This window comes from Rhinoderma darwinii, chromosome 5, assembly GCF_050947455.1.
Source record: "Rhinoderma darwinii isolate aRhiDar2 chromosome 5, aRhiDar2.hap1, whole genome shotgun sequence".
Classification (NCBI taxonomy): domain Eukaryota; kingdom Metazoa; phylum Chordata; class Amphibia; order Anura; family Rhinodermatidae; genus Rhinoderma; species Rhinoderma darwinii.
Genome location: NC_134691.1, coordinates 345,277,974 through 345,412,298, shown reverse-complemented (window position 1 = coordinate 345,412,298; position 134,325 = coordinate 345,277,974). Strand labels below are relative to the sequence as shown.

The window sequence follows — 134,325 nt, the reverse complement described above, 5'->3', positions numbered from 1 at the left end:
CACTGCTGCCTGCAGACCCTCATTATTGTACCGCTCTCCAGGACCCTCCACCATCTTCACTGCTGCCTGCAGACCCTCATTATTGCACCGCTCTCCAGGACCCTCCACCATCTTCACTGCTGCCTGCAGACCCTCATTATTGTACCGCTCTCCAGGACCCTCCACCATCTTCACTGCTGCCTGCAGACCCTCATTATTGTACCGCTCTCCAGGACCCTCCACCATCTTCACTGCTGCCTGCAGACCCTCATTATTGTACCGCTCTCCAGGACCCTCCACCATCTTCACTGCTGCCTGCAGACCCTCATTATTGTACCGCTCTCCAGGACACTCCACCATCTTCACTGCTGCCTGCAGACCCTCATTATTGTACCGCTCTCCAGGACCCTCCACCATCTTCACTGCTGCCTGCAGACCCTCATTATTGTACCGCTCTCCAGGACCCTCCACCATCTTCACTGCTGCCTGCAGACCCTCATTATTGTACCGCTCTCCAGGACCCTCCACCATCTTCACTGCTGCCTGCAGACCCTCATTATTGTACCGCTCTCCAGGACCCTCCACCATCTGCACTGCTGCCTGCAGACCCTCATTATTGTACCGCTCTCCAGGACCCTCCACCATCTTCACTGCTGCCTGCAGACCCTCATTATTGTACCGCTCTCCAGGACCCTCCACCATCTTCACTGCTGCCTGCAGACACTCATTATGGAACAGCTCTCCAGGACCCTCCACCATGCTTCACTGCTGCCTGCAGACCCTCATTATTTTACCACTCTCCAGGACCCTCCACCATGCTTCACTGCTGCCTGCAGACCCTCATTATTGTACCACTCTCCAGGACCCTCCACCATGCTTCACTGCTGCCTGCAGACCCTCATTAATGTACCGCTCTCCAGGACCCTCCACCATGCTTCACTGCTGCCTGCAGACCCTCATTATGGAACAGCTCTCCAGGACCCTCCACCATGCTTCACTGCTGCCTGCAGACCCTCATTATTGTACCACTCTCCGGGACCCTCCACCATGCTTCACTGCTGCCTGCAGACCCTCATTATTGTACCGCTCTCCAGGACCCTCCACCATGCTTCACTGCTGCCTGCAGACCCTTATTATTTTACCGCTCTCCAGTACCCTCCACCATGCTTCACTGCTGCCTGCAGACCCTCATTATTGTACCGCTCTCCAGGACCCTCCACCATCTTGACTGCTGCCTGCAGATCCTCATTATTGTCCGCTCTCCAGGACCCTCCACCATGCTTCACTGCTGCCTCCAGACCCTAATTAGTTTACCGCTCTCCAGGACCCTCCACCATGCTTCACTGCTGCCTGCAGACCCTCATTATTTTACCGCTCTCCAGGACCCTCCACCATGCTTCACTGCTACCTGCAGACGCTCATTATTGTACCCCTCTCCAGGACCCTCCACCATCTGCACTGCTGCCTGCAGACCCACATTATTGTACCACTCTCCAGGACCCTCCACCATGCTGTACTGCTGCCTGCAGACCCTTATTATGTTACAGCTCTCCAGGACCCTCCACCATGCTTCACTGCTGCCTGCAGACCCTCATTATTGTACCGCTCTCCACGACCCTCCACCATCTTCACTGCTGCCTGCAGACCCTCATTATTGTACCGCTCTCCAGGACCCTCCACCATGCTGTACTGCTGCCTGCAGACTCTCATTACTGTACTGCTCTCTCCAAGACCCTCCACCATCTGCACTGCTGCCTGCAGACCCTCATTATTGTACCGCTGTCCAGGATCCTCGACCATCTTCAGTGCTGCCTGCAGACCCTCATTATTGTACCGCTCTCCAGGACCCTCCACCATGCTGTACTGCTGCCTGCAGACCCTCATTATTGTACCACTCTCCAAGACCCTCCACCACCTTCACTGCTGCCTGCAGACCCTCATTATTGTACCGCTCTCCAGGACCCTCTACCATCTGCACTGCTGCCTGCAGACCCTCATTATTGTACCGCTCTCCAGGACCCTCCACCATCTGCACTGCTGCCTGCAGACCCTCATTATTGTGTCGCTCTCCAGGACCCTCCACCATGTTTCACTGCTGCCTGCAGACCCTTATTATTTTACCACTCTCCAGGACCCTCCACCATGCTTCACTGCTGCCTGCAGACGCTCATTATTGTACCACTCTCCAGGACCCTCCACCATCTTCACTGCTGCCTGCAGACCCTCATTATTGTACCGCACTCCAGGACCCTCCACCATGCTTCACTGCTGCCTGCAGACGCTCATTACTGTACCACTCTCCAGGACCCTCCACCATCTTCACTGCTGCCTGCAGACCCTCATTATTGTACCGCTCTCCAGGACCCTCCACCATGCTTCACTGCTGCCTGTAGATGATCATTATTGTGCCGCTCTCCAAGACCCTCCACCATCTGCACTGCTGCCTGCAGGCCCTCATTATTGTACCGCTCTCCAGGACCCTCCACCATGCTTCACTGCTGACTGCAGACTCTCATTACTGTACTGCTCTCTCCAAGACCCTCCACCATCTGCACTGCTGCCTGCAGACCCTAATTATTGTACCGCTGTCCAGGATCCTCGACCATCTTCAGTGCTGCCTGCAGACCCTCATTATTGTACCGCTCTCCAGGACCCTCCACCATCTGCACGGCTGCCTGCAGACACTCATTATTTTACCACTCCCCAGCCCTTCAGAGAACAACCTGCCTCCTGTTACACCAAATATTTCACATTGTGACTCCTCTGTCCAGACCTCCTGCTGCCTTTTTTCTGCCCCCCAGTTCCTGTTTTCATGCATAGTTGAGTCGCTTGGCCTTGTTTCGACATTGAAGGTTTAGCTTTTTGGCCACAATTCTACCATATAGACTACTTCTGACCAGACTTCTCCGCACAGTAGATGGGTGTACCTGGGTCCCACTCGTTTCTGCCAGTTCTGAGCTGCTGGCACTGCTGGACATCTTCCGATTTGGAAGGGAGGTAAACATGATGTGTATTTGATCTGCAGCACTAATTCTCCTTGGCCGACCACTGCGTCTTCGGTCCTCAACGCTGCCCGTTTCTTTGTAGTTCTTCATAACAGCTTGAACAGCACATCCTGAAACCCCCTGTCTGCTGTGAAGTCTTTGCCTGGGAGACACCTTGCTGATGCAGTATAACATCCTTGTGTCTTGTTGCTGTGCTCAGTTTTGCCATGGTGGATCAGTGACATGAAACTGTCTTCCACAACCTCACCCTTGCAGCAGAGTTTGGCTGTTCCTCACCCAGTTTTAAGCCTCCTACACAGCTGTTTCAGTTACAGTTAATTACTGCGTTTAAACCTACATATGAAAATGATCATTATCACCTGTTTGGTATAATTGGTTAATCATACACCTGACTATAATCCTATAAAATCCATGACTTTGTGCAAGTGTACCTAAAATAACTGATGCTGTTTTAAAGGCAAACGATAGTCACACCAAATATTGATTTGATTTAGGTTTCTCTTTTGTTCATTCTCTTTGGATTTTGTTAATTGATTAAAAAATACCTATTAACACTTCTATGTTTGGAAGCATTCTTACTTTGCATCATTTTTTCATAACTGCCTAAAAGTTTACACCGTACTGTATACAGTGCATACAAGACCATACATGTGACCACACTCATACATACACACATAACCACACTTACACACACATACAAACACGCTCATACATACATAGGCATACAGATGTAGCCCGCTTTATCTTGACTTTTAACGCATTAAATACACAGTGGCAAGTCTTTATCTTGACTTTTTCAATGACCTTACAATGGCTTTTGTTATGTGAAATCACGCTGCAGCAAGTCATCAGAGTCAAGATAAAGATGGCTACATTTGTACATGACCATGCTCATACATACATTCATGACCACACTTATACATACACACAGGGCCATACAAATGACCACACTCATACACACATATGTGACCACACTTATACATACACACATATATATATATATATATACATAACCATGCTCATACGTACATGACTGCACTCATACATAATGACGCCCATACACACACACATACATACATGACTAAACATGCATGGGAAGAACACACAAACACCATGCAGATGTTGTCCTTGGTCAGATTATAACCCATATACACACACGCTCATACAAATATGATATGCTTGATGGTAAAGGCTTTGTAAGAAGCTGGAAAACACATGTTTGACATGGCTCATTCTCTGTTCTCAGGGCCCTTGATGTCTCCCATGAAAAGTCTTCTGTTTTACTGTATGACAGGACTTGAAATGAACACGTCCGTGTATGTAGAATAAGCCGCTAATGCAATTTCAGTCCATTGTAAAGTCTATAAGAATGACCTTCCCAGGGTGGTTCCTTAGTTTTAGTGTTTATCGAAAAAAAATAATAGAAGAAGACTTTTTCCTTATACCTGGCTAAGGTACTGAGTTTTGGGAAATACATCTTGTTTTTGCCATAATCATCCAGGAATCCTATTCAATAGAAATGATGGACATATTATTATTAAGTTGGTGAGGTCATCACTAAGTCCTTGTAACTTCATTTACTCTATTTGTTTCCAAATACGCTTTAATTCACAGGGCTAAAGTCATGTTCCCAGTGTGATGCAGATCAAAGAGGTATTAATATTTGAATATGGCATGGAGACCTGAAGTCATTGAGAAGGGGCCAAGACCTGAAGTCATTGAGAAGAGGCAGAGACCTGAAGACATTGAGAAGAGGCCGAGACCTGAAGTGATTGAGAAGAGGCAGAGACCTAAAATCATTGAGAAGAGGCAGAGATCTGAAGTAATTGAGAAGGGGCCAAGACCTGAAGTCATTGAGAAGAGGCAGAGACCTGAAGTCATTGGGAAGAGGCAGAGACCTGAAGTCATTGGGAAGAGGCAGAGACCTGAAGTCATTGGGAAGAGGCAGAGTCCTGAAGTGATTGAGAAGAGGCAGAGACCTAAAATCATTGACAAGAGGCACAGATCTAAAATCATTGGGAAGAGGCAGAGACCTCAAGTCATTGTGAAGAGGCCGAGACCTAAAATCATTGAGAAGAGACCTGAAGTCATTGACAAGAGGCAGAGACCTAAAATAATTGAGAAGAGGCAGAGACCTAAAATAATTGAGAAGAGACCTGAAGTCATTGACAAGAGGCAGAGACCTAAAATAATTGATAAGAGGCAGAGACCTGCAGTCATTGAGAAGAGGCAGAGACCTGCAGTCATTGAGAAGAGGCAGAGACCTGCAGTCATTGAGAAGAGGCAGAGACCTGAAGTCATTGAGAAGAGGCAGAGACCTGAAGTCATTGAGAAGAGGAAGAGACCTGAAGTCATTGAGAAGAGGCCGAGACCTGAAGTCATGGAGAATAGGCAGAGACCTAAAATCATTGAGAACAGGTAGAGACATGAAGTCATTGAGAAGAGGCCGAGACCTGAAGTCATTGGGAAGAGGCAGAGATCTGAAGTCATTGAGAAGGGGCCAAGACCTGAAGTCATTGAGAAGAGGCAGAGACCTCAAGTCATTGTGAAGAGCCCGAGTCCTGAAGTCATTGAGAAGAGGCAGAGACCTAAAATCATTGAGAAGAGGCAGAGACCTAAAATCATTGAGAACAGGCAGAGACATGAAGTCATTGACAAGAGGCAGAGACCTAAAATAATTGAGAAGAGGCAGAGACCTAAAATAATTGAGAAGAGACCTGAAGTCATTGACAAGAGGCAGAGACCTAAAATAATTGAGAAGAGGCAGAGACCTAAAATAATTGAGAAGAGACCTGAAGTCATTGACAAGAGGCAGAGACCTGAAGTCATTGACAAGAGGCAGAGACCTGAAGTAATTGAGAAGAGGCAGAGACCTAAAATCATTGACAAGAGGCACAGATCTAAAATCATTGGGAAGAGGCAGAGACCTCAAGTCATTGTGAAGAGGCAGAGACCTCAAGTCATTGTGAAGAGGCAGAGACCTAAAATCATTGAGAACAGGTAGAGACATGAAGTCATTGACAAGAGGCAGAGACCTAAAATAATTGAGAAGAGGCCTGAAGTCATTGGGAAGAGGCAGAGACCTGAAGTCATTGGGAAGAGGCAGAGACCTGAAGTCATTGGGAAGAGGCAGAGACCTGAAGTCATTGGGAAGAGGCAGAGACCTGAAGTCATTGAGAAGAGGCAGAGACCTGAAGTTATTGAGAAGAGGCAGAGACCTAAAATCATTGACAAGAGGCACAGATCTAAAATCATTGGGAAGAGGCAGAGACCTCAAGTCATTGTGAAGAGGCCGAGACCTTAAGTCATTGAGAAGAGGCAGAGACCTAAAATAATTGAGAAGAGGCAGAGACCTAAAATAATTGAGAAGAGGCCGAGACCTTAAGTCATTGAGAAGAGGCAGAGACCTAAAATCATTGAGAAGAGGCAGAGACCTAAAATAATTGAGAAGAGGCAGAGACCTAAAATAATTGAGAAGAGGCAGAGACCTAAAATAATTGAGAAGAGGCAGAGACCTGAAGTCATTGACAAGAGGCAGAGTCCTGAAGTCATTGAGAAGAGGCAGAGACCTGAAGTCATTGAGAAGAGGCAGAGACCTGCAGTCATTGAGAAGAGGCAGAGACCTGAAGTCATTGAGAAGAGGAAGAGACCTGAAGTCATTGAGAAGAGGAAGAGACCTGAAGTCATTGAGAAGAGGCAGAGACCTAAAATCATTGGGAAGAGGCAGAGACCTCAAGTCATTGTGAAGAGGCAGAGACCTAAAATAATTGAGAAGAGGCAGAGACCTAAAATAATTGAGAAGAGGCAGAGACCTGAAGTCATTGACAAGAGGCAGAGACCTGAAGTCATTGAGAAGAGGCAGAGACCTAAAATCATTGACAAGAGGCAGAGACCTCAAATCATTGGGAAGAGGCAGAGACCTCAAGTCATTGTGAAGAGGCCGAGACCTGAAGTGATTGAGAAGAGGCAGAGACCTAAAATCATTGAGAACAGGTAGAGACATGAAGTCATTGAGAAGAGGCCGTGACCTGAAGTCATTGGGAAGAGGCAGAGACCTGAAGTCATTGGGAAGAGGCAGAGTCCTGAAGTTATTGAGAAGAGGCAGAGACCTAAAATAATTGAGAAGAGGCAGAGATCTGAAGTAATTGAGAAGGGGCCAAGACCTGAAGTCATTGAGAAGGGTCCAATACCTGAAGTCATTGAGAAGAGGTAGAGACCTGAAGTCATTGAGAAGAGGCAGAGACCTGAAGTCATTGGGAAGAGGCAGAGACCTGAAGTCATTGGGAAGAGGCAGAGTCCTGAAGTCATTGAGAAGAGGCAGAGACCTGAAGTCATTGAGAAGAGGCAGGGACCTGAAGTCATTGAGAAGAGGCAGAGACCTAAAATCATTGACAAGAGGCACAGATCTAAAATCATTGGGAAGAGGCCGAGACCTCAAGTCATTGTGAAGAGGCCGAGACCTCAAGTAATTGTGAAGAGGCCGAGACCTGAAGTCATTGAGAAGAGGCAGAGACCTAAAATCATTGAGAACAGGTAGAGACATGAAGTCATTGACAAGAGGCAGAGACCTAAAATAATTGAGAAGAGGCAGAGACCTAAAATAATTGAGAAGAGACCTGAAGTCATTGACAAGAGGCAGAGACCTAAAATAATTGGGAAGAGGCAGAGACCTCAAGTCATTGTGAAGAGGCCGAGACCTCAAGTCATTGTGAAGAGGCCGAGACCTCAAGTCATTGTGAAGAGGCCGAGACCTGAAGTCATTGAGAAGAGGCAGAGACCTAAAATCATTGAGAACAGGTAGAGACATGAAGTCATTGACAAGAGGCAGAGACCTAAAATAATTGAGAAGAGGCAGAGACCTAAAATAATTGAGAAGAGACCTGAAGTCATTGACAAGAGGCCGAGACCTGCAGTCATTGAGAAGAGGCAGAGACCTGAAGTCATTGAGAAGAGGAAGAGACCTGAAGTCATTGAGAAGAGGCAGAGACCTAAAATCATTGACAAGAGGCACAGATCTAAAATCATTGGGAAGAGGCAGAGACCTGAAGTCATTGAGAAGAGGAGGAGACATGAAGTCATTGGGAAGAGGCAGAGATCTGAAGTCATTGAGAAGGGGCCAAGACCTGAAGTCATTGAGAAGAGGCAGAGACCTGAAGTCATTAGGAAGAGGCAGAGACCTGAAGTCATTGGGAAGAGGCAGAGTCCTGAAGTCATTGAGAAGAGGCAGAGACCTGAAGTCATTGAGAAGAGGCAGAGACCTGAAGTCAATGACAAGAGGCAGAGACCTAAAATAATTCAGAAGAGACCTGAAGTCATTGACAAGAGGCAGAGACCTGCAGTCATTGAGAAGAGGCAGAGACCTGAAGTCATTGAGAAGAGGAAGAGACCTGAAGTCATTGAGAAGAGGCAGAGACCTAAAATCATTGACAAGAGGCACAGATCTAAAATCATTGGGAAGAGGCAGAGATCTGAAGTAATTGAGAAGGGGCCAAGACCTGAAGTCATTGAGAAGAGGCAGAGACCTGAAGTCATTGAGAAGAGGCAGAGACCTGAAGTCATTAGGAAGAGGCAGAGACCTGAAGTCATTAGGAAGAGGCAGAGACCTGAAGTCATTGGGAAGAGGCAGAGACCTAAAGTCATTGAGAAGAGGCAGAGACCTGAAGTCATTGACAAGAGGCAGAGACCTAAAATCATTGACAAGAGGCACAGATCTAAAATCATTGGGAAGAGGCAGAGACCTGAAGTCATTGGGAAGAGGCAGAGACCTGAAGTCATTGAGAAGAGGCAGAGACCTGAAGTCATTGAGAAGAGGCAGAGACCTGAAGTCATTGAGAAGAGGCAGAGACCTGAAGTCATTGAGAAGAGGCAGAGACCTGAAGTCATTGAGAAGAGGCAGAGACCTAAAATCATTGACAAGAGGCACAGATCTAAAATCATTGGGAGGAGGCCGAGACCTCAAGTCATTGTGAAGAGGCCAAGACCTCAAGTCATTGAGAAGAGGCAGAGACCTAAAATCATTGAGAACAGGTAGAGACATGAAGTCATTGACAAGAGGCAGAGACCTAAAATAATTGAGAAGAGGCAGAGACCTAAATTAATTGAGAAGAGACCTGATGTCATTGACAAGAGGCAGAGACCTAAAATAATTGAGAAGAGGCAGAGACCTAAAATAATTGAGAAGAGACCTGAAGTCATTGACAAGAGGCCGAGACCTGCAGTCATTGACAAGAGGCAGAGACCTGAAGTCATTGAGAAGAGGCAGAGACCTAAAATCATTGGGAAGAGGCAGAGACCTGAAGTCATTGAGAAGAGGCAGAGACATGAAGTCATTGGGAAGAGGCAGAGATCTGAAGTCATTGAGAAGGGGCCAAGACCTGAAGTCATTGAGAAGAGGCAGAGACCTGAAGTCATTAGGAAGAGGCAGAGACCTGAAGTCATTGGGAAGAGGCAGAGTCCTGAAGTCATTGAGAAGAGGCAGAGACCTGAAGTCATTGAGAAGAGGCAGAGACCTGAAGTCAATGACAAGAGGCAGAGACCTAAAATAATTGAGAAGAGGCAGAGACCTAAAATAATTGAGAAGAGGCAGAGACCTGAAGTCATTGAGAAGAGGCAGAGACCTGAAGTCATTGAGAAGAGGCAGAGACCTGAAGTCATTGAGAAGAAGCAGAGACCTTAAGTCTTTGTGAAGAGGCAGAGACCTAAAGTCATTAAGAAGAGGCAGAGACCTGAAGGCATTGAGAAGGGGCCAAGACCTGAAGTCTTTGAGAAAAAGCAGAGACCTGAAATCATTGGGAAGAGGCAGAGACCTGAAGTCATTGAGAAGAGGCAGAGACCTGAAGTCATTGTGAAGAGGCAGATACCTGAAGTCATTGGGAAGAGGCAGAGACCTGAAGTCATTGGGAAGAGGCAGAGACCTGAAGTCATTGCGAAGAGGCCGAGACCTGAAGTCATTGCGAAGAGGCCGAGACCTGAAGTCATTGAGCAGAGGCAGAGACCTAAAGTCATTGAAAAGAAGCAGAGACCTGAAATCATTGGAAAGAGGCTGAGACCTGAAGACATTGAGAAGAGGCTGAGAGATTTAGTCATTGAGAAAAGGCAGAGACCTTAAAGGGAACCTGTCACCATTAAACCAGCAATACCTGCTGGATAATTAACATAAAAGGCGCAAAATGTTTGCAGACCGTTATTTACGTTCAGAGGAGGAGTTTAGGAGAGGGGATAACGCCAATGACCTTTTGACAGCAGCGGCCAGCAAGGGTGAGTAGAATTCAATAGGTGAAATGCTAGTGAGAGGTTCCCTTTAAGTCATTAAAAAGTAGTAGCAATATCATCACCAACATCATTGCCCGACCTCATCATCAACATAGCTGCCCGACCTCATCACAGACATCACTGCCCGACCTCATCACCAACATCACTGCCCGACCTCATCACCAACATCACTGCCCGACCTCATCACCGACATCACTGCCCGACCTCATCACCGACATCACTGCCCGACCTCATCAGCGACATCACTGCCCGACCTCATCACCAACATCACTGCCCGACCTCATCACCGACATCACTGCCCGACCTCATCACTAACATCACTGCCCGACCTCATCACAGACATCACTGCCCGATCTCATCACCAACATCACTGCCCGACCTCATCAGCGACATCACTGCCCGACCTCATCACCGACATCACTGCCCGACCTCATCACCGACATCACTGCCCGACCTCATCACTGACATCACTGCCCGACCTCATCACCGACATCACTGCCCGACCTCATCACCGACATCACTGCCCGACCTAATCACCGACATCACTGCCCGACCTCATCAGCGACATCACTGCCCGACCTCATCACCAACATCACTGCCTGACCTCATCACTAACATCACTGCCCGACCTCATCACTAACATCACTGCCCGATCTCATCACCAACATCACTGCCTGACCTCATCACTAACATCACTGCCCGACCTAATCACCGACATCACTGCCCGACCTCATCAGCGACATCACTGCCCGACCTCATCAGCGACATCACTGCCCGACCTCATCACCAACATCACTGCCTGACCTCATCACTAACATCACTGCCCGACCTCATCACTAACATCACTGCCCGATCTCATCACCAACATCACTGCCTGACCTCATCACTAACATCACTGCCCGACCTCATCACTAACATCACTGCCCGACCTCATCACCGACATCACTGCCCGACCTCATCACCAACATCACTGCCCGACCTCATCACCGACATCACTGCCCGACCTCATCACTAACATCACTGCCCGACCTCATCACCGACATCACTGCCCGACCTCATCACCGACATCACTGCCTGACCTCATCACTAACATCACTGCCCGACCTCATCACTAACATCACTGCCCGATCTCATCACCAACATCACTGCCTGACCTCATCACTAACATCACTGCCCGACCTCATCACTAACATCACTGCCCGACCTCATCACCGACATCACTGCCCGACCTCATCACCGACATCACTGCCCGACCTCATCACCAACATCACTGCCCGACCTCATCACCAACATCACTGCCCGACCTCATCACCAACATCACTGCCCGACCTCATCACCGACATCACTGCCCGACCTCATCACCGACATCACTGCCCGACCTCATCACCGACATCACTGCCCGACCTCATCACCGACATCACTGCCCGACCTCATCACCGACATCACTGGCCGACCTAATCACCGACATCACTGCCCGACCTCATCACCGACATCACTGCCAGACCTCATCACCGACATCACTGCCCGACCTCATCAGCAATGTTCCTGTGGCTAAGTGGAAAGGAATCACCATTACCATGTCCTAGAATCCAGTGGAAAATTTTCTCAGAGACTGGGGGATGTTACAGCAGGAGATCTTAATATCACTGTCCATGGTTCTGGAATGAGGAGGTCACTAATTACATATGAAAGTAATGATCAGTGTCAGGGATGATGGGAGTGATACATTGTGCGTGAGACAGGAAAATTAGATTGTGAGCTCTTGGATACAGAGATGATGGGTGTGATACATTGTGTGAGATTGGGAGATTAGATTGTGAGCTGCTGGAGAAAGAGATGATGGGAGTGATAGGGAGATTAGATTATGAGCTCCTTGGGTCAGGGATGATGAGAGTGATATATTGTGAAACATGAAGATTAGATTGTGAGCTCCTTGGGTCAGGGATGATGGGAGTGATATATTGTGAAACATGAAGATTAGATTGTGAGCTCCTTGGGTCAGGGATGATGGGAGTGATATATTGTGGAAACAGGAAGATTAGATTGTGAGCTCCTGGGGTCAGTCATCATTATATAACTGCAGCTTCTTGGGATATATATCCGTCCCTCAGTCTTTCCAGAACCTGCTCCTGACTGGTTCTCTGACATCCTCCCTCCCCCAGTGTAAATGACACCAGGCTTATTAATTAATGATCCCCCTGGGAAGCTCCGGGCTGTGTGGCTGAGACTGGAGAAAGCAAAGGCTGCACACACTGGAGCCCGGACTGCAGGCATCAATTCCCCGGCCTGAACCTGCTGCCTGCCCTACCCCTGCTTCCTGCCCTGCCGTCTACCCTACCCCTGCTGCCTGCCCTGCCCCTGCTGCCTGCCCTACCCCTGCTCCTGCCCCTGCTGCCTGCTCCTGCCCCTGCTGCCTGCCCTACCCCTGCTCCTACCCCTGCTGCCTGCTCCTGCCCCTGCTCCTGCCCCTGCTGCTGCTGATCACGGGGAGGGAAGATGGCGAGGACCCAGGAGCTCCGGATTCTTCTTCCACACCTGCTGTACATCCTGTCGGTCTCTTTCAGAAGTGCACAGAGTCAGATGGTGGAGGTGAGATGTGCTGCAGCCTACAGAGCATTGCACCCCTGATACATTGTAACAACATCTCCCTACAACATTGTTAGTAGTTTTGTTTTGTGCTTTGTAACAACTTTTCAGGGAGAGGATCTCCGTTCTCCTGATACATTGTGACACAGTGCAGTGAAGCCACATACAGCAGGCACATGGCTGAGTACTGGTGGGGGTTGAGTACTTCTAGGGGGCGGAGTACTGGTGGGGGGCTGAGTACTTCTAGGGGGCTGAGTACTTCTAGGGGGCTGAGTACTTCTAGGGGGCGGAGTACTGGTGGGGGGCTGAGTACTTCTAGGGGGCTGAGTACTGGTGGGGGGCTGAGTACTGGTGGGGGGTTGAGTACTGCTGGGGGGCTGAGTACTTCTGGGGGGCTGAGTACTTCTAGGGGGCTGAGTACTGGTGGGGGGCTGAGTACTGGTGGCGGGTTGAGTACTGCTGGGGGGCTGAGTACTTCTAGGGGGCTGAGTACTGGTGGAGGGCTGAGTACTTCTAGGGGGCGGAGTACTGTTGGAGGGCTGAGTACTTCTAGGGGGCTGAGTACTGGTGGAGGGCTGAGTACTTCTAGGGGGTTGAGTACTTCTGGGGGGGGCTGAGTACTGGTGGGGGGCTGTACATTATAATGATGAATTCTCTTCTGCCTCTTTATATCTGATCTCCTTGGAGTTTACATTGTTTATAGTCAGTTCCTCTTATTTGACTTGTTTGTTATATTTTGGAGAAACCTTTCCCGGAAGCCCCTTACCCCTAAGCAGTAGGGGGAGGGGTGATGTTTACAAGCTCCCACCTCCCCAAATAACAGATTTTACATTGGATTATATTATTTGTTTGTTTTTCTATTATTCTGGTATTTGTGTCCCTTTGGTTATTGCATTTTATATGGGATTCTATAGGATCTTTTATATGGACAGCGGGAATTGTTGATAGTCCTTTGGATTCTTCTTGCTGACATCATGGACTTGGTTTGTTGGACTTTTTATAAGATTTAAAGGGGTTTTCCCTACAATAACATGTATGCCATAAATCTGTTTGGGGGACCCCACTGTTCCTGAGACCAGGGTGCTCGACGACAGTGTGGGATAACTGGTAATATATCAGCTAGTTCTGTATTTCCCATAGACTTTGATGGAATGTGATCGCAGGTGCTTGACCATGTATCTTTCGGGAATGGAGACCCTGATCTCCGGATGAGATGAGACATTTATGGAAATCTAATCAAAAAGTCATAAAGATTATTCATGGGAAATAAAAAAACAGCACCTGCTCTGGGAGATGCTGCGTGTCCAGCACCCAAAGGGGCAACCCCTTTATAAAGTTCTTAGAGAATGGGCCAGATTTATTAAGGTATTTATGGCAATTTTCAGGATAAACACCATTTATATGAAGCTTCTGCGCCACTTGTTCTGAGAGATTTGTCAGCCCGAGAGAGATTCTGGCGCTTCGCTCACTTCTCCGCTTTCCTTTGCAGTATTATGAAAATGACAAATCATCCCAATAATCAATGTGGGGAAATAGTCGAAAAATTTCCTTATTGAATCTCCATAAAGGTTGTCCCTGCAGAGTTCACCCCTTTCAAATGGGAGCTGCTGCGGCAAACAGCTGATCGCCACAGGCTCGGCTCCTGACACCCCCTGCAATCAGCTGATCACCACAGGCCCGGCTCATGACACCCCCTGCAATCGACTGATCACCACAGGTCCGGCTCCTGACACCCCCTGCAATCAGCTGATCACCACATGTCCATCCTTGGGCTTCCCCAGCAATCTGCTGATCACCACAGGTCCAGCTTCCAACAACCACTGCAATTGGCTGATCACCATAAGTCCGACTCCCAGCCTCCCTAGCAATCGGCTGATCCCCACAGGTCCGGCTCCTGGTACCCCAGCGATCAGCTGATCCCCATAGTTCTGGCGCCCAGCACCCCCAGCAATCAGCTGATCACCACAGGTCCGGCTCCAAACAACCCCTGCAATTGGCTGATCACCATAAGTCCGGCTCCTGGTATCCCAGCGATCAGCTGATCACCACAGGTCTGGCTCCAGGTACCCCAGCAATCAGCTGATCCCCACAGGTCCATCTCTGGGCACCCCAGCAATCAGCTGATTACCACAGGTCCATCTCTGGGCACCCCAGCAATCAGCTGATTACCACAGGTCCATCTCTGGGCACCCCAGCAATCAGCTGATCACTACAAGTCCAGGAGAAAACAAAGACAGACAGGTGAATGCATTACACTGTAGCGCCAAGTGGGGTTTCGAGTGGGGGACTCCTCCCTATATTGTCCGTATGCCTTTATAGCACAAATGGACAGGGGGTGTCTTCATGAGACAGCCCCTTTAAGGCCTCCTGCAGCACAGAACATGGAGCCTGTATGGTGGCACTCCGAGTTCTTACGGGACTGTGTTACTCTATGTGTCGCCTTATTCTATGCATCTCCGCAATACGACACGCAATACAGCACTTGATATGAAATAAGGTCATACAGAGGAACCACAAACATCACAATCCAAACAATAATCACAATCACCACAATCCAAACAATAATCACAATCACCACAATCCAAACAATAATCACAATCATCACAATCCAAACAATAATCACAATCACCACAATCCAAACAATAATCACAATCACCACAATCCAAACAATAATCACAATCACCACAATCCAAACAATAATCACAATCACCACAATCCAAACAATAATCACAATCATCACAATCCAAACAATAATCACAATCCAAACAATAATCACAATCACCACAATCCAAACAATAATCACAATCACCACAATCCAAACAATAATCACAATCATCACAATCCAAACAATAATCACAATCATCACAATTATCACAATCCAAACAATAATCACAATCACCACAATACAAATAATAATCACAATACAAACAATAATCACAATCACCACAATCCAAACAATAATCACAATCACCACAATCCAAACAATAATCACAATCACCACAATCCAAACAATAATCACAATCATCACAATGCAAACAATAATCACAATCACCACAATCCAAACAATAATCACAATCACCACAATCCAAACAATAATCAAAATTATCACAATCCAAACAATAATCACAATCACCACAATACAAACAATAATCACAATCATCACAATCCAAACAATAATCACTATCACCACAATACAAACAATAATCACAATCACAACAATCCAAACAATAATCACAATCACCACAATACAAAAAATAATCACAATCACCACAATACAAACAATAATCACAATCACCACAATACAAAAAATAATCACAATCACCACAATGCAAACAATAATCACAATCACCACAATACAAACAATAATCACAACAATCCAAACAATAATCACAATACAAACAATAATCACAATCACCACAATCCAAACAATAATCACAATCACCACAATCCAAACAATAATCACAATCACAACAATCCAAACAATAATCACAATCATCACAATCCAAACAATAATCACAATCACCACAATCCAAACAATAATCACAATTATCACAATCCAAACATTAATCACAATCACCACAATCCAAACAATAATCACAATCACCACAATCCAAACAATAATCACAATCACCACAATCCAAACAATAATCACAATCACCACAATCCAAACATTAATCACAATCACCACAATCCAAACAATAATCACAATCACCACAATCCAAACAATAATCACAATCACCACAATCCAAACAATAATCACAATCACCACAATCCAAACATTAATCACAATCACCACAATCCAAACAATAACCACAATCACCACAATCCAAACAATAATCACAATCACCACAATCCAAACAATAATCACAATCATCACAATCCAAACAATAATCACAATCACCACAATCCAACCAATAATCACAATCATCACAATCCAACCAATAATCACAATCACCACAATCCAACCAATAATCACAATCCAAACAATAATCACAATAACCACAATACAAACAATAATCACAATCCAAACAATAATCACAATACAAAAAATAATCACAATCCAAACAATAATCACAATCACCACAATACAAACAATAATCACAATCATCACAATGCAAACAATAATCACAATCACCACAATCCAAACAATAATCACAATCACCACAATCCAAACAATAATCAAAATTATCACAATCCAAACAATAATCACAATCACCACAATCCAAACAATAATCACAATCACCACAATCCAAATAATAATCACAATTATCACAATCCAAACAATAATCACAATCACCACAATACAAAAAATAATCACAATCACCACAATACAAAAAATAATCACAATCACCACAATGCAAACAATAATCACAATCACCACAATGCAAACAATAATCACAATCATCACAATCCAAACAATAATCACAATCACCACAATACAAAAAATAATCACAATCACCACAATCCAAACAATAATCACAATCACCACAATCCAAACAATAATCACAATCACCACAATCCAAACAATAATCACAATCACCACAATCCAAACAATAATCACAATCATCACAATCCAAACAATAATCACAATCACCACAATCCAAACAATAATCAAAATTATCACAATCCAACCAATAATCACAATCATCACAATCCAAACATTAATTAGAATCATCACAATCCAAACAATAATCACAATCACCACAATCCAAACAATAATCACAATCATCACAATCCAAACAATAATCACAATCACCACAATACAAACAATAATCACAATCACCACAATACAAACAATAATCACAACAATCCAAACAATAATCACAATACAAACAATACAAACAATAATCACAATACAAACAATAATCACAATACAAACAATAATCACAATACAAACAATAATCACAATCACCACAATCCAAACAATAATCACAATCACCACAATCCAAACAATAATCACAATCACCACAATCCAAACAATAATCACAATCACCACAATCCAAACAATAATCACAATCACCACAATCCAAACAATAATCACAATCACCACAATCCAAACAATAATCACAATCACCACAATCCAAACAATAATCACAATCACCACAATCCAACCAATAATCACAATCACCACAATCCAAACAATAATCACAATCACCACAATCCAAACAATAATCACAATCACCACAATCCAAACAATAATCAAAATTATCACAATCCAACCAATAATCAAAATTATCACAATCCAACCAATAATCACAATCACCACAATCCAACCAATAATCACAATCCAAACAATAATCACAATCACCACAATCCAAACAATAATCAAAATTATCACAATCCAACCAATAATCACAATCATCACAATCCAAACAATAATCACAATCACCACAATCCAACCAATAATCACAATCCAAACAATAATCACAATCATCACAATCCAAACATTAATTAGAATCATCACAATCCAACCAATAATCACAATCACCACAATCCAAACAATAATCACAATGACCCCAATACATCATTGTATTGCCCCCATATTGGTCACCCCACTTTCCCTGACAGAAGAAGAGGCTCCTGGGAAGTTTAGAGGAGTCAGGATATTATGGGGGCATCGTCCTGTGGGTGGAGGGGTCATCTTCTGGCATCTTCCTCAGCAGCAGGGTCACGGGTGGTGGGTAAATGCAGCGTGACGGCTCAGATCTGTCGCCAGCTCTGCTATATCACCACTTGTCAGGATCATTTCCCTGCAGAGCGGCTGCCAAATAACCAGAGGTACGAATTCTGCACGCGTAACCCCGGGGTGTAATACATATAAACCTAATGCACTATCACAAACATGATGGGGGTGGGGGTGGGAATACAACTGTTAAGGGGGCATTGTGCTGTCACAATTATGGGGGCACTGTGGTCATCACTGTTATGGGGCACTGTTGCTATTACTGGTATAGGGGCACTTTGGCTGTTACTGTTACGGGGACACAGTGTATGTCACTGGTATGGGATCACTGTAGCTATGACTGCTATGGTGGCACTGTTGCTATCACTATTATAGGGGCCCTTGGCTGTTTATGTGATGGGGCACTGTGGCTGTTGATGTGATGGGGGCACTGTGGCTGTTGATGTGATGGGGCACTGTGGCTGTTGATGTGTTGGGGGCACTGTGGCTGTTGATGTGATGGGGGCACTGTGGCTGTTGATGTGATGGGGCACTGTGGCTGTTGATGTGTTGGGGGCACTGTGGCTGTTGATGTGATGGGGGCACTGTGGCTGTTGATGTGTTGGGGGCACTGTGGCTGTTGATGTGATGGGGGCACTATGGCTGTTGATGTGATGGGAGCACTGTGGCTGTTGATGTGATGGGGCACTGTGGCTGTTGATGTGATGGGGGCACTATGGCTGTTGATGTGATGGGAGCATTGTGGCTGTTGATGTGATGGGGCACTGTGGCTGTTGATGTGTTGGGGGCACTGTAGCTGTTGATGTGATGGGGGCACTGTGGCTGTTGATGTGATGGGGGCACTATGGCTGTTGATGTGATGGGGGCACTGTGGCTGTTGATGTGATGGGGGCACTATGGCTGTTGATGTGATGGGGGCACTATGGCTGTTGATGTGTTGGGGGCACTGTGGCTGTTGATGTGATGGGGGCACTATGGCTGTTGATGTGATGGGGGCACTGTGGCTGTTGATGTGATGGGGGCACTATGGCTGTTGATGTGATGGGGCACTGTGGCTGTTGATGTGATGGGGGCACTATGGCTGTTGATGTGATGGGGGCACTATGGCTGTTGATGTGTTGGGGGCACTGTGGCTGTTGATGTGATGGGGGCACTGTGGCTGTCACTCTTATAGATTTACCATCACGTACGCCAGAAATTGGTGTAAATTATGGTGTAAATCTGCGTCTGCTCATATCCCGCAGAGATTGTAATTTCCGGCACACGGACAGCCAAAGATGCGCCAAATTTATTAAGAGGCGGGCGCTGTGCTCCGGGGACATCAGTCTGAGAATGGCGCATGAAGCGCAGAGTTAGTAACTTCCGCCATCGTGCGCGTTCTTCAGTGGATTACGGTCTATGTCAGGACTGTCCTTGAGTTTATCATTAACCCTCCCCCGTAATGTACTGACCCCGGCAAATCCAATTATCCGGCTCATATTCCTGTAATGACGTGACTGTGGCGACTTCTGCCTCGTCGTCCTGCGCAGACGACAAAACACCAAACAAACCGAACAACTCAATCTCTGAGCAGCAAAAAGGGACGAGCGCGGCGGGAGGGGAACGAGAAAAGGGGACACAACGGGCGCAAACCCTACATTACAGGGGCTGTAGGGTGGGGGGTACAGGGTGAAGATGGATTTAGAGGTAGGAGGGGGTTAATAAAGTAAGAAAAGGGAAGGGGGATTCACAGAACATTTTAAGTTGGGAGGATGAGGAGTAAATCGATCACATGCATATATATATATACACACACACACGCAGCACATATAGATACAAATACACTGCTAGGTCCGCACTTTCTGTCCCCACTGGGGCTCACAATCTGAATTCCCTATCGGTATGTTTGTTTCTTTGGGGTGTGGGCGGAAATTCAGAGGAAACCCACACAAACACGGGGAGAACATACAAACCCCATGCAGATGTCGCCTTTGGTTGGATTTGAACCCAGGGCCGCAGCGCTGCTAACCACTGAGCCACCGTGACGTGTTTTTCAGGGGTCGGCACCTTAGTTCCAGTGAAGGGTTAATTATTAATTACACAAAACATTGTGGACAATTGTCGCTTCCAACTTTGTGGGAACAGTTTGGGGTTCGGTCTTTTCTGTCCCTCATCACTGCGCCCGCTCCATAAAGATATGGCTGGTTTGGTTGGTCGGCTTGGTTGGTTGGTTGGTCGGTTGGTTGGTTGGTCGGTTGGTTGGTCGGTTGGTTGGTCGGCTGGTTGGTCGGTTGGTTGGGGGAGTTTGGGGTGGAGATCTTGACCGGCCGCACATGGTCCTGAACCCCATCCAACACCTTTTGGGATGAACTAGAACAGAGATTACGAGCCCGACCCCCTCCCCCAACATCAGTGTCTGACCCCACAATTGATCTTCTGGATGAAGGGGCAACAATTCTCACAACCCCAAAATCTTGTAGGAAGCCCCCAGGAGAGTGGAAGATGTTTTACTGCAAAGGGGGAACATGTCTAAGGATTTATAATGGGACGTAATGAAATCTCCTGTAGTGTAATGTGTGTGTGGGGGGGGGGGGGTCACATACTTTCCTCTATATAGTGTACACACATATATATAAACATACAGGACCCATATTTACAGGACAGAAAAGGATGGGGATGTATGGGCACCACTATGTATGTAAGAAATCTATATCTGGTGCTGCAATAACATGCAAAAAATATGCGAACTAGGAGAGAGGAAAAGGCAGATGTGCAAAATTCCGCACACCCAAAATAATAAGAAAGGGGCACGAAAAAGCCAAACTTTATTATACACAACATACAAAATATAAAAAAACATTTACAAAGCAGAAAGAATCAGCAAAGCTGTGAAAATGAAACCAGAAGAAAATCACAGCCAGAAATCTCAAGTAGCATCCAAATATGTGACAATATCAAAAGGATAAAACAGCCGTATAAATAATGTATCACCTGCAACTAGTGACCTGGGGAGCGACCACAAGCTGCACCACACAGGAATATAGAGTACAAGATAATATCTACACCCCAATGAGAGGAAACTATAACCACATAAATATGAATGTATATATATATTAGCTTGGTGACCGTATCTGCAATAGGCGGGTACAGCGCTGACCCTTCGTCGTCACCAGCAGCGCGGTCCTAGGCACAAAAAGCCACTGGATCTGAAGAGAAATGATCACGATAGAGAAAACGGATACATGACCCAAACAGGCTTTGGAATAAGGACAGACGGCCCCACGCGTATCACTGCCTCTGGGTGCAGATTCGTCAGGGGTGAATCATTTCTTATTATTTTGGGTGTAAGCAATATTGTACATGTGCCTTTTCCTCTCTCCTAGTAGGCGTATATACAGCACAGGACACATATATACAGCACAGGACACATATATACAGCACAGGACACATATATACAGCACAGGACACACACACACACACACACACATATATATATACTGTATATATATATATGTATACATATAGACATACAGCACAGGACACATATATACAGGACAGGACAGGACACACACACACACATTATATATATATATATATATATATATATATAGACATACAGCACAGGACACACATATACAGGACAGGACACACACATATATATAGACATTGTAATGTCCATGGCTGCGGGCTGTCAGCTCCGTTCTCCCCCTGACCGCCACAGCCACGAGTCGGCAAGCGCTGGCCCCAGCCTCCTCCACAGGAGAAGCCAGCTCTCGCGTCTACTCACCACAGCCGGATCCCGTAGGGTGTGCGCGCACGCTCCTGCCCGCTCTTAAAGGGGCAGCGCGCACACCAGACCTCGTTCATGACCCTTGACCCGTGAATACTCTGGACTATAAGAGGGGTCCAGCCCCCTAGTTCTTTGCCGGAGCTTTGCTGTGTATTCCTAGTCTGTATTGCATATGGCCCCCTAGTGTTTCCTGCTCCCAGTGTTCCTGTTCCTGTATCCTATACTTGTATCCTGATCTAGTGCCGTGCTGTGCTGTATACCACGCCTGTCCTGCTTCTCCACACCTGACGTCCACCTGCTGCCAAGTTCCTGCCAAGCCTGCCTTGCTACTGTCCGAGCTGCCACAGGTACTCTATACGAACTATAGACTTTGACCTGCATCCTGTTGGCCAGCTGTCTTACCACCAAGACGGTACGGCCCAGTGGGTCCACGAACCCCTCGTGACAGTAAGCTCAGGCCATTGACACCACTAGTCGATCCAAGACCATGACGACGTCACAAGAGATGCGGCAGATTTGCTGGACCTCCAGTCTCGACAGGACCAACTCCTCCAAGCTTTGAACATTCTCGTACGTCAACAGGAGGCACGAGCTGCCGTTCCTCCTACTACACCTCCTGGCAGTGTTGGTCCTCAGACTACACCTCCTGACAGTGTCGACCCGCGTTTTTCTTTGCCACTTCCGGACCGCTATGATGGAGACGCAGGTACCTGTCGTGGATTTTTGAACCAGTGCCAGATCCACTTCAGCCTGTATACTAGGACATTTTCATCTGATGGCACAAGGGTCACTTTCATCATCTCTCTCCTCACTGGCAAGGCTCTAGCATGGGCGAACCTTATCTGGGAGAGACAAGGACCAGAGACCCGTGACTTCCAAGCCTTTCTCCGGACTTTTCGAATGGTGTTTGAGGACCCTGGACGGGTCTCATCTGCAGCAGCTTCCTTGATTAAATTACGCCAAGGAGACACCTCCGTGAGTGAGTACGCCATCCACTTCCGCAACCTGGCGGGAGAGCTGTTATGGAACAATGAGGCTCTGGTGGCTGCATTCTGGCATGGACTGTCTCCTAAAATTAAGGACGAACTTTCCGCTCGAGACCTGCCATCTACCCTGGATGACCTCATCCTTCTGTCCGCCCGGATTGATATGCAGATCCGAGAACGCCTCCAACAGGTTCGTCGGGAGAGAGACCTTCCTAGTCTGGTTCCTACTTTGCAGCAACCCCTGCTGTCCTCAGATGTCGATCCTCCTAAGGAGTCTGTAAGGATGGACCAGTGTAAGCTATCCACCCAGGAGAGACAACGCAGACGCACTTCGGTACTTTGTCTATATTGTGGCCTCGGTGGCCATCTAGTGCGCCTGTGCCCCCAAAGATCCCAAAACCTAGGGTTGCTAGGAGTGACAACCCTGGGTAAAAATTGTCCTTACCCGTGACCATAGTGTCCGGCGAGAGAACGCATCAGGTCTCTGCGTATATGGACTCTGGATCCGCTGCTAATTTCATCCATAGAGACCTGGTGGGCCTTCTTCAATTACCCACCACCCCTCTGGAGAGCCCGTTGACAATTGCTTCAGTGGATGGTCTACCCCTGCCAGACCCAGTTATTGCTGTGACCAAACCACTGAGGCTTCAAGTAGGGGCTCTCCACTCCGAACTCCTGTCATTCTATGTCCTATCCAAAGCCGTTAACCCTGTGTAGCTGGGCCTGCCTTGGCTCAGATTGCATGCCCCAGTCCTGGACTGGAACTCTGGAGAAATTCTCCAGTGGGGCCCCGAGTGTCACAATCGTGGACTGGGACAGATTTGTTCGGCTCAGCCTCCTCTGTCTCAGTCATTGGCAGGATTTAGGCGGAGACACTGCCCCCATATTGGGCGTATGACTGTCCTATCGAGCTGCCTCCTGGTGCTTCCCTTCCCCTTGGTAGGGTATATCCTCTTTCCTTACCAGAGACTCTGTAAATGTCCGCCTATGTTAGAGAGAACTTGGAGCAAGGCTTCATACGCAAGTCTTCCTCCCCGGCAGGAGCCGGGTTCTTCTTCATCAAAAAGAAGGATGGTTCTCTTCGTCCCTGTATAGACTACCGGGGTCTCAACCAGATCACGGTGAAAAATAAGTATCCATTGTCATTGATCTCAGAATTATTTGACCGTATACGTGGTGCCAAGATTTTTTCCAAGTTAGACCTTACAACCTAATCCGGATTTGCCAGGGTGATGAATGGAAGACGGCATTTAACACCCGGGACGGACACTATGAATATCTAGTAAAGCCCTTCGGCCTGTGTAATGCCCCCGCGGTCTTCCAGGAGTTTATTAATGACATTTTCCGTGACCTCCTCTATGTTTGTGTTGTGGTCTATCTTGATGACATCTTGATTTTTTCTCCAGATCCTATAACGCATCAGAGACATGTCCGTCAAGTCTTGCTGCGGTTAAAGGAGAATCATCTGTACGCCAAATTGGAGAAGTGCGTGTTTGAGAGAGATGCGCTACCCTTCCTGGGCTACATCATCTCGAATAGAGGTCTCAAGATGGATCCTGAAAAGGTAAAGTCTGTCCTGGAATGGCCACGTCCTCAAGGCTTGAGGGCCATACAGCGCTTTCTTGGATTCGCCAATTTTTACAGACAGTTCATCCCAAACTTCTCTTCACTGAATTCTCCCATCTCTAACCTCACCAAGAAGGACATGAACACCAAGGTGTGGACTCCTGAGGCAGAGTCCGCATTCAATACCCTGAAGAGTGCCTTCACGTCAGCCTCTATCCTCCACCATCCAGATGTTTCCCTACAGTTCTCGTTGGAGGTGGACGCCTCCTCTGTTGGTGCAGGTGCACTCCTGTTCCAAAGAGGTTCCAAGGGCAAGTCAAGGGTATGTGGCTATTTCTCTAAGCTTTTCTCTTCCGCAGAACGCAACTACTCGATTGTGGATCGGGAGTTACTGGCCATCAAATTGGCTCTGGAGGGGTGGAGACATCTACTAGAGGGCGCAGCTCATCCAATCCTGATTTTTACAGACCACAAGAATCTGACCTACCTCCAGACAGCCCAACGGCTGAACCCTCGTCAGGCCAGGTGGTCACTGTTCTTTGCCAGGTTCCAGTTTGAGCTTCATTATCGCCCGGTCGACAAGAATGTGAGGGCCGATGCCTTGTCCAGGTCTTTTGAGACAGAAGACACCATGGAGATGCCCCAGAACATTATCGACCCTTCCTGTATTGTCTCAGTCAATCCACTTCAAGTTGGGGACATCCCTCCAGGGAGGACTTTTGTGTGCATGGCTGACCAAAGGAGAGTCCTCCGCTGTGGACACGCCTCTAGACTGGCAGGTCACGCAGGGATCCGTAAGACACGGGATTTGATTGCCCGTCATTTCTGGTGGCCCACGCTGCCCAAAGATCTTATGGACTTTGTTTCCTCCTGCTCTGTGTGTGCAGCTAACAAGGTCGCTCACTCCAGACCCGCTGGTCTGCTCCAGCCATTGCCTGTGCCCGATGCTCCCTGGCAGCATATAGCTATGGGCTTTGTTATTGACCTGCCTCTCTCTGCCAGATGCAGTACTGTCTGGGTGGTGGTGGATCGATTTTCGAAAATGGCCCACTTCGTTCCTCTGACCGGCCTTCCGTCTGCTCCTCAACTGACCAAGCGTTTATCCAACACATCTTCAGCCTGCACGGCTTGCCGCAGCATATTGTGTCTGATCGGGGGGTTCAGTTCACCTCGAGGTTCTGGAGAGCCCTCTGCGGACTTCTAGGTGTGAGGTTGGACTTTTCCTCGGCCTACCATCCTCAGTCCAATGGACAGGTTGAGAGGATCAATCAAATCTTGGAGAACTACCTGCGTCACTTCGTCTCTAGGCAGCATGATGACTGGGTGCAGTTGCTTACGTGGGCTGAATTCTCCTACAACAATCTTACCAGCGAGTCCACAAGGAACATTCCGTTCTTCATAGTCCTTGGCCAACACCCACAAATACCTCTCCCGGTTCCTGATTCATCCAAGGTACCAGCTGCTGACGCGGCCTTTAGGGACTTTCTACAGATTTGGCGGCAGACTCGATCCTCCATCCTGCTGGCAGTTGACCATATGAATTGGAGGGCGGACACAAGGAGAAGAGAATCGCCTCAGTTTTTTCCTGGCACAAAGGTCTGGCTGTTCTCTAGGAACATACGACTAAGGGTGCCGTCATGCAAGTTTGCTCCCAGGTTCCTTGGACCATTCGAGATCCTACAACAGATCAACCCTGTCGCCTATAAGCTTCGGCTGCCTCCTACCCTTAAGATCCCCAACTCCTTCCATGTATCCCTCCTGAAGCCAGTGGTCCTGAACCGCTACACCAAGACTCCTAACCCTGTGGTTGTCGCCAGCGGCCCTTCAGACTTATTTGAGGTTCAAGAGATCCTGGACACCAAAAGAGTGAGAGGAAAGACCATTTATTTGGTTTATTGGAGGGGATTTGGTCCTGAAGAGAGGTCTTGGGAGCCAGAGGAGAACCTCAACGCTCCTGCTCTTCTGAAAAAGTTTCTCTCTCGCTCTGGTCCCAAGAAGAGGGGGCTCCGGTCCCAAGAAGAGGGGGCGTAAGAGGGGGGATACTGTAATGCCCGTGGCTGCGGGCTGTCAGCTCCGTTCTCCCTCTGACAGCCGCAGCCACGAGTCGGCAAGGGCTGGCCCCAGCCTCCTTCTACTCACCACAGCCGTAGGCGCGGTTAGATACAGTGGCTCAACAGACAGTATCACACATGATAAGATTAGATACAGTGGCTGAGCAGACAGTATCACACATGATAGGATTAGATACAGTGGCTCAGCAGACAGTATCACACATGATAGGATTAGATATAGTGGCTCAGCAGACGGTATCACACATGATTGGATTAGATATAGAGCCCAGCAGACAGTATCACACATGATCGGATTAGATACAGTGACTCAGCAGACAGTATCACACATGATAAGATTAGATACAGTGGCTGAGCAGACAGTATCACACATGATAGGATTAGATACAGTGGCTCAGCAGACAGTATCACACATGATAGGATTAGATATAGTGGCTCAGCAGACGGTATCACACATGATTGGATTAGATATAGGGCCCAGCAGACAGTATCACACATGATCGGATTAGATACAGGGCTCAGCTCACTGACATTGCAGCTCCAGCGCTGGACCCAGGAAAGGTAAGTATAAGAATTATTTTCCTTTTTGATGTGTTACTAATTATTTTTGTGTGTTTGTGTTTTTTTACAAGTTCGGTTGTTGGACTACTTCAGATTCGAGGACGACTTTGATAACTGCGTTTTTTTAAATTCTCAATAAAATGGATAACGAGGGTTGTGTGGAATTTTTATTTCAATAAAATATTTTATTTATGTCTTTGTATTTGTTTAAACTTTATAACTACCACCTTAGTAATAGATGCTGGCTGATTGACAACACCCCTTACTACGGGGGGGGGGGGGGGGGGACACTTAATGTTAGACTTGAAGAGGTTAACACTAATCCCCATTATTACCCTGGTACCCAGCGCCACCAGGAAGAGCCGGGTATGATCTAGTACCCGACCATCTGTAGTGACGGAGGGGCACTGGGGCGGCAGCAGTCTGGTATTATTAGGCTGGGAAAGGCCAAAAACTGTGACCCTTCCCACCCTGGTAATGCTAGGCTGCTGCTGCTGTGTTGTATCTGGCTGGTCCCCCCATTTTTCATAACCAGCCAGATAAAACACAGCAGCAGCAGCCTGGCATTACCAGGTTGGGAAGGACCACTATTTTTGGCTTTTCCCAGCCTAATAATACCAGCCTGCGGTCACCCCAGTATCCGACCATCACTACAGATGGTCGGGTACTGGATCGTACCCGGCTCTTCCTGGCACCCCTGGTGGCGGTGGGTACCAGGGTAATAATGGGGGTTAGTGTTAGCCTTTTCACCGGCTAACACTAAGCCCCGCCTTAGTAATGGATGCTGTCAATCTGTCATCGGCCATTAGTAAGTTGGTATTGATAAAGTTAAAAAAAAAATACAAAGACACAGAAAAAATAGATTTATTGAAATAAAACCCCCCACACAACCCTCATTAACCATTTTATTGAGAATAAAAAAGCCGTCATTGAAGTCCTCGAATCCGACATAGTCCAACGACCAAACCTGTAAAAAAAAAACACAAAAATAAAACATTAGTAAGGGCCTGTTCACATCACCGCTGCCCTTCCGTTGATGGGTTCCGTCGGGTAACCCCTCAAAAGAAAGGCAAACGGAAACCTCCGCTTCCGTTCCCCTCACCATTGCTAAAGATTTCCGTTTGTCACCGTTGTGGCAGGTTCCGTTGTTTTGCATTGTCGACTGCGATATTGAGTCCGCCGAAACAACGGAACCCGTTCACAACGGTGACAAACGGAAGCCATAAGCAAAGTTTCCATCACCACTGAGATCAATGGTGATGCAAACGGAAGCTAAGGTTTCCGTTTGCCTTTACGTTGAGGGGTTAACCAGACACAACCCCTCAACGGAAGAGCAGCGGTGATGTGAACAGGGCCTTAGATACAGGGCCCATGTGCATGTGTGATACTGCTTGTTGGACCCTGTATCTAAGCCTAATGTAGGCTTAGATACAGGGGGCAGCAGACAGTACTCTTATGCAGTATAAGCTGGGGCCCTGTATCTAAGCCTAACACATGGAGGGCTTTAAAGGTTGTCCAGTCCCTAAACATTGATGGCCTATCTTCAGTATAGGTCATCAATAGCTGATGGGTCGTGGTCAGACACCCGGGACCCCCACCAATCAGCGGTCTTGCAGGGGGTGCAGAGCTCGTACGAGCGCTGCTTCCCCTTCATTTCCCTCACTTGCTCACACTGTGAATCGCTGACGCGTCAGTGTAGGTGATTCAGTGCGAGAAAGTGACCGGAATCAAAGGGAAGTAGCGCTCGTACGAGCTCTGCACCCCCTACAAGACCGCTGACTGGCGGGGGTCCCGGGTGTCGGACCACGACCCATCAGCTTCAGCAAGACACTAAAATTTAACTTACCTCCTCTTCGGCCGCTGTTCCTCACTCCATCAAGTGTCGGGATGTTATGCGCTGCGCACAGCGCTGTGACGTCAGAACCTCCGATGCGCTCCAGGAAGAGGAGGGGTAAGTACTGTCAGTAACTATAGTAACAGGGGCCCGTGTAGTTTATTACATAGGCTCCAGTTACTATAGTAACTGTTCATTGATGGGGTGCGGGGGGCCGCGGGCCCCCTGGCTTCTGGGCCCGGGCGCAATTGCTGCGACCGATTTAGTTACGCCACTGCATACAGAACAGGACACACACACACACACATATATGCAGTCCTATGTAACAACATAGATAACACATTGATAACTCTCTGAGTACAGATAATGTAGTAGATGTTACCTGCAGTCCTATGTAACACCACAGATAACACATTGATAACTCTCTGAGTACAGATAATGTAGTAGATGTTACTTGCAGTCCTATGTAACACCACAGATAACACAGTGATAACTCTCTGATTACAGATAATGTAGTAGTGTTACCTGTAGTCCTATGTAACACCACAGATAACACACAGTGATAACTCTCTGATTACAGATAATGTAGTAGATGTTACTTGCAGTCCTATGTAACACCACAGATAACACAGTGATAACTCTCTGATTACAGATAATGTAGTAGTGTTACCTGCAGTCCTATGTAACACCACAGATAACACAGTGATAACTCTCTGAGTGCAGATAATGTAGCAGATGTTACCTGCAGTCCTATGTAACGCCACAGATAACACAGTGATAACTCTCTGAGAACAGATAATGTAGTAGATGTTACCTGCAGTCCTATGTAACACCACAGATAACACAGTGATAACTCTCTGAGAACAGATAATGTAGTAGATGTTACCTGCAGTCCTATGTAACACCACAGATAACACACAGTGATAACTCTCTGAGAACAGATAATGTAGTAGATGTTACCTGCAGTCCTATGTAACACCACAGATAACACAGTGATAACTCTCTGAGTACAGATAATGTAGTAGATGTTACCTGCAGGCCTATGTAACACCACAGATAAAGTGATAATTCTCTGATTACAGATAATGTAGTAGTGTTACCTGCAGCCCTATGTAACACCACAGATAACACAGTTAAAACTCCCTGAGTACAGATAATGTAGTAGATGTTACCTGCAGTCCTATGTAACACCACAGATAACACACAGTGATAACTCTCTGAGTACAGATAATGTAGTAGATGTTACCTGCAGTCCTATGTAACACCACAGATAACACAGTTAAAACTCCCTGAGTACAGATAATGTAGTAGATGTTACCTGCAGTCCTATGTAACACCACAGATAACACACAGTGATAACTCTCTGAGTACAGATAATGTAGTAGATGTTACCTGCAGTCCTATGTAACACCACAGATAACACAGTGATTACTCTCTGAGTACAGGTAATGTAGTAGATGTTACCTGCAGTCCTATGTAACACCACAGATAACACAGTGATAACTCTCTGATTACAGATAATGTAGTATATGTTACCTGCAGTCCTATGTAATACCACAGATAACACAGCGATAACTCTCTGAGTACAGATAATGTAGTAGATGCTACCTGCAGTCCTATGTAACACCACAGATAACACAGTGATAACTCTCTGATTACAGATAATGTAGTAGTGTTACCTGCAGTCCTATGTAACACACAGATAACATAGTGATAACTCTCTGATTACAGATCATGTAGTAGGTGTTACCTGCAGTCCTATGTAACACCACAGATAACACAGTGATAACTCTCTGAGTACAGATAACTTAGTAGTGTTACCTGCAGTCCTATGTAACACCACAGATAACACAGTGATAACTCTCTGAGTACAGATAATGTAGTAGATGTTACCTGCAGTCCTATGTAACACCACAGATAACACAGTGATAACTCTCTGAGTGCAGATAATGTAGTCGATGTTACCTGCAGTCCTATGTAACACCACAGATAACACAGTGATAACTCTCTGATTACAGATAATGTAGTAGTGTTACCTGCAGTCCTATGTAACACACAGATAACACACAGTGATAACTCTCTGAGTACAGATAATGTAGTAGTGTTACCTGCAGTCCTGTGTAACACCACAGATAACACAGTGATAACTCTCTGAGTGCAGATAATGTAGTAGATGTTACCTGCAGTCCTATGTAACACCACAGATAACACAGTGATAACTCTCTGATTACAGATAATGTAGTAGTGTTACCTGCAGTCCTATGTAACACACAGATAACACACAGTGATAACTCTCTGAGTACAGATAATGTAGTAGTGTTACCTGCATTCCTATGTAACACCACAGATAACACAGTGATAACTCTCTGAGTACAGATAATGTAGTAGATGCTACCTGCAGTCCTATGTAACACCACAGATAACACAGTGATAACTCTCTGATTACAGATAATGTAGTAGTGTTACCTGCAGTCCTATGTAACACACAGATAACATAGTGATAACTCTCTGATTACAGATCATGTAGTAGGTGTTACCTGCAGTCCTATGTAACACCACAGATAACACAGTGATAACTCTCTGAGTACAGATAACTTAGTAGTGTTACCTGCAGTCCTATGTAACACCACAGATAACACAGTGATAACTCTCTGAGTACAGATAATGTAGTAGATGTTACCTGCAGTCCTATGTAACACCACAGATAACACAGTGATAACTCTCTGATTACAGATAATGTAGTAGTGTTACCTGCAGTCCTATGTAACACACAGATAACACACAGTGATAACTCTCTGAGTACAGATAATGTAGTAGTGTTACCTGCAGTCCTGTGTAACACCACAGATAACACAGTGATAACTCTCTGAGTGCAGATAATGTAGTAGATGTTACCTGCAGTCCTATGTAACACCACAGATAACACAGTGATAACTCTCTGATTACAGATAATGTAGTAGTGTTACCTGCAGTCCTATGTAACACACAGATAACACACAGTGATAACTCTCTGAGTACAGATAATGTAGTAGTGTTACCTGCATTCCTATGTAACACCACAGATAACACAGTGATAACTCTCTGAGTACAGATAATGTAGTAGATGTTACCTGCAGTCCTATGTAACACCACAGATAACACAGTGATAACTCTCTGATTACAGATAATGTAGTATATGTTACCTGCAGTCCTATGTAATACCACAGATAATACAGTGATAACTCTCTGAGTACAGATAATGTAGTAGATGTTACCTGCAGTCCTATGTAACACCACAGATAACACAGTGATAACTCTCTGATTACAGATAATGTAGTATATGTTACCTGCAGTCCTATGTAATACCACAGATAATACAGTGATAACTCTCTGAGTACAGATAATGTAGTAGATGCTACCTGCAGTCCTATGTAACACCACAGATAAGACAGTGATAACTCTGATTACAGATAATGTAGTAGTGTTACCTGCAGTCCTATGTAACACCGCAGATAACACAGTGATAACTCTCTGATTACAGATAATGTAGTATATGTTACCTGCAGTCCTATGTAACACCATAGATAACACAGTGATAACTCTCTGAGTACAGATAACGTAGTAGTGTTACCTGCAGTCCTATGTAACATACAGATAACACACAGTGATAACTCTCTGAGTACAGATAATGTAGTAGTGTTACCTGCAGTCCTATGTAACACCACAGATAACACAGTGATAACTCTCTGAGTACAGATAATGTAGTAGTGTTACCTGCAGTCCTATGTAACATACAGATAACACACAGTGATAACTCTCTGAGTACAGATAATGTAGTAGTGTTACCTGCAGTCCTATGTAACACCACAGATAACACAGTGATAACTCTCTGAGTACAGATAATGTAGTAGATGTTACCTGCAGTCCTATGTAACACCACAGATAACACAGTGATAACTCTCTGAGTACAGATAATGTAGTAGATGTTACCTGCAGTCCTATGTAACACCACAGATAACACACAGTGATAACTCTCTGATTACAGATAATGTAGTAGATGTTATCTGCAGTCCTATGTAATACCACAGATAACACAGTGATAACTCTCTGAGTACAGATAATGTAGTAGTGTTACCTGCAGTCCTATGTAACACCACAGATAACACAGTGATAACTCTGATTACAGATAATGTAGTAGTGTTATCTGCAGTCCTATGTAACACACAGATAGCATAGTGATAACTCTCTGATTACAGATAATGTAGTATAAGTTACCTGCAGTCCTATGTAACACCACAGATAACACACAGTGATAACTCTCTGATTACAGATAATGTAGTAGATGTTATCTGCAGTCCTATGTAACACCACAGATAACACAGTGATAACTCTCTGAGTACAGATAATGTAGTAGTGTTACCTGCAGTCCTATGTAACACCACAGATAACACACAGTGATAACTCTCTGATTACAGATAATGTAGTAGATGTTATCTGCAGTCCTATGTAACACCACAGATAACACAGTGATAACTCTCTGAGTACAGATAATGTAGTAGATGTTACCTGCAGTCCTATGAAACACCACAGATAACACAGTGATAACTCTCTGATTACAGATAATGTAGTAGATGTTACCTGCAGTCCTATGTAACACCACAGATAACACACAGTGATAACTCTCTGATTACAGATAATGTAGTAGATGTTACCTGCAGTCCTATGTAACACCACAGATAACACAGTGATAACTTTCTGAGTACAGATAATGTAGTAGATGTTACCTGCAGTCCTATGAAACACCACAGATAACACAGTGATAACTCTCTGATTACAGATAATGTAGTAGATGTTACCTGCAGTCCTATGTAACACCACAGATAACACAGTGATAACTCTCTGAGTACAGATAATGTAGTAGATGTTACCTGCAGTCCTATGTAACACCACAGATAACACAGTGATAACTCTCTGATTCCAGATAATGTAGTAGTGTTACCTGCAGTCCTATGTAACACCACAGATAACACAGTGATAACTCTCTGAGTACAGATAATGTAGTAGATGTTACCTGCAGTCCTATGTAACACCACAGATAACACAGTGATAACTCTCTGAGTACAGATAATGTAGTAGATGTTACCTGCAGTCCTATGAAACACCACAGATAACAGAGTGATAACTCTCTGATTACAGATAATGTAGTAGTGTTACCTGCAGTCCTATGTAACACACAGATAACACAGTGATAACTCTCTGAGTACAGATAATGTAGTAGTGTTACCTGCAGTCCTATGAAACACCACAGATAACACAGTGATAACTCTCTGATTACAGATAATGTAGTAGATGTTACATGCAGTCCTATGTAACACACAGATAACTCACAGTGATAACTCTCTAAGCACAGATAATGTAGTAGTGTTACCTGCAGTCCTATGTAACACCACAGATAACACACAGTGATAACTCTCTGAGTACAGATAATGTAGTAGATGTTACCTGCAGTCCTATGTAACACCACAGATAATACAGTGATAACTCTCTGAGTGCAGATAATGTAGTAGTGTTACCTGCAGTCCTATGTAACACCACAGATAACACAGTGATAACTCTCTCTGTACAGATAATGTAGTAGATGTTACCTGCAGTCCTATGTAACACCACAGATAACACAGTGATAACTCTCTGAGTACAGATAATGTAGTAGATGTTACCTGCAGTCCTATGTAAACCACAGATAACAGTGATAACTCTCTGAGTACAGATAATGTAGTAGATGTTACCTGCAGTCCTATGTAACACCACAGATAACACACAGTGATAACTCTCTGAGTACAGATAATGTAGTAGTGTTACCTGCAGTCCTATGTAACACCACTGATAACACAGTGATAACTCTCTGATTACAGATAATGTAGTAGATGTTACCTGCAGTCCTATGTAACACCACAGATAACACACAGTGATAACTTTCTGATTACAGATAATGTAGTAGATGTTACCTGCAGTCCTATGTAACACACAGATAACTCACAGTGATAACTCTCTGAGCACAGATAATGTAGTAGTGTTAAATGCAGTCCTATGTAACACCACTGATAACACAGTGATAACGCTCTGATTACAGATAATGTAGTAGATGTTACCTGCAGTCCTATGTAACACCACAGATAACACACTGATAACTCTCTGATTACAGATAATGTAGTAGATGTTACATGCAGTCCTATGTAACGCACAGATAACACAGTGATAACTCTCTGAGTACAGATAATGTAGTAGTGTTACCTGCAGTCCTATGTAACACCACAGATAACACAGTGATAACGCTCTGAGTACAGATAATGTAGTAGTGTTACCTGCAGTCCTATGTAACACCACAGATAACACAGTGATAACTCTCTGAGTACAGATAATGTAGTAGTTTACCTGCAGTCCTATGTAACACCACAGATAACACACTGATAACTCTCTGATTACAGATAATGTAGTAGACGTTACATGCAGTCCTATGTAACACACAGATAACTCACAGTGATAACTCTCTGAGCACAGATAATGTAGTAGTGTTACCTGCAGTCCTATGTAACACCACTGATAACACAGTGATAACTCTCTGATTACAGATAATGTAGTAGATGTTACCTGCAGTCCTATGTAACACCACAGATAACACAGTGATACCTCTCTGAGTACAGATAATGTAGTAGTGTTACCTGCAGTCCTATGTAACACCACAGATAACACAGTGATAACTCTCTGAGTACAGATAATGTAGTAGAGTTACCTGCAGTCCTATGTAACACCACAGATAACACAGTGATAACTCTCTGAGTACAGATAATGTAGTAGATGTTACCTGCAGTCCTATGTAACACCACAGATAACACAGTGATAACTCTCTGATTACAGATAATGTAGTAGTATTACCTGCAGTCCTATGTAACACCACAGATAACACAGTGATAACTCTCTGATTACAGATAATGTAGTAGATGTTACATGCAGTCCTATGTAACACACAGATAACTCACAGTGATAACTCTCTGAGCACAGATAATGTAGTAGTGTTACCTGCAGTCCTATGTAACACCACAGATAACACACAGTGATAACTCTCTGAGTACAGATAATGTAGTAGATGTTACCTGCAGTCCTATGTAACACCACAGATAATACAGTGATAACTCTCTGAGTACAGATAATGTAGTAGTGTTACCTGCAGTCCTATGTAACACCACAGATAACACAGTGATAACTCTCTCTGTACAGATAATGTAGTAGATGTTACCTGCAGTCCTATGTAACACCACAGATAACACAGTGATAACTCTCTGAGTACAGATAATGTAGTAGATGTTACCTGCAGTCCTATGTAAACCACAGATAACAGTGATAACTCTCTGAGTACAGATAATGTAGTAGATGTTACCTGCAGTCCTATGTAACACCACAGATAACACACAGTGATAACTCTCTGAGTACAGATAATGTAGTAGTGTTACCTGCAGTCCTATGTAACACCACTGATAACACAGTGATAACTCTCTGATTACAGATAATGTAGTAGATGTTACCTGCAGTCCTATGTAACACCACAGATAACACACAGTGATAACTTTCTGATTACAGATAATGTAGTAGATGTTACCTGCAGTCCTATGTAACACACAGATAACTCACAGTGATAACTCTCTGAGCACAGATAATGTAGTAGTGTTAAATGCAGTCCTATGTAACACCACTGATAACACAGTGATAACGCTCTGATTACAGATAATGTAGTAGATGTTACCTGCAGTCCTATGTAACACCACAGATAACACACTGATAACTGTCTGATTACAGATAATGTAGTAGATGTTACATGCAGTCCTATGTAACGCACAGATAACACAGTGATAACTCTCTGAGTACAGATAATGTAGTAGTGTTACCTGCAGTCCTATGTAACACCACAGATAACACAGTGATAACGCTCTGAGTACAGATAATGTAGTAGTGTTACCTGCAGTCCTATGTAACACCACAGATAACACAGTGATAACTCTCTGAGTACAGATAATGTAGTAGTGTTACCTGCAGTCCTATGTAACACCACAGATAACACACTGATAACTCTCTGATTACAGATAATGTAGTAGACGTTACATGCAGTCCTATGTAACACACAGATAACTCACAGTGATAACTCTCTGAGCACAGATAATGTAGTAGTGTTACCTGCAGTCCTATGTAACACCACTGATAACACAGTGATAACTCTCTGATTACAGATAATGTAGTAGATGTTACCTGCAGTCCTATGTAACACCACAGATAACACAGTGATACCTCTCTGAGTACAGATAATGTAGTAGTGTTACCTGCAGTCCTATGTAACACCACAGATAACACAGTGATAACTCTCTGAGTACAGATAATGTAGTAGTGTTACCTGCAGTCCTATGTAACACCACAGATAACACAGTGATAACTCTCTGAGTACAGATAATGTAGTAGATGTTACCTGCAGTCCTATGTAACACCACAGATAACACAGTGATAACTCTCTGATTACAGATAATGTAGTAGTGTTACCTGCAGTCCTATGTAACACCACAGATAACACAGTGATAACTCTCTGATTACAGATAATGTAGTAGATGTTATCTGCAGTCATATGTAACACCACAGATAACACAGTGATACCTCTCTGAGTACAGATAATGTAGTAGATGTCACCTGCAGTCCTATGTAACACCACTGATAACACAGTGATAACTCTCTGAGTACAGATAATGTAGTAGATGTTACCTGCAGTCCTATGAAACACCACAGATAACACAGTGATAACTCTCTGATTACAGATAATGTAGTAGATGTTACCTGCAGTCCTATGTAACACCACAGATAACACAGTGATAACTCTCTGAGTACAGATAATGTAGTAGTGTTACCTGCAGTCCTATGTAACACCACAGATAACACAGTGATAACTCTCTGAGTACAGATAATGTAGTAGATGTTACCTGCAGTCCTATGTAACACCACAGATAACACAGTGATAACTCTCTGATTACAGATAATGTAGTAGTGTTACCTGCAGTCCTATGTAACACCACAGATAACACAGTGATAACTCTCTGATTACAGATAATGTAGTAGATGTTATCTGCAGTCATATGTAACACCACAGATAACACAGTGATACCTCTCTGAGTACAGATAATGTAGTAGATGTCACCTGCAGTCCTATGTAACACCACTGATAACACAGTGATAACTCTCTGAGTACAGATAATGTAGTAGATGTTACCTGCAGTCCTATGAAACACCACAGATAACACAGTGATAACTCTCTGATTACAGATAATGTAGTAGATGTTACCTGCAGTCCTATGTAACACCACAGATAACACAGTGATAACTCTCTGAGTACAGATAATGTAGTAGTGTTACCTGCAGTCCTATGTAACACCACAGATAACACAGTGATAACTCTCTGAGTACAGATAATGTAGTAGATGTTACCTGCAGTCCTATGTAACACCACAGATAACACAGTGATAACTCTCTGAGTACAGATAATGTAGTAGATGTTACCTGCAGTCCTATGAAACACCACAGATAACAGAGTGATAACTCTCTGATTACAGATAATGTAGTAGTGTTACCTGCAGTCCTATGTAACACACAGATAAGACAGTGATAACTCTCTGAGTACAGATAATGTAGTAGTGTTACCTACAGTCCTATGAAACACCACAGATAACACAGTGATAACTCTCTGATTACAGATAATGTAGTAGATGTTACATGCAGTCCTATGTAACACACAGATAACTCACAGTGATAACTCTCTGAGCACAGATAATGTAGTAGATGTTACCTGCAGTCCTATGTAACACCACTGATAACACAGTGATAACTCTCTGATTACAGATAATGTAGTAGTGTTACCTGCAGTCCTATGTAACACCACAGATAACACAGTGATAACTCTCTGATTACAGATAATGTAGTAGATGTTACATGCAGTCCTATGTAACACACAGATAACTCACAGTGATAACTCTCTGAGCACAGATAATGTAGTAGTGTTACCTGCAGTCCTATGTAACACCACAGATAACACACAGTGATAACTCTCTGAGCACAGATAATGTAGTAGATGTTACCTGCAGTCCTATGTAACACCACAGATAACACAGTGATAACTCTCTGAGTACAGATAATGTAGTAGATGTTACCTGCAGTCCTATGTAACACCACAGATAACACAGTGATAACTCTCTGATTACAGATAATGTAGTAGTGTTACCTGCAGTCCTATGTAACACCACAGATAACACAGTGATAACTCTCTGAGTACAGATAATGTAGTAGATGTTACCTGCAGTCCTATGTAACACCACAGATAACACAGTGATAACTCTCTGAGTACAGATAATGTAGTAGATGTTACCTGCAGTCCTATGAAACACCACAGATAACAGAGTGATAACTCTCTGATTACAGATAATGTAGTAGTGTTACCTGCAGTCCTATGTAACACACAGATAACACAGTGATAACTCTCTGAGTACAGATAATGTAGTAGTGTTACCTACAGTCCTATGAAACACCACAGATAACACAGTGATAACTCTCTGATTACAGATAATGTAGTAGATGTTACATGCAGTCCTATGTAACACACAGATAACTCACAGTGATAACTCTCTGAGCACAGATAATGTAGTAGATGTTACCTGCAGTCCTATGTAACACCACTGATAACACAGTGATAACTCTCTGATTACAGATAATGTAGTAGTGTTACCTGCAGTCCTATGTAACACCACAGATAACACAGTGATAACTCTCTGAGTACAGATAATGTAGTAGATGTTACCTGCAGTCCTATGTAACACCACAGATAACACAGTGATAACTCTATGAGTAAAGATAATGTAGTAGATGTTACCTGCAGTCCTATGAAACACCACAGATAACAGAGTGATAACTCTCTGATTACAGATAATGTAGTAGTGTTACCTGCAGTCCTATGTAACACACAGATAACACAGTGATAACTCTCTGAGTACAGATAATGTAGTAGTGTTACCTGCAGTCCTATGAAACACCACAGATAACACAGTGATAACTCTCTGATTACAGATAATGTAGTAGATGTTACATGCAGTCCTATGTAACACACAGATAACTCACAGTGATAACTCTCTGAGCACAGATAATGTAGTAGTGTTACCTGCAGTCCTATGTAACACCACATATAACACACAGTGATAACTCTCTGAGTACAGATAATGTAGTAGATGTTACCTGCAGTCCTATGTAACACCACAGATAATACAGTGATAACTCTCTGAGTACAGATAATGTAGTAGTGTTACCTGCAGTCCTATGTAACACCACAGATAACACAGTGATAACTCTCTCTGTACAGATAATGTAGTAGATGTTACCTGCAGTCCTATGTATCACCACAGATAACACAGTGATAACTCTCTGAGTACAGATAATGTAGTAGATGTTACCTGCAGTCCTATGTAAACCACAGATAACAGTGATAACTCTCTGAGTACAGATAATGTAGTAGATGTTACCTGCAGTCCTATGTAACACCACAGATAACACACAGTGATAACTCTCTGAGTACAGATAATGTAGTAGTGTTACCTGCAGTCCTATGTAACACCACTGATAACACAGTGATAACTCTCTGATTACAGATAATGTAGTAGATGTTACCTGCAGTCCTATGTAAAACCACAGATAACACACAGTGATAACTTTCTGATTACAGATAATGTAGTAGATGTTACCTGCAGTCCTATGTAACACACAGATAACTCACAGTGATAACTCTCTGAGGACAGATAATGTAGTAGTGTTAAATGCAGTCCTATGTAACACCACTGATAACACAGTGATAACGCTCTGATTACAGATAATGTAGTAGATGTTACCTGCAGTCCTATGTAACACCACAGATAACACACTGATAACTCTCTGATTACAGATAATGTAGTAGATGTTACATGCAGTCCTATGTAACGCACAGATAACACAGTGATAACTCTATGAGTACAGATAATGTAGTAGATGTTACCTGCAGTCCTATGTAACACCACATATAGCACAGTGATAACTCTCTGAGTACAGATAATGTAGTAGTGTTACCTGCAGTCCTATGTAACACCACAGATAACACAGTGATAACGCTCTGAGTACAGATAATGTAGTAGTGTTACCTGCAGTCCTATGTAACACCACAGATAACACAGTGATAACTCTCTGAGTACAGATAATGTAGTAGTGTTACCTGCAGTCCTATGTAACACCACAGATAACACACTGATAACTCTCTGATTACAGATAATGTAGTAGACGTTACATGCAGTCCTATGTAACACACAGATAACTCACAGTGATAACTCTCTGAGCACAGATAATGTAGTAGTGTTACCTGCAGTCCTATGTAACACCACTGATAACACAGTGATAACTCTCTGATTACAGATAATGTAGTAGATGTTACCTGCAGTCCTATGTAACACCACAGATAACACAGTGATACCTCTCTGAGTACAGATAATGTAGTAGTGTTACCTGCAGTCCTATGTAACACCACAGATAACACAGTGATAACTCTCTGAGTACAGATAATGTAGTAGTGTTACCTGCAGTCCTATGTAACACCACAGATAACACAGTGATAACTCTCTGAGTACAGATAATGTAGTAGATGTTACCTGCAGTCCTATGTAACACCACAGATAACACAGTGATAACTCTCTGATTACAGATAATGTAGTAGTGTTACCTGCAGTCCTATGTAACACCACAGATAACACAGTGATAACTCTCTGATTACAGATAATGTAGTAGATGTTATCTGCAGTCATATGTAACACCACAGATAACACAGTGATAACTCTCTGAGTACAGATAATGTAGTAGATGTCACCTGCAGTCCTATGTAACACCACTGATAACACAGTGATAACTCTCTGAGTACAGATAATGTAGTAGATGTTACCTGCAGTCCTATGAAACACCACAGATAACACAGTGATAACTCTCTGATTACAGATAATGTAGTAGATGTTACCTGCAGTCCTATGTAACACCACAGATAACACAGTGATAACTCTCTGAGTACAGATAATGTAGTAGATGTTACCTGCAGTCCTATGTAACACCACAGATAACACAGTGATAACTCTCTGATTACAGATAATGTAGTAGTGTTAACTGCAGTCCTATGTAACACCACAGATAACACAGTGATAACGCTCTGAGTACAGATAATGTAGTAGATGTTACCTGCAGTCCTATGTAACACCACAGATAACACAGTGATAACTCTCTGAGTACAGATAATGTAGTAGATGTTACCTGCAGTCCTATGAAACACCACAGATAACAGAGTGATAACTCTCTGATTACAGATAATGTAGTAGTGTTACCTGCAGTCCTATGTAACACCACAGATAACACAGTGATAACTCTCTGAGTACAGATAATGTAGTAGTGTTACCTGCAGTCCTATGAAACACCACAGATAACACAGTGATAACTCTCTGATTACAGATAATGTAGTAGATGTTACATGCAGTCCTATGTAACACACAGATAACTCACAGTGATAACTCTCTGAGCACAGATAATGTAGTAGTGTTACCTGCAGTCCTATGTAACACCACTGATAACACAGTGATAACTCTCTGAGTACAGATAATGTAGTAGATGTTACCTGCAGTCCTATGTAACACCACAGATAACACACTGATAACTCTCTCATTACAGATAATGTAGTAGATGTTACCTGCAGTCCTATGTAACACCACAGATAACACACTGATAACTCTCTCATTACAGATAATGTAGTAGATGTTACCTTCAGTCAGAGGCAGGAGATGTACATTATTTGCTGTCTGTGTATTGGGGGGGGGGGGGGGCACATATTATATATTTGTAGTTCAGTATTTTTATGTTTTACCTCTTTGCTGTATTTCTCGTGCTCCTGTATATTATATAATGAGGTTACGTTTACATGAGACTTTTTGGCTGCACAATAAAAAACTCATTAAAAAAAATCGCATCTAGAAACGCATGCGAGACATATTTAGGCTTTGTTCACATCTGCAGTAAGTTCTTCCGTTCGTTTGTTCCATGCAGAAGAGGGAAGAATATGAAGTGCCGGACCGGTTACATCACAGACACTGACGGCGCCCAGCGGAACCTGTTGACTTTAATAAGCTCTTACATTTTACCGGAAGAAATAGCGCAGCAGAGAGGAACCAGCGTCTCAGGGGTTCAGAGGGAATGTTGGGGGTCACTTTTATTACTGGAAGAACTTTCTCTTTTCAGTGTCAGTGATACATTGTGTGTGAGTAAAGGAGATTAGATTGTGAGCTTCTGGGGACAGGGATGATGGGAGTGATACATTGTGTGAGAGATAGGGGGATTCGATTGTGAGCACCTGGGGACAGGGATGATGGGAGTGATACATTGTGTGTGATATGAAGATTAGATTGTGAGCTCCTGGGGTCAGGGATCATGGGAGTGATACATTGTGTGAGAGGGAAGGAGATTAGATTGTGAGCTCCTGGGGTCAGGGATGAAGGGAGTGATACATTGTGTGTGATATGAAGATTAGATTGTGAGCTCCTGGGAACAGGGATGATGGGAGTGATACATTGTGTGTGATATGAAGATTAGATTGTGAGCTCCTGGGGTAAGGGATGATGGGATTGATACATTGTGTGAGAGGGAAGGAGATTAGATTGTGAGCTCCTGGGGTCAGGGATGAAGGGAGTGATACATTTTGTGTGTGATAGGGAGATTAGATTGTGAGCTCCTGGGGTGAGGGATGATGGGAGTGATAGATTGTGTGAGAGATAAAGGGAGATTAGATTGTGAGCTCCTGGGGTCAGGGATGATGGGAGTGATACATTATGTGTGAGATAGGGGGATGGGCTGATACTATTCACATCCACTTTTCGGTATAGAAATTGTTTGATAAATGAAACTGATGTGTGACTGGAGACGTGTCTGAGACTAGACAGAAACTGTCGCTTGCGTTGGGCAGATCTGGCGATTTTTCATGAATACCTTGTTTTTCACCACAATTTTACTACAAAAAACTTAAAGAATACAATTTATTAATCACCTGTAAAGCCTCAGTCACATTAATTACAAGTAGATGAAGTATAATTTACAGAGGGGAGAGGGGGGATGGGCAGCTGCATGTATAATGTGTCCTCACAGGAATTATGAGCTTGATACAAATCTTCTTTTGTATGTGAGAAGAGTGAAGTTTCATTTAAATCTACAATGGAGAATGTCATGAGATCTGTGACCACTAGGTGGCGAAAGAAATCCACATAGAGTAATATGAAGCTTGTTACATAACAACCACTAGGTGGCGGAATACACTTCCGATCGCCGGATAACCTCTGTGTCTGTAAATAAAGTTTTATGATTCAGATCTTTTCTAATTGACTTTGATTTGAATTGAATTAAAAGCAGAACCCTTCGTTGTGAGCAGGAAGAGACCAGCGGCTGGAAGACGTCAAATGTCTGCTCTGATTTATATTTTATTTTTATAAAACGGTATTTGCTTTTCTAATTGAACATGTGTTAATATTTTAATGATTACATTTAACATCATCATATGCCCAGATCATTCTGTATTTCCACCTGCTGCCACCGGGGGGCACATAGTTGCAGTGTGCTATGACTTTGTACTGTATTTGGGTTCTCTACGAGACTCCATAGAGCAGCTGGAGGTGACGGGGTTAATGAATTCTACACACTGATAATAGAACATATATAGTCAATACTTTGTGGAGGTCATTGTCACGACGGGTGTGTGGACCCACTGGACCGTACCGGCGTAGCGGGACAGCAGCTGGCCAAACAGGATACTAAGGCAAAGTCAATAGTTTGAATGAGGGTACCTGTGGCAATACAGACAGTAGCGATGGCAGGCTCGCACGGGACCTTGGCAGCAGGCAGACACCATGCGTGGTGAAATACAGCAGGCGTAGTATACAAAACAACACGACTCCAACTCTCTACGGCACAGGAACAAGGTAGCACGGGATACAGGATACAGGTAGCGGGAACGGGAACACTGGGAACTGGAAAACACTAAGGGACCATTTTTAAAGACTAACACGGGTAACACAACAACGCTCAGGCAATGAAGGAAGGGGCAGGGCCCTTCTTATAGTGCAAGGTGATCTGTTAGCAATCAGTCAATCTAAAACGTGTGTGTGCTCTGGCCCATTAATGCCGGGAATGAGCTGGAGCGTGCACCCTAGTGGTCACTGCAGGACAGGACGGCCACATGTGCTCGCATCTCTGGGGAGGAAGATGTCTGCAGGATGATAGGAGTCTGCGGTCTGCGACCGCGGACATTACAGTATCCCCCATCTTACGACCCCTCTTATTGGGGCCAGAACGAGAGAGGAACTTCTTAATGAGGGAAGGAGCCTTGACGTTCTCCTTTGGCTTCCAGGACCTCTCCTCTGGACCAAACCCCTTCCAATCCACCAAGTAATAGGCTTTTCCTCTTATCCTCTTGAAGTCCAATATTTCCTTGACCTCGAATACATCGGCAGAACCGCTGCTGGCAACTGCAGGGCTATGAGTCTAAAAGTAGCGGTTCAGGACCACAGGCTTCAGAAGAGACATACGAAAGGAGTTGGGGATTCTGAGGGTAGTGGGCAGCCGAAGCTTATAAGAGACCGGGTTGATCCGCTGGAGGATCTCAAAGGGTCCGAGAAACCTGGGAGCGAATTTGCACGACGGCACCCTCAGCCGGATATTTCTTGAGGACAGCCAGAGCTTGGTACCCGGAAGAAACTGAGGCGGCTCTCTTCTCCTTGTGTTTGCCTTTCACTTCATGCGGTCGACCGCCAGCAGAATAGAGGATCAGGGTTTCTGCCAGATCTGCGACATAACTGACACCGGGAGAGGGATTCAGGGGTGTTGGCCGTAAATGATGAAGAACGGTGTGGTTCTTGTGGACTCGCTTGTATGGTTGTTATAAGAAAACTCGGCCCAAGGAAGAAGCTGCACCCGGTCATCATGCTGCCTGGAGATGAAGTGTCGTAGGTAGTTCTCCATGATCTGATTGATCCTCTCGACTTGACAATTGGACTGGGGATGGTAGGCTGAGGAGTCCAACTTTATATTGAGGAGTCTACAGAGGGCGCTCCAGAACTTTGAGGTGAACGGAAACCCTCGATCAGACACGATATGCAGAGGCAAGCCGTGTTGGATGAAGAGGTTGGCCAGTCAAGAAGCAGAAGGAAGACAGGTCAGCGGAACGAAATGAACCATTTTTGAGAATCGGTCCACCACCGCCCAGACTGTACTGCATCCAGCAGAGGGAGGCAGGTTCATGACAGTCCATTGCTATATGCTGCCAGGGAGCATTGGGCACAGGCAGCGGCTGGAGGAGGCGTGCAGGCTTAGTGAGCAACCTTGACAACCGCGCACACCGTGCAGGACGAGACAAAGTCCATGATGTCCTTGGGCAGCGTGGGCCACCAGAAATTATGGGCAATCAGGTCTCAGGTCTTCCGGGCACCTGCATGACCTGCCAGTGTGGAGCTGTGTCCCCAACGAAGAATTCTTCCTTTGTCTGCCAGACGTACAAAAGTCATCCCCGGAGAAATAGCCACATACCATTGCCTTGCCCTTGGGACCTCTCTGGAAAAGAAGCGTGCCAGCACCAACCGAGGAGGTGTTCACCTCCAACGAAAACTGTCGAGATACATCGGGAAGATGGAGGGTTGCGGCTGATGTGAAGGCACTCTTCAGGCTATTAAATGTGAATTCTGCTTCTAGAGTCCACACCTTGGCGTTCATGCCTTCCTTGGTGAGGGTAGAAATGGGAGCTGTCAGTGAGGAGAAGCTCGGGATGAAGGGCTCCCACTTAGAGCTTCAGCGGTTTGGTCACAGCTACAATCATGTCTGGCAGAGGCAGTTCATTCACGGAGGCAACAACCAAAGGCCTCTCCAGGGGGGTTGTGGGCAACTGGAGAAGATCCACCAGGTCTCTCTGAATGAAGTTAGCTGTGGATCCAGAGTCCAGATAGGCAGAGACCCAGTACATCTTTTCGCCGGACGCTATGGTCACGGGGATGGACAATTTGGAAGAAAGTTCTTCTTCGCCCAGAGTTGTCTCTCCAACCAACCCTAGGCTCTGGGGCTTTTGTGGGCACAGACACACAAGATGGCTTCTGAGGCCGCAATACAGACCCGAAGTGCATCTGCGTTGTTTGTCCTGGATAGACAGTTTGAGATGGTCCATTTTCAAAGACTCCTCTGGTGGAACAGCTGATGAGGGCAGCAGGGGTTGCTGAAATGTAGGAGCCAGACTAGGGAGTCCTCCCTCCCGACGAGCCTCTTGGGACTGTACTCGGATCCTTATGTCAATCCGGGCGGCCAGAAGAATTAGGTCATCCAGGGTGGATGGCAGATCTTGGGGGGCAAGCTCGTCCTTAATCTCAGGGGACAGTCCCTGTCAGAATGTAGCCACCAAGGCCTCGAGGTTCCATAACAACTCTCCCGCCAGGGCGCGGAAGTAAATGGAGTACTCGCCCACTAAAGTGTCATCCTGGCGAAGGTTCAGCAGGGAGGCAGCTGCTGACGAGACCCGACTAGGCTCCTCAAATACAGTGGTGCAAAATGTCCGTAGGAACCCCTGTAAGTCACGGATCTCTTGGCCCTGACGCACCCAGATTAGATTTGCCCATGCTAAGGATTTGCCAGTAAGGAGAGAGAAGATAAAAGCAACCCTTGCGCCGTCAGTAGAAAATGCGCTGGCATACAGGCTGAAGTGGATCTGGCACTGGTTCAGAAATCCCCTGAAGGTCCTCATGTCTCCGTCGTAGTGAGGAGGTAGTGTCAGAGAAAATCGGGGGTCAGCACTGCCAGGAGGTTTAGTCGAAGGGTCCGTACTGCCAGGATGCGTAATAGGAAGAACAGCAGAGGCAATAGGAGCAGGTGCCGGGGGATATGCTGCTTGCATATCCAGCCGATGTGCAATAATGTTCAACGCCTGGAAGAGTTGGTCCTGTCGAGACCGGAGGTCCAGCATATCCGCTTACATCACTTGTGACATCGTCATGGTCTTGGGTTGACCAGTGAGGTCCATGGCCTGAGCGTACTCTCACAATGGGTGTGTGGACCCACTGGGACGTACTGCCGTAGTGGGATAGCAGACGGCCAAACAGGATACCAAGGCAAGTCAATAGTTCGAATAATGGTACCTGTGGCAATACAGACAGTAGCGACGGCAGTCTCGGATGAGACCTTGGCAGCAGGCAGACACCAGGCGCGGTGAAATACAGCAGGCGTAGTATACAACACAACACGACTCCAGATCTCTATGGCCCAGGAACAAGGTAGTACGGGAAACAGGATACAGGTAGCGGGAACGGGAACACTGGGAACTGGAAATCATTAAGGGACCATTTGCAAAGACTAACACGGGAAACACAACAACGCTCAGGCAATGAGGGAAGGGGCAGGGCCCTTCTTATAGTGCAAGGTGATCTGTTAGCAATGTCAATCTAAAACGTCTGTGCTCTGGCCCATTAATGCCGGGAATGAGCTCGAGCGCGCACCCTAGTGGTCACTGCAGGACAGGACGGCCGCATGTGCTGGCATCTCTGGGGAGGAAAATGTCTGCAGGATGATAGGAGTCTGCGATCTGCGACCCTGGACATTACACTCATGATGCTGTAATTACAGATGCAGTTTCTTGGGGGATGTCTCTATTACAGTTACAGTCTCTTGGGGCCGGGGCGTAGCTGGGGGGGGGGGCGGGGGGCATGTGCCCCAGGCGCAACTGAGAAGGAAGGTGGGGGTGTCAGGGCCGCACCGTCCATGACGGCGGCCTGCTGCCTCGCTAAGGGGGCGGCGGCGCCACTGAATCCAGGACAGTTGGGAGGTAAGCTCTTGGGGGATGTCTCTATTACAGCTGCAGTCTCTTGGGGATGTCTCTATTATAGCTGGAGCCCTATGGACACATTTATCTTGTACATCAGTTTTTTTCCAATTCCACCCCACATCCCAGTACATTATATGGTACTTTAAATGGTGGCAGTAGAAACTACAACTCATGCCGCAAAAAATAAGCCCTCACACGGCTCCATTGACAGAAAAATAAAACCGTTATGGCTCTTGGAAGGCGGGGAGTGTAAAACTAAAACGTAAAAACGAAAAATGGCTGGGCCATTAATGGGTTAACGTGATGTGAATGGGGCCTTATAGTGACAGCCTCAGTATCACCGTAACAGTGACAGCCTCAGTATCACCGTAACAGTGACAGCCTCAGTGTAGCGTCCATGGCCGCGGGCCGTCGGGTTTACTCACCTCCCGACGCCCGCGGCCATGTATCTGTGAGCGCTGGCCTCCGTCTCCCTCCTAGGAGACGCCAGCGCTCACTTCCGCTCCGTTCGGCTGGATCCCGTAGGGTGCGCGCGCACGCTCGCGCCCGGGCTTAAAGGGCCAGCGCGCGCAATTAGGAAATCGTCATCATCATCAACTGCCACGATTTCCTGGTCTATAAGAAGGCCCCTGGCCTTCTAATCCTTGCCTGAGTGTTGTTAGTTTTCCCAGTCTGTCTTGCAAATGGTCCCTTAGTGTTTCCCGTTCCTGTTGTTACCCGTACCTTGTTCCCCGTTCCTGTTTCCCGTGCTTTGCCTTAGTATCAAGTCGTGCCATGTCCTGTGTCATCTGCCACGTCTGGAGGAATCCGCCACGTCCTGTGTCATCTGCCATGTCCGGAGGAATCCGCCACGTCTGGTGCAACTTGCGGCTCCTGTGTCCAGGGCCGCCATCAGGGGGGTATTAGGGGTAGTGGTGTGAGGGGCCCGGCCAAACCTAATTGAAAGGGGGGCCCGGCAACTGCCGCGACATTCTTTTGGTAGGAAAAAACGGGCCCCTGCAATGGGGCCCGTTTTTTTCACCAAAAGAATGTCGTGAGCTGCTGCTGCGGGCCCCCTCCCCTCGTCATGGGGGGCTGTCAAACCGTCCGCCCGCGCGCGCGCGCACCCGATCGCGCGCACAAGGAAACTCCCGCGCGTGCGCACTCGCGAGCGCGCACCCACGAACGCCCGCACTGGAGACCGCCCGCGCGCACCCGCGAACGAAGTGCGTGCAGCCGCGGACACACATGGACAAAACTTACCTGGACGTCTGGACCGAAGACCTCGCCTGGAAGACATCGCCGGAAGAGGACTGGAGTGGGAGCATCTCTTCTGACACAGTGAGTAAATTATCTCAAAGTGCTATTTATGTATGGCCCTGTTCACACAGTATTTTGCAGGCAAAAAAAAATCTGTCCAAAATTCCTTAAAGAATTTTGAGGCAGACTTTGACCTGCCCACACTATCTTGCCGCGTTTTTTTGCTGCGTTTTTTGCTCGCGGCGATTGAGGACAGCAGACAAAAAACGCAGCGAAAAATGCATTTTCTGCCTCCCATTGATTTCGATGGGAGGTCAGAGGCAGAACCGCGGCAAGAAAGGACGTGCTGCTTTTTCTTTTTTCCGCGACTGGCTCCCATTGATTTCAGACTAAATCAATGGGAGGCGGTTTTGGAAGTTGTTTGGTGCTGATTCTGACGCAGCGTCCGAGTCAATATCAAGGCCCAAAAACTCTGTGAACTGGGCCTTATTGTTAGGGCTTATTCAGACGAACGTGTAATACATCCGTGCAACGTGTGTGATTTTCACGCGCCTCGCACGGACCTATGTTACTCTATGGGGCCGTGCGGACTGTCAGTGATTTTCACGCGCCTCGCACGGACCTATGTTACTCTATGGGGCCGTGCAGACTGTCAGTGATTTTCACGCAGCGTGTGTCCGTGTGTCCGCTGCGTAAAACTCACGACATGTCCGATATTTGTGCATTGTTCGAGCATCACGCACCCATTGAAGTCAATGGGTGCGTGAAAATCCCGCCCAGCACTTCCGCAGCCGTATAAACTATGAATGAAAACAGAAAAGCACCACGTGCTACAAACATACAAACAGAGTGTCATAATGATGGCGGCTGCGCGGAAATCACGCAGCCACGCATCATACGCTGCTGACACACGGAGATGTTATGGACCTTTTGCATGCGCAAAATGCCACGTTTTTGCGCGCGCAAAAAGCACACGCTCGTGTAAATCCGGCCTTAGGGTAGGAACACACTAGGCATGAACACTGCAGATTTTATGCAGCACATTTTATTGTGGATAATCCGCAGCGTATCACAGTCGCAGCCGAGGGGGTCAGATATGAACAAATCTCATCCACACGCTGCAAAAATAATGGACCTGCAGTGTGGCTTTTGGCTTTTTAAGCCGCAGCGTGTCAATGTATTCTGTGGAATCGCCGCTCGTCTGTTGCGGAAATGCTGCGGTTCTGCCGCAAAAATCACAAATGAGAAAAAATAAGGTACTTTTTTAAATTTATAAAAAAGTTTAGACTTGCCCCGGCCGTAGTCCTGGTGACGCGATCCTCTATTCATAGCGCAGCCCCGCCTCCTGTCATGACGTTTCATCCCATGTGACTGCTGCAGCGGTCACATGGTCTACAGCGTCATCCCAGGAGGCGGGGCTACGTTCAGAAGAGAGAGATGCGTCACCTAAACTACGGCCGGGGCAAGTCTAAACTTTTTTTTCCCTGCAGGATTCCCGCAGCGGACACGCCTCACCAAACCTGCGCCACTATTTGGTGCGGTTTTGCTGGCAGAATTCCCTGCGGCTCCCGGGATAAGCTGTGTAGTTTTACTCAGCATATCCGCCTAGTGTGTCCCTTATGATGTCGCTCCTGGAGCTGCTGCCGCTCTCTAAATAGGCAGTTGGTCCAGTAGAATTTGGAATTATTATTTTTTTTGTGAACCAGCTTAAAAAAATACAAAACTTTTGTGTTAGGGCCTGTTCACATCACCGTTCACTTCCGCTCCGGGGTTCCGTCTGAGGTTTCTGTCGGGTGAACCCCGCAACGGAAAGTGAAAGTGACAGCACAGCTTCCGTTTCCATCACCATTAGCGCAGTCGACTGCGCTATTGATTCCGTCCGAAAACCAGCCGGAATGGTGACGAACGGAAACAATTAGCGATGTTTCCGTCACCATTGAGATCAATAGTGACTGAAACGGAAGCTGTGCTGTCACTTTCACTTTCCGTTGCGGGGTTCACCCGACAGAAACCTCAGACGGAACCCCGGAGCGGAAGTGAACGGTGATGTGAACAGGCCCTAACACAAAAGTTTTGTATTTTTTTAAGCTGGTTCACAAAAAAAATAATAATTCCAAATTCTACTGGACCAACTGCCTATTTAGAGAGCGGCAGCAGCTCCAGGAGCGACATCATAAGGGACACACTAGGCGGATATGCTGAGTAAAACTCCACAGCTTATCCCGGGAGCCGCAGGGAATTCTGCCCGCAAAACCGCACCAAATAGTGGCTCAGGTTTGGTGAGGCGTGTCCGCTGCGGGAATCCTGCAGGGAAAAAAAAGTTTAGACTTGCCCCGGCCGTAGTCCTGGTGACGCGATCCTCTATTCTTAGCGTAGCCCCGCCTCCTGTCATGACGTTTCATCCCATGTGACTGCTGCAGCGGTCACATGGTCTACAGCGTCATCCCAGGAGGCGGGGCTGCGTTCAGAAGAGAGAGATGCGTCATCTAAACTACGGCCGGGGCAAGTCTAAACTTTTTTTTCCCTGCAGGATTCCCGCAGCGGACACGCCTCACCAAACCTGAGCCACTATTTGGTGCGGTTTTGCGGGCAGAATTCCCTGCGGCTCCCGGGATAAGCTGTGGAGTTTTACTCAGCATATCCGCCTAGTGTGTTCCTTATGATGTCGCTCCTGGAGCTGCTGCCGCTCTCTAAATAGGCCGTTGGTCCAGTAGAATTTGGAATTATTTTTTTTTGTGAACCAGCTTAAAAAAATACAAAACTTTTGTGTTAGGGCCTGTTCACATCACCGTTCACTTCCGCTCCGGGGTTCCGTCTGAGGTTTCTGTCGGGTGAACCCCGCAACGGAAAGTGAAAGTTACAGCACAGCTTCCGTTTCAGTCACTATTGATCTCAATGGTGACGGAAACATCGCTAATTGTTTCCGTTCGTCACCATTCCGGCTGGTTTTCGGACGGAATCAATAGCGCAGTCGACTGCGCTAATGGTGACGGAAACGGAAGCTGTGCTGTCACTTTCACTTTCCGTTGCGGGGTTCACCCGACAGAAACCTCAGACGGAACCCCGGAGCGGAAGTGAACGGTGATGTGAACAGGCCCTAACACAAAAGTTTTGTATTTTTTTAAGCTGGTTCACAAAAAAAATAATAATTCCAAATTCTACTGGACCAACTGCCTATTTAGAGAGCGGCAGCAGCTCCAGGAGCGACATCATAAGGGACACACTAGGCGGATATGCTGAGTAAAACTACACAGCTTATCCCGGGAGCCGCAGGGAATTCTGCCTGCAAAACCGCACCAAATAGTGGCTCAGGTTTGGTGAGGCGTGTCCGCTGCGGGAATCCTGCAGGGAAAAAAAAGTTTAGACTTGCCCCGGCCGTAGTTTAGGTGACGCATCTCTCTCTTCTGAACGTAGCCCCGCCTCCTGGGATGACGCTGTAGACCATGTGACCGCTGCAGCAGTCACATGGGATGAAACGTCATGACAGGAGGCGGGGCTACGCTAAGAATAGAGGATCGCGTCACCAGGACTACGGCCGGGGCAAGTCGAAACTTTTTTATAAATTTAAAAAAGTACCTTATTTTTTCTCATTTGTGATTTTTGCGGCAGAACCGCAGCATTTCCGCAACAGAGGAGCAGCGATTCCACAGAATACATTGACACGCTGCGGCTTAAAAAGCCAAAAAGCCGCACGGCAGGTCCATTATTTTTGCAGCGTGTGGATGAGATTTGTTCATATCTGACCCCCTCGGCTGCAACTGTGATACGCTGCGGATTGTCCACAATAAAATGTGCTGCATAAAATCCGCAGCGTTCATGCCGAGTGTGTTCCTACCCTAAGGCCGGATTTACACGAGCGTGTGCTTTTTGCGCGCGCAAAAACGTGGCGTTCTGCGCATGCAAAAGGTCATAACCGCTCCGTGTGGCAGCAGCGTATGATGCGTGGCTGCGTGATTTTCGCGCAGCCGCCATCATTATGACACTCTGTTTGTAGCACGCGGTGCTTTTCTGTTTTCATTCATAGTTTAGACGGCTGCGGAAGTGCTGGGCGTGATTTTCACGCATCCATTGACTTCAATGCACAAATATCGGACATGTCGTGAGTTTTACGCAGCGGACACACGGACACACGCTGCGTGAAAATCACTGACAGTCTGCACGGCCCCATAGAGTAACATAGGTCCGTGCGAGGCGCGTGAAAATCACGCGCGTTGCACGGATGTATTACACGTTCGTCTGAATAAGCCCTAACAATAAGGCCCAGTTCACAGAGTTTTTGGGCCTTGATATTGACTCGGACACGGCGTCAGAATCAGCACCAAACAACTTCCAAAACCGCCTCCCATTGATGTAATCTGAAATCAATGGGAGCCAGTCGCGGAAAAAAGAAAAAGCAGCACGTCCTTTCTTGCCGCGGTTCCGCCTCTGACCTGCCATCGAAATCAATGGGAGGCAGAAAATGCATTTTTCGCTGCGTTTTTTGTCTGCTGTCCTCAATCGCCGTGGGCAAAAAACGCGGCAAGATAGTGTGGGCAGGTCAAAATCTGCCTCAAAATTCGGTGCGCGGTTCCAGGCGGTCACCGGTGCGCATGCGTGGGAGTTTGTGGGTGCGCGTGATCGGTCGCACGGGCGGCGGTGTTTGACGACCCCCATGCTACCCAGGGCCACCATCAGGGGGGGTATTAGGGGTACTGATGTGAGAGGCCCGGCCAAACCTAATTGAAAGGGGGGCCCGCAGCTCATGACATTCTTTTGGTGAAAAAATCGGGCCCCATTGCAGGGGCCTGTTTTTTTTCTACTAAAGGCAAGTCGCGGCAGTTTGCCGGGCCCCCCTTTCAATTAGGTTTGGCCGGGCCTCTCACATCAGTACCCATAATACCCCCCCTGATGGCGGCCCTGGGTACCATGATATAGTGCTGGACGGAGTACCGTTAACAGGCGGTGCCACGGTAGGGGGGCCCAGAAAATTTAGCTGTAGGGGGCCCTGAAATTCCTGATGGCGGCCCTGCCTGTGTCATCCGCCACGTTTTGCGCCATCTACTGCACCCATCTCATCTGTGCCAGAGCTGCGGCCACCATCTGGACTATCCAGGTACCCTTGTGCGGGACATTATATTTCTGGGGTGTCCTGTTGTTTGGCCAGCTGTCTCCCCGCTGCGGCGGTACGGCCTAGTGGGTCCACTAACCCGCTCCGTGACAGTACGTTCAGGCCATGGACCCCGCTGGTCAACCTGAGACGTTGACTACACAAGCCATGCTGGTTGAGATGGAGGATCTCCAGTCACGACAAGACCAGCTCCTCCTGTCGGTGAACGCCATAGCCCATCGGCTGCTTGCTCCGTCCACAGTCATCACCGCACCCGTTCCTGTGGTTCCGCCTGCTACACTTCCTGTCTGTACCGGTACCAACCCCCTGTGTCTCTTGCCGCTACCTTCACGCTATGACGGAGATCCGAGGTCCTGCAGGGGATTTTTGAATCAGTGCCTGATCCATTTCAGACTACATGCCAGGTCCTTCTGTTCGGATGACGTCAGGATCGCCTTCATCATCTCTCTCCTTACCGGCAAAGCCCTGGCATGGGCCAATCCTCTGTGGGAAAATCAGGGACCTGAGACCCGGGACTTGCAGTGCTTCTTACGGACCTTCCGCTCGATCTTTGAGGAACCTGGGAGAGTTTTTTCGGCTACTGCATCTCTACTGACCCTACACCAGGGAGACCTCTCCGTCGGCGAGTATGCCATTCAGTTCCGTATCCTGGCTGCTGAATTGACCTGGAACAACGAGGCTTTGGTGGCAACATTCTGGCAGGGACTGTCTTCAGGGATCAAGGACGAGCTGGCTGCTCGCGATCTGCCATCTACCCTGGACAATCTTATCCTACTCGCCTCCCGTGTCGACATGAGGATCCGGGAACATTCCCAAGAGGTTCTCCGGGGGAGAGAACTTCCCAGGCTGGATTCTGCTGTCCCACAATCCTCCTCAGTCGTCCCACCAGAGGACCCGATGCAGAGTAATTTTGTTAAATTGTCTACCCAGGAGAAACAATGCAGACGCACTTCTAGACTTTGTTTGTATTGCAGCCATGGAGGCCATATTGTGCGTCTGTGCCCCCAGAGGCCGGAGAGACCCCATTGCCTAGGATTGGTTGGAGAGACAACACTAGGTGGATCGGAATCTAACAGAGGATTCGCTTCCAAATTGACTATTCCTGTGACCCTGGTATCCGGCGACAGGACGCATCAAGTCTCTGCCTATCTTGACTCTGGCTCTGCTGCAAATTTCATCCAGAAGGAGCTTGTGGATCATCTTCAGCTGCCCACAGTTCCCCTGGAGACATCTTTGGCTGTTGCCTCAGTTAATGGACTGCCTCTGCCTGATCCCATTATTTCTTAAACCAAGCCGTTGAAGCTCCAGGTTGGGGTACTTCATTCTGAATTTATTTTGTTCCTTGTTTTGCCCAAGGCCATCAATCCTGTTCTGCTGGGCCTGCCTTGGCTTCGACTACATGCCCCAGTCCTGGACTGGATTTCTGGAGAGGTTCTCCAATGGGACTCCAAGTGCCATGGTCGTTGTCTGTTGCAGATCCATCCTGTCAAGCCTCCTGTGCCTCAGTCGTTAGCGGGACTGCCTCCCCAGTTTGCTCAGTATGCAGATTTTTTCAGCAAAAGGCAGGCTGAGACGCTGCCTCCACATCGCACCTATGACTGCCCCATTGAACTGGTTCCTAATGCCTCTCTTCCCCGTGGACGGGTATATCCTCTCTCCTTGCCTGAGTCTCTATCCATGTCGGCCTATATCAAGGAGAATCTGGAGAGAGGTTTTATACGAAAATCTTCCTCCCCGGCCGGGGCTGGATTCTTCTTCGTTAAAAAGAAGGATGGATCCCTTCGTCCCTGCATTGACTACAGGAGCCTCAATCTGATCACAGTCAAGAACAAATACCCATTGCCACTCATCTCTGAGCTATTTGATCGCATACGAGGGGCCAAAATTTTTTCTGAGCTAGACCTGCGTGGGGCTTACAATCTAGTCCGGATTCGCAGGGGTGACGAATGGAAGACGGCATTTAACACCGGGACGGGCACTACGAATACCTGGTGATGCCCTTCAGACAGTGTAACGCTCCCGCAGTGTTTCAGGAGTTCGTTAACGACATCTTCCAGGATCTACTCTATGTCTGTGTTGTTGTTTATCTCGATGATATTTGGATTTTCTCCCCAGATCAGACGACTCATCGGAGGCATGTCCGTCAGGTTCTACTACGATTGAGGGAGAATCATTTATATGCCAAGCTGGAGAAGTGCGTCTTTGAGAAGAGTTCTCTGCCCTTCCTGGGCTACATCATCTCGGATCAAGGCCTCAAGATGGGTCCTGAGAAAGTGAAGGCTGTCCTGGAGTGGCCACGTCCCCAAGGCTTAAGGGCCATACAGCGGTTCTTGGGATTCGCCAATTTCTACCGGCAGTTTATTCCTAACTTCTCTTCTCTGACGTCTCCCATCTCGACCCTTACCAAGAAGGGTGTGAACGCCAAAGTGTGGACTCCAGAGGCAGAGTTCGCATTCATTAGCCTCAAGAGAGCCTTCACTTCAGCTTCGATCCTCCATCATCTTGACATATCTCGGCAGTTCTCACTGGAGGTGGACGCTTCCTCTGTCGGTGCAGGTGCACTTCTGTTCCAGAGGAGCTCCAAAGGAAAGGCAGTAGCATGTGGCTACTACTCAAGACTGTTTTCCTCTGCTGAGCGCAATTACTCCATTGGAGATCGGGAGCTGCTGGCCATCAAATTGGCTCTGGAGGAGTGGAGACATCTTCTGGAGGGCGATGCTCACCCCATCCTGATCTTCACAGACCACAAGAACCTTACCTACCTTCAGTCTGCACAACGACTGAATCCCCGTCAAGCCAAGTGGTCGCTGTTCTTCACCTGTTTTCTGTTTGTGCTCCACTACCGTCCCGCGGACAAGAATGTGAGGGCCGATGCCCTGTCCAGATCGTTTGAGATGGAAGACACGGTGGAGTCCCTTCAGACCATCATAGACCCGTCCTGCATTGTCACCGCTTATCCTCTGCAGATTAGAGGCATCCCTCCTGGGAGGACGTTTGTTCGGTTGGCAGGCAGGAGAAGAATTCTCCGCTGTGGACACAGTTCTAAACTTGCTGGGCACGCCGGTGTCCGTAAAACCCGAGACCTGATTGCTCGTCACTTTTGGTGGTCCACGCTACATAAGGATGTTCTGGACTTTGTCTCTGCTTGCACGGTGTGTGCCTCTAATAAAGTGACTCACTCCAAGCCTGCCGGCCTGCTTCAACCTCTGCCTGTACCCAATGCCCCCTGGCAGCACATCGCTATGGACTTCGTCACGGACCTTCCTCTCTCAGCAGGATGTAACACTGTCTGGGTGGTGGTGGACCGGTTCTCTAAGATGGCTCATTTTATCCCGCTGACCGGCCTACCCTCTGCTCCTCGTCTGGCAAGTCTCTTCATCCAGCACATCTTCCGCTTGCATGGCTTGCCTCTTCACATTGTGTCCGACCGGGGGGTTCAGTTTACCTCTAAGTTCTGGAGAGCCCTCTGTAAACTCCTGGATGTGAGTTTGGACTTTTCCTCTGCCTATCACCCCCAGTCTAATGGGCAAGTTGAGAGGATCAACCAGATCATGGAAAATTACCTCCGCCACTTCATCTCTTCACAGCACGATAACTGGGTACAGCTTCTTCCATGGGCCGAGTTCTCATCCAACAACCACACAAGTGAGTCCACCACTTCCACTCCATTTCACATCGTGTACAGCCAACATCCCAGAGTCCCTCTTCCAGTGTCGACTTCATCTCTGGTACCCGCTGCTGACTCTGCATATGGGGACTTCCTGCAAATCTGGCAACAGACCCGGTCCTCTATTTTGCAGGCGGTAGATCGCATGAAGCGAAAGGCGGATACTAGGAGAAGAGAGCCGTCTCAGTATCTTCCTGGGACTAAAGTCTGGCTGTCCTCTCGAAACATTCGCTTGAGGGTGCCTTCATACAAGTTCGCTCCCAGGTTCCTTGGTCCTTTCCAGATCCTGCAACAGATCAACCCTGTCTCCTATAAGCTGCGGCTGCCCCCTACCCTCAGAATCCCTAACTCCTTCCATGTGTCCCTCCTGAAACCAGTGGTCCTGAACCGCTACAGCAAGACCTCTAGTTCCACAGTTGCTTCCAGCGGTCCCTCTGATGTATTCGAGGTAAAGGAGATCCTGGACCGCAAGAGGGTAGGAGGAAGGACTTTCTATTTGGTGGACTGGAGAGGGTCTGGTCCTGAGGAGTGGTCCTGGGAGCCAGAAGAGAACCTCAGCGCTCCTACTCTCATTAAAAAGTTCCTCTCTCACTCTGGCCCCAAGAAGAGGGGGCGTAAGAGGGGGGATACTGTAGCGCCCATGGCCGCGGGCCGTCGGGTTTACGCACCTCCCGACGCCCGCGGCCATGGATCTGTGAGCGCTGGTCCCCGTCTCCCTCCTAGGAGACGCCAGCGCTCACTTCCGCTCCGTTCGGCTGTGTCCCGTAGGGTGCGCACGCACGCTCGCGCCCGACCTTAAAGGGCCAGCGCGCGCAATTAGGAAATCGTCATCATCATCAACTGCCACGATTTCCTGGTCTATAAGAAGGCCCCTGGCCTTCTAATCCTTGCCCGAGTGTTGTTAGTTTTCCCAGTCTGTCTTGCAAATGGTCCCTTAGTGTTTCCCGTTCCTGTTGTTCCCCGTTCCTGTTTCCCGTGCTTTGCCTTAGTATCAAGTCGTGCCACATCCTGTGTCATCTGCCACGTCTGGAGGAATCCGCTACGTCCAGAGGAATCTGCTACGTCCTGTGTCATCTGCCACATCTGGAGGAATCCGCCACGTCCGGAGGAATCCGCCACGTCTGGTGCAACTTGCGGCTCCTGTGTCATCCGCCACGTTTGGCGCCATCTGCTGCACCCATCTCATCTGTGCCAGAGCTGCGGCCACTATCTGGACTATCCAGGTACCCTTGTGCGGGACATTGTATTTCTGGGGTGTCCTGTTGTTTGGCCAGCTGCCTCCCCGCTGCGGCGGTACGGCCTAGTGGGTCCACTAACCGGCTCCGTGACACTCAGTATCACCGTAACAGTGACAGCCTCAGTATCACCGTAACAGCCTCAGTATCACCGTAACAGTGACAGCCTCAGTATCACCGTAACAGTGACAGCCTCAGTATCACCGTAACAGTGACAGCCTCAGTATCACCGTAACATTGACAGCCTCAGTATCACCGTAACAGTGACAGCCTCAGTGTCACCGTAACAGTGACAGCCTCAGTATCACCGTAACATTGACAGCCTCAGTATCACCTTAACATTGACAGCCTCAGTGTCACCGTAACATTGACAGCCTCAGTATCACCGTAACAGTGACAGCCTCAGTATCACCGTAACAGTGACAGCCTCAGTGTCACCGTAACAGTGACAGCCTCAGTATCACCGTAACATTGACAGCCTCAGTATCACCTTAACAGTGACAGCCTCAGTATCACCGTAACAGTGACAGCCTCAGTATCACCTTAACAGTGACAGCCTCAGTATCACCGTAACATTGACAGCCTCAGTATCACCGTAACAGTGACAGCCTCAGTATCACCGTAACAGCCTCAGTATCACCTTAACATTGACAGCCTCAGTATCACCGTAACATTGACAGCCTCAGTATCACCGTAACAGTAACAGCCTCAGTGTCACCGTAACATTGACAGCCTCAGTATCACCGTAACAGTGACAGCCTCAGTATCACCGTAACAGTGACACCCTCAGTATCACCGTAACAGTGACAGCCTCAGTATCACCGAAACAGTGACAGCCTCAGTATCACCGTAACAGTGACAGCCTCAGTATCACCGTAACATTCACAGCCTCAGTATCACCGTAACATTGACAGCCTCAGTATCACCGTAACATTGACAGCCTCAGTATCACCATAACATTCACAGCCTCAGTATCACCGTAACATTGACAGCCTCAGTATCACCGTAACATTGACAGCCTCAGTATCACCGTAACATTGACAGCCTCAGTATCACCGTAACATTGACAGCCTCAGTATCACCGTAACAGTGACAGCCTCAGTATCACCGTAACATTGACAGCCTCAGTATCACCGTAACAGTGACAGCCTCAGTATCACCGTAACATTGACAGCCTCAGTATCACCGTAACAGTGACAGCCTCAGTATCACCGAAACAGTGACAGCCTCAGTATCACCATAACAGCCTCAGTATCACCGTAACAGTGACAGCCTCAGTATCACCGTAACATTGACAGCCTCAGTATCACCGAAACAGTGACAGCCTCAGTATCACCGAAACAGTGACAGCCTCAGTGTCACCGTAACAGTGACAGCCTCAGTAGCACCGTAACATTGACAGCCTCAGTATCACTGTAACAGTGACAGCCTCAGTATCACCGTAACATTGACAGCCTCAGTATCACCGTAACAGTGACAGCCTCAGTATCACCGTAACATTGACAGCCTCAGTATCACCGAAACAGTGACAGCCTCAACTTTTTCCTTCCCACAATTTATTGTTCTACATAGAGATTGAGGCTGCCCCCTGCTGGACACTTTATGCTAATGCTTGCTGGGACTGTGTGGTTATCCCAGAATTCAGCACTTCTAAGCTGAACACACATCAGAATTATGTCCCACCTGTTATGTCCCCACGTTATGTCCCCCCGTTATGTCCCCCCATTATGTCCCCCCGTTATGTCCCGCCCGTTATGTCCCAATGTTATGTCCCCCCCGTTCACCCCTCATTCACTGTCCCGTTATATATAAAGTCTTCCGGTTTTGCCTCCAATGTTAATTTGTTCTGGTTCTTGCTTCAGGCACCGACAGATCCACCAAAGAAGAAGCCGGACCCGGTGACATCAGAGACGGTGGTGTTCTGGGGGCTGCGACTCTGGCAGGTCATCGGGGTGTTCTCCATCTTTGTTTTGGCAGTCAGTAAGTCACATTCTCCTCTAGATGAAAATCGGAACCGTTAAATGTTGTAACTTCATTTGTTCTGCAGCTTCGTCACAATGGTTAACCTGATTGCCTAGCAACAAGCGCTGCGGCCAGTGGGTGACTACCTTGGGCCTCCATGCTCTATGTAGACCAGAGTAGTCACCCAGTATAATACAGATGGCCGGGGTGTATAAATGGCCACCATCATGTCATAGGTCGTACCTCAGACCTGGACAGAGGGGGAAAGAGGAATTTCTTTAACTTTGGTTGGAGTCTGGGGACAGGGAAACCCCACAGCGAAAATGTAGCTCCCTCCCTTATCTTTAAGGGGTTGTATAGGATTTGAAAAGCAGCGCCACAGCTGCCCACAGCTTGTGACCGGTATGGCAGGTCATCCCACTCACAGCAATAAAGCTGAGCTGCAATACCAGACACAACCCATGGACAGGTGTGGCGCTGTATCTGGAAACAGCGGCCATGTTTTTCTGATGCTGCACATAGTAACTTGTGACCAGGAAACTTGTCGGGATCTAAATATTTGGGCATCTCAGGGAAGCAGAGAATAATGTAATCATCTGACCTGAAGGAGAAAATAATCAGAGGCCTCATGCACACGACTGTGGTTCTTCGTCCGTGTGCGATCAACTGATCGCACGCGGACCCATTCATTTATATTTTTTGCTGACAAATGGGCGGCAACGGATCACAAACTCAATATGGTAATGTGAATTAGTCCTTATGTTGGGAAATCAGCATAGAAATCATCATTAGTTATAACAGTGAACGGCCACCAGGAGGCAGCAGTCACCAGCAGAAGTCACACATTCAGGATCACTAAAGATCTCCGATTGGATATGAGCGATTCCCGTATAATATCAGTAGAAATTTGACATTAAACCGGTCAGTTCTGCGCTGTCTCCGGTTTATGGTGATGATTATCGACATTCAAAAAGAAACGCTTTACGTCCTTTACACCGTCACAATAAAAATTACGCCTCGCAACCGTCCAGGTCAGATAAACGCAGGAGTTCCTGGCAATTCTTACTCCATGGCGGGCGACAAATATTGTACCAATCATGGAGAAAATCTGCAGCAAGTGACAGGATAAGAAGTATACGGGGGAGGGGGGAGTTTGACGGCATCAGCAACATTATAAGCAAAGCGAGATTATAGAAAAATACATCCCCGGGCAAAAAACAAAGTAGGTCACAGAATACAATCAATCAGTGCCAAAAAAAACAACCTCCAAATAATTCTACCATTCACTGCCAACATAATATGCAGTATCCAACTATTCACTCACTATCCTGTACTGATCCTGAGTTACATCCTGTATTATACTCCAGAGCTGCACTCACTATTCTGCTGGTGGAGTCACTGTGTATATACATTATATTACTTATCCTGTACTGATCCTGAGTTACATTCTGTATTATACTCCAGAGCTGCACTTACTATTCTGCTGGTGGAGTCACTGTGTACATACATTACATTACTTATCCTGTACTGATCCTGAGTTACATCCTGTATTATACTCCAGAGCTGCACTCACTATTCTGCTGGTGGAGTCACTGTGTACATACATTACATTACTTATCCTGTACTGATCCTGAGTTACATCCTGTATTATACTCCAGAGCTGCACTCACTATTCTGCTGGTGGAGTCACTGTGTATATACATTATATTACTTATCCTGTACTGATCCTGAGTTACATTCTGTATTATACTCCAGAGCTGCACTCACTATTCTGCTGGTGGAGTCACTGTGTACATACATTACATTACTTATCCTGTACTGATCCTGAGTTACATCCTGTATTATACTCCAGAGCTGCACTCACTATTCTGCTGGTGGAGTCAATGTGTACATACATTACATTACTTATCCTGTACTGATCCTGAGTTACATCCTGTATTATACTCCAGAGCTGCACTCACTATTCTGCTGGTGGAGTCAATGTGTACATACATTACATTACTTATCCTGTACTGATCCTGAGTTACATCCTGTATTATACTCCAGAGCTGCACTCACTATTCTGCTGTGGAGTCACTGTGTACCTACATTACATTACTTATCCTGTATTATACTCCAGAGCTGCACTCACTATTCTGCTGGTGGAGTCACTGTGTACATACATTACATTACTTATCCTGTACTGATCCTGAGTTACATCCTGTATTATACTCTAGAGCTGCACTCACTATTCTGCTGGTGGAGTCACTGTGTACATACATTACATTACTTATCCTGTACTGATCCTGAGTTACATCCTGTATTATACTCTAGAGCTGCACTCACTATTCTGCTGGTGGAGTCACTGTGTACATACATTACATTACTTATCCTGTACTGATCCTGAGTTACATCCTGTATTATACTCTAGAGCTGCACTCACTATTCTGCTGGTGGAGTCACTGTGTACATACATTACATTACTTATCCTGTACTGATCCTGAGTTACATCCTGTGTTATACTCCAGAGCTGCACTCACTATTCTGCTGGTGGAGTCACTGTGTACATACATTACATTACTTATCCTGCACTGATCCTGAGTTATATCCTGTATTATACTCCAGAGCTGCACTCACTATTCTGCTGGTGGAGTCACTGTGTACATACATTACTTATCCTGTACTGATCCTGAGTTACATCCTGTATTATACTCCAGAGCTGCACTCACTGTTCTGCTGGTGGAGTCACTGTGTACATACATTACTTATCCTGTACTGATCCTGAGTTACATCCTGTATTATACTCCAGAGCTGCACTCACTATTCTGCTGGTGCAGTCACTGTGTACATACATTACATTACTTATCCTGTACTGATCCTGAGTTACATCCTGTATTATACTCCAGAGCTGCACTCACTATTCTGCTGGTGGAGTCACTGTGTACATACATTACATTACTTATCCTGTACTGATCCTGAGTTACATCCTGCATTATACTCCAGGGCTGCACTCACTATTCTGCTGGTGGAGTCACTGTGTACATACATAACATTTCTTATCCTGTACTGATCCTGAGTTACATCCTGTATTATACTCCAGAGCTGCACTCACTATTCTGCTGGTGGAGTCACTGTGTACATACATTACATTACTGATCCTGTACTGATCCTGAGTTACATCCTGTATTATACTCCAGAGCTGCACTCACTATTCTGCTGATTGCTATTGGAAATAGTCAGCAAACTTGTGGACAGACACCCCTCTCACGGCTGAGCTCCTATAGGGCAGGGATGCAGTCAGATTTTTTGTACGTTGATGTCTATATTGAGCTTGATGTAAGGACGACACTTCCCAGAATGCACAACAGCAGAACAAGCTCTGTGCAGACACTGAATAAGCAGGGATCGCTGGAGATATTTCTGTGACCAAAGAAGCTGGGACTACAATGGTCAGTATAATTACGGCTTCCTGTGAGGTCGTCACTCAGCTTTTTTACAATCCAGAACGGTAAATCTGCAGGAAGTCTTTGCTGTGGGTTCGTTGCGGTCTCTTTCCGGCTTTCCTAGGAATTGATGCATCTAAGAAGCGTCTGAATAAAATGTGTGACAGAAAAGGACGAGTCAAGGACTTCTATTTCTTGGTGGGGGGGGGGGGTGATTTTATTGTGATGGGGAGGGGGGTCCTAGAAGTGGGTGTTTGGCAGATCTTTTAGTCGCCGGCACTTCGCTGCTATTTATACCGCGGTGACCTCTGCGCTCGTCGCTGCTCCTCAATTCATTCAACGTTTTCTAAGGGCGCCAGAAGTTGGTTTTTTCGGCAGACGAGTGGCTGGAATGGTCCTCTCCCCGCTCAGCCCTCGTTACATTGTTTCTTTATGGATTTCATGATGGGATTCTATTCACCTGATACATTTGGTGCAGATATTTATTTTGGACTCGTTCCACAGCCCAGGATCCTGATTTCTGCCGCTGATACATTGTAACGATGCGCAGGCAGTGGGAGTTTATTTTCTATTATTTTCAATTAGAAAAGCAAAATAAACTGGATATAATAATAATCCCTAGACCTGGCCGGCTGGTGATGTAGCAGAGCTGGAAGAGCAAAGAGAACAGATGATGTCACAACAGAAAATCTCTCCCAGTTGCTTGATGCAGGGTCCCATATTTTCGGAACATGTGTCGGGACGGATAATCCGCAGAAATATATTCTCCCTGATATAAACGACTTTTCCAATATTGAAGGAAATATTGTGTCCAATCAAAGGATCAGAATAACATCGTTTTGAGTGCTGTAGACGTCACAGTTTCAGTGTCTATAACAGGGGTAACATTTATACAATTGTTAATGATAATCATTCAGCCTATGGCCAGCTTTTTGCTCCAAGCACATCCAGTGCTGCATTTACAAATCCAATGTTACACCCTGTCTTATACTCCAGTTACATCCAGAGCTGCATTCATGATTCTGTTGTTATGTCATATCTTATGCAACAACCTCGTCCAGAGCTACAATCACAATTCTGCTGTTACACCATGTGTCATACTCCAGTCACATCCAGAGCTGCATCATGAGCTTTTCTCATGATCAGTTTGAGAAACAAATGAATTATTTCAGAAAATAATGACATAATTACCCACAAATCCCTCACTACAAGACTTGAATTATTCATTGGAAGGAATATTAACAACATGTCTCAGGATAAATCCATCCCAGGTCTGTGCCATGGGGTCTACAATAGAAATGTTATAGTTGGGTAAGTGTAAGCTGCATGATCCAGTAAGAGGCGGAGTCTAAATCTCCTGTATACAATAACTCCTCCCTCCATGATGTCATCACTGCACTACATTACCCAGCATGCCTCGGTCACTGGGTGCTGTCTATATCAGTGTATGATGTATGAGCTTTGTATACATGGAAGTGTTTATTAGCCCGATTTATAACTATCACAACTTGCAACAAAGTATCGGGATACAATGTAATAATCACCAGCAGCGGATACAATGTAACCAATAACCCACAAGACGTTTCTTCTCTTCCCTGTGAAGTCATCACCCTCTGCTGCATCTTCAAGTGTCGGATCCCCAGGACCAAGAAAGAGATAGAAGCTCGTTACGCACAGCGCCAGGCAGGGAAGGATTACGCAGACAAACTGGAGTCCGTCCCACCATTAAGTGAGCTGACGGAAATCCCTGGAGGTAAGTGCAATAGAAATAACTACTCATGGAAAGTGGGTGTAGTAGTCATTGTCATTAGCAAGGTGGGGGAGGGGTGTCCAGTGGGCTCCATCTTTGCATTTGTAATTAGCACAGGGTATAATTAGCATTACAGACATCTACAGACTCCATGGCTCCACCCTGGGTTATTCTACACATGGCATTTTTCATCAGGTTGCTTAGTAACCCCTGACGTCCGGTCCGGGTGACCACCATTTGGCTACATGTAGGAAGTTCTATCTGCTGTACAGTAGACTGCTCCTCCGGGGTGCACAGACTTGTTCTATGTCCCGACCACTCAGGAAGCAGGAGACAATGGTACAAGACATAATGCAGCGCTAGGAAAGACCAGAGAGCTCTGAGGTGTCGGTGTGGGAGGTTTGGGGAGACATTGTATAAGTAACAGAGATTGGATTTCATTTTTGGGTAATGAGCCGCCTTTGTTGCCCGGCAGCACAAGCTTTATTATCAGCACCGCTCACATTTATGGTCTAAGTCTAGTCCTCAAAGGATTTGGGCTGAGATGCAATACCCGACATAGCCTATGGACAAGAGAGGCGCTGTTTCTAGGGTAGAAAAAATAACCTGGTGCCCCTTTGCAACAAATTGTCTCCTTATATTTCATGCCATATAGTCTAGCTGCACATACTGGCTGGACCAGTGTTGGACTGGGGTACAGAAGAAGTGATTCTTAGGGCTCGACAGCCTCTTCTGTCATTGGACACACAGGTCCTATAATCAATAATGCCTAATAAGTTGTTTATAAAGAGATAGACCCTGGCAATAAGGGATCTTATTAGCGTCAGATTGGATTGGACAATAGTAGATCTCATGGATTTCTTTAAGGATGTTTTTTTCTGGTGGTCCCAGGTGACAGGATAGGCTCCCCGCAGCTGAGGCATTTGGTAAACTTCTCTGCCCACCTTGTCAGGTTGATTCTCGATGGGGATGTCTCATCACGGATAATCTCCGTCCATATAACAGCTGTATATGTCGTGGGAAGCCTCGACCAGCCAGACGTGGCCAAGTAATACATGAGCCGCTCTCTGTTCTGGCTCATAAATGGGGTCCCGAGTGAGAGACCCCCCTCTATGAGGCCCATATGCACTAATAGAACATATGGACAGGGGTTATCCTCGTGAGAGTAATTCTCATTGCATCCACCCATAGACCACAGGATTTCACGGAGGGTCTTAAATGTCTACAGAGCCGGTCTATGTAATTAACAGATCTCCTTAATTACAAAGCTATTGGGTTTAGCTAATTATCTTCTGAAGACGCGGCGTTGCCCGTGCTCATTCTTCTTGTAGTCGCAGAAGTCTGCGCCGCTGCATCACCAGATATGTCCCAGTCTTTGGCTGCAGATCATGAATGTTTTCCAGGTAGAGATTTGTGTTCTTCTGCTGCATAAAATGATCATTCAATTAACTCGCGGAGTGAAAACATCAACATGACTTAACTCCCCCTTGGTCTATTGTTATTGACCGGTGAGTTATTAGTCTAGATCACCACGTAGCTTCACTAAGCTGACTGACAAAGTGACTGATAATGAGCCGTCAACGAGGCGGAAACGTTTTTTGTTCTTTGAGAAATGTTATCGAACGTTCCAATTCTTGAGTTTCTTATAAGGTTTCATTAGGAGAAGAACCTGAGTCCATGGTCTAGGAGGTATCAGAAGCTGCTGTGTGAGAGGGAAGATGAGTCCATGGTCTAGGAGGTATCAGAAGCTGCTGTGTGAGAGGGAAGATGAGTCCTTCCATGAGAAGATGTAGAACGATGAGACCTGAGACAACGTGGTTGAGGACAGAGCCGGAGACGAGCTGGATGAGCGTAGACGCCAGAGACTCGTAACACACGGGGGGATCCCGGCACCATTAGGGCATGTTTGGTTAACAGAGGGGGGTTCCTAAATATGGCCAGACATTAGTGACATCAGATGGCCGTTTTCTGGGTGACTTTTTGTTCGCTGTCAGTCGGTAAAGGAAAATTTACATAACTAATCACCAAATGATCTCTGCCTTGGTCTATAGTCTCACATAAACACAACAAAAGTTTGAACAGCACATTCCAACAAAATGATACAAAACGTGTATACAGGTGCAAGAACGCCGGTGACTGCAAATATACAGCAGACAAAAAAATGGCGACAGCACACTGTGAACACCAATGTAACCTAAACCGCTAAATATAACCTTACAGAGGTCGCCTTGTCGTGGCAGGTGGGCAAACACTTTTTGATTAAAATGTGCACTAAGAACCTCCCTACTTGTAAGTAGATTTATTTATATTTAGTGGCTTAGGTGACATTAGTGTTCTCAGTGTGCTGTCACCATTTCTTTTTCTGCTTGATCTGTCGTCTGGTCTTCTTTTGATGAGAAGCAGATTTGGTCATTTAGCTGCACCGGAGGACGGCTTACATTATAGCTCCCAGCAATGGAGAACCCCTCGGCACATTGTAGGACCATTCAGCCCGGTCATACTTGTTTGATGGTGGTTGTTGTCACGATCTAGAGGTGTGTGGACCCACTAGGCCTCTCTGCCATAGCGGAGTGACAGCTGGCCAAACGACAGTCTAAAAAGTCTATGCAAATGTCCTTTAGCACTGGAATACCTGTATGAGTCCAGACAGTAGCAGAGGCTGAGGCTTAGGCACGGGTAGAACTTGACGTGGCATATGACAGCAAATGTGGCAGATGACAGCAGGTGTGGCCAATGACAGCAGATGTGGCAGATGACAGCAGACGTGGCACATGGTACACACGACCCCAACTAAAGGCTTAGGTACAGGAGACAATACAGCAACAGGATACAGAATACGGTAACGCTGGGAGCAGGATACAACTAAACGGACCATTTGCAATACGAACATGGGAAGACAACAAAAATCCTCAGGCAAGGAATGAAAGGGCAAGGCCCTTCTTATAGTCCAGGATAAACTGGGGCTAATAAGTCATTATTTGCATGTGCCCAAGCTGGTCTTTTAAGGCCCGGTACGAGCACGCGCACACCCTAGAGGACACTATGGGGCAGAGCGGCTGCATATGCTGACCTCTCCGAGGAAGAAGATGTCGGCCAGAGGACAGGAGTCTGCGGTTGCGGCCGTCAGAGGGTAAGGACAGGCGGCGGTCCACAACAGCGGTCGTTACAGTTGTCAGTTATCTCGGTCAATGACAATTGTTGGAATCATGGAGTCATGAGTTCCAAACATTAGAATGGCCAAAGGTCAGTCCCCGCATTATAGGGCGGTGGCATCTGAATTTCTCATGGCGAGTGATAATTTTAGAATCTCCATTGACTTACCTCAAGCTCAGGAAAGTGATTTGCTCATCTCTAGCTTGGACTAGAGATGTCAGATAACGGGGACGTTCTTCAGCCATCTGAGGCAGGAGGGGACCTGTGGGCCCCACATTATTATCTACTCAGTCCTCCATAGACACTAAGTCTTTGAGTTTAAGGATCTTGACCACCATTGATATGAACCTAGGTCCAGGATGGTGCAGCACTACCTGACGTCTCCCGATATGATTAATTAGAAGGTCCTTTGTACCATCGGTCAGAACTTTTAGAAGGTGTCCTTCATAATTTGTCTCTGTAGTTAGTGGAAAGTCATTCCCATGGCCCCCGATGAGAGTCCTGGTCATGAATAGTATCTGAGAACTCATTGGATGTTGGGAGTGGTCTCAGGTTCTCATCCTTGGCCAACTTTACCAGCTCTTCCTCCAGGGCCCGGGAGATTGAGTTCTGCTATGTGTCTGCATTGTTATTGCCTCTTCATTTATTCTCCGTTTCTCTTTTGTAGTTCACGTTCATCATTCTACACATGAATACATATGAGCCTGTTCACGGCTGGAGAGCTCAGTCTCACATGTATATCTATATCCATCATCATTATTCCTGTATAACCCCCAAGTGTCTTCATCTTCCATTCACTGCCTTTCCCTTTCATACCCGGACACCTATCAAATCTTATCTGGACAAAAATGGAGGCATGAGAGGTTACGGGTTGGCATGTAAGTGGAGCTGGTCGCTGACCATGTAGAGTCCTTACACTGAGCCCATAGGTCTAATGTATGTACATTGGAGTTGTATGATGGTATGTGTGACCCTCCTCAATATATTGGGATTTTACTTCTCTAACTTCAATATTATTCTGCTCATGGGGGGTCATTATATTGTTATTACTGTCTACATCGCACACTTGGATGATATTAAAGACAATTCTGAGGGAATCTTCTAGTTGTAGAAAAAGATATAAAATAGAAACATTGAGTCTTATAGATTGAAATAGAATAGAGATGTAACTTATTGTTTGGCACGATTAGGCTGATGACATCACTGGCACGCGGATATCGTCCAATGGGAGATAAACCAATAGGTGATCCGCCAACTGACTGTCAGAGGCAGGAGATGGAGGGATGGTATTCTGCTCATCTGACTGCCTCCGATGGGGGTCCACAGCTCAACCCTTAAGAAAAGTTAGTTACCTGCGGCCCACCATAGGCTTCCAGGCTCATCCCCGTTGCCAGTGCAGCTCAGAGTGGCTGAAACACAGAATCTTTTCCACCAGCTGCATAGACTTCCATGGAGCCAAGATAATTAGAAGACTAGCAATGAGCTTAGTAACGGTGCCGAACACACGAAGTCACCGCTCGTTCAGCTGCCAATGTTTTAACAGTAATAATAATAGTAATAGTTTTATATAGCGCCGTTGTATTGCGCAGCACTTCAGCAATTCAGATCAAACATGTACGGACAATATCAGACATTACATAGTGACACTAATTAACAATTAAAACTAGAGAGAGGACCCTGATCACAAGAGCTTACAATCTATAAGGAGTGAGGACCCTGATCACAAGAGCTTACAATCTATAAGGAGTGAGGACCCTGATCACAAGAGCTTACAATCTATAAGGAGTGAGGACCCTGATCACAAGAGCTTACAATCTATAAGGAGTGAGGACCCTGATCACAGGAGCTTACAATCTATAAGGAGTGAGGACCCTGATCACAAGAGCTTACTATCTATAAGAAGTGAGGACCCTGATCACAAGAGCTTACAATCTATGAGGAGTGAGGACCCTGATCACAAGAGCTTACAATCTATGAGGAGTGAAGACCCTGATCACAAGAGCTTACAATCTATGAGGAGTGAGGACCCTGATCACAAGAGCTTACAATCTGAGGAGTGAGGACCCTGATCACAAGAGTTTACAATCTGAGGAGTGAGGGCCCTGATCACAAGAGCTTACAATCTATGAGGAGTGAAGACCCTGATCACAAGAGCTTACAATCTATGAGGAGTGAGGACCCTGATCACAAGAGCTTACAATCTATGAGGAGTGAGGACCCTGATCACAAGAGCTTACAATCTATGAGGAGTGAGGACCCTGATCACAAGAGCTTACAATCTATGAGGAGTGAGGACCCTGATCACAAGAGCTTACAATCTATGAGGAGTGGGGACCCTGATCACAAGAGCTTACAATCTATGAGGAGTGAGGACCCTGATCACAAGAGCTTACAATCTATAAGGAGTGAGGGCCCTGATCATAAGAGCTGACAATCTGTAAGGAGTGAGGACCCTGATCACAAGAGCTTACAATCTATGAGGAGTGAGGACCCTGATCACAAGAGCTGACAATCTATGAGGAGTGAGGACCCTGATCACAAGAGCTTACAATCTATGAGTGAGGGCCCTGATTACAAGAGCTTACAATCTACGAGGAGTGAGGACCCTGATCACAAGAGCTTACAATCTATAAGGAGTGAGGACCCTGATCACAAGAGCTTACAATCTATAAGGAGTGAGGACCCTGATCACAAGAGCTTACAATCTATAAGGAGTGAGGACCCTGATCACAAGAGCTTACAATCGATGAGGAAATAAGGGTGACACAAAATGTAAAAAGTTAATGTTTAGTACAATGGTGCGGCCAGCTTTTATACACATGGGGTAGGACACATAAAGCTGCAGGAGCCGTCACCAGCCAGTGTCAGTGTATGGCAGACATGAAGTGCGTTAGGGTATAAGGAGTGTGGGGTATCCTGCGGGATCAGATACTGAGGGATAATGTAGGGAGATGTTAAAAAGGAGAGTAGTCAAATTAGGGAATGTGATAGGCCGGCCTAAAAAGATGTGTTTCCAGGTCCCGCTTAAAGCTGTGGATGTTGGGAAAACAAACCTGCTTATCTGGGGTAGCACATTCCAGAGAAATAGTGCAACACAAGAGGAGGGGGTAGGGGCAGAGAGAGAGGGAGACAGAAACAGACATCGAGGGGGGAGTGGGTGCAGGAGGAGCGAGCAGAGAAAGAGACACAGACACGCTGCCCATAGAAGTCTATGAAGAGGTGAGGTTGGAGCAGACGGAGGGAGCAGGGAGAGAAAGAGCAACACAGACAATGCCCATTGAAGTTTATGGAGAGGGGCGGGGATAGCAGGAGCAGAGAGAGAGATATAGAAAAGCCCATAGTAGTCTGTGAAGAGGGGAGGGGTAGCAGGAGGAGGGAGCAGGGAGAGAGAGAGAGAGAGACACAGACATGCTGCCCATCAATGTCTATGGAGAGGGGCTGGGTAGCAGGAGCAGAGAGTGAGAAATAGACCAGCCAAAATAAGTCTATGAATAGGGTAGGGGGAGCAGGAAGAGAGAGCAGGTAGTGAGAGAGACACAGACATGCTGCCATAGAAGTCTATGGAGAGGGGCAGGGTAGCAGAAGAGAGACAGACACATTGCGCCTAGAAGTCAATGGAGATGGAAGTGGGAGCAGGAGCAGAGAAGCACTGTAAAATATTATATAGTCCAGTGCCTAAGAGGTAGTACCACACAAAGGCAAAACTAAATACCAACATACAGTGCTCAAGTAACAGCTCCATTCATACAGTAATTTAACGCTATACAATGTCTACATAATACTGCCATACAATTAATATTAAGATTCCTGATTTTTAACAACCTTGGGTGCCTTGTCATTTGTGGCACCCCCTTCAGCAGCGTAGCTGATGGACCCTTGTAATTACATAGATCGCTCACCCCCAAGGTCTATCCATCATTTCACTTGTCTACTTGTCCATTTAGCCCCATAGGGTTTAATAACTGGATATTATCCACGTGTTCATAGTGACCTCTCTCCAGTATGCAGGAGCGACGACGCTTGAAATCCTGCCTCCGGTAGAGTAGAAGACCACACGCGACCACAACAACTTCTAACTTATGAATGACGTCATTCTGACCTAAGATCCCGTATAGGAAAGTGAATGAGATGAATGAGTTACCAGTAATGGGGAGGCGCAATCGGTTTAATTAAAAATGCGAGAATCGCCAAATTGCAAATAAATTTACATATATTGGGAAAATTGGAGCTTGTCACTAGTTATGGCAACTGAACACAAAAATTGGCCTATTGTGTCCCATCGGTGAATCAGCCAATCAGGCAAATACTTTGGATTGATCCCCCTCCCGTAGTGATGGGCGGAGTCTTTGTAAAGTATAAACACGAGACATTTGTTGGCAGATCCAGACAATTTTGATTGGCTGACAATCCGATGTCCATGGTGAATAATAGACATTCAAGGTCACCTGATGTGTCCTAATGACGGCGCTCAGAATAGTCGGTGTGACTGATAGCGGTCCGGTGTCTGTTCACACTTGAAGACCTGTCTCTGTGTTTCTGACTTCTCTCTTTCTTACTCTCGTGTCTCTGCTTCTTCTTCTGCTTCTTCTTCCTCCAGGTTCTTCTGAAAACCTTCAAACTCTGTCTGGCCAAGTGCAGTCTCGATCCCACAGGGTCCTGCCTGTTGTTAAGGAAGAAGATGAGATGATCCTTCAAGGAAATCCGTGACAACTTCTTCTCTTTCCAACTTCCTCCGATGAACTCGCTCAACGTTTTCTATCCTTGTCTTCATTTGATCTTTTCTTGACTCCAACTTTAACTGTAATCTGGAAATATTGTAGATACATTAAAATTGGATTATTTGTCGTCCGTGTAGAAGTCAGACCTGGGTGATATGACGTGAGGGACTCATCATCTTCTGAGGGACATCTCCACCCAGAAACGAGGACTGTGTATCATGTCCTGTAAGGCCCTGATCACACTGAGTTTTTTGCCGAGTTTTTGGACGTGGAAACCGCGCCGCAAAACTCCTCAAAAACAGCCCGAAAATGCCTCCCATTGATTTCAATGGGAATTGGACGAGTTTTTTTACCGCGAGTAAAAAAATCGTGTCGCGGTAAAAAGAAGCATCATGACCCATCTTGAGGCGGTTTCCGCCTCCAAAATTCCATTTCAATCAGTCAGAAAGAGGAAAAAAACGCCTCGACGAGTGTTTCGCCGAGTTTTTGTCAAACCACTGTGCAAAAAACGTCTGGAGCAGTTTTTGCGGGAGGAATATTCCTCCTGCAAAAAAACTCAGTGTGAACACAGCCTCATAGATTATATAACGCGGGGGAGGAGGACGCACCTGCCTCAAACACTTCTGCTGTTGGGTTCTCGGAGATCTTGGGTCACGCAGCAGATGGAAGAGTTTGTCCCTCCTCAAATATTAGGCAACCCAAAACTGCAATTCTAGTTTCGTCCTCGCAGGGTGGGGGAGGGGGTCCTATTCTGCATGTATACAGATGAAGCAGATTATCTTCCCGTCACTCATCCCACTACAGTAATCCTCTGAAATGGCTGATAACAGGGAGCAACAGATTGTATTCACCAGAACTGTACAGAAGATAGATTGCAGGGTTAGTGTCCCTTTAATATTTGGGTATATTTGTGGTGGATTGGTTTCTGTTGCAGTCTATTCAGATGACACACAAGCTAAATTTTAAAACACCAGGTCGGACCTTTTCCAACTCTGAAGCGTAACCCACTGAACCCCGACACGTATGTCAGAAAAATCAGAATATAATCCCGGGGCGCGCGGTCAGAGTTGCCTCCACTTGAATTTTTTCTGGACACTTGAGCTAAAAATCACGGACAGCCCAAAATGTTTACAGACAGATGCCCCACCCACTTATACAGGCCACGCCCCCAAATACACTCGCCCTAAGGGCAGATACAGACGGACGTTGCGTTTTTGCGCGCGCAAAAACCATTTGACAGCTGCGTGTGTCATCCGTGTATGATGCGCGGCTGCGTGATTTTCGCGCAGCCGCCATCATAGAGATGAGGTAGTCGACGCCCGTCACTGTCCAAGGTGCTGAAAGAGCTAACTGATCGGCAGTAACTCTTTCAGCACCCTCGACAGTGAATGCCGAACACAATATCGAAAAACCTGTTGAAAAAAAAGAAAAAGTTCGTACTTACCGAGAACTTCCCGGCCGTTGCCTTGGTGACGCGTCCTTGGTGACGCACCTCTCGACATCGGGCCCCACCTCCCTGGATGACGCGCCAGTCCATGTGACCGCTGCAGCCTGTGCTTGGCCTGTGATTGGCTGGAGCTGTCACTTGGACTGAATTGTCATCCCGCGAGGTCAGACTGGAGGAAGAAGCCGGGAGTTATCGGTAAGTCAGAACTTCGTTTATTTTTCTACAGGTTCATGTATATTGTGATCGGAAGTCACTGTCCATGGTGCTGAAACAGTTTAACTCTTTCAGCACCATGGACAGTGACTATCTCCTGACGTCGCGTACCGATAATTTTTTTGCCGGGTTCGGCCAAAACGAGTACGGCCGAACCCGGTGAAGTTCGGTTCGCTTGTCCGGCTTCGCTCATCGCAAAGACACTCCGTTTGGATGTTCGGAAACAGAAAAGCACGTGGTGCTTTTCTGTTTACATTCATCCTTTTGACAGCTGGTGCGCTGTTTCAGTCGGTTCGCACGGAAGTGCTTCCGTGCAACCTGCGTGGTTTTCACGCACCCATTGACTTCAATGGGTGCGTGATGCGCGAAATACGCAGAGTTATTGAACCTGTCGCGCTTTTTGCGCAGCTGACAAACGCTGCGCAAAAAGCACGGACTGTCTGTACTGCCCCATAGACTTGTATTGGTCCATGCGTGCAGCGTGAAAACCACGCGGCCCGCACGGACCGAATACACGCTCGTGTGAATCCCCCCTAAGTCAAACTCAGGCTGGATTCAAACGAGCGTGTGCGTTTTGCACACGCAAAAAACGCGGCGTTTTGCGTGCGCAAAAAGCACTTAACAGCTCCGTGTGTCATCACCATATGATGCGTGGCTGCGTGCTTTTTGCGCAGCCGCCATCATTATGACACTCTGTTTGGATGTTTGTAGCACGCAGTGCTTTTGTTTTCATTCATCCTTTTCACTGCTGTTGCGCGAATCACTCAGTTCGCACTGAGGTGCTTCCGTGTGACATGCGTGGTTTTCACGCACCCATTGACTTCAATGGGTGCGTGATGGGCGTAAAACGCACAAATATAGGACATGTCGTGACTTTTTTTCAGCGGACTCACGCGGCGTAATAATCACGCACATGTCCGCACGGCCCCATAGACTAATATAGGTCCTTGCGACGCGCGTGAAAATCACGCGCGTTGCACGGACGTATACCCCGGTCGTCTGAATAAGCCCTAAGATAGATCCCAGGACTAAACGGGTACTCCAACCCCAGTCATATAGGGCATATCGCAGGATACATATATTCGGGTCCCCGATGTTTGTCCGACCTGAAGGATCCGCCATTAATGCTGGAGATTAAAATAACTCTGTAACACGGACCACAGAGGTCGCTGTTGATTAATGGCATGGTCCTGACAATTGGTGGGTATCTGTGCCCGCTCCAGCCCCTGCTTCTTTCCATTGTGTGCTCCCGTCAGCCTCCTGACCCCCAGTCTGGAAGATATCGGGTTGGAGTAATGGGAGGCGCAGCAGCTTTGGGGCTTTTCCTTGTTTGTAATCCTGACCCCAGCGTCTCCCCTCGTGGTCTGGTGGTCCCAGAGGTCCCTGGTTTCAGGCGCTAACTCTGCAAAAATAAAATCACAGACACTTTTTTTTCTTCTGTTCGACACTAAAGAAAAAAAAACCTGTTTTTTATGGACTGTCCTGAAATGTACAGATGGTCGGCCACCCTGCGCTCGATCTGAACACTCTACAGTTATGTATTTACACCGGACCCCATCTACACATGGATAAATCCCCCCATACAGCTCCAAATCCCCTGCTTCCATTTACACAGTACATGATAAATCACTGAATGCCTGACCCCACCACTAGGCGGAGCCCCCTGCATATGGGGTTATACTGCTACTAATGAACTCAATGGCAGCTGAAAAACATCTATGCACTGAGCGCCCCCTAGTGGGAAGCTGAAGGAGTTCAGTGTCGGGGCACCCTCTGACTGCGGGCCCCAGAGCAGTGGCGTGGTAAACTAAACCTCTATGTGAGTAGGCCACTACTACTACTACCACCACATCTTATTAACATGTGTATTCCAGTATAATAAGGTAAGGACTGAATGAACTCCTATAATCTCAGGCTGCGGCCGCTGCTCCAGAGACTCTCATTGTAACTAATGCCGGACGCGCCTCATAGGAGAATAATAATGAGATGAAGCCGGAGCCTCCCCGTAGGGTAATGCAGGGGGCCCATTTAAATAAGCAACAAATTAGCGCCAATTTTTTTTTCCATTTTGAAATTTTTTCTCATTGTAAGTCACTTAAGCTGAACGAATTCATTAATATCTGGAGATATAAAGAAAACTCGGGACCTCGGAGGGCGCTGGGGTATTAAGACCTGACATGATTTGTCACAATGTATCAGTGAGCGCCATGAAAACCACTTCTCGTATGTAACAATCTGCTGTTTAGTTTTTTTTTTGCCCCCATCCTGCGGCTTTTGGAGCGCTACCAAATACAAAAAATGGACAAGGGCCAGGAATTTTTGGAATTTTTTGATAATAGCGATAGTGTCCTGCCCCCGCCGGGTCTCCCGTCCTGTGAGAAAACAAGCCCGGTAATAACACTGATTTCTTCTGGCTGAATAAATAGCAGAATTGGACAGGAGGGAGAAGATCTTGTCCGGCCAAAGTCAACGTTTCAAAAATATCATTTCTATATTTGCCATAAAAAAAAAGGGAAGAGGAATTGAATGACCTCAGTCACGGCGGCGGTGGATTTATTATTATTACCGTCTTCACTATTTTGCTCCGTTCACACAAATGACATTAATCAGGAGATGGACGGGAAGCTCCGCCCTTTACTGATCCTTCAGGATTACAGGAAGTTTTACTCTGGCACCAGCTGAACCCCGTAGAGACCCGAATGTCTTACACCTGACATTGTGACTTTCCTTACAAGCTCGCAAAAAAAGAATCAGCATTTTGAAAATATTTTTTTCACTTTTTTGGGGCCTCATGCAAATGACCGTAATGGTCTCTACAGTCGTCAAATACAGATCCGTAGTCATCCGAAAAGTCATCCGCATATACGGCACGCTGTCCGCCAATACGGTCCGTAGTTTAACCATATGTACGGATCTGCAATAAAACCAGGGAGGAATCTTGGCTAATCCCCTAGAGTCGCATTGCAACGCTTCCGCTATTACGGATGAGTACGGATGCACCTGTGTATGGTGGTATTAGATGAGCTGTGTATGATGGTATTATATGAGCACTGTATGGTGGTATTATATGAGCTGTGTATGTTGGTATAATATGAGCTGTGTATGGTGGTATTATATGAGCACTGTATGGTGGTATTATATGAGCTGTGTATGGTGGTATTATATGAGCTGTGTATGGTGGTATTATATGAGCAGTGTATGGTGGTATTATATGAGCTGTGTATGGTGGTATTATATGAGCTGTGTATGGTGGTATTATATGAGCTGTGTATGGTGGTGTTATATGAGCTGTGTATGGTGGTATTATATGAGCTGTGTATGGTGGTATTATATGAGCTCTGTATGGTGGTATTATATGAGCAGTGTATGGTGGTATTATATGAGCTCTGTATGGTGGTATTATATGAGCACTGTATGGTGGTATTATATGAGCTGTGTATGGTGGTATTATATGAGCTGTGTATGGTGGTATATATGAGCTGTGTACGGTGGTATTATATGAGCAGTGTTGGTGGTATTATATGAGCACTGTATGGTGGTATTATATGAGCTGTGTATGGTGGTATTATATGAGCTGTGTATGGTGGTATTATATGAGCAGTGTATGGTGGTATTATATGAGCTGTGTATGGTGGTATTATATGAGCTGTGTATGGTGGTATTATATGAGCAGTGTATGGTGGTATTATATGAGCTGTGTATGGTGGTATTATATGAGCTGTGTATGGTGGTATTATATGAGCTGTGTATGGTGGTGTTATATGAGCTGTGTATGGTGGTATTATATGAGCTGTGTATGGTGGTATTATATGAGCTCTGTATGGTGGTATTATATGAGCTGTGTATGGTGGTATTATATGAGCAGTGTATGGTGGTATTATGTGAGCAGTATATGGTGGTATTATATGAGCTGTGTGTGGTGGTATTATATGAGCACTGTATGGTGGTATTATATGAGCTGTGTATGGTGGTATTATATGAGCTGTGTATGGTGGTATTATATGAGCAGTGTATGGTGGTATATGAGCTTGTATGGTGGTATTATATGAGCTGTGTATGGTGGTATTATATGAGCTGTGTATGGTGGTATATGAGCTGTGTATGGTGGTATTATAAGAGCAGTGTATTGTGGTATTATATGAGCTGTGTATGGTGGTATTATATGAGCTGTGTATGGTGGTATTATATGAGCTGTGTATGTTGGTATTATATGAGCTGTGTATGGTGGTATTATATGAGCAGTGTATGGTGGTATTATATGAGCTGTGTAAGGTGGTATTATATGAGCTGTGTATGGTGGTATTATATGAGCGGTGTATGGTGGTATTATATGAGCTGTGTATGGTGGTATTATATGAGCTGTGTATGTTGGTATTATATGAGCTGTGTATGGTGGTATTATATGAGCTGTGTATGGGGGTATTATATGAGCTGTGTGTGGTGGTATTATATGAGCTATGTATGGTGGTATTATATGAGCAGTGTATGGTGGTATTATATGAGCTGTGTATGGTGATATTATATGAGCTGTGTATGGTGGTATTATATGAGCTGTGTGTGGTGATATTATATGAGCTGTGTATAGTGGTATTATATGAGCAGTGTATGGTGGTATTATATGAGCAGTGTATGATGGTATTATATGAGCAGTGTATGGTGGTATTATATGAGCTGTGTGTGGTGGTATTATATGAGCGGTGTATGGTGGTATTATATGAGCAGTGTATGGTGGTATTAGTTGAGCAGTGTATGGTGGTATTATATGAGCTGTGTATGGTGGTATATGAGCTGTGTATGGTGGTATTATATGAGCTGTGTGTGGTGGTATTATATGAGCTGTGTATGGTGGTATTATATGAGCTGTGTATGGCGGTATTATATGAGCTGTGTATGGTGGTATTATATGAGCTGTGTATGGTGGTATTATATGAGCAGTGTATGGTGGTATTATATGAGCTGTGTATGGTGGTATTATATGAGCTGTGTATGGTGGTATTATATGAGCAGTGTATGGTGGTATTATATGAGCTCCGTATGGTGGTATTATATGAGCTGTGTATGTTGGTATAATATGAGCTGTGTATGGTGGTATTATATGAGCTGTGTATGTTGGTATAATATGAGCTGTGTATGGTGGTATTATATTGGCTGTGTATGGTGGTATTATATGGGTATTATATGAGCTCTGTATGGTGGTATTATATGAGCAGTGTATGGTGGTATTATATGAGCTGTGTATGGTGGTATTATATGAGCTGTGTATGGTGGTATATGAGCTGTGTATGGTGGTATTATATGAGCAGTGTATTGTGGTATTATATGAGCTGTGTATGGTGGTATTATATGAGCTGTGTAAGGTGGTATTATATGAGCTGTGTATGGTGGTATTATATGAGCGGTGTATTGTGGTATTATATGAGCTGTGTATGGTGGTATTATATGAGCTGTGTATGTTGGTATTATATGAGCTGTGTATGGTGGTATTATATGAGCTGTGTATGGGGGTATTATATGAGCTGTGTGTGGTGGTATTATATGAGCTATGTATGGTGGTATTATATGAGCAGTGTATGGTGGTATTATATGAGCTGTGTATGGTGATATTATATGAGCTGTGTATGGTGGTATTATATGAGCTGTGTGTGGTGATATTATATGAGCTGTGTATAGTGGTATTATATGAGCAGTGTATGGTGGTATTATATGAGCAGTGTATGATGGTATTATATGAGCAGTGTATGGTGGTATTATATGAGCTGTGTGTGGTGGTATTATATGAGCGGTGTATGGTGGTATTATATGAGCAGTGTATGGTGGTATTAGTTGAGCAGTGTATGGTGGTATTATATGAGCTGTGTATGGTGGTATATGAGCTGTGTATGGTGGTATTATATGAGCTGTGTGTGGTGGTATTATATGAGCTGTGTATGGTGGTATTATATGAGCTGTGTATGGCGGTATTATATGAGCTGTGTATGGTGGTATTATATGAGCAGTGTCTGGTGGTATTATATGAGCTCCGTATGGTGGTATTATATGAGCTGTGTATGTTGGTATAATATGAGCTGTGTATGGTGGTATTATATGAGCTGTGTATGTTGGTATAATATGAGCTGTGTATGGTGGTATTATATTGGCTGTGGATGGTGGTATTATATGGGTATTATATGAGCTCTGTACGGTGGTATTATATGAGCAGTGTATGGTGGTATTATATGAGCTCTGTATGGTGGTATTATATGAGCTGTGTATGGTGGTATTATATGAGCTGTGTATGGTGGTATTATATGAGCTGTGTATGGTGGTATTATATGAGCTGTGTATAGTGATATTATTTGAGCACTGTATGGTGGTATTATATGAGCAGTGTATGGTGGTATTATATGAGCTGTGTATGGTGGTATTATATGAGCTGTGTATAGTGGTATTATATGAGCTGTGTATGGTGATATTATATGAGCTGCGTATGGTGGTATTATATGAGCTGTGTATGGTGGTATTATATGAGCTGTGTATGGTGGTATATGAGCTGTGTATGTTGGTATTATATGAGCAGTGTATGGTGGTATTATATGAGCTGTGTATAGTGGTATTATATGAGCAGTGTATGGTGGTATTATATGAGCTGTGTATGGTGGTATTATATGAGCTGTGTATGGTGGTATTATATGAGCTGTGTATGGTGGTATTATATGAGCTGTGTATGGTGGTATTATATGAGCTGTGTATGGTGGTATTATATGAGCTGTGTATGGTGCTATTATATGAGCTGTGTATGGTGGTATTATATGAGCTGTGTATGGTGGTATTATATGAGCTGTGTATGGTGGTATTATATGAGCTGTGTATGGTGGTATATGAGCAGTGTATGGTGGTATTATATGAGCTGTGTATGGTGATATATTAGCTGTGTATGGTGGTATTATATGAGCTGTGTATGGTGGTATTATATGAGCTGTGTATGGTGGTATTATATGAGCTGTGTATGGTGGTATTATATGAGCTGTGTATGGTGGTATTATATGAGCTGTGTATAGTGATATTATTTGAGCACTGTATGGTGGTATTATATGAGCAGTGTATGGTGGTATTATATGAGCTGTGTATGGTGGTATTATATGAGCTGTGTATAGTGGTATTATATGAGCTGTGTATGGTGATATTATATGAGCTGCGTATGGTGGTATTATATGAGCTGTGTATGGTGGTATTATATGAGCTGTGTATGGTGGTATATGAGCTGTGTATGTTGGTATTATATGAGCAGTGTATGGTGGTATTATATGAGCTGTGTATAGTGGTATTATATGAGCAGTGTATGGTGGTATTATATGAGCTGTGTATGGTGGTATTATATGAGCTGTGTATGGTGGTATTATATGAGCTGTGTATGGTGCTATTATATGAGCTGTGTATGGTGGTATTATATGAGCTGTGTATGGTGGTATTATATGAGCTGTGTATGGTGGTATTATATGAGCTGTGTATGGTGGTATATGAGCAGTGTATGGTGGTATTATATGAGCTGTGTATGGTGGTATTATATGAGCTGTGTATGGTGGTATTATATGATCTGTGTATGGTGATATTATATGAGCAGTGTATGGCGGTATTATATGAGCTGTGTATGGTGGTATTATATGAGCTGTGTATGGTGGTATTATATGAGCTGTATATGGTGGTATTATATGAGCTGTGTATGGTGGTATTATATGAGCAGTGTATGGTGGTATATGAGCTGTGTATGGTGGTATTATATGAGCTGTGTATGGTGGTATTATATGAGCTGTGTATAGTGGTATTATATGAGCTGTGTATGGTGATATTATATGAGCTGTGTATGGTGGTATTATATGAGCTGTGTATGGTGGTATTATATGAGCTGTGTATGGTGGTATATGAGCTGTGTATGTTGGTATTATATGAGCAGTGTATGGTGGTATTATATGAGCTGTGTATAGTGGTATTATATGAGCAGTGTATGGTGGTGGTATATGAGCTGTGTATGGTGGTATTATATGAGCTGTGTATGGTGGTATTATATGAGCTGTGTATAGTGGTATTATATGAGCTGTGTATGGTGATATTATATGAGCTGTGTATGGTGGTATTATATGAGCTGTGTATGGTGGTATTATATGAGCAGTGTATGGTGGTATTATATGAGCAGTGTATAGTGGTATTATATGAGCTGTGTATGGTGGTATTATATGAGCAGTGTATGGTGTTATTATATGATCGTGTATTGTTGTATTATATGAGCTGTGTATGGTGGTATTATATGAGCTGTGTATGGTGGTATATGAGCTGTGTATGGTGGTATTATATGAGCTGTGTATGGTGGTATTATATGAGATCTGTATGGTGGTATTATATGAGCTGTGTATGGTGGTATTATATGAGCTGTGTATGGTGGTATTATATGAGCAGTGTATGGTGGTATTATATGAGCAGTGTATGGTGGTATTATATGAGCTGTGTATGGTGGTATTATATGAGCAGTGTATGGTGGTATTATATGAGCAGTGTATGGTGTTATTATATGAGCTGTGTATGGTGGTATTATATGAGCAGTGTATGGTGGTATTATATGAGCAGTGTATGGTGGTATTATATGAGCAGTGTATGGTGGTATTATATGAGCTGTGTATGGTAATATTATATGAGCTGTGTATGGTGGTATTATATAAGCTCTGGATGGTGGTATTATATGATCTGTGTATGGTGGTATTATATGAGATCTGTATGGTGGTATTATATGAGCTGTGTATGGTGGTATTATATGAGCAATGTATGGTGGTATTATGTGAGCTGTGTATGGTGGTATTATATGAGATCTGTATGGTGGTATTATATGAGCTGTGTATGGTGGTATTATATGAGCAGTGTATGGTGGTATTATATGAGCTGTGTATGGTGGTATTATATGAGCAGTGTATGGTGGTATTATATGAGCTGTGTATGGGGGTATTATATGAGCTGTGTATGGTGGTGTTATATGAGCTGTGTATGGTGGTATTATATGAGCTGTGTATGGTGGTATTATATGAGCTGTGTGTGGTGGTATTATATGAGCTGTGTATGATGGTATTATATGAGCTGTGTATGATGGTATTATATGAGCTGTGTATGGTGGTATTATATGAGCTGTGTATGGTGGTATTATATGAGCTGTGTATGGTGGTATTATATGAGCAGTGTATGGTGGTATTATATGAGCTGTGTATGGTGGTATTATATGAGCTGTGTATGGTGGTATTATATGAGCTGTGTATGATGGTATTATATGAGCTGTGTATGGTAATATATGAGCTGTGTATGGTGGTGTTATATGAGCTGTGTATGGTGGTATTATATGAGCTGTGTCTGATGGTATTATATGAGCTGTGTATGGTGGTATCATATGAGCAGTGTATGGTGGTATTATATGAGCTGTGTATAGTGGTATTATATGAGCTGTGTATGGTGGTATTATATGAGCTGTGTATGATGGTATTATATGAGCTGTGTATGGTGGTATTATATGAGCAGTGTATGGTGGTATTATATGAGCTGTGTATGGTGGTATTATATGAGCAGTGTATGGTGGTATTATATGAGCTGTGTATGGGGGTATTATATGAGCTGTGTATGGTGGTGTTATATGAGCTGTGTATGGTGGTATTATATGAGCTGTGTATGGTGGTATTATATGAGCTGTGTGTGGTGGTATTATATGAGCTGTGTATGATGGTATTATATGAGCTGTGTATGATGGTATTATATGAGCTGTGTATGGTGGTATTATATGAGCTGTGTATGGTGGTATTATATGAGCTGTGTATGGTGGTATTATATGAGCAGTGTATGGTGGTATTATATGAGCTGTGTATGGTGGTATTATATGAGCTGTATATGGTGGTATTATATGAGCTGTGTATGATGGTATTATATGAGCTGTGTATGGTAATATATGAGCTGTGTATGGTGGTGTTATATGAGCTGTGTATGGTGGTATTATATGAGCTGTGTATGATGGTATTATATGAGCTGTGTATGGTGGTATATGAGCAGTGTATGGTGGTATTATATGAGCTGTGTATTGTGGTATTATATGAGCTGTGTATGGTGGTATTATATGAGCTGTGTATGGTGGTATTATATGAGCTGTGTATGGTGGTATTATATGAGCTCTGTATAGTGGTATTATATGAGCTGTGTATGGTGGTATTATTTGAGCAGTGTATGATGGTTTTATATGAGCTGTGTATGGTGGTATCATATGAGCAGTGTATGGTGGTATTATATGAGCTGTGTATAGTGGTATTATATGAGCTGTGTATGGTGGTATTATATGAGCTGTGTATGGTGGTATATGAGCTGTCTATGGTGGTATTATATGAGCTCTGTATGGTGGTATTATATGAGCTGTGTATGGTGGTATTATATGAGCTGTGTATGGTGGTATTATATGAGCTGTGTATAGTGGTATTATATGAGCTGTGTATGGTGGTATTATATGAGCTGTGTATGGTGGTATATGAGCTGTCTATGGTGGTATTATATGAGCTCTGTATGGTGGTATTATATGAGCTGTGTATGGTGGTATTATATGATTTGTGTATGGTGGTATTATATGAGCTGTGTATGGTGGTATTATATGAGCTGTATATGGTGGTATTATATGAGCTGTGTATGATGGTATTATATGAGCTGTGTATGGTAATATATGAGCTGTGTATGGTGGTGTTATATGAGCTGTGTATGGTGGTATTATATGAGCTGTGTATGGTGGTGTTATATGAGCTGTGTATGGTGGTATTATATGAGCTGTGTATGGTGGTATTATATGAGCTGTGTGTGGTGGTATTATATGAGCTGTGTATGATGGTATTATATGAGCTGTGTATGATGGTATTATATGAGCTGTGTATGGTGGTATTATATGAGCTGTGTATGGTGGTATTATATGAGCTGTGTATGGTGGTATTATATGAGCAGTGTATGGTGGTATTATATGAGCTGTGTATGGTGGTATTATATGAGCTGTATATGGTGGTATTATATGAGCTGTGTATGATGGTATTATATGAGCTGTGTATGGTAATATATGAGCTGTGTATGGTGGTGTTATATGAGCTGTGTATGGTGGTATTATATGAGCTGTGTCTGATGGTATTATATGAGCTGTGTATGGTGGTATCATATGAGCAGTGTATGGTGGTATTATATGAGCTGTGTATAGTGGTATTATATGAGCTGTGTATGGTGGTATTATATGAGCTGTGTATGATGGTATTATATGAGCTGTGTATGGTGGTATTATATGAGCAGTGTATGGTGGTATTATATGAGCTGTGTATGGTGGTATTATATGAGCAGTGTATGGTGGTATTATATGAACTGTGTATGGGGGTATTATATGAGCTGTGTATGGTGGTGTTATATGAGCTGTGTATGGTGGTATTATATGAGCTGTGTATGGTGGTATTATATGAGCTGTGTGTGGTGGTATTATATGAGCTGTGTATGATGGTATTATATGAGCTGTGTATGATGGTATTATATGAGCTGTGTATGGTGGTATTATATGAGCTGTGTATGGTGGTATTATATGAGCTGTGTATGGTGGTATTATATGAGCAGTGTATGGTGGTATTATATGAGCTGTGTATGGTGGTATTATATGAGCTGTATATGGTGGTATTATATGAGCTGTGTATGATGGTATTATATGAGCTGTGTATGGTAATATATGAGCTGTGTATGGTGGTGTTATATAAGCTGTGTATGGTGGTATTATATGAGCTGTGTATGATGGTATTATATGAGCTGTGTATGGAGGTATTATATGAGCTGTGTATGGTGGTATTATATGAGCTGTGTATGGTGGTATTATATGAGCTGTGTATGGTGGTATTATATGAGCTCTGTATGGTGGTATTATATGAGCTGTGTATGGTGGTATCATATGAGCAGTGTATGGTGGTATTATATGAGCTGTGTATAGTGGTATTATATGAGCTGTGTATGGTGGTATTATATGAGCTGTGTATGGTGGTATTATATGAGCTGTGTATGGTGGTATTATATGAGCTCTGTATAGTGGTATTATATGAGCTGTGTATGGTGGTATTATTTGAGCAGTGTATGGTGATATTATTTGAGCTGTGTATGGTGGTATTATATGAGCTGTGTATGGTGGTATTATATGAGCTGTGTATGGTGGTATTATATGAGCTCTGTATGGTGGTATTATATGAGCTGTGTATGGTAATATATGAGCGTTGTATGGTGGTATTATATGAGCTGTGTATGGTAGCATTATATGATCTGTGTATGGTGGTATTATATGAGCTGTGTATGGTGGTATTATATGAGCTGTGTATGGTGGTATTATGTGAGCAGTGTATGGTGGTATTATATGAGCTGTGTATGGTGGTATTATATAAGCGGTGTATGGTGGTATTATATGAGCTGTGTATGGTGGTGTTATATGAGCTGTGTATAGTGGTATTATATGAGCTGTGTATGGTGGTGTTATATGAGCAGTGTATGGTGGTATTATATGAGCAGTGTATGGTGGTATTATATGAGCAGTGTTTGGTGGTATTATATGAGCTGTGTATGGTGGTATTATATGAGCTGTGTACGGTGGTATTATATGAGCTGTGTATGGTGGTATTATATGAGCAGTGTATGGTGGTATTATATGAGCTCTGTATGGTGGTATTATATGAGCTCTGTATGATGGTATTATATGAGCTGTGTATGCTAATATTATATGAGCTGTGTATGGTGGTATTATATGAGCTGTGTATGGTAATATTATATGAGCTGTGTATGGTGGTATTATATGAGCTGTGTATGGTGGTATTATATGAGCTGTGTATGGTGGTATTATATAAGCTGTGTATGGTGGTATTATATGAGCTGTGTATGGTGGTATTATATGAGCTGTGTATGGTGGTATTATGTGAGCTGTGTACGGTGGTATTATATGAGCTCTGTACGGTGGTATTATATGAGCTGTGTATGGTGGTATTATGTGAGCTGTGTACGGTGGTATTATATGAGCTGTGTATGGTGGTATTATATGAGCAGTGTATGGTGGTATTATATGAACTCTGTATGGTGGTATTATATGAGCTCTGTATGATGGTATTATATGAGCTGTGTATGTTAATATTATATGAGCTGTGTATGGTGGTATTATATGAGCTGTGTATGGTAATATTATATGAGCTGTGTATGGTGGTATTATATGAGCTGTGTATGGTGGTATTATATGAGCTGTGTATGGTGGTATTATATGAGCTGTGTATGGTGGTATTATATAAGCTGTGTATGGTGGTATTATATGAGCTGTGTATGGTGGTATTATATGAGCTGTGTATGGTGGTATTATGTGAGCTGTGTACGGTGGTATTATATGAGCTGTGTACGGTGGTATTATATGAGCTGTGTATGGTGGTATTATATGAGCTGTGTATGATGGTATTATATGAGCTGTGTATGGTGGTATATGAGCTGTGTATGGTGGTATTATATGAGCTCTGTATGGTGGTATTATATGAGCTGTGTATGGTGGTATTATATGAGCTGTATATGGTGGTATTATATGAGCTGTGTATGGTGGTATTATATGAGCTGTGTATGGTAATATTATATGAGCTCTGTATGATGGTATTATATGAGCTGTGTATGGTGGTATTATATGAGCATTGTATGGTGGTATTATATGAGCAGTGTATGGTGGTACTATGTGAGCAGTGTATGGTGGTATTATATGAGCAGGGTATAGTGGTATTATATGAGCTGTGTATGGTGGTATTATATGAGCTGTGTATGGTGGTATTATATGAGCTGTGTATGGTGGTGTTATATGAGCTGTGTATGGTGGTATTATATGAGCAGTGTATGGTGGTATTATATGAGCTGTGTATGGTGGTATTATATGAGCTGTGTATAATGGTATTATATGAGCTGTGTATGGTGGTATTATATGAGCTGTGTATGGTGGTATTATATGAGCAGTGTATGGTGGTATTATATGAGCTGTGTACGGTGGTATTATATGAGCTGTGTATGATGATATTATATGAGCTGTGTATGGTGGTATTATATGAGCACTGTATGGTGGTATTATATGAGCTCTGTATGGTGGTATTATATGAGCTGTGTATGGTGGTATTATATGAGCTGTGTATGGTGGTATTATATGAGCTGTGTATGGTGGTATTATATGAGGTGTGTATGGTGGTATTATATGAGCTGTGTATGGTGGTATTATATGAGCTGTGTATGGTGGTATTATATGAGCTGTGTATGGTGGTATTATATGAGCACTGTATGGTGGTATTATATGAGCAGTGTATGGTGGTATTATATGAGCTGTGTATGGTGGTATTATATGAGCTGTGTATGGTGGTATTATGTGAGCTGTGTATGGTGGTATTATATGAGCTGTGTATAGTGGTATTATATGAGCAGTGTATGGTGGTATTATATGAGCTGTGTATGGTGGTATTATATGAGCAGTGTATGGTGGTATTATATGAGCTGTGTATGGTGGTATTATATGAGCTGTGTACGGTGGTATTATATGTGCTGTGTATGGTGGTATTATATGAGCTGTGTATGGTGGTATTATTGGAGCGTTGTATGGTGGTATTATATGAGTTGTGTATGGTGGTATTATATGAGCAGTGTATGGTGGTATTATATGAGCTGTGTATGGTGGTATTATATGAGCTGTGTATGGTGGTATTATATGAGCTGTGTATAGTGGTATTATATGAGCTGTGTATGGTGGTATTATATGAGCAGTGTATAGTGGTATTATATGAGCTGTGTATGATGGTATTATATGAGCTGTGTATGGTGGTATTATATGAGCTGTGTATGGTGGTAGTATATGAGCTGTGCATGGTGGTATTATATGAGCTGTGTATGGTGGTATTATATGAGCTGTGTATGGTGGTATTATATGAGCTGTGTATGGTGGTATTATATGAGCTGTGTATGGTGGTATTATATGAGCTGTGTACGGGGATATTATATGAGCTGTGTATGGTGGTATTATATGAGCAGTGTATGGTGGTATTATATGAGCTGTGTATGGTGGTATTATATGAGCTGTGTATGGTGGTATTATATGAGCTGTGTATGGTGGTATTTTTTAACCAGTGTATGGCTCTTTCTAAAGGACCGTTACTATTCTGCGGTTTTGTAATTTTTTTAATATATAATCACACCAGAATATAGAAATGCCTTTGGGTGATACTTTAAAGGGGTTTTCCAGACAGTAAAAATGGATGCTCTGTCCTCAGCATAGGCCATCAATTGCTGATAGGTTGGGGTCAGACTCCCAGGACCCCCGCCGATCAGCTGTTTTGAAGGGGCCGCAGTGGTCCTACGAGCGCTGCACCCCGATCATTTCTTCTTGCTCGCTGTGGATCTCTGACACACATGCAGTGGCGGTTCTCAGTATTGCAGCCTCTTCTCCTATTGAAGTGAATGGGAAGAGGCTGCAATGCTGAGAATGGCCGCTACATGTGTGTCAGAGATTCACAGTGAGCAAGAAGAAATGAAGGGGGTGCAGCGCTCGTACGACCACTGCGGCCCCTTCAAAACATCTGATCGGCGGTGGTCCCGGGAGTCGGACCCCGACCTATCAGCTATTGATGGCCTATCCTGAGGACAGAGCATCCATTTTTGCTGGTTGGAAAACCCCTTGAAATACACAGATGAATATTTAATCTTTTGTCATATTCTACTTTTATTTAAAATAAATTGTTCTTAGAGACACAGATTACGTCTTATATGGACAATAAATAATTGCAGTTTCTTCTTCACGCAATCTACAATGTGCAAATAGATTTATAATCGTTACTCTTTGAAATAAAGGATCATAAAGCGAATGTTAACGGAATACAATTTATTTAACATTTCTACAGTTTTAGCCACCGGAAGACATTATATTTCTGTAATGTGATGCCCCCTAGTGGTGGCTGCAGGCAATCAGTGTTTTATCATGTTCTGTGTCAGGAGAAGCAGGAAATTTGGGGTATGGGGTAGATATATAAATGTATCAGGCTTAGGGGGGATTCACACGAGCGTGTATTCGGTCCGTGCGGGCCGCGTGGTTTTCACGCGCCACGCATCGACCAATACAAGTCTATGGGGCAGTACAGACAGTCCGTGCTTTTTGCGCAGCGTTTGTCTGCTGCGCAAAAAGCGCGACAGGTTCAATAACTCTGCGTATTTCGCAGGTCGCACAGAAGCACTTCCGTGCGAACCGACTGAAACAGCGCACCAGCTGTCAAAAGGATGAATGTAAACAGAAAAGCACCACGTGCTTTTCTGTTTCTGAACATCCAAATGGAGTGTCTTTGAGATGAGCGAAGCCGGACAATCGAACCGAACTTCACCGGGTTCGGCCGAACTCGTTTTGGCCGAACCCGGCAAAAAAATTTCCGGTACGCGACGTCAGGAGATAGTCACTGTCGAGGGTGCTGAAAGAGTTACTGCCGATCAGTTAGCTCTTTCAGCACCTTGGACAGTGACGGGCGTCGACTAGCCTCATCTCTATGATGGCGGCTGCGTGAAAATCACGCAGCCGCGCATCATACACGGATGACACACGGAGCTGCCAAATGTTTTTTGCGTGCGCAAAAATGCAACGTCCGTCTGTATCTGCCCTTAGGGCCATATCTATAAGGCACCAGTTCCTCTTTCCCAACATACAAGTCAGGTAACGTTTTGTGCGGTTCGTGACTTATTCATTTAAAGTTTTCTTAACATTTTCACTTAGAAAAGTATTGGAAAAGGTTCGACCTGGCGTTATTAGCCTAAGTCAGATGAACCAACACGGCAAATACCCCAATGTATAACATGATGCACAGGGGAGAGATATCGGCATATAGTACACATGCTGCATCAGTATTAACAGAGCTTCTTATAAAATTACTGTAAAAAAGACATTTAATAAAGTGTGGTGGGCAGCGTGGGGGTCAGAGTGCAGCATGGTGGGCAGCGCGGGGGTCAGAGTGCAGCATGGTGGGCAGCGCGGGGGTCAGAGTGCAGCATGGTGGGCAGCGCGGGGGTCAGAGTGCAGCATGGTGGGCAGCGCGGGGGTCAGAGTGCAGCATGAAGGGCAGCGCGGGGGTCAGAGTGCAGCATGAAGGGCAGCGCGGGGGTCAGAGTGCAGCATGGTGGGCAGCGCGGGGGTCAGAGTGAAGCATGGTGGGCAGCGCGGTGGTCAGAGTGCAGCATGGTGGGCAGCGCGGGGGTCAGAGTGCAGCATGGTGGGCAGCGCGGGGGTCAGAGTGCAGCATGAAGGGCAGCGCGGGGGTCAGAGTGCAGCATTGTGGGCAGCGCGGGGGTCAGAGTGCAGCATGGAAGGCAGCGCGGGGGTCAGAGTGCAGCATGGTGGGCAGCGCGGGGGTCAGAGTGCAGCATGGAGGGCAGCGCGGGGGTCAGAGTGCAGCAGGGTGGGCAGCACGGGAGTCAGAGTGCAGCATGGTGGGCAGCACGGGGGTCAGAGTGCAGCATGGTGGGCAGCGTGGGGGTCAGAGTGCAGAATGGTGGGCAGCGTGGGGGTCAGAGTGCAGCATGGTGGGCAGCGTGGGGGTCAGATTGAAGCATGGTGGGCAGTGCGGGGGTCAGAGTGCAGCATGGTGGGCAGCGCGGGGGTCAGAGTGCAGCATGGTGGGCAGTGCGGGGGTCAGATTGCAGCATGGTGGGCAGCGCGGGGGTCAGTGTGCAGCATAGTGGGCAGCGTGGGGGTCAGTGTGCAGCATAGTGGGCAGCGCGGGGGTCAGATTGCAGCATGGTGGGCAGCGCTGGGGTCAGTGTGCAGAATGGTGGGCAGCGTGGGGGTCAGTGTGCAGCACGGTGAGCAGCGCGGGGGTCAGTGTACAGCACGGTGGGCAGCACAGGGGTCAGAGTGCAGCACGTTGGGTTAGCTCTATTGCCTTTCATCACTGGTGTCATGGGTTTAAATCCAAACAAGTGAAACACCTGCACGGACTTTGTATGTTCTTCTGCTCGGTTTGCTCCGGATTCGTCCCACGCGCCAAAAACATCCTGATAGGGAATTTAGATTGTGGGAACGTGAGTGATGACGACGTCTGTACGGTTGTGCATTAGACAGAAATATTGTCTCCCCGGAGTGCTAGAAGGGGCTAAGTGAGGGGTGTCCGGAAGATTGGCTTTGTGGAGTCTATTATTTTTTTTTACTTTTTATCTTTTTTCCACCCATCTATACAAATTCCATGTTGTTTTCTATCTTCACAGCTCCCAAGAAGAAAGAGGTTCCTACTGTGTCCGGGAAAGTAGAAGCAGAAGATGCCAAAAAGGACAATACAAAAGGAGGCAAGAAAAAAGAAGGAGATAAAGGCAAGGAAGACGGGAAGGCTGAAGGGAAAGAAGGCAAAAATAAAGGAGAAGGGAAGGAGGACAAAAATGGTGGAAAGAAGAAGGAAGGTGAAAAGGGAAGTTCTGATAAACAAGGAGCAGATAAGAAGAGCGGCAAAGACTCTGCTGGTGGAGCTAAAACTGGTGGCAAAGGGGGAAGTGACGCTAAAACTGGTGGCAAAGGGGGAAGTGACGCTAAAACTGGTGGCAAAGGGGGAAGTGACGCTAAAACTGGTGCAAAAGGAGGTGGAGACGCTAAAGCTGGTGGCAAGGGAGGAGGCGGACAATCTAAGAAACCACCTGCAAAGAAATAATAACTATAACAATAGACATTATAATATACTGCCAACCAGACCTTCTGGACCCCTCCTTGTGTATTTATTAGTCTATATACTGACTTTACGTTATTTGGCCAAGGAGTGCATTTTTTTCTGTAAGAGAATTGAGAAGATGAAGAGAATGAATTTGTATTTTTGAACTTGGATAATTTACTGTACTCACTATTCTGCTGGTGGAGTCACTGTGTACATACATTACATTACTTATCCTGTACTGATCCTGAGTTATATCCTGTATTATACTCCAGAGCTGCACTCACTATTCTGCTGGTGGAGTCACTGTGTACATACATTACATTACTTATCCTGTACTGATCCTGAGTTACATCCCGTATTATACTCCAGAGCTGCACTCACTATTCTACTGGTGTAGTCACTGTGTACATACATTACATTACTTATCCTGTACTGATCCTGAGTTACATCCCGTATTATACTCCAGAGCTGCACTCACTATTCTGCTGGTGGAGTCACTGTGTACATACATTACATTACTTATCCTGTACTGATCCTGAGTTATATCCTGTATTATACTCCAGAGCTGCACTCACTATTCTGCTGGTGGAGTCACTGTGTACATACATTACATTACTTATCCTGTACTGATCCTGAGTTACATCTTGTATTATACTCCAGAGCTGCACTCACTATTCTGCTGGTGGAGACATTGTGTACATACATTACATTACTTATCCTGTACTGATCCTGAGTTACATCCTGTATTATACTCCAGAGCTGCACTCACTATTCTGCTGTGGAGTCACTGTGTACATACATTACATTACTTATCCTGTACTGATCCTGAGTTATATCCTGTATTATACTCCAGAGCTGCACTCACTATTCTGCTGGTGGAGTCACTGTGTACATACATTACATTACTTATCCTGTACTGATCCTGAGTTATATCCTGTATTATACTCCAGAGCTGCACTCACTATTCTGCTGGTGGAGTCACTGTGTACATACATTACATTACTTATCCTGTACTGATCCTGAGTTATATCCTGTATTATACTCCAGAGCTGCACTCACTATTCTGCTGGTGGAGTCACTGTGTACATACATTACATTACTTATCCTGTACTGATCCTGAGTTACATCCTGTATTATACTCCAGAGCTGCACTCACTATTCTGCTGGTGGAGTCACTGTGTACATACATTACATTACTTATCCTGTACTGATCCTGTGTTATAGCCTGTATTATACTCCAGAGCTGCACTCACTATTCTGCTGTGGAGTCACTGTGTACATACATTACTTATCCTGTACTGATCCTGAGTTATATCCTGTATTATACTCCAGAGCTGCACTCACTATTCTGCTGTGGAGTCACTGTGTACATACATTACATTACTTATCCTGTACTGATCCTGAGTTATATCCTGTATTATACTCCAGAGCTGCACTCACTATTCTGCTGGTGGAGTCACTGTGTACATACATTACATTACTTATCCTGTACTGATCCTGAGTTATATCCTGTATTATACTCCAGAGCTGCACTCACTATTCTGCTGGTGGAGTCACTGTGTACATACATTACATTACTTATCCTGTACTGATCCTGAGTTATATCCTGTATTATACTCCAGAGCTGCACTCACTATTCTGCTGGTGGAGTCACTGTGTACATACATTACATTACTTATCCTGTACTGATCCTGAGTTACATCCTGTATTATACTCCAGAGCTGCACTCACTATTCTGCTGGTGGAGTCACTGTGTACATACATTACATTACTTATCCTGTACTGATCCTGTGTTATAGCCTGTATTATACTCCAGAGCTGCACTCACTATTCTGCTGTGGAGTCACTGTGTACATACATTACATTACTTATCCTGTACTGATCCTGAGTTATATCCTGTATTATACTCCAGAGCTGCACTCACTATTCTGCTGGTGGAGTCACTGTGTACATACATTACATTACTTATCCTGTACTGATCCTGAGTTATATCCTGTATTATACTCCAGAGCTGCACTCACTATTCTGCTGGTGGAGTCACTGTGTACATACATTACATTACTTATCCTGTACTGATCCTGAGTTATATCCTGTATTATACTCCAGAGCTGCACTCACTATTCTGCTGGTGGAGTCACTGTGTACATACATTACATTATTTATCCTGTACTGATCCTGAGTTACATCCTGTATTATACTCCAGAGCTGCACTCACTATTCTGCTGGTGGAGTCACTGTGTACATACATTACATTACTTATCCTGTACTGATCCTGTGTTATAGCCTGTATTATACTCCAGAGCTGCACTCACTATTCTGCTGGTGGAGTCACTGTGTACATACATTACATTACTTATCCTGTACTGTTCCTGAGTTACATCCTGTATTATACTCCAGAGCTGCACTCACTATTCTGCTGGTGGAGTCACTGTGTACATACATTACATTACTTATCCTGTACTGATCCTGTGTTATAGCCTGTATTATACTCCAGAGCTGCACTCACTATTCTGCTGGTGGAGTCAATGTGTACATACATTACATTACTTATCCTGTACTGATCCTGAGTAACATCCTGTATTATACTCCAGAGCTGCACTCACTATTCTGCTGGTGGAGTCACTGTGTACATACATTACATTACTTATCCTGTACTGATCCTGAGTTACATCCTGTATTATACTCCAGAGCTGCACTCACTATTCTGCTGGTGGAGTCACTGTGTACATACATTACATTACATATCCTGTACTGATCCTAAGTTACATCCTGTATTATACTCCAGAGCTGCACTCACTATTCTGCTGGTGGAGTCACTGTGTACATACATTACCTATCCTGTACTGATCCTGAGTTATATCCTGTATTATACTCCAGAGCTGCACTCACTATTCTGCTGGTGGAGTCACTGTGTACATACATTACATTACTGATCCTGAGTTATATCCTGTATTATACTCCAGAGCTGCACTCACTATTCTGCTGGTGGAGTCACTGTGTACATACATTACATTACTTATCCTGTACTTATCCTGAGTTATAGCCTGTATTATACTCCAGAGCTGTACTCACTATACTGCTGGTGGAGTCACTGTGTACATACATTACATTACTTATCCTGTACTGATCCTGAGTTATATCCTGTATTATTCTCCAGAGCTGCACTCACTATTCTGCTGTGGAGTCAATGTGTACATACATTACATTACTTATCCTGTTCTGATCCTGAGTTATATCCTGTATTATACTCCAGAGCTGCACTCACTATTCTGCTGGTGGAGTCACAGTGTACATACATTACATTACTTATCCTGTACTGATCCTGAGTTACATCCTGTATTATACTCCAGAGCTGCACTCACTATTCTGCTGGTGGAGTCATTGTGTACATACATTACATTACTTATCCTGTACTGATCCTGAGTTACATCCTGTATTATACTCCAGAGCTGCACTCACTATTCTGCTGGTGGAGTCACTGTGTACATACATTACATTACATATCCTGTACTGATCCTGAGTTATATCCTGTATTATACTCCAGAGCTGCACTCACTATTCTGCTGGTGGAGTCACTGTGTACATACATTACATTACTTATCCTGTACTGATCCTGAGTTACATCCTGTATTATACTCCAGAGCTGCACTCACTATTCTGCTGTGGAGTCACTGTGTACATACATTACATTACTTATCCTGTATTATACTCCAGAGCTGCACTCACTATTCTGCTGTAGAGTCACTGTGTACGGGCTCCCTCCATGTGTTTGTAGGCTGTCTTAGCATATATTTACATGTGAATGAGGTTGTTTCTTTAGCATGTGCAGGGATTTCTGCAACAAATCTGCCACGTGTGAACTTATTCTTATGTTTCAGCTCCTGCCTCTCGATACTAATCCCACTAGATCAATGTTTACATGAGCCATTTTTATTCTGTTTGTTGCTATTTGTTTCTTTAGTTTTATGAAAATATATTTTGGTCATTTTTACCAGAAAATGCCAAAAAAACGCAGCAATAAGGAAACGTGAACATACCCTCAATGGGAGAGCAGTCGCTGCATGCCGCAATGTTTGTATTTTAACCCTTCCACTGATGGAACTGTATTTGTTCGGAGGATAACTACTTTCCAACAGCCACAACCTTTTTCTTTTTTTACATAGAGCGGATAGAAGAAAAAGCTATTCCACAATTTCTTTGCGCCACTTACCAATCGCCATAACTAATGTGATAACTGTATTCTGCGTGTTATTACGGTTTCGGTGATACCCATTGTCCCTGTTATTTACTGTTCTGTGATGTTTATTACATTAAGTGTATTATAAAAAAAAACTTTGTCATTTTTTTGCCGCCATTAGTTTTTTTTTTCTTTCTAACATTACGGTTTTTTTTTTCCCATTTGGGGCATTTTACTTTTTATATATTTTTTGACCTATAATGTCCTGGGATTTCTCTGTGTATATACTGTATATCTCTGCATCTCTATATATCTATGTATATGTCTACAGGGAGATGGGAGATAACCCCACATGTTTAGTATGCAGGACATCACACTTGCAGGAGATAAACTCCAGGATCATGGTCTTGTGTCTGCATGTGAGATCGGCTTACAGAGGCAGTTCAGCTACAGACAGCACGTTAGTAAGTGACTAATCTTACTGCTTTTACACCATCTGCACACAAGATTTACAGACCAAATAACCTTTTTAAACTCTAAAAGTAAATTCTGCTAATTATGACTGGAGCCGCCCTGTCATATCCAATGTTTATTATACAAGTGTTAACGATGATTAATATGTAGCAGAGCCGACAGCCCATAGTACACAGCAGCTCCCCCTCTAAATCTAGTTCCCTGTCATCAGCCGAGGATTCATTATTCAGCCTCATTTCTACTCTGGTCGTTATGAGCTCGAGAACATTTTCTTACACCAATTACTTGGGTTTTAGTTTTTAATTGGAGATAATGGAAAATGATTTCAGATAAATAAGCGTTGCATGCGGCGGAATGAGCAGAATTCTGGCTGATTAGGAGATTTATTCTGTACAGAACTCAAATCCCTCAGACTGGGGAAACAGTCCAGTGACCGGGGGAGGGGTGCAGTATGGAGACGCCTGCTGTCTGCCACTGCTAAACTTTATCATCGCCCGAAATCCACTCCAATTGTTACCATTTACTATGTTCATACTTCATGTTCATACGGAGACCGGCAGGGGACCAGGATGCAGAGACCGGCGGGTGGACCAAGATGCAGAGACCGGTGGGTGGACCAAGATGCAGAGACCGGTGGGTGGACCAAGATGCAGAGACCGGCGGGTGGACCAAGATGAAGACCGGCGGGGGGACCACCAAGATGTAGAGACCGGCGGGGGGACCACCATGATACGGAGACCGGCAGGTGGACCAAGATACAGAGACTGGCGGGGGGACCACCATGATACAGAGACCGGCGGGGGGACCACCAGGATGTAGAGACCGGCGGGGGGACCACCAGGATGTAGAGACCGGCGGGGGGACCGCCAGGATGTAGAGACCGGCGGGGGGACCAACAAGATGTAGAGACCAGCGGGGGGACCACCATGATACAGAGACCGGCAGGTGGACCACCAGGATGTAGAGACCGGCGGGGGGACCACCATGATACAGAGACCGGCCGGGGGACCACCAGGATGTAGAGACCGGCGGGGGGACCACCAGGATGTAGAGACCGGCGGGGGGACTACCAGGATGTAGAGACCGGCGGGGGGACCACCATGATACAGAGACCGGCCGGGGGACCACCAGGATGTAGAGACCGGCGGGGGGACCACCAGGATGTAGAGACCGGCGGGGGGACTACCAGGATGTAGAGACCGGCGGGGGGACCACCAGGATGTAGAGACCGGCGGGGGGACCACCATTATACAGAGACCGGCGGGGGGACCACCAGAATACAGAGACTGGCAGGGGGACCAGGATGCAGAGACCGGCGGGGGACGATGACCAGGATACAGAAAGTGGCGGGGGGACCAGGATACAGAGAGCGGTGGGGGGGACCAGGATACAGAGACTGGCAGGGGGACCAGGATGCAGAGACCGGCGGGGGACGATGACCAGGATACAGAGACCGGCGGGTGGACCAGGATACAGAGATTGCAGGGGACCAGGCTAGCATTGGGAGGGGAGCTGCAGAAGATTGTAAGGTGTTTCGTATTTTTGAATTTTAAACTTCTTTTTTTTTGCTTTACATTGTCCGGCCCTGTGGATATTGTTTTGTATCCGCCGGGAATTGGCAGCAAATTTCACACTATTTAAATCTGTTTCGGATTTTGACTTCTCTATGGAACTCACTGGGGAAAATCTGCAGCAAATCCGCGCACTTCACAGTCTGTAAATCTCATCCACTCTGCGGTTACGCCGCTGCGGGTTTTCTATCTGCAAATCCGGATGGAAAATCAGCAACATTTCTGCTACGTGTGAACGTAGCCTTACAGTTTGGTCCATCCGATGTACAACATTAATTTTCAGATACAGATTTCCTATGTAGGCAACGCGCAATCAGATATCAACAAATTATATGAACACATGGACCTCACAATATGAAGCGGCCGGAAAATCGGAAGCAGAAGGCCTCCAAACATCTGCCCATTGATTTCAATAGGAAAAACGACGTTCTGTTCCAGTGGGCCGTTTTGAGAAATGGCCCCGTTAAAAAACGCCCGTGAAAAAGAAGTGCATGTCACGTCTTGAGCCGTTATTGGAGCCTTTTCCATTGACTCTATAGAAAAACAGCTCCAAAAATGGCGCGAAAAACGCAAGTTGCTAAAAAACGTCTGAAAATCTGATGTTTTCCCTTGAATACCGCTCCGTATTTTCAGACGTTTTTTAGTAGGCGCGTGGACAGACCCAAAATCTACATCTGCTGCATCGGCCGGACCCTAGGGTCGAGGTTTCCAGGTTCTGATAAAGTGATTGTCTGCGACGCTTCAGATCTTCCATCACTGGACGGTATTTTCTGTTCAGGACTTTGTGCAGATAACGAGCAGAAGGAAAGTGAATCTGATCCAGAGAACGATCCCCCCCGGACACATTACTGGATCTGGACAATTCTGCCCCCAGAACAATGTACATCCATGTAGAACTCATCAATCCTAAGGTGTCGTACAGCGGAGATCTGGGGTTCACAAACTTTTAACAATATGTAGATTTAGATCCTTAATGTCCTTTCTCTTTACTTTGGAGTGGGGGATGCAGCGGCACCAAGAGGTGAGGAGATCACTTTACTTTATGCAGCGCCATACCCTGACTGCAGGTGGCACCATTCTAGCAGATATGGGGGTCTAGATGGTTTACCCCTTAATCCATTATAACGTGCATGTACGTCATGATAGGGGCGCAGACATACAGAGCAGGATCACCGGCGTAACCCGCTCCATACAGCTAACGCCCCGCTCTAACGGCCAGGATCGGGGATAACGGCTTCTATGCAGCGGTCAATAGCAATGCAGCATCTAAGCCGTAAGACAGAGGTGGGGTCACTCTATCACCATATTGACTGCCCTGCAAACCGATCGCGGGGTGCCGATGGCTGTCATGGCAGTTTGGGGGCCTAATTATGCCCCCCAGGTCTGCCCTCCGTACTCCTATTAAGCCCTGCCAGGGGCAAAGTGGCAAAAATCATTGTATTCTACTGGCGATCTGGTGATCTCATGTTCATGTTCCCTTAGCGGCATCATTTTTTTTTCTAATTTTGTTAAATAAGGTTTTTAGTAAAATATAAAAACATTTTAAATATAAAGAAAAAACAAATTTTTCCATTTTTTTTATTGAAGTCATTGAAGAAATAAAAATAAAAACATAATTAGGTATCGCCGTATCCGTAAAAGTCAAAACTATTACAATCTAACATTATTTATCCCACACAGTAAACTCCATAAAAACAAAAAAATTAAAAACACCCACTTAAAAAGAAAGAAGTTACGGCTCTTGGAATGCGGGGAGGTAAAAAAAGGATAAAATCAATAAATAGGCTTGGTAAGGGGTGAAGAGGTTAATACATTTTATTGTTTTACCTTATTAAAGGGATTAATAGTAATGTCCCCCAGTAGTGAAGAGGTTAATGGTAATATTCCTGGAGGTCCAGGGCTGTGAAGAAATAAAAAAACAATTTTGGGTAGTGAAGAGGTGACTCCTCTAGGGGTTCCGGCAGTAATGGGATCAATTGTAACATTTAAAGGGTTAATGGAAATATTCCTGCTTCTCAAGGGGGGGGGGGGCAATATCCTCGGTGATCTGGGCTAATAAAGCAATTTATGGAAACATCCTTGGTAGTCCAGAGTTTTAAAGTTGTTAAAGAGGTTCTTCGCTTTGGACAATCTCTACTTGTTATCAGGATCCCTTGACAATAATTTGATCACAAAGTGACCCCCAGCGATCAGCTGTGATCTGTGGGGAAACCTGGCAGTAAGTGTTCAGTTTCCCTGCAGCGCCACCACAGGAGAAATGAAGTATTACACAGTGTCTATTCATATCAATGTGTTGTGTGTGTGTGTGTGATACAGGACGGGTCCTACAGAGAGAGAGAGAGACGCTCTATGTGACCGCTCTCCACTCCGACCAAGGGATGAGGAAACACAGGACCCCCCTCTATTACCCCAGAATTCACTAATAGGGGGTATGATATGGGTATTCTAAACTGGACAATCCCTTTAATGGTAATGTAAGCATCATGGTCTAGGGTAGTGATATGGTTAATGAGAACAATCCTGGGGGTCTAGAGGGGTGAGGGGCATAATTGAAACATGGTGGTCAAGGGTCTTAATGGATTAATGGAAACATTCCTGATTGTTTTGTGACTAATGTGGGGGCTACAACTGATGGGCTCCACTGACCCCCAAAAGCATACATTACACCCCCTTCATATTTGCCGCCTACGGCTATAAGATGTTCAGCTGCATTGAGTCTTGCCCTGGTGCCACTACTAGGAGGCCGACATTAGGGTCAATGCTGTAAAGTTTGGACTGTGTGGACTTTTATGAGACTGGCATGTTGGGAACTACTATGAGCATTGTTAGTTATGTCTGAGGAGGTGCTGGGGGTATGACCAGACAAGGCTAAAATGACGTCCGCACCCCTTGAGGAGGAAGCCCCATATGTCTTTAACCACCATGCAGGAAATCACCGTTCTGGGTGATTGTCCTCTTTTCTCCCCCGAGATCTGCGTAAGAAAGTGAGGGGGGCATTGAGCAGATTATGTTGGGTGACATTGCCCTTAAAGGGAACAGGGGGAGATAATCATGGGACATTCTGTGGGGTGAAGACACTGCGGGGAGCGATTGTCGGGTTTAATACCTTCAAACGTTGCAGGAAGCCTCCAGGTCCGCTAAACACTTGAATAATCACCTCGATGGTGGATAATTACTCCTCATCCGATGGATTCCTGAAATAACAGTCTCCAGAGATCGAAGCACAAAACACAAAATTTCTTACTTCAGATTAAAGCCTCTCAGGAGGCGCGGGGAAGGAGCCGCGGGGCTGGTGGCAGGAGGCGTGGGGCTGGAGGCAGGTGGCACGGGGCAGGAGACGCAGGGCAGGAGGTGCAGGGCAGGAGGCACGGGGCAGGAGGTGCGAGGCAGGAGGCTCGGGGCAGAAGGTGCGAGGCAGGAGGCTCGGGGCAGGAGGTGCGAGGCAGGAGACGCGGGGCAGGAGGCACGGGGCAGGAGGTGCGAGGCAGGAGGCTCGGGGCAGGAGGTGCGAGGCAGGAGACGCGGGGCAGGAGGCACGGGGCAGGAGGTGCGAGGCAGAAGGCTCGGGGCAGGAGGCTCGGGGCAGGAGGTGCGAGGCAGGAGACGCGGGGCAGGAGGCGCGGGGCAGGAGGCGCAAGGCAGGAGGGCGCGGGGCAGGTGGCGTGAGGCAGGAGCTGCGAGGTAGGAGGCATGAGGCCGGAGGCGCGAGGTAGGAGGCACGGGGCAGGAGGCGCGAGGCAGGAGGCGCGAGACAGGAGACGCGAGGCAGGAGACGCGAGGCAGGAGGCACGAGGCAGGAGGCGCGAGGCAGGAGGCGCGAGACAGGAGACGCGAGGCAGGAGACGCGAGGCAGGAGGCACGAGGCAGGAGGCGCACACTGACCTCTGGAATGTCCTTTGAAGGACTCATTTCCGGGATATTTGTGCCTCTTAGTAACTTCCTATCTCAGGGTCTGAGGGGCTTTTACTATTCATTGATTAATTCCAACTGTAAACCTATCTGGAACTAAACCGCCGAGAATTGCGCATTAGCCGCCATGTACTCTTGAATTTATAGCTCCTACTTAAATAAGAGAGTGAACTGAGCATAAAATATAGCAGAGGGAGACAATATGAACTTCAATCATAAAGACGCTAATGAGGAAATCAAATTCTACATTCAGTTTATAGAGAAAATCGAAAATGACGGCGATAATTAGATACGAAAGCTCCGAGCGCGGAAAACAGGTTAATATTGTGTCAAGATGAAAAGGAAGAAATGGATATAAATATTGTTACAATGTTATTATCAGACACCGGTCACACTTGGCGGTTACTCTGACACCGCAGATTCATCTGACCGACTGTTTAACCCCTTAGAGACCGTGATCAGTGAGGTTTAAAGGGCTGTGGAATCATAGCGATCAGTGGGTCCAGCACCCGACACCCCCGCTATACACAGGAGATGCCGTCTATGGACCGAAAGGGCAGAATGCAGAGAACTTCAAGTAGAGACGAGCGAGATGATTCTACACAAATCGAATTTAGTCCAAATGTAACAAAAAGTTTGGACTTCCAAAACTTTTGGGGTGTGCGGCACACAAATCACGGCAAACTGGTGACCATTGGCGAGTTCTGGACGCCATTTTACAGATAAGAAAAAGGATTACATGACCTCAAGCAGACTTTCCCAAAATGCACTGCGGTTATCCCTCCCTCTATCTGTATCCGTTGCTGTCACTTTGACACTACTAATGCTGGCTTGTCCCCGCGGATGTGATCGCTGAGGTCCTCCTTTTATACCGGCAGTTGTGTCCTGAGCCCCCTGCGCTGACCCTGTTTACATCCTTTAGGAACTACACAGCTTCCGTTATTTTTGCTGGACAAATTAGCGCAACATGCTACGCTATTAATTTTGGCAAAATGACGGAGACTCGACGGAATACATTGGAGTCATTGGACTGGTGTACGTCATGCAACGGATCCCGTATGCTTAGAGGGAACCTGTCAGTAGGTTTGGAGCCAGTAAACCACCAGCATGTTTTTATGTTTCTGGGATTTAGTGTTCCAAATGTCCACATCGAAACCGACCAGGTAGGCAATAGTTAGTAAAGTAACTGACAGGTTGTATGAGATCAGTCCGGGAGATGACTCCGGTCTCATCAGGCGCATGTGCGGTGTACGGTCCTCGGCTTCATGTGCGCTATGTGCCGGATGCCGCTCCCAGACTGATCTTAGTAACGTTTTATTTTACTAATATATATATCTATATCTGGGATACAGCATTGGTGGTGGCCCTATAACTCTGGGGCACTGTATGTATCCCTGGGCACAGTATGGGTTGTGCAATAACTCTTTGGGTCACAGTATATAACTCTGGGGCACAGCATATATCTCTGGGTCATTGTATATATCCCTGAGCACAATATGGGTTGTGCTATGACTCTTTGGGGCACAGTAAATATCTCTGGGGCGCAGTATTGCTCGTACGCACAGTATTCAGAATAGCATCTGACTAAGAAATTTGTGTTGCCATAGATGGTGAGCGGGGGCCAGCATCAGGTATGTGTGACCTGTACAGTCGACTAGGGCACATCACCTGTCACAACTATAGAGGCCGCCAACCAGACCTGTTGGACAGAGCACGTTTAATGCCACACTTGGTGCCCAAACCTATGGAAATAAAGATGTACGGGATGTAGCTACATTCCGCAGTTTATTGATTGTGTGTGATTTATGTAGTGTGTGATTGTATTATTGGGATACTTTAGGGTACACCATAGAGAGAACTGCACAGGGCACCAACCAACCTAAGACCAGTCCTGGGGGTGAGGATCTACAGAAAAAGTGGAGAGCCAAAGACATCTAGGTTACAGAGACGAGTCATGGGCGGTACAAGTTGTCATGGCGGTCTGTGTCATATGGAAAAGTAAAGGAAAAAGAATGACTCCAATCAGAGAAGACGTCACCTGTAAGTCACAGGATACTAAAGCATTGAATTGAAATAAAAAGTATAACTAACAAATCTGTCAACAGCAACTATGATACTTGTGGACAGTTACTTATTTTTTAATACAATGTATATACAGATTGTTACATTATAAACTTCTGAACCACAGAGCTAATGATACATTTTTTTTTTGAGCTTTCACTTTAAAGGACATCTTCTGCTCTGCTACATCTATATAAGAACCTGTGTGATTTTCACTAATGTACTTAGCAGACAGCGCACTTGAAGATCTCGCTTTTCGGTTTAATGCATCTTTAGACATTGTGGAGGAGTCATCTAATGTCGGGGATATAAATTTGATGTGCGGAGAATCTCCGGGCTCTCTGAACGGTAATGTTCTACTTAATATTTGATCTTGAAATTAAGTTGTAAAATGTGTTTTACGCTTTCATGACTCTTCAATCGACTTCAGCGTCTCCTTCAAAAATAATAAATGTATCAGTTTAATCCCCAAATTCAGACGTTTCTGGAGCAGAAAAAAAAAGACAACTTTACCTTTTATTTCATTTACATATTTTTCAACCTCAATGTAATTAACAGGCGACAAATTTTACAAGTTTCAGAAACACGAATTAAAAAGAAGCGTAATTACTGCTCAAAAATTTCACTTCTGCTAGAAATAGAAATCCGTGTAATGTTTTATCTTTTATCTTAAATATTTTATTTCTTAGAGAAATTTGATTTTGGGAAAACAAAGTAACAACTAAGGTCGTTATAAAGCAAAAACAACCAAACGATTCTAGAGACCTTAAAAATAAGTAATTCTAAGGCCATGTTCACACGTGGCAGAATTTTTCCACTACAAATGTTGGTGCAGATTTGGGGCAATTACGCAATGAATCTGCAGCAACATTTACATATGTGACAGGTAATTCAGACGTTGCAGATATCACCGCGGACTTGCCACAGATTTCAGTTTTTGCATTGCACAGGCTGAAATCCGCAGTGAAATTCCGCTTCTTCTCCGCAACAGACAGTGCATGCTGGGAGGGAAAATTCTGCACCGCAGCCTATGGTCCGCAACGTCTGAACTAACTTGCCTCAAAATGTATTGAAACAAATGTAAAAAGCGACCGCTGGAGATTCCACTGCAATTCCACCACGTCTGGCCATGCACTTATAGTAGTTATATACTTGTATATAGGAGCAGTATTATAGTAGTTATATTATTGTATATAGGAGCAGTATTATAGTGGTTATATTCTTGTATATAGGAGGCAGTATTATAGTAGTTATATTCTTGTATATAGGGGCAGTATTATAGTAGTTATATTCTTGTATATAGGAGCAGTATTATAGTAGTTATAGTCTTGTATATAGGGGCAGTATTATAGTAGTTATATTCTTGTATATAGGAGAAGTATTATAGTAGTTATATTCTTGTATATAGGGAGCAGTATTATAGTAGTTATATTCTTGTATATAGGGGGTAGTATTATAGTAGTTATATTCTTGTATATAGGGGGTAGTATTATAGTAGTTATATTCTTGTATATAGGAGCAGTATTATAGTAGTTATATTCTTGTATATAGGAGCAGTATTATAGTAGTTATATTATTGTATATAGTGGGCAGTATTATAGTAGTTATATTTTTGTATATAGGGAGCAGTATTATAGTAGATATATTCTTGTATATAGGAGCAGTATTATAGTAGTTATATTATTGTATATAGTGGGCAGTATTATAGTAGTTATATTCTTGTATATAGGGTGCAGTATTATAGTAGATATATTCTTGTATATAGGAGCAGTATTATAGTAGTTATATTCTTGTATATAGGAGCAGTATTATAGTAGTTATATTATTGTATATAGGAGCAGTGTTATAGTAGTTATATTATTGTATATAGTGGGCAGTATTATAGTAGATATATTCTTGTATATAGGAGCAGTATTATAGTAGTTATATTCTTGTATATAGGAGCAGTATTATAGTAGTTATATTCTTGTATATAGGAGCAGTATTATAGTAATTAAATTCTTGTATATAGGAGCAGTGTTATAGTAGTTATATTCTTGTATATAGGAGCAGTATTATAGTAGTTATATTCTTGTATATAGGAGCAGTATTATAGTAGTTATATTCTTGTATATAGGGGCAATATTATAGTAGTTATATTCTTGTATATAGGAGCAGTATTATAGTAGTTATATTCTTGTATATAGGAGCAGTATTATAGTAGTTATATTCTTGTATATAGGGGGCAGTATTATAGTAGTTATACTCTTGTATATAGGGGCAGTATTATAGTAGTTATATTCTTGTATATAGGGAGCAGTATTATAGTAGTTATATTCTTGTATATAGGGGGCAGTATTATAGTAGTTATATTCTTGTATATAGGAGACAGTATTATAGTAGTTATATTCTTGTATATGGGAGCAGTATTATAGTAGTTATATTCTTGTATATAGGAGCAGTATTATAGTAGTTATATTCTTGTATATAAGAGGCGGTATTATAGTAGTTATATTGTATATAGGGAGCAGTATTATAGTAGTTATATTCTTGTATATAGGAGCAGTATTATAGTAGTTATATTCTTGTATATAGGAGGCAGTATTATAGTAGTTATATTGTATATAGGGAGCAGTATTATAGTAGTTATATTCTTGTATATAGGGGGCAATATTATAGTAGTTATATTCTTGTATATAGGGGGCAGTATTATAGTAGTTATATTCTTGTATATGGGAGCAGTATTATAGTAGTTATATTCTTGTATATAGGGGCAGTATTATAGTAGTTATATTCTTGTATATAGGGAGCAGTTACATAGTTACATAGTTACATAGTTAGTACGGCTGAAAAAAGACACATGTCCATCAAGTTCAACCAAGGGAAGGGAAAAGGGAAGGAAAAATTTCTACACATAGGAGCGAATATTTTTTTGTTCTAGGAAATTATCTAACCCTTTTTTAAAGCCATCTACTGTCCCTGCTGTGACGGCTCCTGCAGTAGACTATTCCATAGATTCACAGTTCTCACTGTAAAGAAGCCTTGTCGCCTCTGCAGCTTGAACCTTTTTTTCTCCAGACGGAGGGAGTGCCCCCTTGTTTTTTGAGGGGGTTTTACAAGGAACAGGATTTCACCATATTTTTTGTATGTGCCATTAATATATTTATATAAGTTAATCATATCCCCCCTTAGTCGTCTTTTTTCAAGGCTAAATAGGTTTAATTCTTTCAATCTTTCCTCATAACTTAAATTCTCCATGCCCCTAATTAGCTTTGTTGCTCTTCTTTGTATTTTTTCCAACTCCAGGGCATCCTTTCTATGAACTGGAGCCCAGAACTGGACTGCATATTCTAGATGAGGCCTCACTAATGCTTTGTAAAGTGGTAATATTACATCCCTGTCCCGTGAGTCCAGGCCTCTTTTAATACACCACAATATCCTGCTGGCCTTTGAAGCAGCTGATTGACACTGCATGCTGTTATTGAGTTTATGATTTACAAGAACACCCAGATCCTTCTCAACAAGTGAATCCGCCAGTGTAGCTCCCCCTAGGACATATGATGCATGCAGGTTGTTGGTACCCAGATGCATAACTTTACATTTATCTACATTAAACTTCATCTGCCAAGTGGACGCCCAAACACTTCGTTTGTTTAAATCTGCCTGTAATTCATGAACATCTTCTATAGTCTGAACTATATTACATAGCTTGGTGTCATCTGCAAAAATAGAAATAGTGCTATTAATCCCATCCTCTATATCATTAATAAATAAGTTGAATAATAGGGGTCCCAGCACTGAACCCTGGGGTACACCATTTATAACCGGGGACCATTCAGAGTAGGAATCATTGACCACAACCCTCTGGATACGGTCCTTGAGCCAATTCTCAATCCAATTACAAACTATATTTTCTAAACCTATAGTCCTTAATTTACCCATTAGGCGTCTATGGGGGACAGTGTCAAATGCCTTTGCAAAGTCCAAAAACACTAAATCCACAGCGGCCCCTCTGTCTAGGCTTCTGCTCACCCTCATATAATCATTATATCCACAGCGGCCCCTCTGTCTAGACTTCTGCTCACCTCTTCATAAAAACAGATTAGGTTAGTTTGACAACTTCTGTCCTTAGTAAAACCGTGCTGGCTGTCACTTATAATGCTATTTATTGTCACATAATCCTGTATATAGTCCCTCAATAGCCCCTCAAACATTTTCCGCCACGATGGATGTTAAGCTTACTGGTCTATAATTACCTGGGGAAGACCTAGAGCCCTTTTTGAAAATAGGCACCATATTTGCCCTGCGCCAGTCCCTTGGCACTATACCAGTCACTAGAGATTCTCTGAATATTATGAAAAGGGGGACAGAAATAACTGAACTAAGCTCTTTAAGAACTCTAGGGTGTAACCCATCTGGTCCCGGGGCCTTGTGCACATTTATTTTATTTAATTTAGCTTGGACCATCTCTACATTCATCCAATTCAGTATATCAACTGATATATTAACAGCACTGGCACCGGCTACATCAGCTGCTCTTTCTTCAGTTGTATATACAGAGCTAAAGAACCCATTTAGTAACTCTGCCTTCTCTTGATCCCCTGTGATCAACTCCCCATTACCATTATCTAGGGGTCCTACATGTTCAGACCTGGGCTTTTTTGCATTTATATGCTTAAATAATTTTTTAGGATTTGTTTTACTATCCTTGGCCACCTGCCTTTCATTTTGTATTTTTGCTAATTTTATTACATTTTTATAGTAGTTTTATAGTAGTTATATTCTTGTATATAGGGAGCAGTATTATAGTAGTTATATTCTTCTATATAGGAGCAGTATTATACTAGTTATATTCCTGTATATAGGGGGCAGTATTATAGTAGTTGTATTCTTGTATATAGGAGTAGTATTATAGTAGTTATATTCTTGTATATAGGGGCAGTATTATAGTAGTTATATCCTTGTATATAGGAGCAGTATTATAGTAGTTATATTCTTGTATATAGGGGGCAGTATTATAGTAGTTATATTCTTGTATATAGGAGCAGTATTATAGTAGTTATATTCTTGTATATAGGGGGCAGTATTATAGTAGTTATATTCTTGTATATAGGAGCAGTATTATAGTAGTTATATTCTTATATATAGGGGCAGTATTATAGTAGTTATATTCTTGTATATAGGGAGCAGTATTATAGTAGTTATATTCTTCTATATAGGAGCAGTATTATACTAGTTATATTCCTGTATATAGGGGGCAGTATTATAGTAGTTGTATTCTTGTATATAGGAGTAGTATTATAGTAGTTATATTCTTGTATATAGGAGGCAGTATTATAGTAGTTATATTCTTGTATATAGGGGCAGTATTATAGTAGTTATATTCTTGTATATAGGAGCAGTATTACAGTAGTTATATTCTTGTATATAGGGGGCAGTATTATAGTAGTTATATTCTTGTATATAGGGGCAGTATTATAGTAGTTATATTCTTGTATATTGGGGCAGTATTATAGTAGCTATATTCTTGTATATAAGGGGCAGTATTATAGTAGTTATATTCTTGTATATGGGGGCAGTATTAGAGTAGATATATTCTTGTATATAGGAGCAGTATTATAGTAGTTATATTCTTGTATATAGGGGCAGTATTATAGTAGTTATATTCTTGTATATAGGAGAAGTATTATAGTAGTTATATTCTTGTACATAGGGGTCAGTATTATAGTAGTTATATTCTTGTATATAGGAGCACTATTATAGTAGATATATTCTTGTATATAGGAGCAGTATTATAGTAGTTATATTCTTGTATATAGGGGCAGTATTATAGTAGTTATATTCTTGTATATAGGGAGCAGTATTATAGTAGTTATATTCTTGTATATAGGGGGCAGTATTATAGTAGTTATATTCTTGTATATAGGGGGCAGTATTATAGTAGTTATATTCTTGCATATAGGAGGTAGTATTATAGTAGTTATATTCTTGTATATAGGGCCAGTATTATAGTAGTTATATTCTTGTATATAGGGGGCAGTATTATAGTAGTTATATTCTTGTATATAGGTACAGTATTATAGTAGTTATATTCTTGTACATAGAGGGCAGTATTATAGTAGTTATATTCTTGTATATAGGAGCAGTATTATAGTAGTTATATTCTTGTATATAGGAGCAGTATTATAGTAGTTATATTCTTGTATATAGGAGCAGTATTATAGTAGTTATATTCTTGTATATAGGGAACAGTATTATAGTAGTTATATTCTTGTATATAGGGGCAGTATTATAGTAGTTATATTCTTGTATATAGGGGGCAGTATTATAGTAGTTGTATTCTGGTATATAGGAGCAGTATTATAGTAGTTATATTCTTGTATATATTGGACAGTATTATAGTAGTTATATTCTTGTATATAGGGGGCAGTATTATAGTAGTTATATTCTTGTATATAGGGAGCAGTATTATAGTAGTTATATTCTTGTATATAGGGGCAGTATTATAGTAGTTATATTCTTGTATATAGGGGGCAGTATATAGTAGTTATATTATTGTATATAGGAGCAGTATTATAGTAGTTATATTCTTGTATATAGAGGCAGTATTATAGTAGTTATATTCTTGTATATAAGGAGCAGTATTATAGTAGTTATAGTCTTGTATATAAGGGGCAGTATTATAGTAGTTATATTCTTGTATATAGGGGCAGTATTATAGTAGTTATATTCTTGTATATAGGAGCAGTATTATAGTAGTTATATTCTTGTATATAGGGAGCAGTATTATAGTAGTTATAGTCTTGTATATAGGAGAAGTATTATAGTAGTTATATTCTTGTATATAGGGGCAGTATTATAGTAGTTATATTCTTGTATATAGGAGGCAGTATTATAGTAGTTATATTCTTGTATATAAGGGAAGTATTATAGTAGTTATATTCTTGTCCATAGGAGAGGATAGACGTGTGCTTGTGAGCTCCCTGTTAGGACTATGCATGGCTTCTGACCCAGGTGGAGGGGAGGGGTCCTGGGCTGATGATCCTGGGAAAGCCTAGAGTCTGGAGTTTGGCCTGCAGCATGGAGATGGTGGAGGTGATGATCTGGAAATGGTGGCTGGTGAGTCAACTGAATCTCATGATGTTGGTGAATTGTGCACAAAAATGACAAAGAAAAATATCTTTAAAATGGAAATGCAAGTTCGCAAATTGAGAACTGAAATTAACCAAGAGACTGATCCAAAGGCAAAGCTGATGAAATGTGAGTGTCTGGATGTTTGCACACGTGAGCTGGTGATATTGAAGGAGAGATTGCAGAAAGAATCATGCACAGTACCCAAAATAAAGAACTGGGCAATTGAGAACAAAAGGGAGACCAGAGCCCAAACTGTGAAGAGAAAAAATATCATTGCAAAAAAAGACACTGACTATAATATTGTGGAGCAGGGAAACCCTGGAAGATATGAGTGTGCAGTGGCTGGAGGATCCCATCTCTCATTATGTGTGGGGTCTGTGCAATCAGCCAACACAAATGCTGCTAAAGCTGCAGAAAAATGTGTGCCAGCTGACGAGGGGTTAACTGCAGTAGACTCTATGTGCAGTACTGATGAAGTGAATGCGAGTGGCACTCCTGGGAGTGAGCAAGAAAGTGCCGCATATACTGACATTGTAAGTGAGACCTCGCTCAGCGCGGTGATTGACAGTCTGATATCGGATGAACCAGCGGCACAGGCTGAGGCGGACATTGCAGACCCTGTTCTGGAGGTTCAGCCGTCCGCAGTGTCAGTGAATGGAGTGCAGGTTACACAGCGATCAGGAGCAGACACAGGAGGATCTGCAGTACAATCAGCTGAGGAGAGGTCCAGTCCTGACCCACCTGCTGACAGACCTCAGTACAGGAGACTGTTCTCCAGCGTCACAAGACCGACTAACCCCCCACCTCAGAGGAGGAACGCGGTCAGAATCAGGTACTCAGGACCAGAGGAAAACCTCCCCTCCAGACTCTACATTGGGAAAGTTTTGTTGAAGGAGTTTATGAAGTTTAAAGCTTCTGAGGTGTTCGCTCTGATCCACGTTCCCTCCAGCAGGAATTATGACATCAGTTTCAAGCTGCAATATAGTCTAGATTTATTCTGGAGTATTTATAACGATACAAAGGAGCACGCGATGTGGGAGCATCTACATGTCATCCAGCTGACTAAACCCCAGGTAGTCACTGCCACCGTCCTGTTCCAGTCTGAGGTGGTGGCTCTGGCAGATTTGCAGCACTGGTTGAGCAGATATTGTGAGGTGAAGAGACTGCCAACAAAGATCTATGATGAGGAGGAGATCTGGAATGGAGGATATTCTGTCAAGATCCAGTTGGTTCAGGAGAATGGAGTGACCAGACATCTGCCGCACTCCTTCTACCTGGGCTCGGAGAGAGGCATATGTTACTACCCTGGTCAACCGCGACTGTGCCATAGATGTGGGGGCAGACACCTGGCATTCAACTGTTCCCGTATTAAGTGCTCACTATGTGGTCAGTTTGGGCATGTGAAAGATGCTTGTACAGGACCTGTCATCTGTAACCTGTGCTTAGGACCTGGGCATACATTCCGGGAGTGTCCGCATGCAGAACATAATAAGGAGGAGACCTTTAAAGAAGCCATGGAGGAAGACCAGGAGGATGTCTCCATATGTGTAGATACAACCCCAGAACCTGGAAGTCCCAACGATGATGTGAGCCAAAGTACGAGAGACCCTGCTCCAGAGACGAATGTCCCATCTGTGGATGCTGCACAAGTGTCACCAGCCACTGAAAATAGAGGTCATACTAAAAGCAAAATTTCCAGTCACTCTGTCACCAAACATCTGCCCGACACCAGTAAGGAACCAGCTGATCCAGCCGCAGCGACCAGTAAAAAACCAGCTGATCCAGCCGCAGCGGCCAGTAAAAAACCAGCTGGGCCAGCCGCAGCTACCAGTAAAAAACCAGATGATCCAGCCACAGCGACCAGTATCGATGAGGAGGGATTTCAGACGGTTAAAAGGAGAAGTAAAACAGATGATTCTTCTAGGAAAAAAATCACTTGCTGCAAAGAAATCCCCGGAGTCTCCAGTGCTGGCGATAACTGGGGGACGTTACTGTGCGCTGGGGGAAGATGACCAGGAAGAAGAAGCAGAGATGGAGCAAGTCTCCTCACACAACCCAGATGATGAACCTCAGGATGAAGACGCTGACCCCCCAATGTCCACCAAAAGATGGGGTGTTACAGGACATAGCAGTGAAAGAAGGAAAAAAAGTAGGAAAGACATGTAACCAGGATGAGGCTGAAAATCACCTCCTATTAATGTGAACAGCGTGAAGAATAGGAGCAGGCGGCGGGCGATATTCCAGCGTCTGTCTGACAACAAAACCAACGTCCTCTTTATACAAGAGACTTATCTACAGAGTAAGGTCCCTGCTGTGTCCCTGCAGTCACCACATCTAGTGGGACAGTGAAACTCTCAGCTGCTGTATGGAGACTTCTAGCCCGAACTCCGTTTATATCATAGAGGTTCACTATATGTCATAAATGTGGTGACCGTGTACCCTCTGTGGTGTGCGCGATGCTGCCCGGGCACCAATAAAGAAGAACTCTCCTGTAATACTGTCTAGAATAATATCATGAAAAATAGTTGAAACAATCTATACTGGCGCAATATTCATATATTATGGTTTGTTTAATGATTGTGATGTTATTAAGAGACAAATGTTTATTTTCTTTGTTATGAGTGTATTGCAAAGGTATTGTAATAATTTGTTGCAAGTTTTCAAATAAAAAAGATAATTATAGTATTTATATTCTTGTATATAGGAGGCAGTATTATAGTAGTTATATTATTGTATATAGGAGCAGTATTACAGTAGTTATATTCTTGTATATAGGAGCAGTATTATAGTAGTTATATTCTTGTATATAGGAGCAGTATTATAGTAGTTATATTCTTGTATATAAGAGGCAGTATTATAGTAGTTATATTCTTGTATATAGGGGCAGTATTATAGTAGTTATATTCTTGTATATAGGGGCAGTATTGTAGTAGTTATATTCTTGTATATAGGAGCAGTATTATAGTAGTTATATTCTTGTATATAGGGGCAGTATTATAGTAGTTATATTCTTGTATATAGGAGGCAGTATTATAGTAGTTATATTCTTGTATATAGGAGGCAGTATTATAGTAGTTATATTCTTGTATATAGGGGCAGTGTTATAGTAATTATATTCTTGTATATAGGGGCAGTGTTATAGTAGTTATACTCTTGTATATAGGGGCAGTGTTATAGTAGTTATATTCTTGTATATAGGAGCACTATTATAGTAGTTATATTCTTGTATATAGGAGCAGTATTATAGTAGTTATATTCTTGTATATAGGGGGCAGTATTATAGTAGTTATATTCTTGTATATAGGAGCAGTATTATAGTAGTTATATTCTTGTATATAGAGGGCAGTATTATAGTAGTTACATTCTTGTATATAGGAGCAGTATTATAGTAGTTATATTCTTGTATATAGGGGGCAGTATTATAGTAGTTATATTCTTGTATATAGGGGCAGTGTTATAGTAGTTATACTCTTGTATATAGGGGCAGTGTTATAGTAGTTATATTCTTGTATATAGGAGCACTATTATAGTAGATATATTCTTGTATATAGGGGCAGTATTATAGTAGTTATATTCTTGTATATAGGGGCAGTATTATAGTAGTTATACTCTTGTATATAGGGGGCAGTATTATAGTAGTTATATTCTTGTATATAGGAGCAGTATTATAGTAGTTATATTCTTGTATATAGGGGACAGTATTATATTAGTTATATTCTTGTATATAGGGAGCATAGGGGTCTTGAACCAGTGATCGTTAGATCGCTGTTACAATATATAGCAATACAGGGCTTAAAGTGTTTTCCATAGGATAGGTCATCAGTACATAATATGTGGGCAGGGCCGGACTGGACATCTGGCAGTTCCAAATGCCAGATGGGCAGGTGAACAGTGGGCCGCCTGCTGGCCGAACAAACAATTAGTGCCGGCGGCCCACTGCGCCTCTGAGGGGGCGGCGGTGCCACTGAAACCAGCCACCGCCCCCTCCTGCACTAATTGTACCAGCATTAAAATGATGCTGATTGGTAGGGCAGTGTGACTAGCTCCGTCAATCAGCGCCTTTTAACGCTGGTAGCGGCGCGATGACGTCATCGCACCGCTTCGGTTGTTGAAAGGTGCTGATTGGCAGGGCAAGTCATTCTGCCCTGCCAATCAGCTCTTTCGTTCAGCCGCAGCAGAAGAGAGCAGGCCTGCATTGACACAGGACAGCATGGGAATGGAATCAAGGTGAGTATGTAAAGTTTTTTGTTTTTTTCCAGTTAGAAGTGTCAGTGGCATTATCTACAGTGGGGGCAGCTATATGTGGGACACTACCGGGGAGGCTATGTGTGGGGCAGAGTCTACAGTGGAGGCTATATGTCGGACACTAAGTGGAGGCTATATGTGGGACACTAAGGGGGGCTATATGTGGGGCACTATATTCAAGGGGAGCTATATATGGGGGCACAAACTACAGATGAGGCTATATGTGGGGCACAGTCTACAGGGGAGGCTATATGTGGGACACTAAGCGGGGCTATATGTGGGTCACTATTTACATTTGAGCTATATGTGGGACGCATTCTATAGGGGAGGTTATATGTGGGTCATTATCTACACGTGGGACTATATGTGGGACACCATATACCGGGGGGCTATATGTGGGGCACTATCTACAGGGGTCTCTATGGGGGCACTATCTACGGGGAGCACTGTGCGTGTGTGTGTGTGGGACACAGTGTATGGTGCTATTATAATCGGGGACACAGTGTATGGTGCTATTATAATTAGAGGTGCAGTGTATGGAATTATTATATTTAGGGGTGTGTGTCACATTTACAGTGTGTGTCACATGAGAATTTTATCTTCGTTTTTAGGTGCAGAAATGTTTGAATAGTTAGAAGCTGAAGACATCTGAGCGGAAAACTGCAGAAATGGGCCGTGGCTGGGAGAAGTCATCATAGAGGTCTGGACCGCATGGAGAAGAGAAAAAGAACAAGTAGAACCTAACAGTCACCGGTGAGTCACTTGACGTAAATGTTTATTTTGCATCTAATCAGCACTGTAGTCACTGTATGATCTTCAGCGAGATGATTGGTAGTTTGATTATGATATGATTTTTTTTTTGTGTGAAACAGCAACTCCCAGCTTATCCTTACCATTGTTCAGGCCATGCTGGGAGCTGTAGTTTTACGCCGTACAAACCTATAGGGGTTGCACTAAATTGAGCTGTATTTGTGCTTGTGCTGTATTTATGTACTGAGCTTTGTCCTGGTGTTGTATATATGTGCTGAGTTTGGTTCTGGAGCTGTATATATGTACTGAGCTTGGTTCTGATATTGTATATATGTACTAAGTTCGGTTCTGATACAGTATTAATGTACTGAGCTTTGTTCTGGTGCTGTTTATATGTACTGAGCTTTGTTCTGGTGCTGTTTATATGTACTGAGGTTGTTCTGGTGCTGTATTTATGTACTGAGCTTTGTTCTGGTACTGTATTTATGTACTGAGCTTGGTTCTGGTAGTGTAGTTATGTACTGAGCTTTGTTCTGGTGCTGTATATATGTACTGAGCTTTGTTCTGTGCTGTATATATATGTATGTATATATATTTATACTGAGCTTTGTTATGGTACCGTATTTATGTAATGAGCTTTCTTCTGGTGCTGTATATAACCTGAGCTTGGTTCTATTGCTATATTTATGTACTGAGGTTGGTTCTGGAGCTGTATATATTTATGAGTGTAGCGTCCATGGCCGCGGGCCGTCGGGTTCACTCACCTCCCGACGCCCGCAGCCATGGATCCGTGAGCGCTGGTCCCCGTCTCCCTCCTAGGAGACGCCAGCGCTCACTTCCGCTCCATTCGGCTGTGTCCCGTAGGGTGTGCGCGCACTCTCGCGCCCGGCCTTAAAGGGCCAGCGCGCGCAAATAGGAAATTGTCATCATCATCAACTGCCACGATTTCCTGGTCTATAAGAATCCTTGCCTGAGCATTGTTAGTTTTCCCAGTCTGTCTTGCAAATGGTCCCTTAGTGTTTCCCGTTCCAATTGTTACCCGTGCCTTGTTACCCGTTCCTGTTTCCCGTGCTGTGCCTTAGTATCGTGTCGTGCCACGTCCTGTGTCATCTGCCATGTCCGGAGGAATCCGCCACATTCTGTGTCATCTGCCACATCCGGAGGAATCCGCCACGTCCTGTGTCATCTGCCACGTCCAGAGTAATCTGCCACGTCTGGCGCAACTTGCGGCTCCTGTGTCATCCGCCACGTTTGGCGCCATCTGCTGCACCCATCTCATCTGTGCCAGAGCTGCGGCCACCATCTGGACTATTCAGGTACCCTTGCGCGGGACATTGTATTTCTGGGGTTTCCTGTGGTTTGGCCAGCTGCCTTCCCGCTACGGCGGTACGGCCTAGTGGGTCCACTAACCCGCTTCGTGACAATGAGCTTGGTTCTGGTGCTGTAATTATATAGGATATATTTATAATAACAAAATTGCAGGGCAGATGGAATTGTTCTCAATTCATTGTATATTTAATGGGAACCTGTCTGGTAGTTTTAACCCCTTGAACCTCCACCATGCGGTAATATACGACCTGACAATATTCCCCTGTATGTTGTTTTCAGATGCAGAAAAATCTATAAAATCAACTTTTAAACCGGCGCACGCTATATGCTTATTACTCATTAAAGTGTTATAGGTCGGTGCTGCTATCTCGAATAGTCACATAGTCCTGCCTCCAAACCCAACTTTCCATGCCCCTTGCTGTTATACATCACTACCCGTCTCCTCACACTTTCTCGGATGCGCCATTGCCTTGTACCACTTGGGCACACACCATGCGGCGTGGTCTACTCTGCCCGGCTGCACCGTGCATGCCAGGGGAGTACAAGGCAACGGCGCATCCGCAAGAGTTGGAGGAGGCTGCTAGTGATGTAGAACAGTCAGGGGGATGTCAATCAAAATCTGGGGGGCGCCATTTCAATTTTTGTCTCAGCCAGCAGAAAAGCTGGAATCGTTCCTGCGGGCAGTGGTGAACACACGCACCAACATTACAATAACTGCTGCCTCCCGGTGTTTATAGCCACATCTTTCCGAGATTTAAAGCTGTGCACTCTGCAATGATGGGAAGGAGCGCTGCAGATATGAATTATAGGGCTTGTTGGCCGAGCCGCAGCTAATCAGCTCTAGACTTGTTTTCTGCACTGAGGCCTCGCTCATTAGCGCACGTCTCTTGCGCCGCAGAACATCAGCGAATCAGTGATGGGCTTGCTCTTTCTACTGCCCCCTGAGCACAAATATGCATTTGTGTGAGTTTTGTGTCTTCTTGTAATGTATTAGTGTCGTTTGTGTGCGCATTGTTTTCAGTGTGAGTGGTATGTGTGGTATAGGTCTAGTGTGTAAGTGTTATGTGAGGTATGTGTTTAGCATTTGTGTGGTGTGTGCGGTATGTGTCCAATGTAAGTAGTGCGTGCGGTATGTGTCTAGTGTCTGGTAAGTGTCCAGTGTGTGAGTGGTATGTGTCTAGTATGTGAGTGGTGTGTGCAGCATCTGTGCCGAGTGCGAGTAGTGCGTGTTCAACATGTGTCCTTGGCGTGGATTGAAAACGTGCGGCATATATCTTAGGTGTTAGTGGCGAGAGTGGAGGATACAGTATATCCTAGGTGTGAGAGGTGCATGTGCGCGGCATATATCCTAGGTGTAATTGGGGGATGTGTTCTAGGTGTAAGAGTTGTGCGTACGCACACCTAAGGACACATCCGCACGCATCTGTCCTAGGTGTGAGTGGTGTGCGTGCGCATGTGTCCTAGATGTGAGTGGTGTGCGTGCGCATGTGTCCTAGGTGTTAGTGGCGTGCGTGCGCATGTGGCCTAGGTGTGAGTGGCACGATTGCAGCATGTGTCCAGCTTCTGGTGTCACAATCTGTGGGTATGTGGACCCACTGGGCCGTACCGCCGTAGCGGTATAGCAGCTGACCAAACCGGGTACCAAGTCAATGTCTGTAGTTTGGATAAAGGTACCTGTGACAATACAGACAGTGGCGATGGTTTAGGCTCTAATGGAACTCTGGCAGCAGGCAGACAACAGTGCGGAGAAACACAGCGGGTGTAGCAGGCGAAACAACACGACTCCAACTCAGTACAGCACAGGAACACTATAGCACGGGAAACAGGATACAGGTAGCAGGAACAGGAACACTGGAACTGGAAAGCACTCAAGGATCCATTTGCAAGACAGACACGGCTAGATACAAACACGCTCAGGCACTGTAGGGAGGGGCAGAGCCCTTCTTATAGTCCAGGGCGATCTGGGAGCAATCAGCTCAATCACACATGTGTGCGCTCTGGCTCCCCAAGGCCGGACTGAGCTCGCGAGCGCACCCTAGTGGTCACGGCATAACAGTACGGCCGCATGTGCAGACATCTCTGGAGAGAAGGGCGGTCAACGGGATGCGAGGAGTTCGTGGTCAGCGACCACGGACGTTACATCTGGGTTTCATCTGTGCGTCGTGTGTCCAGCATGTGAGTGTGTGTGTATATGGCTGAATATAAAATATAAATCATACTATTTAGTTCCAGTATGGTGATATTGTAGCATTGTATAGAGGGATAATTTGCAATCTTTATACGTCAGCATTAGGCCATGATCACGCAATCAGGATTTCATTAGGACTAAGTCCCTGATTCCACACCTACATCCCTTTCATATCTACTAACATTCTCCATCCATTACAAGTGATTAGGCTCTTTTATACCCCATTCACACGCAGCGTTAAGAAGTCTGTTTGAATTTTTTTCCACTCTGCAAAAAAAAAATCCTCTAGTATAACGAGCATGTTCATTATTCTCGTGGAAGAGCAGGGGATTTGTTGGAGTTGGAGCGATCAGGACTCTTCCTCTTTCATTTACACCTGTTTTAATAAATCTCCCCATGTCTTGTATAACTGAAAGGTGGTCCCAGGTACTCCAGCCCAACACTGGCGGCTGCGGATGGCCTGCGGTGGGGCTGTCTGCTTAAAAATGCAAGGGCTGATTTTAAGCCCCAGTCCGGCCCTGTCTGTGGAGGTCCGACACCCAGGCCCCGCACAGATCAGCTGGTCCGGTGCCCCTGTGCACCAGATGTACATGCCGGAAGCAGTTGGCTCCTGCCACGGAATAGCGACCGAGCTGCAGTACTGTATTCAAGTGAATAGGAGCGGACCTGCAGTTCAGCATCATGGCCACTATGAAATGTACGGAGCCAACTGCTTCCGGGCTCCGTACATAGCATTATGTGCCACAAAATCTGGAGCCACCGGAGCGGCTTATCGTTGCGGTGTCCGGGTGTCGGACCCGCACTGGTGACATAGTGAATACATATCCGGTGGATAGGTCATCACTTGTCGGAAGGTGGACAACCCCTATAACAGAGGCAGAGTGAAGGCAGTCCTGGTCCTGGGGCACTTCATTAGGCCCCTTGGCTGCCATAAGGGGTTAAAGGGAATGACTTCTGTACGTAATTTTAGTTTCATTAATTAGATGTAAGTTTGTAGAAGAGAAATAATTAGAGATGAGTGAAACTACTCTACATCAATCAGTCTGGATTTCCCAAGGGTTTAGAGTTCTGCAAATTCCAGAACTTTGGGGGTTCGTGGCGCGCAAATCATGTTAGAAAAAGGACAGAATTCACAGGACTTTGAACGGGATTCCCAAAAATGAACGGCTGTTATCCCTCCCTGTACCCATTTATGTTGTGTCACTTTGACATTACTAATACTGTCTTGGTGTTAGGAGCTTGAGCGGGGTTGGATATAATCCTAGAAGACCTCAGAGAGTCAGACACGAATTGTCATGGCAATCAGGACACTTTCAATTTGCGGCAAATTTAGTTGGACTAAATCAAATTGGGTGGCTGATTCAACCAAGTCGAGCCCCAAACAAATTTTGTCAAATTGGCTGATCTCTAGAATTCATGTTTAACGTAATTTTTTATAAAGATTCCCTGGGGACGGCCATATTGGAAAAACAATTCACTACTGTATTATCCATATAGACATTGCAGCAGGGTGTGTGTGCTTTATGGCAGCTGCTACAAATGGGATTAAAAGTTATTATCCAGGATTTAAGAATGTATGGCCTATCCTCCGAATAGGCCATAAGTATCATATCACTGGGGGTCCGACTTTCGGCAAGATCAGATGTTTGAAGGGGCCGTGGCGCTGGTGAGAGCGCTGCAGTCTCTTCATCGTTCACATCGGGTTTTCGTCTGGTTTGCACAACTGAAAGTAACGTCACGTGCGAACAGCCTGAAACCCGACATAAGCGATAAAGAAAACAGCTGATCAGTAGGGGTGCTAAGAGTCGGACCCCCACCGATCTAATACGGGTGGCCTATTCTAAGGATAGACCATCAGTTGTTAAAACCTGGATAACCCCTTTACTGGACAAACAGATTATTACTGTCTCTAGGAAGTTATAGGATAAAAAAAAAAACATCCCCAGAGAGCAGGGAGTGACAGGGGAGCTGCATACAGAGAATGACCTGTGTATATAGTGTATAATGTTACTATCCGGCCTCCAGCAATAGAACCGCATTAATTCCCCAGCCCTCTAATGATGAGATAACTGCTGACCCCGCCCTCTAATGATGAGATAACTGCTGACCCCGCCCTCTAATGATGAGATTACTCTGCTGACCCCGCCCTCTAATGATGAGATTACTCTGCTGACCCCGACCTCTAATGATGAGATAACTGCTGACCCCGCCCTCTAATGATGAGATTACTCTGCTGACCCCGCCCTCTAATGATGAGATTACTCTGCTGACCCCGACCTCTAATGATGAGATTACTCTACTGACCCCGACCTTTAATGATGAGATTACTCTGCTGACCCCGCCCTCTAATGATGAGATTACTCTGCTGACCCCGACCTCTAATGATGAGATAACTGCTGACTCCGCCCTCTAATGATGAGATTACTCTGCTGACCCCGCCCTCTAATGATGAGATTACTCTGCTGACCCCGACCTCTAATGATGAGATTACTCTGCTGACCCCGACCTCTAATGATGAGATTACTCTGCTGACCCCGACCTCTAATGATGAGATTACTCTGCTGACCCCGACCTCTAATGATAAGATTACTCTGCTGACCCCGACCTCTAATGATGAGATTACTCTGCTGACCCCGACCTCTAATGATGAGATTACTCTTCTGACCCCGCCCTCTAATGATGAGATTACTCTGCTGACCCCGACCTCTAATGATAAGATTACTCTGCTGACCCCGACCTCTAATGATGAGATTACTCTGCTGACCCCGACCTCTAATGATAAGATTACTCTGCTGACCCCAACCTCTAATGATGAGATAACTGCTGACCCCGACCTCTAATGATGAGATTACTCTGCTGACCCCGACCTCTAATGATGAGATTACTCTGCTGACCCCGACCTCTAATGATAAGATTACTCTGCTGACCCCAACCTCTAATGATGAGATAACTGCTGACCCCGACCTCTAATGATGAGATTACTCTGCTGACCCCGACCTCTAATGATGAGATTACTCTTCTGAACCCGACCTCTAATGATGAGATTACTCTGCTGACCCCGACCTCTAATGATGAGATAAATGCTGACCCCGACCTCTAATGATGAGATTACTCTGCTGACCCCGCCCTCTAATGATGAGATTACTCTGCTGACCCCGACCTCTAATGATGAGATTACTCTTCTGACCCCGACCTCTAATGATAAGATTACTCTTCTGACCCCGCCCTCTAATGATGAGATTACTCTGCTGACCCCGACCTCTAATGATGAGATAACTGCTGACCCCGATCTCTAATGATGAGATTTCTCTGCTGACCCTGACCTCTAATGATGAGATTACTCTGCTGACCCCGACCTCTAATGATAAGATTACTCTGCTGACCCCGACCTCTAATGATGAGATTACTCTTCTGAAACCGACCTATAATGATGAGATTACTCTGCTGACCCCGACCTCTAATGATAAGATTACTCTGCTGACCCCGCCCTCTAATGATGAGATTACTCTGCTGACCCCGACCTCTAATGATGAGATTACTCTGCTGACCCCGCCCTCTAATGATGAGATTACTCTGCTGACCCCGACCTCTAATGATGAGATTACTCTGCTGACCCGGACCTCTAATGATGAGATTACTCTGCTGACCCGGACCTCTAATGATGAGATTACTCTGCTGACCCCGCCCTCTAATGATGAGATTACTCTGCTGACCCCGACCTCTAATGATGAGATTACTCTGCTGACCCCGACCTCTAATGATGAGATTACTCTGCTGACCCCGACCTCTAATGATGAGATTATTCTGCAGACCCCGACCTCTAATGATGAGATTACTCTGCTGACCCCGACCTCTAATGATGAGATTACTCTGCTGACCCCGACCTCTAATGATGAGATAACTGCTGACCCGACCTCTAATGATGAGATTACTCTGCTGACCCCGACCTCTAATGATGAGATTACTCTGCTGACCCCGACCTCTAATGATGAGATAAATGCTGACCCCGACCTCTAATGATGAGATTACTCTGCTGACCCCGACCTCTAATGATGAGATTACTCTGCTGTCACCGACCTCTAATGATGAGATTACTCTGCTGACCCCGACCTCTAATGATGAGATTACTCTGCTGACCCCGACCTCTAATGATGAGATTACTCTGCTGACCCCGAACTATAATGATGAGATTTCTCTGCTGTCACCGACCTCTAATGATGAGATTACTCTGCTGACCCCGACCTCTAATAATAAGATTACTCTGCTGACCCCGATCTCTAATGATGAGATTACTCTGCTGACCCCGACCTCTAATGATGAGATAACTGCTGACCCCGACCTCTAATGATGAGATTACTCTGCTGACCCCGATCTCTAATGATGAGATTACTCTGCTGACCCCGACCTCTAATGATGAGATCACTCTGCTGACCCCGATCTCTAATGATGAGATAACTGCTGACCCCGCCCTCTAATGATGAGATCACTCTGCTGACCCCGATCTCTAATGATGAGATAACTGCTGACCCCGATCTCTAATGATGAGATTACTCTGCTGACCCCGACCTCTAATGATAAGATTACTCTGCTGACCCCGACCTCTAATGATGAGATTACTCTGCTGACCCCGACCTCTAATGATAAGATTACTCTGCTGACCCCGACCTCTAATGATGGGATTACTCTGCTGACCCCGACCTCTAATTATGAGATTACTCTGCTGACCCCGACCTCTAATGATGAGATTACTCTAATGACCCCGACCTCTAATGATAAGATTACTCTGCTGACCCCGACCTCTAATGATGAGATTACTCTGCTGACCCCGACCTCTAATGATGAGATTACTCTGCTGACCTCGACCTCTAATGATGAGATTACTCTGCTGACCTCGACCTCTAATGATGAGATTACTCTACTGACCCCGACCTCTAATGATGAGATTACTCTGCTGACCCCGACCTCTAATGATAAGATTACTGCTGACCCCGACCTCTAATGATGAGATGACTGCTGACCCCGACCTCTAATGATGAGATTACTCTGCTGACCCCGACCTCTAATGATGAGATCACTCTGCTGACCCCGACCTCTAATGATGAGATTACTCTGCTGACCCCGACCTCTAATGATGATATTACTCTGCTGACCCCGACCTCTAATGATAAGATTACTGCTGACCCCGACCTCTAATGATAAGATTACTGCTGACCCCGACCTCTAATGATGAGATTACTCTGCTGACCCCGATCTCTAATGATGAGATTACTCTGCTGACCCCGACCTCTAATGATGAGATTACTCTGCTGACTCCGACCTCTAATTATGAGATTACTCTGCTGACCCCGACCTCTAATGATAAGATTACTCTGCTGACCCCGATCTCTAATGATGAGATTACTCTGCTGACCCCGACCTCTAATGATGAGATTACTCTGCTGTGCCCGACCTCTAATTATGAGATTACTCTGCTGACCCGACCTCTAATGATGAGATAACTGCTGACCCCGACCTCTAATGATGAGATCACTCTGATGACCCCGACCTCTAATGATAAGATTACTCTGCTGACCCCGACCTCTAATGATGAGATTACTCTGCTGACCCCGACCTCTAATGATGAGATTACTCTGCTGACCCCGACCTCTAATGATAAGATTACTCTGCTGACCCCGACCTCTAATGATGAGATTACTCTGCTGACCCCGACCTCTAATGATGAGATTACTCTGCTGACCCCGACCTCTAATGATGAGATTACTCTGCTGACCCCGACCTCTAATGATGAGATTACTCTGCTGACCCCGACCTCTAATGATGAGATTACTCTGCTGACCCCGACCTCTAATGATAAGATTACTCTGCTGACCCCGACCTCTAATGATGAGATTACTCTGCTGACCCCGACCTCTAATGATAAGATTACTCTGCTGACCCCGACCTCTAATGATGAGATTACTCTGCTGACCCCGACCTCTAATGATGAGATTACTCTGCTGACCCGACCTCTAATGATAAGATTACTCTGCTGACCCCGACCTCTAATGATGAGATTACTCTGCTGACCCCGACCTCTAATGATGAGATTACTCTGCTGACCCCGACCTCTAATGATGAGATTACTCTGCTGACCCCGACCTCTAATGATGAGATTACTCTGCTGACCCCGACCTCTAATGATGAGATTACTCTGCTGACCCCGACCTCTAATGATGAGATTACTCTGCTGACCCCGACCTCTAATGATGAGATTACTCTGCTGACCCGACCTCTAATGATAAGATTACTCTGCTGACCCCGCCCTCTAATGATGAGATTACTCTGCTGACCCCGATCTCGAATGATGAGATTACTCTGCTGACCCCGACCTCTAATGATGAGATTAAACTGCTGACCCCGACCTCTAATGATGAGATTACTCTGCTGACCCCGACCTCTAATGATGAGATTACTCTGCTGACCCCGACCTCTAATGATAAGATAACTGCTGACCCCGACCTCTAATGATAAGATTACTCTGCTGACCCCGACCTCTAATGATGAGATTACTCTGCTGACCCCGACCTCTAATGATGAGATTACTCTGCTGACCCCGACCTCTAATGATGAGATTACTCTGCTGACCCCGACCTCTAATGATGAGATTACTCTGCTGACCCCGATCTCTAATGATGAGATTACTCTACTGACCCCGACCTCTAATGATGAGATTACTCTGCTGACCCCGACCTCTAATGATGAGATTACTCTGCTGACCCCGACCTCTAATGATGAGATTACTCTGCTGACCCCGACCTCTAATGATAAGATTTCTCTGCTGACCCCGACCTCTAATGATGAGATTTCTCTGCTGTCACCGACCTCTAATGATGAGATTACTCTGCTGACCCCGACCTCTAATTATGAGATTACTCTGCTGACCCCGACCTCTAATGATGAGATTACTCTGCTGACCCCGACCTCTAATGATGAGATTACTCTTCTGAACCCGACCTCTAATGATGAGATTACTCTGCTGACCCCGACCTCTAATGATGAGATTACTCTGCTGACCCCGACCTCTAATGATGAGATTACTCTGCTGACCCCGACCTCTAATGATGAGATTACTCTGCTGACCCCGACCTCTAATGATGAGATTACTCTTCTGAACCCGACCTCTAATGATGAGATTACTCTGCTGACCCCGACCTCTAATGATGAGATTACTCTTCTGACCCCGACCTCTAATGATAAGATTACTCTGCTGACCCCGACCTCTAATGATGAGATTACTCTGCTGACCCCGACCTCTAATGATGAGATAACTGCTGACCCCGACCTCTAATGATGAGATTTCTCTGCTGACCCCGACCTCTAATGATGAGATAACTGCTGACCCCGACCTCTAATGATGAGATTTCTCTGCTGACCCCGACCTCTAATGATGAGATTACTCTGCTGACCCCGACCTCTAATGATGAGATTACTCTGCTGACCCCGACCTCTAATGATGAGATTACTCTGCTGACCCCGACCTCTAATGATGAGATTACTCTGCTGACCCCGACCTCTAATGATGAGATTACTCTGCTGACCCCGACCTCTAATGATGAGATTACTCTGCTGACCCCGACCTCTAATGTTGAGATTACTCTGCTGACCCCGACCTCTAATGATGAGATTACTCTGCTGACCCCGACCTCTAATGATGAGATTACTCTGCTGACCCCGACCTCTAATGATGAGATTACTCTGCTGACCCCGACCTCTAATGATGAGATGACTGCTGACCCCGACCTCTAATGATGAGATTACTCTGCTGACCCCGACCTCTAATGATGAGATCACTCTGCTGACCCCGACCTCTAATGATGAGATTACTCTGCTGACCCCGACCTCTAATGATGAGATTACTCTGCTGACCCCGACCTCTAATGATGAGATTACTCTGCTGACCCCGACCTCTAATGATGAGATAACTGCTGACCCCGACCTCTAATGATGAGATCACTCTGCTGACCCCGACCTCTAATGATGAGATTACTCTGCTGACCCCGATCTCTAATGATGAGATTACTCTGCTGACCCCGACCTCTAATGATGAGATTACTCTGCTGACCCCGACCTCTAATGATAAGATTACTCTGCTGACCCCGACCTCTAATGATGAGATTACTCTGCTGACCCCGACCTCTAATGATGAGATTACTCTGCTGACCCCGACCTCTAATGATGAGATCACTCTGCTGACCCCGACCTCTAATGATGAGATTACTCTGCTGACCCCGACCTCTAATGATGAGATTACTCTGCTGACCCCGACCTCTAATGATAAGATTACTCTGCTGACCCCGACCTCTAATGATGAGATTACTCTGCTGACCCCGACCTCTAATGATGAGATTACTCTGCTGACCCCGACCTCTAATGATGAGATCACTCTGCTGACCCCGACCTCTAATGATGAGATTACTCTGCTGACCCCGACCTCTAATGATGAGATTACTCTGCTGACCCCGACCTCTAATGATGAGATAACTGCTGACCCCGACCTCTAATGATGAGATAACTGCTGACCCCGACCTCTAATGATGAGATCACTCTGCTGACCCCGACCTCTAATGATGAGATTACTCTGCTGACCCCGATCTCTAATGATGAGATTACTCTGCTGTCACCGACCTCTAATGATGAGATTACTCTGCTGACCCCAACCTCTAATGATGAGATTACTCTGCTGACCCCAACCTCTAATGATAAGATTACTGTGCTGACCCCGACCTCTAATGATGAGATTACTCTGCTGACCCCGACCTCTAATGATGAGATTACTCTGCTGACCCCGACCTCTAATGATGAGATTACTCTGCTGACCCCGACCTCTAATGATGAGATTACTCTGCTGACCCCGACCTCTAATGATGAGATTACTCTGCTGACCCCGACCTCTAATGATAAGATTACTCTGCTGACCCCGACCTCTAATGATGAGATTACTCTGCTGACCCCGACCTCTAAGGATGAGATGACTGCTGACCCCGACCTCTAATGATGAGATTACTCTGCTGACCCCGACCTCTAATGATGAGATTACTCTGCTGACCCCGACCTCTAATGATGAGATTACTCTGCTGACCCCGACCTCTAATGATGAGATAACTGCTGACCCCGACCTCTAATGATGAGATTACTCTGCTGACCCCGACCTCTAATGATGAGATTACTCTGCTGACCCCGATCTCTAATGATGAGATTACTCTGCTGACCCCGACCTCTAATGATGAGATTACTCTGCTGACCCCGACCTCTAATGATGAGATCACTCTGCTGACCCCGACCTCTAATGATGAGATTACTCTGCTGACCCCGACCTCTAATGATGAGATTACTCTGCTGACCCCGACCTCTAATGATGAGATAACTGCTGACCCCGACCTCTAATGATGAGATAACTGCTGACCCCGACCTCTAATGATGAGATCACTCTGCTGACCCCGACCTCTAATGATGAGATTACTCTGCTGACCCCGATCTCTAATGATGAGATTACTCTGCTGACCCCGACCTCTAATGATGAGATTACTCTGCTGACCCCAACCTCTAATGATAAGATTACTGTGCTGACCCCGACCTCTAATGATGAGATTACTCTGCTGACCCCGACCTCTAATGATGAGATTACTCTGCTGACCCCGACCTCTAATGATGAGATTACTCTGCTGACCCCGACCTCTAATGATGAGATTACTCTGCTGACCCCGACCTCTAATGATAAGATTACTCTGCTGACCCCGACCTCTAATGATAAGATTACTGCTGACCCCGACCTCTAATGATGAGATGACTGCTGACCCCGACCTCTAATGATGAGATTACTCTGCTGACCCCGACCTCTAATGATGAGATTACTCTGCTGACCCCGACCTCTAATGATGAGATTACTCTGCTGACCCCGACCTCTAATGATGAGATTACTCTGCTGACCCCGACCTCTAATGATGAGATTACTCTGCTGACCCCGACCTCTAATGATGAGATTACTCTGCTGACCCCGACCTCTAATGATGAGATTACTCTGCTGACCCCGACCTCTAATGATAAGATTACTCTGCTGAGCCCGACCTCTAATGATAAGATTACTGCTGACCCCGACCTCTAATAATGAGATTACTCTGCTGACCCCGACCTCTAATGATGAGATCACTCTGCTGACCCCGACCTCTAATGATGAGATTACTCTGCTGACCCCGACCTCTAATGATGAGATCACTCTGCTGACCCCGACCTCTAATGATGAGATCACTCTGCTGACCCCGACCTCTAATGATGAGATTACTCTGCTGACCCCGATCTCTAATGATGAGATTACTCTGCTGACCCCGACCTCTAATGATGAGATTACTCTGCTGTCACCGACCTCTAATGATGAGATTACTCTGCTGACCCCGACCTCTAATGATGAGATAACTGCTGACACCGACCTCTAATGATAAGATTACTGTGCTGACCCCGACCTCTAATGATGAGATTACTCTGCTGACCCCGACCTCTGATGATAAGATTACTCTGCTGACCCCGACCTCTAATGATGAGATAACTGCTGACCCCGACCTCTAATGATAAGATTACTGTGCTGACCCCGACC

General features: G+C 45.0%; 1 protein-coding gene across 1 annotated transcript; it reads left to right on the top strand.

Annotated features, from left to right (window-relative positions):
- Nucleotides 1–12,717: 12,717 nt before the first annotated feature.
- Nucleotides 12,718–75,605, top strand: TMIE (transmembrane inner ear). Its single transcript, XM_075828814.1, has 4 exons — nt 12,718–12,845; nt 62,366–62,483; nt 67,491–67,640; nt 75,388–75,605. Exons 1-4 carry the CDS (start codon nt 12,753–12,755, stop codon nt 75,495–75,497), a joined length of 471 nt encoding a protein of 156 aa, XP_075684929.1. The 5' UTR covers nt 12,718–12,752; the 3' UTR covers nt 75,498–75,605.
- Nucleotides 75,606–134,325: the final 58,720 nt, after the last annotated feature.

Excerpts from the sequence above, each read along its gene's own strand:
- TMIE (XM_075828814.1), top strand. The coding sequence starts at position 12,753 with ATGGCGAGGACCCAGGAGCTCCGGATTCTTCTTCCACACCTGCTGTAC. Across the intron at positions 12,846-62,365 it reads CACAGAGTCAGATGGTGGAG|GCACCGACAGATCCACCAAA; the intron begins GTGAGATGTGCT and ends TTCTTGCTTCAG. Across the intron at positions 67,641-75,387 it reads GCTGACGGAAATCCCTGGAG|GTTCTTCTGAAAACCTTCAA; the intron begins GTAAGTGCAATA and ends TTCTTCCTCCAG.